General features: G+C 49.1%; 4 protein-coding genes and 2 pseudogenes across 15 annotated transcripts; 2 read left to right on the top strand and 4 right to left on the bottom strand.

Moving 5' to 3' along the window:
- Positions 1 to 10,013: 10,013 nt before the first annotated feature.
- Positions 10,014 to 11,031, bottom strand: LOC308235988 (cyclin-dependent kinase inhibitor 3-like; annotated as a pseudogene). Its single transcript has 3 exons — positions 11,026 to 11,031; positions 10,480 to 10,834; positions 10,014 to 10,274 (listed from the first exon to the last, which is right to left on the bottom strand). The product of its transcript is annotated as a cyclin-dependent kinase inhibitor 3-like (transcript).
- A 4,073-nt stretch (positions 11,032 to 15,104) lies between these two features.
- On the bottom strand, positions 15,105 to 17,347 carry LOC308235788 (galectin-7-like; the record flags this gene model as incomplete). The annotated part of the gene is made up of 4 exons (XM_080644908.1): positions 15,105 to 15,218; positions 15,864 to 16,065; positions 16,841 to 16,929; positions 17,333 to 17,347. The coding sequence occupies 4 exons, from the start codon at positions 17,345 to 17,347 to the stop codon at positions 15,105 to 15,107; spliced, it is 420 nt and encodes a 139-aa protein (XP_080501034.1).
- A 4,173-nt stretch (positions 17,348 to 21,520) lies between these two features.
- On the top strand, positions 21,521 to 23,763 carry LGALS7 (galectin 7; the record flags this gene model as incomplete). Its single annotated transcript, XM_080644742.1, has 4 exons — positions 21,521 to 21,535; positions 21,939 to 22,027; positions 22,803 to 23,004; positions 23,650 to 23,763. The coding sequence occupies 4 exons, from the start codon at positions 21,521 to 21,523 to the stop codon at positions 23,761 to 23,763; spliced, it is 420 nt and encodes a 139-aa protein (XP_080500868.1).
- A 2,216-nt stretch (positions 23,764 to 25,979) lies between these two features.
- LOC308235987 (protein MEMO1-like) lies at positions 25,980 to 28,695 on the bottom strand (annotated as a pseudogene). Its single transcript has 2 exons — positions 28,367 to 28,695; positions 25,980 to 26,604 (listed from the first exon to the last, which is right to left on the bottom strand). The product of its transcript is annotated as a protein MEMO1-like (transcript).
- Positions 28,696 to 50,371: 21,676 nt separating this feature from the next.
- CAPN12 (calpain 12) lies at positions 50,372 to 62,062 on the top strand (the record flags this gene model as incomplete). The annotated part of the gene is made up of 21 exons (XM_080643445.1): positions 50,372 to 50,608; positions 51,152 to 51,221; positions 51,390 to 51,508; positions 51,677 to 51,810; positions 52,490 to 52,658; positions 53,500 to 53,574; positions 53,646 to 53,731; positions 53,802 to 53,876; positions 54,441 to 54,604; positions 54,684 to 54,919; positions 55,383 to 55,394; positions 55,610 to 55,818; positions 56,061 to 56,103; positions 56,172 to 56,231; positions 56,682 to 56,739; positions 57,072 to 57,142; positions 57,241 to 57,303; positions 58,137 to 58,215; positions 60,821 to 60,937; positions 61,035 to 61,093; positions 61,187 to 62,062. 21 exons carry the CDS (start codon positions 50,372 to 50,374, stop codon positions 61,211 to 61,213), a joined length of 2,163 nt encoding a protein of 720 aa, XP_080499571.1. The 3' UTR covers positions 61,214 to 62,062.
- ACTN4 (actinin alpha 4) lies at positions 61,722 to 138,663 on the bottom strand. Of its 10 annotated transcripts, none has more exons than XM_080643436.1 (22): positions 138,352 to 138,639; positions 90,958 to 91,072; positions 90,615 to 90,734; positions 87,114 to 87,200; positions 86,214 to 86,301; positions 83,991 to 84,069; positions 82,708 to 82,789; positions 81,904 to 81,989; positions 80,635 to 80,720; positions 77,304 to 77,396; positions 75,541 to 75,771; positions 74,832 to 74,979; positions 71,154 to 71,304; positions 68,157 to 68,265; positions 67,878 to 68,018; positions 67,622 to 67,804; positions 67,391 to 67,525; positions 66,158 to 66,337; positions 65,196 to 65,342; positions 63,871 to 63,936; positions 63,121 to 63,279; positions 61,723 to 62,995 (listed from the first exon to the last, which is right to left on the bottom strand). In XM_080643436.1, exons 9-22 carry the CDS (start codon positions 80,680 to 80,682, stop codon positions 62,837 to 62,839), a joined length of 1,950 nt encoding a protein of 649 aa, XP_080499562.1. In that variant the 5' UTR covers positions 80,683 to 80,720; positions 81,904 to 81,989; positions 82,708 to 82,789; positions 83,991 to 84,069; positions 86,214 to 86,301; positions 87,114 to 87,200; positions 90,615 to 90,734; positions 90,958 to 91,072; positions 138,352 to 138,639; the 3' UTR covers positions 61,723 to 62,836. The 10 variants fall into 10 exon arrangements, with proteins under 10 accessions (XP_080499563.1, XP_080499562.1, XP_080499570.1 ...); XM_080643444.1 differs by lacking the exon at positions 63,871 to 63,936 and adding an exon at positions 64,234 to 64,314 and having other exon boundaries at positions 138,352 to 138,625; XM_080643437.1 differs by lacking the exon at positions 81,904 to 81,989 and having other exon boundaries at positions 61,722 to 62,995; positions 63,871 to 64,314; positions 138,352 to 138,663.
- Positions 138,664 to 142,446: the final 3,783 nt, after the last annotated feature.

Below are 142,446 nucleotides of genomic sequence, written 5' to 3'. Positions count from 1 at the left end.
AAAATAGAGCCTGAGGCGGGGGGTGGGGGGAGAATATTCTAGATGGAATAATCCTGTTATTTGCAGATTTTTAATATTTCCTACAACTTTATGATATCATACTATGTTAGTACAATTTGGTAATATTATACTTAAAATCATTTTATTCTTGAAATATTAATATTTATTGCATGTATTATTACATATAAGATCATTTTTCTTCAATAATTGGTGTTTATTGCATGTAACATTATCATATTTAAACTAATTTTTCTTGAGATGTTAATGTTTATTGCATGTAACATTATTATATTTAAGATCGTTTTTCTTGGAGAAACCAAGATGGCGGCATAGGTAAGCACCTAAACTGCTGCCTCGCACAACAATTTCAAAACTACAACTAAAAGACAGAACGGACACCATCCAGAACCACAGGAAAGCTGGCTGAGTGAAAATTCTACAACTAGAAGGAAAGAGAAAAGCTCACAGAAAATTGGAGGTACGGCAAAGGGTCTTTGTGCGCGCAGAGAGGAAGGGCGGCTGAGAGCCTGGCTGACTTTCTCTGGTGGAAGGGGGAAGGAAGCCCCCGACCGCACTGAACCCGTTCTGACTGCACTGAACCCCAGTTCCGGGCGAGCCCCTGGGGATCCATGCTCTTACGGGGGGAGTCTAGACTCTCGGGCGGAGACTCGGGTGCCGGGAAGGCAGAGGTCTGAAGGAGTGTGCGTGCCAGTGCGCACAAAGGCTGCAGAGGTTGCCACAGGCTTTCCCTAGTGGAAGGGAGTGGGAGGCTCCTGACTGCACTGGGCCCCAGTTCTGACTGCACTGAACCCCGGTTCCAGGCAAGCCCCTGGGGACCCACGCTCTTGTGGGGGGAGTCTGGACTCTCGGGCGGAGACTCGGGAGCCGGGGAAGGCAGAAGTCAGCGCATGCGCGCAAGGGCAAGGCTGCCAGGAAGCCAAGACTGTCTGCTCCGCCCTGAGACTCCACCCCATCCAAGCTGAGCACAGAGGCTATTGCAATTTGGCAAGTCTAATCCTATAAGGCTGTCTCCAGCACCGAACTCCTCCCAGAATAGACACAGCTGATCCATACAGCCAACTGGCCTGGAGGTCAATTCCTCCCAGTGATACCAACAACAATCAAGACTTAACTACAACAAGGCTGTACACACAGTCCACAAAGGGGTGCACCAAGAGTGTCCACCTCAGGTTAACTGGGGAGGCCGACCCACTGGGCCATATAGGAAACCTAGCACACAAATTTACCCTACCAACTCAGGGAAGCAGTGAAAATGCGGCGCCAAAGAAACAGATCACAAACGAAAGAAATGGAGGAAAACAAACGACTGGATATAGAATTCAAAACCATGGTTATAAGGCTTTTCAAGAATATCCTAGAAAAGGCCGATAAATATAACGAGACCCTCGAAGATATGAAAAAGGACCAACTAGAAATTAAACATACACTGACTGAAATAAAAAATATTATACAGAGACCCAAAAACAGACTAGAGGAACACAAGAATCAAGTCAAAGAATTGAAATACAAAGAAGTAAAAAACACTCAACCGAAAAAGCAAAAAGCAAAAACAAAATCCAAAAAGTTGAAGATAGTGTAAGAAGACTCTGGGACAACTTCAAGCGTACCAACATCAGAATTATGGGGGTGCCAGGAGAAGAGAGAGAGCAAGATACTGAAAACCTATTTGAAGAAATAATGACAGAAAACTTCCCCTACCTGGTGAAAGAAATAGACTTACATGTCCAGGAAGCGCACAGAACCCCAAACAAAAGGAATCCAAAGAGGACCACACCAAGACACATCATAATTAAAATGCCAAGAGCAAAAGACAAAGAGAGAACATTAAAAGCAGCAAGAGAAAAACAGTTAATTACCTACAAGGGAGCACCCATACGACTGTCAGCTGATTTCTCAACAGAAACTATGCAGGCCAGATGGGAGTGGCAAGAAATTTTCAATGTGATGAATAGCAAGAACCTACAACCAAGATTACTCTACCCAGCAAAGCTATCATTCAGAATGGAAGGTCAGATAAAGAGCTTCACAGATAAGAAAAAGCTAAAGGAGTTCATCACCACCAAACCAGTATTATATGAAATGCTGAAAGGTATTCTTAAAGAAGAGAAAGAAGAAAAAAGTAAAGATAAAAATTATGAACAACAAATACATATCTATCAACAAGTGAACCTAAAACTCAAGTGAATTAAAAACCTGAGGAACAGAATAATCTGGTGAATTTAATAGAATCAGGGGCATAGAAAGGGAGTGGACTGATAATTCTCAGGGGGAAAGGGGTATGGGGGGTTCATGAAGTGACTGGACAAAAATCATACACCTATGGATGAGGACAGTGGGGGGAGGTAAGGGCAGAAGGTGGGGTGGGAACCGGGTGGAGGGGAGCTATGGGGGGGAAAAGGAGAAACAATTGTAATAATCTGAATAAAGATTTATTTTAAAAAAAAGATCTTTTTTCTTGAAATTAAAATATATATATATATATTAAAAATAATATAATGAAATACCAAAAAAAAAATAAGAGGTCAAAAATATTTTAAATTTATAAAAGACTTATTTTAAAAAAGAAAAGCTCAGAGTACGTAGAAGGAAGGAAATAATAAAGATTGGGCAGAAATAAATGACATAGAGACTAAAAAAATAAAAAATCAATGAAACCAAGAGCTGGTTCTTTGAAAAGATAAACAAGATTGATGAATCATTAGCCAGACTCATCAAGAAACAAAGAGAGTGGACCTAAATAAATAAAATTAGAAACAAAAGTGGTGAAGTAGCAATTTACACCACAGAAATATAAAGGATTGTAAGAAAATACTACAAACAACTATATGCCAACAAGGTGGACAATGTGGATGAAATGGAAAAATTCCTAGAAAAATACAATCTCCCAAAACTGAATCAGGAGAAATCCAAAAACATGACCAGGCCAATAACAACTGATGAAATAGAAGCAGTAATGAAAAACTCTCAGGAAACAAAAGCCCAGGTCTGGATGGCTTCACAGGGGAGTTTTACCAAACATCCAAAGAAGAACTAACACCTCTATTCCTCAAACTATGCCAAAAAATTCCAAGAGGAAGGAACACTTCCAAGCTCTTTTTATGAGGCCAGCATTATCCTAATTCCAAAACCAGATAAAGACACTACAAAGGAAGAGAATTATAGGCCAATATCTCTGATGAACATAGATGCTAAAATCCTCAACAAATATTAGCAAATTGGATACAGCAATATAATAACAAGATCATACACCATAACCAAGTGGGATTTATTTCAGGGATGCAAGGATGGTACAATATTTGCATATCAATAAATGCAATACATCACATAAACAAATTGAAAGACAAAAATCACAAGATCATATGAATAGATGCAGAAAAAGCATTCAACAAAATCCAACACTCAGTTTTGATAAAAATTCTCTGAAAAGTGGGAATAGAGGGAGCATATCTCAACATGATAAGGACCATATATGACAAACCTACATCCAACATCATACTCAATGGGCAAAAACTAAAACCATTCCCCTAAGAACAGGAACAAGACAGGAATGTCCACTTTCACCACTCCTGTTCGACATAGTACTTGAAGTTGTAGCCACAGCAATCAGACAAGAAGAAGAAACAAAAGGCATCCAAATTGGAAAGAAGGAAGTACACAGAAAACCCTAAAGACTCCACCAAAAAAACTACTAGATTTAATAAATTAATTTGGCAATGTAGCAGGATACAAATTCAACACCCAAAAATCTCGGAAAGAGAAACTAAACTCACAATCCCATTTACTATTGCAACAAAAAAATTAAGATATTTAGGAATAAACTTAAGCAAGGAGGCAAAAGACTTGTACTCAGAAAACTATAGGACATTGAAAAGAGAGATAGAGGAAGATATAAGCAAGTGGAAGAACATATTTTGTTCATGGATTGATAGAATTAACAGCATTAAAATGTCCATATTACCTAAGGCAATCTACAGATTCAATGCAATCCCTATTAAAATATCTACAGCATATTTCATAGATTTAGAACAAATACTCCAAAGATTTATATGGAACCAAAAAAGACCCCAAATAGCCTCAGCAATCTTGAGAAAGAAGAACAAAGTTGGAGGGATCACAATACCAGATATGAAGTTATACTACAAAGCCACCAAAATTAAAACAGCCTGGTACTGATGCAGGAAGAGGTATATACTAGATCAATGGAACAGAACAGAGAACCCAGAAATTGACCCAAGCCATTGCACTCAATTAGTATTTGACAAAGGAGGCAAGACTATACAGTGGAATCAAGACAGTCTCTCCAATAAACGGTGTTGGGAAAATTGGACAGATACATGCAAAAAAAAACAAAAAAGGAAACTAGACCACCAACTTACACCGTACATGAGAATAAACTCAAAATGGATAAAAGACTTAATGTAAAACGTGAAACCATAAAAATCTTAGAAGAAACCATAGGCAGCAGAATCTCAGACATCTCTTGTAGCAATATGTTTACAGATACATCTCCTAGGGCAATGGTTGGCAAACTCATTAGTCAAGAGAGCCAAATATCAACAGTACAACGATTGAAATGTCTTTTGAGAGCCAAATTTTTAAAACTTAAACTTCTTCTAAGACCACTTCTTCAAAATAGACTCGCCCAGGCCAGGGTACTTTGTGGAAGAGCCACACTCAAGGGGCCAAAGAGCCGCATGTGGCTCGCAAGCCACAGTTTGCCAACCACGGTCCTAGGGCAAAGGAAACTAAGAAAAAAATAAACACATGGACTACATCAAACTAAAAAACTTCTGCACAGCAAAAGAAACCAACAACCAAACTAAAAGGAAGCCCACTGTAAGGGAGAACATACGTATTTGGCAATGATACACCTGATAAAGAGTTAATGTCCAAAATATATAAGGAACTCATACCACTTAACAAAAGGAAGACAAACAATCCAATAAAAACAAACAAACAAACAAACAAACAAACAAACAAACAAATGGCAAAAGACCTAAATAGACACTTTGAGAAAGAGGACATACAGGTGGCCAAGAGACATATGAAAAAATGCTCAAAGTCACTGCACTGATCATCAGTGAGATGCAGATTAAAATGACCATGAGGTATCACCTCACACCTGTCAGAATGGTTACCATCACCAAATCAACAAATGACAAATGCTGATGTGGAGAAAAGAGAACCCTAGCACACTGCTGGTGGGAATGCAGACTGGTGCAGCCATTATGGAAAACAGTATGGAGTTTCCTCAAAATTTAAATATGGGACTGCCGCCCTGGCTGGTTTGGCTCAGCGAATAGAGTGTCAGCCTGTGGACTGTAGGGTCCCGGGTTCGATTCCAGTCGAGGGCACATGCCTGGGTTGTGGGTTTAGTCCCCAGTGTGGGGCGTGCAGGAGGCAGCCATTCAATGATTCTCTCTCATCATTGATGTTTCTATCTCCCTCTCCCTTCTCTGAATTCAATAACAAATATACATATATATATATATAAAATAAATAAATATGGGACTGCCATTTGACCCAGTGATCCCACTTCTAGGAATATATCCAAAGAAACTTGAAGCAACAATCAGAAAGAATGTATGCACCCCTATGTTCATAGCAGCACAATTTACAATAACTAAGATCTGGAAACAGCCCAAGTGCTCATCGGTAGATGAGTGGATAAAATAGCTGTGGTACATTTACACCATGGAATACTATGCCGCAGTTAAAAAGAAGAATCTCTTACCCTTGAGACAGCCTGGAGGGACATGGAGAGTATCATGCTGAGTGAAATGAGTCAGTCAGAGTAAGACAAGTATCACATGATCTCACTCATATATGGAATCTAAGTAACAAAATAAACTGATGAATGGAGTGGATCCAGAGACATGGAAGCATGGAACAGAGTGTGGAATCTCAGAGGGAAGGTGGGGGAGGGTGGGTGGGTGAGAGGTGCTCAACCAAAGAACTTGTGTGCTGGTAAAGGCCTGGGGCAGGGGATGGAGGCGGGCTGGAGGGGGTCAATGGGGGGAAAATGATACATATGTAATACTTTCAATAATAAAGATTTAAATAAATAAATGTGTTTATAACAGCAAGTTTGTAAATATGTAAGTTAAAGAAAGAAAAAAAAAGAACTCCTAGCCCAATAAGAAGACAACTAGCCTGGCTGGTGTGGCTCAGTGAGGTCACAGTTTGATTCCCAGTCAGGGCACATGTCCAGGTTGTGGGCTTGATCCCGAGTATGAGGCATACAGGAGCAGCTGATCAATGATTCTCTCTCATCATTGATGTTTCTAACTCACCCTCTCTCTTCCTCTCTGAAATCAATAAAAAATATTTTTTAAAAAGAAGACAATTAACAGTCCAATAAAAAACCGGCAAACATGCCCTAGCCGGCTTGGCTCAGGCAGGGGTCCACATGCGGCCCGCCGAGGACATTTATCCGGCTCACCGGGTGCCGCTGCCTGTCCTGCTTAGCAGCCGACTCGTCCAGGACCCGCAGTGCGCATAGGAATTTGTTCAGTTTTTTTTAAAAAACTATAGTCCAGCCCTCCAACGGTCTGAGGGACAGTGAACTGGCCCTCTGTTTAAAAAGTTTGAGGACCCCTGGATAGAGCATCAGCCTGCGGACTGAAGGGACCCAGGTTCGATTCTGGCCAAGGGCACATGCCTGGGTTGCGGCTCGATCCCCAGTGGAGGGTGTGCAGGAGGCAGCCGATCAATGATTCTCTCTCATCATTGATGTTTCTATCTCTCTCTCCTTCTCTCTTCCTCTCAGAAATCAATAAAGAAATATATTAACAAAAAACAAAACAAAACAAAAAACCAGCAAACAATGTGGACAGACAGTTTACAAAGAGAATGTGCAAGTGGCCAGTAAGCATCAGCGCTTACAGGAAAATGCAAATTACAACCACCATGAGGTAACAGTTCACGCCCACTGGAAGGCTAAGTTGAAGTGAACAAACAAGCAGACATCTGACAATACCACCAATTGGTGAGGCTGTGCTGTAACTTTCATGCATTGAGGTGCAGATGCAGAAAGGTTTCACACACGGGGGAACAGCTGGGCAGCGTTTATAAAGTTAAGCACACGCTGACTACATGACCCAGCAACTCAGCTCCTGGCAATTTACCCCAAACATACATCCTCATAGAGAATTGTTCATACCGTCTTAATTCATCGTCACCAAACTCTGGAAACAACAGGTGACTGGATAAACAAATGGTGGTGTGGTCATTGGATGGTCAGATAGAAGGGAATGATTTACATACATGCAAACCATGAAGAACCTCTAAAACATGCTGAAAGAAAGAAGCCAGACAGAAAAGAGCATGGACCCTACTTTTACACAAAATTTGAGAACAGGAAAAACCGCTTCATGGTGACAGAGAGCCGGTCAGCGGCTGACAGGTGCCCAGGGCGTGCGTGGGCAGGGCTGATGGAAATGTCCTCCCTGACAGTGATGCTGGGCACACACCATATGGATTTATCAAAATTCATGGACTATAAAGGGTAGAATTTATTGCACGTATATTACACCTCAGTGAAGTTCATATTAACAAACCAGCCCTAGCCAGTTTGGCTCAGTGGATAGAGTGTCGGCCTGCCGACTGAAGAGTCACGGGTTCAATTCTGGTCAAGGGCACATGCCTGGGTTGTGGGCTCAATCCCTAGTAGGGGGCGTGCAGGAGGCAGCTGATCAATGATTCTCTCTCATCATTGATGTTTCTATCTCTCTCCCTGTCCCTTCCTCTCTGAAATCATAAAGATATATTTAAAAGAAAAGAAAGAAACCAGAACTGCCCTGGCCCATGTGGTCAGTTTGTTGGAGTGTCCTCCCTGCACTGCAAGGTTCTGGGTGCGATTCCCCATCAGGGCACATGCCTGGGTTGCGGGTTCATCCCCATTGGAGCATGTATGAGAGGCAACTGACCCATGTATATCTCTCATATTGTGTTTCTCTCTCTCTCTCTTCCTCCCTTTCTAAAAACCAATTAAAAACAAACACTCCTCGATCTCCTAGGGGTTTAGACCCTCAGCTCTGGATCACATTCACCAGGCTCTGGTCCCTGCTCCGCCATCTATATGATGTGTGACCCTGAACAGGTCCCTTAATCTCGTGCATCAGATGCCTCCTTTGCAAAATAGGAATAATAAGAATATCTACCTCAGAGAATCATGTTAAGGATTGAAAGAATGATTAGCACAGTGACTAACATAGTAGGACTCAGGAAATGTAGCTATTGATATATATATATATGTATTCACATATGGAAATATAGATGTCTATATTTGCACATATATATTTGCAAAATATATACAGGGTGGGGCAAAAGTAGGTTTACAGTTCTGAATATGCAAATCAGTTTATTCTTGTATTATTATTTACTAATTATTGTATTATTTTCTACACAAACAACTGTCAACCTACTTTTATCCCATCTTGTATATATTTCAGTTTTCCCCCAAATGTATAGTGTATATGAACTATTATAGAAAAAAGGCGAGGAGGAAACACACACATACTAAGGGTGACTATTACCTGGATCGTGAAATTGGGGCTGATTTTAATTTTGTTATTAAAAATTCTGGAATAAGCATACATACATCTTATAATCAGAAAGGAAATTAAGAAAAGGTAAAAGCAATAGGCTGATGTAGGTCCCAGGACACTCACTGAAGCATAGTTTGGTTGTAGTAGCTGCTGTGTCAGCACCACATTCGTGCTGTTCCTCCTTGCGATGGAACACGGGGCAGCCAGCAAAGTGATTGAAGTCAGACACATACGTATTTGCTAAGGGACACAAGCGAGGTCAATGGGCAGAGGATGCTACCACTTATGCAATGAGGGCAAAGAAACTGCATATGGGTGTGTTTACAGAAGATTTTTTTGAAAGATACACAAGAAATGAAGACATAGGTAGCAGTAGTTTACTCTCATAAAGGAGGACTTTCTTTTGCATATATATAATATTATTTTAAAATAAAAATGCTGTAATTGTAGTACAAACATTTTTTTCCTACCCTGGCCAGTGTTGCTCAGGTGGGTCAGTGGTTAGGGTGTTGGCCTGCGCACTGAAGGGCCTCGGGTTCGATTCCTGTCAAGAGCACTTGCCTGGGTTCCAGGTTCAATTCCCTTCTGGGGTGGAGGCCCATGCAGGAGGCAACCAATCAACATTTCTCTCTCTCTCCCTCTCTCTCTTTTTCAAAATCAATGGAAAAAATATCCTCCAGTGAGGATTAACAAAAACCCACATTTCCCCCCTACATTCATTGAGAATAAGGTGAACAGGCTTTCTGATCATCTTCAAAGGCTTTATAGTGTATTTTTTACAAATAAGAACATTCTCCCTCATGTCTACTGTAAGGCAATGGTGAAAATCAGGAAATCAATAGGATGAGTCATTACCAGCAAATCCGAGGACTGCAACCACCTTTATCAGTTGTGCCAATAACTGTACTTTACGCTGCATACTTTTGAAATTTGTATCATATGTACAAATTGCTTTACAAAAATTAAAAAATATATTTATAATACTTCACAAATAAAAAAAGTAAACACGAAGTTATTCGTAACAAATCCTGGAGGACCAGGGGATTTCAGACTTTGTCAGGTTTTCCACGGGAAGAGGTGACCCCTTGTGGAAAGCTAACAGAAATGGAGCCATTTTTAATTTTTATTTTTGTCAATAAAAGCTTTAGGAATAGCTTCACATATACTTTTTAAAAAATCCCCACCTGAAGACATGCTTAGAGAGAGGTGGGAGGGGGGAGAGAGAGAAACATCAATGTGAGAGAGAAACATAAATCAGTTGCCTTTGTACATGCCCAAACTAGGGATCAGAGAGCAACCTAGGTATGTGCCCTGACTGGGAATCAAACTGGCAACCTTTCGGTGCACAGGACGATGCTCAACCAACTGATGCACTACGCTGAGCACTTCACATATTCATTTACAATCAAGTTGATAACAAGTTAGTAAATTGTATTAGATTACTCAAATATGAGTTAATTCAAAATTCTTTTTTAAAAAATCTAAATGCAGAATTGATGGTGACTCTCGTGATGATAGATGTGCAGCTAGTTTGTCCTGGAACTCATGAAGATAATTATATTGCTTTATGGTCTGTATTGCTCCAGATCATCATGGGCTGTCTATGGCTTGCTGTGGAGATACTGTGTCAGACAGATACAGTATGACACAAGTGGCTAAAGACAAGATCTCCCAACTCCTGCATAGTGGTTTATTGGTGTGTTGCTGTTATTTTAATTTTTTTTGGAGAGAGTGGGGGGAAGGGCGAGGAAGAGAGAGATGGAAACATTGATGAAAGAGGGACATTGTAGCACGTCCCTTACTGTGGATTGAGCCTGCAACCAGAGGCATGTGCCCTATCCAGGAATCCAACCAGTGACCTCTTGGTGTATGGGGTGACGCTCAGTCCAGTGAGCCATATGGGTCGGGCCTTATGGTTTTTTGATTATTTTTAAGAGAGATTGCAAGCTCCTCCATTATTTCGCAGTAGCTGGCTATGTCAGGAGTCCTCCCATCTGGGACAGGATGATGAGTGACAATGCCGTGCTGCTGGTAGAAGTCCAAAAGGTTTGGGACTCTGTATTTTGACAGTTACCCTCTGGTGCAGAAAACAAATATGTTTTGTGTACCAAAACTCTTTAGTTCTTCTGTATCTTTTTGGGTATTTATTCTAATATCTTTACATTTACAACCTGGAAAGTACATAAACCAAGAAACTGAGAACAATTCACTCGTGAGAGGGGTAGCCCTGATATAGAAATTGGAGTCTGTTCATTTTCAATAACCTACTTTTGCCCCACCCTGTATATATTTCAATTTTGATGAGCTGCAATGAACTTATCCTCCTCCCTCCCCCAGTGGAGCCATTTTAAAGTGGAGCCAGAGCAGCCCTTACAGAGGGACTGCCTTGCCATCTTACTCCCTGAACCTTTGAAATGTTTGAACAGGGCAGAATAACCTTTGGACTAGGCCAAACCAACATTGTCTTACAAACACTCATTTGGAAAGCTAACAGGAAAGCAGACATCCTGATAGTATGGGCTTTCTTTATAATCAGTAACTAGCCATGTGTGGATAGCTGAGGAGTAACTTAGCTTGCTAGCACCATGGAAATTCCTTTCTTCCATTCATGTAATTATTTCCTTTCCTTTTTCTCATAAAAACCCCTTGCCTTCACCCTAAAACCAGGACACCATTTGGGTTTCTAAGCAGATCTATGCCCCCAATTGCCATTCTGTGATCTCAAACGTTTATTGCCTTTCATTTTCACCTTTTTTAATTTTTAATTTTTAGGTTAACAACCTCATTCCTTGAGGAGAAACCAAGATGGCAGCATAGGTAAACACCTAAACTGCTGCCTTGCACAACATTTTCAAAACTACAACTAAAAGACAAAACGTTTATCACCCAGAACCACGGGAAAGCTGGCTGAGTGGAAGTTCTACAACTAGAAGGAAAGAGAAAAGAGCATTGAGACGTGCACAAGCACTGAAAAGCTGAGGTATGGAGGCGTGCACGAATCGGGCTGGCAGTGGGCGACTGGGTGCGCTGCTTCTTTCAACCCTAAGGCAGACAAGCTCCTGAGAACTCCAGTTTCTGGGGAGACGCTGGGGACCCAAACTCCTACGAGGAGAAGCTGGACTGTCTGCCATCAGGTCGGAAAGTGAGGGTGACTTTCTGGCAGAGCTGCATCCAGCAATCACTGTTTACTGCGCTGGGGCGCAGGATGCGGGGACTTGGAAACGTGGACTGGCAGCCTTCGCTGTTTGCCACGCCCTAGCCTAGTCATGCCCTAGCCTAGTCACGCCCTGAGACCCCGCCCCACACCATCTACAAACCCACCCAAGCTCCACACAGCGGCTTTTGCATATAAATGGCCTGCCCTATCTCAGCTTAACCTAACAATCTGCAGCTCTGGTCAGACAGCTCCAAAACCTCCAAACCCCAAGCAAAGAGGAGAAAACTGTAGTTCTTGCTGTAGCTCCTGCTGGGTGGCCTCAGACAGTAGCTGACCTGCACCCCATTGGAGATCCAGAAGCCAGTGTACCTAGTGGTCAGTGTGAGACACCAGATTTCAACTCCTCACATCCATAAGTGACACATTCAAGAGGCACTGAAGCAAGTCCTGTCCCCTAAGCGTGTTTCCAGCAGAGCAGTTCTTCCATTATAGACACAGCGGGTTCTCACATCCAATTGGCCTGGAGGTCAATTCCTCCTAGTGAGACCAACAATAATCAAGACTTAACTACCACAAGGCTGTACACACAGTCCACAAAGGGGTGCACCAAGAGTGTCCACCTCAGGTAACTGGGAGGCCGACCCACTGGGCCATATAGGACACCTAGCACACAAAGCTACCCTACCAACTCAGGGAAGCAGCGAAAATATGGAGACAAAAAAAAAAAAAAACAGATCACAAACGAAAGAAATGGAGGAAAACAAAAGACTGGCTATAGAGTTCAAAACCACGGTTAAAGGTTTTTCAAGAATTTCCTAGAAAAGGCCGATAAATTTAACGAGACCCTTGAGGATATGAAAAAGGATCAACTAGAAATTAAACATACACTGACTGAAATAAAAAATATTATACAGAGACCCAATAGCAGACTAGAGGAACGCAAGAATCAAGTCAAAGATCTGAAATACAAAGAGGCAAAAAACCACTCAACCGGAAAAGAAAAAAGAATCCAAAAAGTTGAAGATAGTGTAAGAAGCCTCTGGGACAACTTCAAGCGTACCAACTTCAGAATTATGGGGGTGCCAGAAGAAGACAGAGAGCAGGATACTGAAAACCTATTTGAAGAAATAATGACAGAAAACTTCCCCCACCTGGTGAAAGAAATAGACTTACAAGTCCAGGAAGCGCACAGAACCCCAAACAAAAGGAATCCAAAGAGGACCACACCAAAACACATCATAATTAAAATGCCAAGAGCAAAAGACAAAGAGAGAATATTAAAAGCAGCAAGACAAAAACAGTTAATTACCTACAAGGGAGCATCCATACGAGTGTCAGCTGATTTCTCAACAGAAACTATGCAGGCCAGAAGGGAGTGGAAGAAATATTGAAAGTGATGAATAGCAAGAACCTACAACCAAGATTACTCTACCCAGCAAAGCTATCATTCAGAATTGAAGGTTAGATAAAGAGCTTCACAGATAAGAAAAAGCTAAAGGAGTTCATCACCACCAACCAGTATTATATGAAATGCTGAAAAGTATTCTTAAAGAAGAGGAAGAAGAAAAAAGTAAAGATAAAAAATTATGAACAACAAATACATACCTATCAACAAGTGAATCTAAAAATCAAGTGAATTAAAAATCTAAGGAACAGAATAAACTGGTGAATATAATAGAATCAGGGGCATAGAGAGGGAGTGGACTGATAGTTCTCGGGGGGAAAGGTGTGTGGGGGGGTACGGGAAGAGACTGGACAAAAATTGTACACCTATGGATGAGGACAGTGGGGCGGGGGGTAAGGGCAGAGGGAGGGGTGGGAACCGGGTGGAGGGGAGCTGCGGGGGGGAAAAAGGAGAAACAATTGTAATAATCTGAACAATAAAGATTAAATTAAAAAACAAACAAACAAAATAACTCATTCCTCGGCCCATCCAGAGATGTACTCTCAAGCACCGCTCATGGGGTGGGTGGCGTCAGCCCACGGGACAGAAAAACGGGTTCTAAGTGTCAAGTCCTGCAGCCGGCCCTGTCTTCCCACCACCCAGCCCTCGGGTTCAGGTTGAGTCAGAAACCAGACTGCAAGCTCCCTTTGGGGCGCCACGGGTTCCTGAGGTTCCTGTGTCGGGGAGCACATCCCCGCGCCCACGTGGCTTATGGCCTGCGTGGGGCTCTGCACCTCGACTAACCGGCTTCAATTCGCTTGGATGCCGAGCTACAGCCGACTAACATAGGCCGGGAACTACTTTCCACTCTTCTGGAACCCTGGCTGCACCTTTTCCAGGCCTGGCTTCTCTCAACACACTCTGCTTCCGCTAAAAAAAAAAAAAAAGGAAAGAATAGAAAAGAAGCCAGAGGCCACGCTGGCAGCGGCCACCAGAGCAGGGAGAGGTGTGTTAGGTGAGCGGGTTCCTGGCCTGCAGCCCGATGAACAAACGGATATTTCCGAGCCCCGGACCGACCACTGCGCGGGGCTCCATCCACAGGCCAGACGCGCCGCGCCTCGTGGAGGGCGCCGGCTCAGGGCGCTCGCATCCCACAACCGGCTCCCGAGGCCATTTGGTGTGACTCGAGGACCCCCTGACACTAGATAATCACCCCCTTGGCCGGCGGGGTGAGCTGGGCTTCGGCCTTTGAGCACACGCTCCTCTTCCCGTCCAGAACCACTTGGGGGAGCCGAGGGGAAAGAGTATGGGCGTGGGGCACGCCACCCCGCGGGGACCCAGGAGCCCTACCCTTCGCGTCCCGCCCCCTCTCGGGGCACCTGCCGTCTTTCCGTCCGCGTCAGCGGCGGTGGCGGGGGGGGGGGGGGGGGCAGATGGGTGGCCGGCGAAGCCCCATCCGCTCCCCAGCCCGGCCCCGCCCGACCTCTCTAGGCACCAGAGGCCAGGGGAGCACGGAGAGGTGGGGACCAGAGGGTAGGTAAGGGGGCCAGAGAGTGCGTGCTCCATCTCCCAGAGCTCGGGTCTCCTACGGACCAGGCCTGTGGGGTCTCTTCCCCTGTCTGCAGAGGGACAGCTCCCTTAGATCCGTAGAGGGGGCACCAAGGGAAGGCTTGAGTCCCTCACAACTCCACCATGTCACAGCTGCCCACCTTCTGCTCTGCAAAGTGCGTCTGCCAGACCCGCAAACCCGCCCCTGCAGATCGCAACCCTCCCACGGCGATCAGAAGGCCCCTCCCTCGCAGATCCAACCCGGATCCGCCTCCGCCCGCGCCCCCGCCCCCGCCGCGGCGTGGCTGTGAGCCCCCAGCCCGCGTGCTCCCCACCCGAACCGCTTCCCCGCCCCCGCGAAGGAAACGCTGACACACACGGTGCAGGCGCCCAGACGAGGGGCTAAGACTTTATTGCCATCCAGGTCCGGGACTCCGCCGGCGGCTCAGAAGACCTTCACCGACTCCAGCTGCAGGTCCCCGCCCACCTCCAGCAGCCGCACGCGCGCCGGCGGGATGCGGTAGCGGAAGTGGTGGAACTCCGCGTCGCCCACCACCGCCTGCGGGGCGGGGAAGGCGCTTCACTCAGGTGGCCCGGGCCGCCGCGGGCTTCTTCCCGACTCCCTCCCGCGCCTGGTGACCTTGGCAACCACGGAGCCCGCGGCCCAAGGCCCCGAGGGGAGATGGGCGGACGTTCCTTCTAACCCCTTGTCCTGAGGGTGCCACGAGGGGACTGTTGGCACCCGAGTGCTTTGTACGTGTTGGCAGGGGATGTGGTTAGCACGCACCGGCGTCCACCGCCTCGCTCCGGACGCGCAGATTTAAAGGGGCGAGCGGCTGGGTGGTGGAGGGCTGCAGCGACCGCTCCCTCCGGGACGTGCGCCTGTGCCCTGTCTCCCAGCCCATCCTCGCCCCTGTCACGCGGTCCCGACCTCAGGTGCAAGTGAACAGGGAGTGGGGGGCGGGGTGGAAGTCAGCCAGCCTCTCCGGAGGACACCCGCGCTCTGGGCACCACGTTCTTGGTCGCTTTGCCCGTGTCCCTGCACATAATCTGTCCTGCTGTCACCACGGGAGGGAGAGGGACTGAGGACACCTGCCCAGCTCTGTCCACGCCTTTGCTGCCCCCTCCACCACGGGCCTTGCTGGCCTTCCCCAACCACAGGAGGGATGTGGGTCCCGGTGCCCACCCCCTGGCAGGGACTCACCTTGAAACCCTCCTCCGTGGCGATGAGGAGCACCTCGAAGGGCTGCCCACGCTGAAAGGGAAGGCCCTGGCCGCGCTCCTCCTGGCCCCAGCCCCCGCGCTCCTTGGTGTTGAAGACCACCGTGGACTCGTCCAGCCGGGGGTTGAAATGCAGCGCAGCCTCGGCGCCCTCCTCCTCGCTGCACAGCAGGTTCACGTGAAACCTGGGGAAGTGAAGGGGGGTGGGGAGTGGCCAGGAGTAGATGTCACAAGCCATGAAGCACCCAGACCAAGGCCAAGGGCCAATGAGTTAAGACTCACCATTGAACAAACCCAGGTTTACAGGGACCTGAGTCTGTCACACCCCTCAGAGGGAGGGGCTGTGGACTGGTACAGGGAACCGGAGGCCAGGCAGGCCAAACCCTTACTGCACACACATCACGGAGCAAGGATTGTTAGGCTGTGGCCTGCGCTGCCTTCATTCCCACAGAGTCTGGGAGTTGGCAAGGAGTCGTGATGCTGATGGCTAGGGTGCTCATGACTCCCAGCATGCCCCCAGTTCCCAGAGGGCTGGGAAGGCTCCCAGGGACCCAATAGTCACAGGCACCCTAGGTCCCAGGAAGCCTGAAGTTCCCAGACCCAGGAAGACATACATTGATTGCTTAGGCTCTCAGATGCCCAGGACGCGTCAAATCACAGGATGTACTTCCAGAGTTCCTAGTGACTCCGTTTGGAAGTCCTGGAACTATAGGTAGGAAGCCTGAAATGGTCTTGGAACCCACAGATTCTTAGGGACCCAGCTCCAAAATCAGGGGACACATTTGTGGGAGCACCAGATTCCAAAAGGTTGGTAATGGCCTGGGGATTCCAAACCCTGGTGGGCAAAGGTGGCTCTGGGGCCCTCACCTCTGGGCTGTAAGAAGTCAGAGGCAGCTGGGCTGAGACCTCCACGCACCCCCGCCCCTTACCTCCGGAAACTGGGTCACACTGGAGTCTCACCTGCGAGCCTTGTCGGGGACAACACCACGGATTCTCATCACGGTGCCCACTCTGACACCCTCGGGCAACGAGGTCTTGTGTGGCACGTTCTGCAAGAGTCCGAGTGGGAGGGGATGAGTGAACCAGGGGACCAAGGGGTGAGACAGATGGGTCACCCCAGGTAGAAAACCACCAGGACCCAGACCAGCACAATCAGAGAGGAGAAAGGCACAGAGAGAAGCAAAGAGAGTCAGACACAGGGCAAGAGTTGTTAAGGGAAGCACTAAGGATGAACAGAAAAATACTCAGGCAGAGAAGCCAAGGGGACATGGGAGCATCGGGATGGGGATGGGTGGGTCCACGCAAAAGGCAGCCCCCGGACACTTCACAGCACAGCTGACCACCCACTCTCTCGTTTGAAACAGGAGACTTCAGCCAGGCCCCAGCCCCTCCCCTAGGCTGGTGCAACCTTGGGTCCAAGGCCCCCCAACCCTCAGACCCTAGAACACTCACAGAGCTCCCTGCCATGGCGGGGACGGTGGGACAGGCAATGGTGGTGTCAGGTATGGCTGCTGGGACCTTAAGTTGAAAGCAGGTGTGGCTGGGCCTGATGACTCACCCCGTCTTTCCAAATCCACCACCCACACCTGGCACAGACCCTGGCCCTGGGGCCAGGGTGGCCCAGCACCCTCTTCCTGGGGCCTCTCACCCTTCCCTCCATCCAGGCCCATTTCCAGCCTCCATAGCCCAACACTCTCGAGAAATCCAGGCTAGGACGGGTGGGGGTGGGGCGGGGGAATGCGGAAAGGTGGCTCTGAAGTCAAGGAATAGGAAGGGTGGGGGAACTAGGCAGAAACCCCTCCTACAACCTAGCAGCCCTCCTCTCCGTCTTCACCCCTCACAGGGGAAGAGGCTGCTCCAGAATGGAGAATGGAAACTTTGGGTGGAGACAACCAGACTCAGCACCTGGTCCACACCTCCCCCCGACTCTCCCCATGCCTCCCAGGCCCTCCCCACCCCCCTCACCACACAGGAGTCACCCCAGGTGCTGGTGGAGCAAGTGCCTTGGGGACAGAGGATGGGCAACTGCACTTAGGTGAAGGCGCCAAGCTCCCCGTTTGGTGGTGGAGAAAGCGCAGGCTTAGAGGGGGGCAGCCTCTCTGCCAAGGCCTCCCAGGCGGGAAGGGCCCTGCCTGAGCTGGAGTCCAGGGCTGTGTGCCACGGGCAGGTCATCAGACTTTAAACATTGAGGACAGTGGGGTTTGAGGCTATAGTACCAACTGCTCAGGGTGGAGAGAGCCCCAGTGATGGACTCCATGGCTCTTACCAATGAGGTGGCCATGTCTTGTCCCAGTCTACTGCTACTGTATCCCAATGACACATCTTCTCCCAGTTGCCTCCTGTGGATGCACATTTCTTCACAGGCTGCCAACCTGCAAGTCCAAGCTTGACTCTGGTGTTGGGCCAGATGAATTCAGTCTGCTATCAGCTTGGTTTCTGGTTTATTTCTGATAGCTTAGATGTACGCACCCTTGATGATTCTTATTCATTTGTGGAGATTATCTTCACATCGGTGCTGGAAATACATTTTTGAGAGCATGGTTTTTCATTTCAAACAAGTAGCGAATGTACTTATTTCCCAGTACTGTATTCTCAAGCTCTACTTCACACTCATAAGTCGTGCGGACTTAACAGAATACTTCACCGAGTTTTGTCAAATACATAGGGGACCTGGGCAGCCACCACCCCAATCCAGTTTCTTCCAGTCCCCGAAACAACAGCCCCCTCCACCTGCCCCAGGACACCATGGCACCGCTCAGCATCCCACAGCCTCCAAGCTCACTTGTCATGAAATGAAGAAGAGCGGTGGCCAGCAGGCTGAGTTTGCTGGCTTTGCAGCTCCTTCAGGAAAGAATTCTGCTACTTTTACCCACCGTTGTTGTAGGAGCTGGAATCCCACACTCTGTCACCGTCAGCTTCTTGGAGACTTCAGGCTGTTTTTGTGTGCAGGAAGATCATCCAGGGACTGCTTTGGTTTTGTAAAAACCTCACCAGTCACAGAATAGCATTTACTGTATGATTCTATCCTTACCCGGTCCCTGGAGTAGTCACATCCACAAGCACAGAAAGAAAAACGGTGTCTGCCACGGCCTGGGACAGGGGTGGGAGCTATGTTTAGTGGGTACAGAGCCGAGCTGGGGAAGGTGAAGCAGCTGGAGATGCATGGTGGGATTATTGCAGAACAATATGAAAGTACTTAATCGCACAGAGTGAACCTTAGCCCATTCAAAAATGGTTACAAGGTGAATATTCCGTTACTTATATTTTAGCACAATAAAAACTTCATTTAAAAAAAACATTGGCCCCACCCCCAAGTGAAGACCAATTCATGAAACCATTAGCTCAGAAGTATTCCTCTAATTCCACTCCAAGGTCACATATTCATGGTCTTTCCCCTTTTCCCTATCTGTACCCCCTCCAATGAGTGGTCTGCGATCCTGACACCCACACGGCGGTTCTTCCCCAGGGAACCCCCTCCTGGCCTTGCTGGGTGAAGTACCTCTCAGTGGGCCCCACCCTTGAACAGACAGCTCTTCCCTGTTCAGGGCTGGGCACCCCCTCTCCTGCTTCCCTCCTTATTCCCCAACCCCACACCCTGAGGGTCATCCCGCTCCTCACCTGCTCCTCTGACACCCCAGCTGGATGCAGCCCCCAGGGAAAAGGTGACCCCTCAGCCCACTCAGCTGGATGCAGCCCCCAGGGAAAAGGTGACCCCTCAGCCCACTCAGGCCCCATGGCCTCTGCCCCCCAAGGAGGCAGCCCTTGCTTACCCACCTAAGGGTTGTAGGACCCAATAGTCCAGCAGAGGAAGGAAAGGAAGAAGAAAAGGAGGAGCAACAGGTATTCATAACCACAGCATGGAAATTACAAGAATTCATTATGACTTGGAGACTTTTTTGGACAATGGAAATACTTCAAATTTAACCTAAAGCAAAATTCCCATGCAGCCTAAAATACCTTATGTAAGAGAGTATAACAAAATAAGTTTATCAAGCAAAAAAACACGACAGAAAAGGATTACTCGGCATTGGTACAACTTCCTATATTTATAAATGGAACTTAAAGCTTCCTCATTAAGAAAAAAAGTCAGATTTTAGAATGTTTTTTTTTTGTTTGAAAATTCATTTACAAAACCAAAGCAGTCCCTGGATGATCTTCCTGCACACAAAAACAGCCTGAAGTCTCCAAGAAGCTGACGGTGACAGAGTGTGGGATTCCAGCTCCTACAACAACGGTGGGTAAAAGTAGCAGAATTCTTTCCTGAAGGAGCTGCAAAGCCAGCAAACTCAGCCTGCTGGCCACCGCTCTTCTTCATTTCATGACAAGTGAGCTTGGAGGCTGTGGGATGCTGAGCGGTGCCATGGTGTCCTGGGGCAGGTGGAGGGGGCTGTTGTTTCGGGGACTGGAAGAAACTGGATTGGGGTGGTGGCTGCCCAGGTCCCCTATGTATTTGACAAAACTCGGTGAAGTATTCTGTTAAGTCCGCACGACTTATGAGTGTGAAGTAGAGCTTGAGAATACAGTACTGGGAAATAAGTACATTCGCTACTTGTTTGAAATGAAAAACCATGCTCTCAAAAATGTATTTCCAGCACCGATGTGAAGATAATCTCCACAAATGAATAAGAATCATCAAGGGTGCGCACATCTAAGCTATCAGAAATAAACCAGAAACCAAGCTGATAGCAGACTGAATTCATCTGGCCCAACACCAGAGTCAAGCTTGGACTTGCAGGTTGGCAGCCTGTGAAGAAATGTGCATCCACAGGAGGCAACTGGGAGAAGATGTGTCATTGGGATACAGTAGCAGTAGACTGGGACAAGACATGGCCACCTCATTGGTAAGAGCCATGGAGTCCATCACTGGGGCTCTCTCCACCCTGAGCAGTTGGTACTATAGCCTCAAACCCCACTGTCCTCAATGTTTAAAGTCTGATGACCTGCCCGTGGCACACAGCCCTGGACTCCAGCTCAGGCAGGGCCCTTCCCGCCTGGGAGGCCTTGGCAGAGAGGCTGCCCCCCTCTAAGCCTGCGCTTTCTCCACCACCAAACGGGGAGCTTGGCGCCTTCACCTAAGTGCAGTTGCCCATCCTCTGTCCCCAAGGCACTTGCTCCACCAGCACCTGGGGTGACTCCTGTGTGGTGAGGGGGGTGGGGAGGGCCTGGGAGGCATGGGGAGAGTCGGGGGGAGGTGTGGACCAGGTGCTGAGTCTGGTTGTCTCCACCCAAAGTTTCCATTCTCCATTCTGGAGCAGCCTCTTCCCCTGTGAGGGGTGAAGACGGAGAGGAGGGCTGCTAGGTTGTAGGAGGGGTTTCTGCCTAGTTCCCCCACCCTTCCTATTCCTTGACTTCAGAGCCACCTTTCCGCATTCCCCCGCCCCACCCCCACCCGTCCTAGCCTGGATTTCTCGAGAGTGTTGGGCTATGGAGGCTGGAAATGGGCCTGGATGGAGGGAAGGGTGAGAGGCCCCAGGAAGAGGGTGCTGGGCCACCCTGGCCCCAGGGCCAGGGTCTGTGCCAGGTGTGGGTGGTGGATTTGGAAAGACGGGGTGAGTCATCAGGCCCAGCCACACCTGCTTTCAACTTAAGGTCCCAGCAGCCATACCTGACACCACCATTGCCTGTCCCACCGTCCCCGCCATGGCAGGGAGCTCTGTGAGTGTTCTAGGGTCTGAGGGTTGGGGGGCCTTGGACCCAAGGTTGCACCAGCCTAGGGGAGGGGCTGGGGCCTGGCTGAAGTCTCCTGTTTCAAACGAGAGAGTGGGTGGTCAGCTGTGCTGTGAAGTGTCCGGGGGCTGCCTTTTGCGTGGACCCACCCATCCCCATCCCGATGCTCCCATGTCCCCTTGGCTTCTCTGCCTGAGTATTTTTCTGTTCATCCTTAGTGCTTCCCTTAACAACTCTTGCCCTGTGTCTGACTCTCTTTGCTTCTCTCTGTGCCTTTCTCCTCTCTGATTGTGCTGGTCTGGGTCCTGGTGGTTTTCTACCTGGGGTGACCCATCTGTCTCACCCCTTGGTCCCCTGGTTCACTCATCCCCTCCCACTCGGACTCTTGCAGAACGTGCCACACAAGACCTCGTTGCCCGAGGGTGTCAGAGTGGGCACCGTGATGAGAATCCGTGGTGTTGTCCCCGACAAGGCTCGCAGGTGAGACTCCAGTGTGACCCAGTTTCCGGAGGTAAGGGGCGGGGGTGCGTGGAGGTCTCAGCCCAGCTGCCTCTGACTTCTTACAGCCCAGAGGTGAGGGCCCCAGAGCCACCTTTGCCCACCAGGGTTTGGAATCCCCAGGCCATTACCAACCTTTTGGAATCTGGTGCTCCCACAAATGTGTCCCCTGATTTTGGAGCTGGGTCCCTAAGAATCTGTGGGTTCCAAGACCATTTCAGGCTTCCTACCTATAGTTCCAGGACTTCCAAACGGAGTCACTAGGAACTCTGGAAGTACATCCTGTGATTTGACGCGTCCTGGGCATCTGAGAGCCTAAGCAATCAATGTATGTCTTCCTGGGTCTGGGAACTTCAGGCTTCCTGGGACCTAGGGTGCCTGTGACTATTGGGTCCCTGGGAGCCTTCCCAGCCCTCTGGGAACTGGGGGCATGCTGGGAGTCATGAGCACCCTAGCCATCAGCATCACGACTCCTTGCCAACTCCCAGACTCTGTGGGAATGAAGGCAGCGCAGGCCACAGCCTAACAATCCTTGCTCCGTGATGTGTGTGCAGTAAGGGTTTGGCCTGCCTGGCCTCCGGTTCCCTGTACCAGTCCACAGCCCCTCCCTCTGAGGGGTGTGACAGACTCAGGTCCCTGTAAACCTGGGTTTGTTCAATGGTGAGTCTTAACTCATTGGCCCTTGGCCTTGGTCTGGGTGCTTCATGGCTTGTGACATCTACTCCTGGCCACTCCCCACCCCCCTTCACTTCCCCAGGTTTCACGTGAACCTGCTGTGCAGCGAGGAGGAGGGCGCCGAGGCTGCGCTGCATTTCAACCCCCGGCTGGACGAGTCCACGGTGGTCTTCAACACCAAGGAGCGCGGGGGCTGGGGCCAGGAGGAGCGCGGCCAGGGCCTTCCCTTTCAGCGTGGGCAGCCCTTCGAGGTGCTCCTCATCGCCACGGAGGAGGGTTTCAAGGTGAGTCCCTGCCAGGGGGTGGGCACCGGGACCCACATCCCTCCTGTGGTTGGGGAAGGCCAGCAAGGCCCGTGGTGGAGGGGGCAGCAAAGGCGTGGACAGAGCTGGGCAGGTGTCCTCAGTCCCTCTCCCTCCCGTGGTGACAGCAGGACAGATTATGTGCAGGGACACGGGCAAAGCGACCAAGAACGTGGTGCCCAGAGCGCGGGTGTCCTCCGGAGAGGCTGGCTGACTTCCACCCCGCCCCCCACTCCCTGTTCACTTGCACCTGAGGTCGGGACCGCGTGACAGGGGCGAGGATGGGCTGGGAGACAGGGCACAGGCGCACGTCCCGGAGGGAGCGGTCGCTGCAGCCCTCCACCACCCAGCCGCTCGCCCCTTTAAATCTGCGCGTCCGGAGCGAGGCGGTGGACGCCGGTGCGTGCTAACCACATCCCCTGCCAACACGTACAAAGCACTCGGGTGCCAACAGTCCCCTCGTGGCACCCTCAGGACAAGGGGTTAGAAGGAACGTCCGCCCATCTCCCCTCGGGGCCTTGGGCCGCGGGCTCCGTGGTTGCCAAGGTCACCAGGCGCGGGAGGGAGTCGGGAAGAAGCCCGCGGCGGCCCGGGCCACCTGAGTGAAGCGCCTTCCCCGCCCCGCAGGCGGTGGTGGGCGACGCGGAGTTCCACCACTTCCGCTACCGCATCCCGCCGGCGCGCGTGCGGCTGCTGGAGGTGGGCGGGGACCTGCAGCTGGAGTCGGTGAAGGTCTTCTGAGCCGCCGGCGGAGTCCCGGACCTGGATGGCAATAAAGTCTTAGCCCCTCGTCTGGGCGCCTGCACCGTGTGTGTCAGCGTTTCCTTCGCGGGGGCGGGGAAGCGGTTCGGGTGGGGAGCACGCGGGCTGGGGGCGCACAGCCACGCCGCGGCGGGGGCGGGGGCGGGGGCGGAGGCGGAGGCGGATCCGGGTTGGATCTGCGAGGGAGGGGCCTTCTGATCGCCGTGGGAGGGTCGCGATCTGCAGGGGCGGGTTTGCGGGCCTGGCAGCCACATTTTGTAAAACCACATACTTGGTTCCTGAATACCTGGACCGGGGAGATAGTACATGAAACTATCAGCCCCCCCGCTCCTACCCTCTGGTCCCCACCTCTCGGTGCTTCCCTGGCCTCTTGGTGCCTGGAGGCATTCGGGCGTGGCGGGGCAGGAGACAGATGGTGCGTCGCTGGCCTCCAATCGGGACAATCCTTCACCCGGGAACGCCCCGGGGAAGACGCGTACTGAAGTGGCAGGTGCCCGCCGGAGGGGGCGGGAACTCAATAGGCCGAGCTCCTAGGTCCCTCCGGGTGGTGGGCCCCATGCCCACACTTCTCCCCCTCGGTTCTCCCAACGTGGCTCTGAAGGGGAAGGGAAGCGTTCGCTCAGCTCACCCCGGACCGCCAAGGGGGTGATTATCTGGTGTGTGTGGGGGTGGGGGGGTCGTTGGGTAACCACCAAATGGCCTTTAGGATGGCGTAGCCGGGACCACGCCAGCGTCCTGGGCCCCTCAACCTCCCAGAGGCTCTCCGATCGATCAGCTGTGGATGGAACCGGCTGGTGGCAGTGTGCCAGCCCGGCACACAGGGTGGGGGAAATCTGGGAGCCCGCCGTAGCACGGAATGTCATGGGCTTGGCGCCTTGGGAAGCTGGCGACTTGTCATCCCCTCTTGGCCGCTACGGACATTACAATCCTTTTGTTTGTTTATTTGTATTTTTATTGATTTCAGAGAGGAAGGGGGAGTGAGAGAGAGAGAGAGACATCTATGATAACAGAGAATCATTGACCGGCCAGGGCCTCTTAGCCATCTGCAGGAGTCTGTTTTACCTGGGTTTCCCTGCGGAGGATGGCAAAATCCTGTGGGACCCCAAGCCGGCGGTTGGAGCCCTTTCAGGACCCGAACTTTTTATGCACGTTGCGAGCCTCCACCTGTATCGCCCTCCCTTCTGAATATATTTCTGGATGGGCAGTTGGAATGAGGGGTCCCCCTCGTTCAGTAGGAAACCTGGAAAGTCTGGCATTCACTGGTACTCAGGAATCATAGTTAAGTGGATTAATTTTTAGTTTGTGTCATGTAGTTTTTGAACTTTGAAATAAATTTGTAAAAATAACATTCATATGGTACAAATTTCAGATAGTGATTATGTAGTGACCTATGTGTTAATTTCCTGTTTTTCACCTCTGTTTTACCGTGTATATAGTGCAGAATATTATTTTCTTCCTTTTGAGTTGTGTAGCCCTTTATTAGCAACTAAAATAGAAGGTATCTGTTGCACAACATGGTAGTAATTGACTATAACTGGAGATTTATTATATTTTAATACAAATAATTTATAAATGCAATTTCATTATTAAAAAGCTCCCACCTTTTGAGTTTGTGTACAATTTGCAAAACTATTTTGAAAGCAGAATATACATGCATAAGTCCCAGAATGCAAATTCAGGGTATGGTAAATACAGGTTATTTTTTAAAAAACTGCCACAACTGGGCCATTACATTGCCATTTTTAAAATATGTTTTTAATTGATTTTTTTAAAAATTATTTTATTTTCTATTACAGTTTGCATTCAACACTATTTTTAAAATATGTTTTTATTGATTTTTAGAGGGAGAGGGATAGAGAGATAGAAACATCGATGAGAGAGGAACATCATCGATTGGCTGTCTCTTACGTGCATCCCTACTGGGGATGGAGCCCACAACCTGGGAATGTACCCTGACTTGGAATCAAACTGGCTACCTTTTGGTTTCTGGGTCAACACTCAACTGCTGAGCCACACCAGCTGGGCACATTGACATTTTAAAAAAAATATTCCATGCTAGCCTTCCTTCCCTTGCCCTCAACTATAAAGTATTTTTTAATGAGTTGAAATTAAGGAAGGACTATTAGAAAAGAAGAAAGTTCTATTCATTTGAGGTTTCAGAATCCTCTAAACCAGGACCAGAATCTTGGTAAGGGTTAGGCTGAGACCTGGAACAGTACAAGTATGTGCAGGTGGCATCCCCGAGGAATCAGAGCTTCAGGGAATGTGAGTGCTCCAGCAGCATAACTCACCGAACCATCTTGCCAGTTTCCACACTGACTTGACTGGCATAATTCAAAAGAAAAAGCTCATCTTCATTCCATTCTTTTGGAGCTCTGTGATAACCTTCAATAGTACCCCAATGGGATGTCTTCAACATATAGTTTTATGGTATTTCTTCAAGTAATTGTTAAAAGATATAGGGTCTAATTGTTTATTATATTCATATCCATTTTATGTAGGTGTTCAATGACTCTATAAGTCTCCTTCTGGGATTCATCACAGTAACTGTAATGGAAACTTTGACTCAAATGGCAGAAATCAGAAGAAACCACAAAGAGATTACCAGGATTCGCTAGATATTTACTGAAGAGTTTCCAAGTTCCGTCCTTTTGATTCACTCAGAGCTCCAACCAGGATAGAAATAATGGTAAACTCATCCTTATAGCTTTTCATGGCTTTAGCTATGTAAGGCAAATGCATTTCAACACTGTGTTTTCCTTCATCTGTCTGCAGAGACATGTGTTCAAACATTTCTGTCTTCCATAGTTCCCCATAAATATATATATACTAGAGGCCCGGTGCACAAAATTCGTGCATGGGGGGGGTGTCCCCTCAGCCCAGCCTGCATCCTCTCAAATCCGGGACCCCTCAGGGGATTTCCGGCTGCCGGTTTGGGCCCGATCCTGGGGATCGGGCCCAAACTGGCAGTCAGACATCCCTCTCACAATCCCGGACCACTGGCTCCTAACTGCTCACCTGCCTACCTGCCTGATCACCCCTAACTGCGCCCCCTGCTGGCCTGGTCACCCCAACTGCCGCCCCTGCTGGCCTGGTCGCCCCTAACTGCCCCCCCTGCCGGCCTGGTTGCCCCTTACTGCCCCCCCCCTGCTGGCCTAGTAGCCCCCAACTGCCCCCCCCCCACTGGCCTGGTCACCCCTAACTGCCTCCCTGACCTGGTCACCCCTTACTGCCCCCCTGCCAGCCTGGTCACCCCCAACTGCCCTCCCACTGACAGGGTCACCCCTCACTGCCCCCCTCTGCCAGCCTGGTTGCCCCTCACTGCCCGCCCCCACCAGCCTGGTTGCCCCCAACTGCCCCCCCGTGGGCCTGGTTGCCCCATGCAGCCTGCTGCTCAGTCATTTGGTCGCCCCTCACTAACCCCCCTGCCAGCCTGGTTGCCCCATGCAGCCTGCTGCTCAGTCGTTTGGTTGCCCCTCACTAACCCCCCTTGCCGGCCAGGTCACCCCACGCAGACTGTTCAGTCGTTCGTTTGATTGCGATGGTCGCTTAGGCTTTTATATATATATATAGATTTTAATGGAAGACAAACTTCATTTTTTAAAAATTGATTTTTGGAGAGAGAGAGAGAGAGAGAAAGAGAGAGAGAGAGAGAGAGGGAAACATCAACCAGTGGCCTCCTGTATGGAACCTGACCAGGAACCAAACCCACAACCTGGACATGTGACTTGACTGGGAATCAAATCAGCAACTTTTCGGTGAACTGGAGGATGCTCAACCAACTGAGGCACACTGGCCAGGGCTAGATCTTTATTTATTGATTTATTTTATTTTATTACTAGAGGCCCGGTGCACGGAATTCGTGCATGGGGGGAGGGGGTGTGTGTCCCTCAGCCCAACCTGCACCCTCTCCAATCTGGGACCCCTCGAGGGATGTCCAACTACCCGTTTAGGCCCGATCCCACCAGGATTGGGCCTAAACGGGCAGTTGGACATCCCTCTCACAATACAGTGCTCGCCTGCCTGCCTGCCTGAATGCCCCTAACCGCTTCTGCCTGCCAGCCTGATCACCCCCTAACCACTGCCCTGCCAGCCTGATTGATGCCTAACTGCTACCCTGCTGGCCTGATTGCCCCTAACTGCCCTCCCCTGCAGGCCTGGTTACCCCCAACTGCCCTCCCCTGCAGGCCTGATCACCCCCAACTGCCCTCCCCTGAAGGCCTGGTTGCCCCCAACTGCCCTCCCCTGTAGGCCTGGTCCCTCCCAACTGCCCTCCTCTGCTGGCCTGATCACCCACAACTGCCCTCCCCTGCCAGCCATCTTGTGGCGGCCATCTTTGACCACATGGGGATGGCCATCTTGTGTGTTGGAATGATGGTCAATTTGCATATTACCTCTTTATTATATAGGTGTTTTTAGAGAGAGAGGGGAAGAGGGGGAGGGAGAGAAAGAGAGACATCAATTTTGTTCCACTTATTTATGCATTCATTGGTTGATTCTTGACCAGAATCGAGCCTGTAATCTTGTTTTATCTGGTGAATGCTCTAACCAACTGAGTTGTCTGGTCAGGGCCTCCGTAAATCTTTTTGTTGATATGAAGGTTATATAGAGGTGTTCTATATATATATATATATCCACATTGGAAAGTGCACATGGAGAGAGGATCACAAGACGAGAAAGACTGAGGATGCAAATTCTCTGGATAATAGATGGACCCACTTGTTTATAAGCATGAGTGGCACAAAGCCCACAGTAGTATATCCTGCATGGGTGCAGCAATGCTCTAGCAGGTCTTTTCGTAGACTGTACTTGTGAAAGCCAACCATCTAGTGGTGCATTCAGCTGTGGTCTGGAGGCTGTGTACCAACTTCCAGCGTGATTGGCTTCCTGGCAGACCTCGTGGTTGGACATCTTGGCACCAGTGCCACCTCTGGTGCACGAGAGTGAATGAGAAGTCAGTGGCCCAGAATGCTCTTTTTTTTTTTTTAAGATATATTTTATTATTATTATTTTTTTAATTATTTTTTTTTTTACAGAGAGGAAGGGAGAGGGATAGAGAGTTAGAAACATCGATGAGAGAGAAACATCGATCAGCTGCCTCCTGCACACCCCCCACTGGGGATGTGCCCACAACCAAGGTACATGCCCATGACCGGAATCAAACCTGGGACCTTTCAGTCCACAGGCCAACGCTCTATCCACTGAGCCAAACCAGTTAGGGCTCTTTTTTGAACAAAATAGAGTAAAGTATTTGAAGGTGAAGAGGCATTCTGTTGGCAACTTATTCATAAATGGCTCAGGAAAAATACTGAAGTTTGCACTGTACTTAAAACTTTTTGTCACTTAAAAAAATATATAGTATTATTCTATTTCATATATGTATGATATGACCTTATATATAGATTCCCCTAAAGATTCCCTCCAAAATTGTTAAAACAAAAATACTTGTTAAACAAATTTTGCAAAGTCCAGGATATGTAGTCAACATACAATAACCAATTGCATTTTCCTATATTTATAATGAAGAACTTGAAAATGAGATTAAGGAAACAATGTCCACTTATAATAGCACCAAAAAGAATAAACTACTTAGGAATTAATCAAGGAGGTGAAAGACATACACTGAAAATGACAAGACATTGCCAAAAGACATTAAAGACATAAATAAATGAAAAGACATTCCATTTTAATGGGCTGGGAGACACTATTCTAAAATGTTAATAATGACTTTTTGCCAAAATAGAAAAACCCATCTTAAAATTCATATGGATTTGAAAGGAAAACTGAATAGAGAAAATTTTGAAGAAGGACATGGCTGAAGGACTCAGACTTTTTTATAGAAAAATTATTACAGGCAGAGAAAACCAAGATGGTGGCAGAGGTAAATGCCTATATCACTGCCTCCCACACCCACATCAAAATTACAACTAAAATACAGAACAACCATCATCCAGAACCACTTGAAAGCTAGCTGAGTGAAAGTCCAACAACTAGAGAAGTAAAGAAGAAAGCACTCTGAGACTGGTAGGAGGGGCAGAGGCATGGAACTGGCTGTACTGACATCCATGTTTGGCGTTTTAATTGGGAGGAAGATCATCTCTGCGGAGGTGCCTATGAGGAGCAAGGGGTCCTAGCCCCACACCAGACCCCACGCCTAGGCTCCCAGAGCTGGGAAGTGAAGTCCCCATAACTATGGGCTCAGTGGGGATTGGGGCTCAGTGACACAGAGGCTGCTGGAGACCCAGGTGTTCCTTTTATTTTTTATTTTTAAAATATATTTTATTGATTTTTTTACAGAGAGGAAGGGAGAGGGATAGAGAGTTAGAAACATCGATGAGAAAGAAACAACATCGATCAGCTGCCTCCTGCACACTCCCCAGGTGTTCCTTTTAAAGGGCCAACACACACACTGAACTTACAAGGTCCCACTTTCTCTGAGCTCCAACGCCAGGGCGAGGCTCTGGGAGACCCAGACACTTATGAAGAGGAATTGGATTGTCTGGTATCAGGGCAGGAACTTGAGGTGGCATTCTCCCAGATGGAGGTTCCTGTGCTGGGACCTCCCTAGTCACAGGGATGAATGTCAGCCATATCTGTTTGCTCTGCCCTGGTGATTCCCTGAGACCTTGCCCCATCCAATTTATAGCCCCACCCAACCTGTTTGCAGCAGCTTTTGCATATGAATAGCCTGTCCTTGGTCAGGCTTAAGATTTTGCTAAAATCTCTCAAACAAGCCGAAGCTGGGTCAGCATGCCCTATCAATAAAAGGCCCAAGACCCTGAATTAGCACCAGCTTGCCTTGTTTCACAGCTGGGCCTTGCCTGGGCACCTCCAAGCCCAATACAAGTAGCTCCTGCAGGGTGGCCCTAGGCAGTGGCTGACTTTGCATCTCCCTGGAGGCTCTAGAACCAGTGTACCCACTGGACAGCTTCAGAGCATAGCAGATTACAACCCTACATATCCACAAGTGACACTCAAGGGGCAGACTCAGTGAGCACCAAAGCCCCACTGAAGCAAGTCCTGATCCATAGGGGTGTTTCCTGTGCAGTAGTTCTCCCATGTAGCCACAGCTGGTCCTCACAGCCCAGAGATGCTCAATTATAAGACTGTGCTCATAGCCCACACAGTGACTCACCTAGAATGCCCAGCTCAGGTGACTGAGCCACTGGGCCCTATAGGACACAGACTGTGGCTCAGTCACCTGAGCTGGGCATTCTACCAATTCCAGGAAACACAGCAGCTCTACCTAATACATAGAAACAAACACAAGGAAGCAGCCAAAATGGGGAGACAAAGAAACACATCACAAATGAAAGAAATGGAAGCAAACAAACTACTGAATACAGAGTTCAAAATCATGGCTATAAAGTTACTCAAGGATCCTCATGAGACTTTCAAGAATCTTAGTGAGAAAGTCAAAGACATAAAAAAGGACCAGTCAGAAATTAAGCATACACTAACTGAAATAAAGAATAATTTACAGGGATTCAACAATAGACTAGAGGAGTCTGAGAATCAAATCAATGATTTGAAATATGAAGAAGCAAAAAAACACCCAATCAGAAGAGCGAAAAGAAAAAATAATCCAAAAATATGAAGATAGTGTAATGAGCCTCTGGGACAACTTCAAGTATACCAACATTCGCATTATGGGGTTGCCAGAAGGAGGTGAGAGAGAACAATACATTGAAAACCTATTTGAAGAAATAATGACAGAAAACTTCCCCTACATTGTGAAAGAAATAGACTTACATGTCCAGGAAGCATAGAGAGTCCCAAACAAGAGGAACCCAAAGAGGCCCACACCAAGACACATCATAATTAAAAGATCAAGGGCTAAAGACAAAGAATCTTAAAAGCAGCAAGAGAAAAGCAGTTAGTTACCTACAAGAGAGCACCCATATGACTGTCAGCTGATTTCTCAACAGAAATTTTGCAGACCAGAAGGGAGTAGCAAGAAATATTCAAAGTGATGAATAGCAAGGACCTACAATCAAGATTACTCTACCCAGCAAAGCTCTAATTTAAAATTGAAGGTCAGATGAAGAGTTTTCCAAACAAGAAAAAGCTAAAGGAGTTCATCACCACCAAGCCAATATTACATGAAATGCTAAAGAGTATAGAAGAAGAAGAAGAAGAAGAAGAAGAAGAAGAAGAAGAAGAAGAAGAAGAAGAAGGAGGAGGAGGAGGAGGAGGAGGAGGAGGAGGAGGAGGAGGAGGAGGAGGAAGAGGAGGAGGAGGAGGAGAAGAGATAAAAATATGAACAATAGCCCTAGCTGGTTTTGCTCAGTGGATAGAACATCAGCCTGGGGACTGAAGGGTCCCAGGTTTGATTCCAGTCAAGGGCACATGCCTGGGTTGTGGGCTTGATCCCCAGTGGGGGGCATGCAGGAGGCAGCTAATTGATGATTCTCTCTCATCATTGATGTTTCTATCTCTCCCTTCCTCTCTGAAATCAATAAAAATATATTTTTTAAAACCATGAACAATAAAATGGCAACAAATACATATCTATCAACAATTGAATCTAAAAGTCAAAATAAACAAACAAGAAATCTAATGAACAAAATAAACTGATGAATAAAATAGAATTAGAAACTTCCATTAGCATGGAACAGACTGATGAATCTCAGAGGGTAGGGGAGATGAGGCAATGGGGGGGAAGGGGGACATCTATAATACACTGAACAATAAAGGTTAAAAAAGAATATAATATTGAAAACAATAAAAAAGTAGAGGAATATACAAACAAATGGAAATGTATACCATATTCATGAATTGGAAGAATTAACATCATTAAAATGTCCATACTGAGCAAAGCAATCTATGGATTCAATGCATTCCTATTAAAATACCAATGGCATATTTCACAGGAGTAGAACAAATACTCCAAAAATTTATATGGAATCATAAAATACCCCAAATATCTGCAGCAATCCTGAGAAAGAAGAACAAAGTTGGAGGGATCATAATACTGGATATCAAACTATACTAGAAATCCACTGTAATCAAAATAGCCTGGTACTGGCATAAGAACAGATATATAGACCAATGGAACAGAACAGAGACCTCAGAAATTGACGCACACTATTATGCTCAATTAATATTTGACAAAAGAGACAAGAACATACAATGGAGTAGACAGTCTCTTCAACAAATGATGTTGGGAAAACTGGACAGACACATGCAAAAAGATGGGTAGACCACCAACTTACACCATACACAAGAATAAACTCAAAATGGAGAAAAGACTTAAATGTAAGCAATGAAACCATAAAAGTCCTAGGAGAAAACATACGCAGTAAAATCTCAGACATCTCACGTAGTAGAATTTTTACTGTTACATCTCCTAGGGCAGTGGTCGGCAAACTGCAGCTTGCGAGCCACATGCGGCTCTTTGGCCCCTTGAGTTTTTAGCAAAGGCCAGCTTAGGAGTACCCTAATTAAGTTAATAACAATGTACCTACCTATATACTTTAAGTTTAAAAAATTTGGCTCTCAAAAGAAATTTCAATCTTTGTACTGTTGATATTTGGCTCTTTTGACTAATGAGTTTGCTGACCACTGTCCTAGGGCAAAAGAAACAAAGGGAAAAATAAACAAATGGGACTACATCAAAATAAAAAGCTTCTGCACAGCAAAAGAAACCACTATCAAAATGAAAAGGGAACCTAATGTATGGAAGAACATATTTGCCAATGAGGCATCTGATAAGGAGTTAATCTCCAAAATATATAAACTATTCATACAGTTCAACAAAAGGAAGACAAGCAATCCAATTAAAAAATGGGCAGAGGACCTGAATAGACACTTCTCCTAAGAGGACACACAAATGGCCAAGAGATATATGAAAAAATGCCCAAAGTCACTGATCATCAGAGAAATGCAAATTAAAACCACAATGAGATATCACTTTATACCTGTCAGAATGGCTTTCAATCTATAATAATCTATAATATCTATAATAATAAAAGGGTAATATGCTAATTGGACCAGACATCATTCCGGACGAAGCCGGGGCTGGAGGGAAGCCCAGGTCCCAGGTGCCAGAGGGAAGCCATGAGTAGGCCTAGTTCACTGCTGGTGGGAATGCAGATTGGTGCAGACACTATGGAAAACAGTATGGAGTTTACTCAAAAAATTAAAAATGGAACTTCCTTTTGACCCATCAATCCTACTTCTGGAAATATATCCTAAAAACACCAATATATATATCTAAAACACCAAACAGAAAGAATGTATGCACCTGTATGTTCTTAGCAGCATTATTTACAATAGCTAAGATTTGGAAACAGCCGGAGTTCCTCTCAGTGGATGAATGGATAAAAAGGTTGTGGGACATTTACACAATGGAATACTGTGCAGCTGTAAAAAAGAGGAATCTCTTAACCTTTTGGACAGCATGGGTAGACATGGAGACTAAATGAAATAAGCCAATTTGAGAAAGACAAATATCACATGATCTCACTTATTTGTGGAATCTAATGAACAAAATGAATTGACCAACAAAATAAGATCCAAAGCATGGAGGCATGGAGGCATGGAACAGACTGACATACCTCCATGTTGGGGTGGGGGGAGAAGGAGAGATAAACCAAAAGACATATATACTTACTAGAGACCTGGTGCATGAAATTTGTGCACAGATAGGGTCCCTAGGCCTGGCTGGTGATCAGGGCCAATCTGTGGGGTGACTGGTGGGGCAATTGGGGGGCCCTTGCTGGCATCCGCCTTGGCGGGCCTGGCGCTGCCCACTCGCCAGCCCCACCCCCGATTGCCCTGCCACTGGTCGCCTCTTGCCCAGCGCTGCCTGCTTGCTGACCAGCCCCACGCCGCCCCCCCCCCCACTGCTGCTGCCAGTCACCTCCCTCTGTAGGGCGACCGGTGGGGCAATCAGGGGCCCCAGCTGGCACCCACCTTGGCTGGCCTGGGGCCTGCGGGCTGGGGGCAGCTCCTGCATTGAGCGTCTGCCCCCTGGTGATCAGTGCACGTCATAGCGACCGGTTGTTCCACAGGTCGTTCCACCGTTCGGTTGATTTGCATATTAGGTTTTTATTACATAGGATATGCATGGTTTATGGTCACAGGCAATAGGGTGGTGAAGATCTAGAGGGGGTGGGTAGGGACTGGTTGGAAGAAGGTAAAGGAGGGGAAAATGGGATACATCTGTAATACTGTCAACAATTAAAAAAATAGATGAAAGACCAAACATAAGCAGTAAACTATAAAGTTATTGGACAAAAACATAGGACAAAATCTTCATGACTCTGGATTTGGCAATAATTTCTTGAATATGACACCAAGACACAGGCAGCAAAAGAAAAAAAAATAGATAAATTGGACTTGATGAAAATTATTTTTGTGTGTGTGACACTACCCACAGAGTAAGAAGGCAACCCACAAAATGGGAGGAAACACTTTTAAATCACATATCTGATAGGAGATTAATATCCAGAATAAATAGTGAACTCTTAAAACTCAACAACAATATTCACAAACGCACAAAGGACTCGAATAGACATTTCTCCAAAGAAGATATACAAATGGCCAATAGGCACATTAAAAGATGCTCAATATCACTAGTCCTTAGGAAAATGCAAATAAAAATTATGAGATACCCATCGGGATGGCCACTAAAAAAAAAAAAAGAAAGAAAGGTAAGAATAGAAAACAGAAAATAACAAGTGTTGTCAAGGATGTAGAGAAATTGGAATCCTTGTGCACTGTTGGGGTGATGTAAATGGTATAGCTGCTGTGAAAACAGTATGGTGATTCCTCAGTGATCCAGTCATTTCATTTTTTGTTATATTCCCAAAAGAATTGAAAGCAGAGTCTCAAATAAATATTTGTACACCGTGTTTACAGCAACATTATTCACAATAGCTAAAACGTGGAAGCAACCCAAATGTCTATTGATAGATGAATGGATAAGCAAAATGTGGTATATACAGACAATGAAATTTAGTTCAGCCTTAAAAAGGAAGGAAGGAGCCCTAGCTGGTCTGACTCAGTGGATAGAGTGTTGGCCTGCAGACCAAAGATCCCCGGGTTCAGTTCAGGTCAAGGGCACGTACCTTGGTTGCAGGCTCCTTCCCGGCCCAGGCCCTGGTTGGGGCTCCTGCAGAGGTAACCAATGGATGTGTTTCTCTCACATCAATGTTTCTCCCTCTCACTTCTATTCTATCTAAAAATCAATGGAAAAATATCCTTGGGTGAGGATTTAAAAAAAACAGAAAAGAAAAAAAAAAGGAAGGAAGGAAATTCTGACGTGTGCTACAACATGGACGAACCTTGTGGACATTATGCTAAGTGAAATAAGCCAGTCACAAAAAGACAACTACTGTATGAATCCAAGTCTTAGAGGTACCCAGAGGAGTCAAAATCGTAGAGACAGACGCAGAATGATGGATGCCAGCGGCTGAGGGGCAGAGGGACTGGGAGTTCTTGTGGAATGGGTATAGAATTTCAGTTTTACAAGATGGAAAGAATTCTGGAGATGGATGGTAGTTATGGCAGCCCTGCCCACGCACATTATAAATGCATTTCATACTACTGAACTATTCACTTAAAGATGGTTAAGATGGCAAATTTTATGTTATATGTATTTAACCACAATTTTAAAAATTGGGAAAAGATTATATATAAATATAAATATACTAGAGGCCCGATGCACAAAATTCGTGCAAGAGTAGGCCTTCCTTCCCCTGGCTGCTGGCACCGGCTTTCTTCTGGCACCCGGAACCTTGGGTTCCTTTCAGTCCCAGCTTCGTCCAAAAGGATGGAAGGACGTCTGAAAGGACATCCGGTCTAATTAGCATATTATGCTTTTATTATTATAGATATCCTCCTTTCTGGGAGGATCCTGCTGTTACCATGTCTTACGTATCTTTCAGAAGCTCTTCTACGCTCCTGTAAAAATGCAGTTTCTTTGCCCTCATTGCATAAGTGGTAGCACCCTCTGCCCATTGGCCTCGCTTGTGTCCCTTAGCAAATACGTATGTGTCTGACTTCAATCACTTTGCTGGCTGCCCCGTGTTCCATCGCAAGGAGGAACAGCACGAATGTGGTGCTGACACAGCAGCTACTACAACCAAACTACGCTTCAGTGAGTGTCCTGGGACCTACGTCAGCCTATTGCTTTTTATCTTTCATAATAGTTTCCATCCAGATTATAAAATGTACACAGAACTTTGAATAATAATTTAAAAATCACCCATAATTCTAACACTCTCTCTATATATTAGTATGTGTCCTTCTAGTCTTTTTTCTATAATAATTCATCTACACTCTATATTTTGGGGAAATTGAGATTCATAGTATATGTATATGTGTGTACTTTCATGTATATATATATATGAATTCCAATTTAGTTATGAATATAGATAGGTAGATAGATAGATACATTTCCTGAGTCCCTACTACATCAATCACTGTGCTAACCATTCCTTCAATCCTTAAAATGACCCTCTGAGGTACATAGTCCACTTTGCAAAGGAAGCATCTGATGCACGAGATGAAGGGACCTGTTTAGGGTCACACAGCACATAGACGGCAGAGCAGGGACCAGAGCCTGGTGAATGTGATCCACCCTGGAGATTGAGGTTTGTTTGGTTTTTTAATATCAACTTCACTGAGGTGTAATGTACATACAATAAAATCCACCATTTCCAGGTATACAGTCCATGAATTTTGATAAATCCATACGGTGTGTGCCCAGCATCACTGTCAGGGAGAAGACATTTCCATCAGCCCTGCCCACGCACACCCTGGGCACCTGGCAGCCGCTGACCTGCTCTCTGTCACCATGAAGCGGTTTTTCCTGCTCTCAAATTTTGTGTAGCCCAGCTGGTGTGGCTGTCGACCCAGGAATTAGGAGGTCACTGGCTTCGTTACCAGTCAGGGCACATGCCCGGGTTGCAGGCTCGATCCCCTGTAGGAGCCTGCAGGAGGCAGCCAATAGATGATATTTCTCTCTCATTGATGTTTCTATCTCTCTATCATTCTCCCTTCCTCTCTCTCTAAAAAATCAATAAAAACATATTTTTTTAAAATTTTTGTGTAAAAGTAGGGTCCATGCTCTTTTCTGTCTGGCTCCTTTCTTTCAGCATGTTTTAGAGGTTCTTCATGGTTTGCATGTATGTAAATCATTCCCTTCTATCTGACCATCCAATGACCACACCACCATTTGTTTATCCAGTCACCTGTTGTTTCCAGAGTTTGGTGACGATGAATTAAGACGGTATGAACAATTCTCTATGGGGATGTATGTTTGGGGTAAATTGCCAGGAGCTGAGTTGCTGGGTCATGTGGTCAGCGTGTGCTTAACTTTATAAATGCTGCCCAGCTGTTCCCCCGTGTGTGAAACCTTTCTGCATCTGCACCTCAATGCATGAAAGTTACAGCACAGCCTCACCAATTGGTGGTATTGTCAGATGTCTGCTTGTTTGTTCACTTCAACTTAGCCTTCCAGTGGGCGTGAACTGTTACCTCATGGTGGTTGTAATTTGCATTTTCCTGTAAGCGCTGATGCTTACTGGCCACTTGCACATTCTCTTTGTAAACTGTCTGTCCACATTGTTTGCCGGTTTTTAATTGGATTTTTTTTTATTATTCAGTTATAAGAGTTGTTTATATTTTTTCACATAGTTCTGTCAAAGATATGTATTGTGAATATTTCCTCCTCATCCTTTTCATTGTCTTATTAATGTATTTCTTAGAGCAGAAGTGTCTAATTGATGAAGTCCATGTTTTCAATTTTTTTTTCCTGTTATGGCTTGTGCCTTTGTGTTTATTTAAGAAAATAGATCTCCCTAAGGTCACAATTAAAATTTTTTTTTCTTCTAGCTATTTTACCATTTAGCCTTTACATTTACGTATATGATTCACTTTTAGTTCGTTTTTTATATAGGGGCAAGGAAAAGGTCAGGTTCCTTTCTGACCATATGGATCTACAGCTGTTTCAGCACCATTTGTTGAAAAGACTATGCTTTCTCTCATTGGATTACCTTGGCAATTTTGTAAAAAATTAATTGACCAAGCCAGGCCGGCATGGCCCAGTGGTTGAGCATCAAACTATAAATCAGGAGGTCATGGTTTGATTCCCTGTCAGGCCAGGTTCCCTGGGTTGGGGGCTCCATCCCCAGTGGGGGTGTTGTAGGAGGCAGCTGATCAATGATTCTCTCTCATCATTGGTTTTTCTATCTCTCTCTCCCTCTCCCTTCCTCTCTGAAATCAATAAATATATATTTAAAAAAATAATTGACCAAATATGTGTGGGTTTATTTCTAGCCTCATCCTTCTGACTCATTTGGTCTCTTTGTTTCTCTTTATGCCAGTATGATACTCTTGATTACTGTAGCTTTATAGTAAGTCTTAAAATCACATAGTATAAGTCTTGCAACTTTGTTCTTTTCAAAATTATTTTAATTTTTGTAGATCTTTTTGTTTTCAAATACATTAAATAAAATTATCAGTGTTTTATCAAAAAAAAAGTCTGTTGAGATTTTTATTGGGATTGTATCGAGTGTATACATCAATTTGGGAAGAAATGACATCTTAACAATATTGTCGTCTTTCCTTCTAATGAATATGGCATATTAATCCATTTACTTAGGTCTTTGAAACTTCTCATCAATGTTTTGTACTTTACACTGTAGAGTCTTGTAAATGTTTTGTTAAATTAATTCTAAATTTAAATGTTTTTGGATGCTTTTGTAAATGGCATTGATTTGTGTGTGTGTGTTTTAATTGACTTCTAGAGAGAGGAAGGGAGAGGGAGAGAGAGATGGAAACATCAATGATGAGAGAGAATAATTGATTGGCTGCCTCCTGAACGCCCCCTACTGGGGTTCGAGGCCACAACCCGGGCATGTGCCCTTGGCCGGAATTGAACTCAGGACCATTCAGTCTGCAGGCTCTAGCCAAACCGGCGAGGGCCTTGTGCCCAATCTTAGTGAAAAAATATTTAATCTTTCACCCGAAGTAGTATGCCGGCTGTAGGTTTGTTTATGCTTTTGTTGTTGTTGTTGTTTTTAGGTGTCATTTATTAGGTTGATAAAGTTAGCTTCTATTTCTAGTTTGTTGAAAGTTTTTATTTTCTTTTTATCATAAAAGGTGCTGGATTTTGTTAAATACTCTTTTTGTGTTTATTGAGATTTTCATGGTTTTATTACATGATTTGATTTCCTGATGTCAAACCAACCTTGAATTCCTGATATAAATACCAGGTGGTATTGGAGTATAATTATTTTTATACATAGAGTGGATTCAGTTTCCTAATATTTTGTTAAGGATTTTTGCATCTATGTTCATGAGAGATATTGGTCTGAAGTTTTCTTTTTATATCTTTGCCTGACTTTGGTATCAGGGTAATGATCACCTCATTCAATGATTTGGAAAGTGTTCCCTCTGCCTCACTATTTCTGAAAGAGTTTATGTCAGGTTTATATTTTTTCCTTTAATATTTGAGAATTTACCATTGAAACCATCTGGACCTGGGCTTTTCTTTGTGGAAATATTTTAATTATTTATTCAATTTTTGTACTTGCTATAGGTCTACTTATACTTTTTTACTTCTTTTTGAGTCAGTTTTGGTAATTGTGTCATTCTAGGAATATGTCTGTTTCATGTAAGGTGCCTAATTTGTTTGCCAAAAGCTGTTTATAATATTCCCTTATGCCTAGCCGGTTTGTCCCATGGACTGAGGCTCTCGAGTTTGATTCCAGTCAAGGGCACATACCTCGGTTGCAGGTTTGATCCCCAGCCCGGGTCAGGCTGCATGTGGGAGGCAACCAATTGATGTGTCTCTTTCACATTAATGTTCCGCTCTCTTTGTCTCTCCTCTGCCCTTCCACTCTCTCTAAAAATCAATGGGAAAATATTCTTGGGTAAGAATTAATAACAACAAAAAACATTCCCTTATAATACTTTTCTATTTCTATAGGGTTGTTAGTGGTATTCCTTCCTTTATTCTTTACTTTGGGAATTTTTGCTTGGTCAGAATTGCTAAAGTTTATTAATTTTGGTTTCATTGATTTTCTCTATGTTTTTATATTTTCCATTTCACTGATTTTTCACTCTGATCTTTAGTTTTTCTTCCTTTCCATTTACTTCGAGTTTTATTTACTGTTCTTTTTCTAGTTCTTGAGGTTGAAGCTAAGATTAAATATTTCTCCCTTTCTCATTTGTATTTAAAGTTATACATTTCCCGAGAGAAACCAAGATGGCGGCATAGGTAAACACCTAAACTGCTGCCTCGCACAACAATTTCAAAACTACAACTAAAAGACAGAACGGACACCATCCAGAACCACAGGAAAGCTGGCTGAGTGAAAATTCTACAACTAGAAGGAAAGAGAAAAGCTCACAGAGAATTGGAGGTACGGCAAAGGGGCTTTGTGCGCGCAGAGAGGAAGGGCGGCTGAGAGCCTGGCTGACTTTCTCTGGCGGAAGGGGGAAGGAAGCCTCCGACCGCACTGAACCCCAGTTCCGGGCGAACCCTTGGGGACCCACGCTCTTACGGGGGGAGTCTGGACTCTCAGGCGGAGACTCGAGCTGGGAAAGGCAGAAGTCTGAAGGAGCACGCGGGCCAGTGCACACAAAGGCTGCGGAGGTTGCCACAGGCTTTCCCTAGTGGAAGGGAGTCAGAGGATCCTGACTGCACTGAGCCCCAGTTCTGACTGCACTGAACCCCAGTTCCAGGCGAGCCCCTGGGGACCCACGCTCTTGTGGGGGGAGTCTGGACTCTCAGGCGGAGACTCGAGCTGGGGAAGGCGGAGGACTGAAAGCGCACATGCGCGCAAGGGCAAGGCTGACAGGAAGCCAAGACTGAGACTCCACCCCATCCAAGCTGAGCACAGAGGCTATTGCAATTTGGCAAGTCTAATCCTATAAGGCTGTCTCCAGCACCGAACTTCTCCCAGCATAGACACAGCTGATCCTTACAGCCAACTGGCCCGGAGGTCAATTCTTCCCAGTGATACCAACAACAATCAAGACTTAATTACAACAAGGCTGTACACACAGTCCACAAAGGGGTGCACCAAGAGTGTCCACCTCAGGTTAACTGAGGAAGCAGACCCACTGGGCCATATTGGAAACCTAGCACAAATATCTACCTTACCAACTCAGGGAATCAGTGAAAATGCGGGGTCAAAGAATCAGATCACAAACGAAAGAAATGGAGGAAAACAAACGACTGGATATAGAATTCAAAACCACCGTTATAAGGCTTTTCAAGAATATCCTAGAAAAGGCCGATAAATATAACGAGACCCTCGAAGATATGAAAAAGGACCAACTAGAAATTAAACATACACTGACTGAAATAAAAAATATTATACAGAGACCCAGAAACAGAATAGAGGAACACAAGAATCAAGTCAAAGAATTGAAATACAAAGAAGCAAAAAACACTCAACCGAAAAAGCAAAAAGCAAAAAAAAAAATCCAAAAAGTTGAAGATAGTGTAAGAAGACTCTGGGACAACTTCAAGCGTACCAACATCAGAATTATGGGGGTGCCAGAAGAAGAGAGAGAGCAAGATACTGAAAACCTATTTGAAGAAATAATGACCGAAAACTTCCCCTACCTGGTGAAAGAAATAGACTTACAAGTCCAGGAAGCCCACAGAACCCCAAACAAAAGGAATCCAAAGAGGACCACACCAAGACACATCATAATTAAAATGCCAAGAGCAAAAGGCAAAGAGAGAATATTAAAAGCAGCAAGAGAAAAACAGTTAATTACCTACAAGGGAGCACCCATACGACTGTCAGCTGACTTCTCAACAGAAACTATGCAGGCCAGACGGGAGTGGCAAGAAATTTTCAATGTGATGAATAGCAAGAACCTACAACCAAGATTACTCTACCCAGCAAAGCTATCATTCAGAATTGAAGGGCAGATAAAGAGCTTCACAGATAAGAAAAAGCTAAAGGAGTTCATCACCACCAAACCAGTATTATATGAAATGCTGAAAGGTATTCTTAAAGAAGAGGAAGAAGAAAAAAGTAAAGAGAAAAATTATGAACAACAAATACATATCTATCAACAAGCGAACCTAAAAATCAAGTGAATTAAAAACCTGAGGAACAGAATAATCTGGTGAATATAATAGAATCAGGGGCATAGAAAGGGAGTGGACTGATAATTCTCAGGGGGAAAGGGGTATGGGGGGTTCATGAAGAGAATAGACAAAAATCATACACCTATGGATGAGGACAGTGGGGGGGAGGTAAGGGCAGAAGGTGGGGTGGGAAATGGGTGGAGGGGAGTTATGGGGGGAAAAAGGAGAAATAATTGTAATAATCTGAATAAAGATTTATTTAAAAAAAATAAAGTTATACATTTCCCTCTATATACAGCTGTAGCTGCATTCAATACATTTTGCTATGTATGGTTTTGTTTTTATTCAACTCAAGATATTTCCTAAATTTTCTTCTGATCTCTTTTTTGACACATGGGTCATTTAGAAGTGTGTTTAATTTCCACCTATTTAAAGACTCCTATATTTATTTTTATAAGCTGGATTCTAAGAATAGTTCCTTTAGGGTTAAAAAACATACTTTGTATGATTTCAATTTGTATAAAGTTATTAGGGCTTATATTATATGGCATTGCAAATGGTCTCCTCTGGAGAATTTTCCAAGTGCATGGAAATAATGCATTACATCCCGCTTTTGTTAGGATGAAGTGCTAATTCCTGACTAGTGTGGCTCAGTTGGTTGGAACATTGTCCTGAGCACCAGAAGGTGGAGGTTCTTTCCCCAGTCAGGGTACATACCCAAGTTGCAGGTATGGTCCTTGGTCAGGGCATGTGGGGGAGGTAGATGACTGGCTGATGTTTCTCTCTCTTTTTCTCTCTCTCAAAAAAAAGGGGGTGTTAAGTCAAACTGATTGACAGTTACTAATTTAGGAAATTTTGGTTGTTCTATCAATTACTGAAATAGAGGTATTTAAATCTACAATTATGATGGTTAATTATCTATTTGTCCTTTCAATTCTGTCATATATTCTGAGGCTCTGTTGTAGTAAACATCTATACTTGCTATATATAGCTGACATGTTGACCATTTTATTATTATGAAATGTCCCACTACTTTGTCTCTAGTAAAGTTTCTTTTAAAGCTATTGTGTCTTATAGTAATATTGTCCTTCTAACTCTCATATGTTTACTGTTTGCATTGTATATATTTTTCAACTTGCTGTCTCTTTAAATCTAAATTGTGACTTTGATAGATAGCATGAATCTTGCTTTCTTATCCAGTCTGACAAGTATTAGTTATGTATTGCTATATAACAAATAACCCTCTAACTTAGTATCATGCAACAATAACCATTTATTATCTTACTCAGTTTTTTAAGTTAAGAATCTGATACTGGCTTTCCTGGCTCAAAATCTCTCATGAAGTTGTAGTCAACCCGTCAGTGAAGTTGGAGTGATCTAAAAGAGGGGTTGCCAAAATTTGCTGTGATGGTCAATTTTATAGGTTAACGGGACTAAGGGATGCCTAGATAGCTAAGGAAGCATTGTGAGGGTGTCTTAGAAGAAATTAGCATTAGAATCAGCAGACTGAGTAAAGAAGATCCACCCTCACCAATGTGGACAGACATGGTCCAATCCTTTGAGGCCCCGAGTGGAACAAAAAGGCAGAGGAAGGGGGAATTCTCTCTCTTCTTGAGCCAATTCTATTAATAATCAATTAATTAATATTAGTTCTGTTTCCCTGGAGAACCCTGGCTAATACACTTGTCAGTTTTGAATATTATAGCAAAAAATATCTCACTGTTGTTTTATTTTGAATTTTTTATTAATATGCTTTTTCACATTTTAATCAGTCAATTTTATTGTTTTTGTATATCCATTTCATTATTTTGGAGATTTGACCATTCATTTGTCAGAATTCTTTGTGTGTGTGTGTTTGTGTATTTTTTTCTTTTGAAATATGTCAGAATTCTTTATTAATGAAGGACACTAAACTCTTTCTGTCACACATGCTGCAAGTATGTTGCACATATTTCCCCATTTCCTGTTGTCACTTACATGTCAATATTGTTTCCATGTTGTTGGTTTTTCCATAGTCAAATTTACTGACTTCCCCTTACAATTTCATATGTTGTCTTCATGTTTGTAAAATTCTTTTCAACTCTGAGATATTTTTAGTTCTTTGTAAATTTTAAATTTTATTATTTAATCCATCCAGAATTGACACATTTTTTCAAAGTGTTAATTGAACAACTTTCTGGTTGCTGTGTCATTGATGTGAGTTGACACCTTAAGTAGACACCAAATTCTTGAATACGATGGCATGTATTTCTGGGTTCCCTCTTCTCTGCCATTGTTCTATGTCTGTGTTATTATAACACTATTTATTTTAGATTGATGGCACATGTTAATATCTAGTAGGATAAGTTCTACTTATTAAGTTTTTCTTCAGAGACATTTTAGAATGAATGTTTCAACTCTCCTTCTCCCCCCACCCCCAAATTACAACCCCATTGGGTTTTTTAAGTAACATTTTTTATTGAGATATAGTTCACACAACATACAGGTTGTACATATAAATGTATGAGTCAATGTTTTCTAGCATATTCACTGGGTTGTGTAACCATCACCATAATGTAATTTTTAAAATATTTTTTATTGATTTCAGAGAGGAATGGAGAGGGAGAGAGAGATAGAAACATCAGTGATGAGGGAGAATCATTGATTTGCTGTCTCCTGCATGCCCCACTCTGGGGGTCAAGCACCAACCCGGGCGTGTGTCCTGACTGGGAATTGAACCGTGACCTCCTGGTTCATAGCTCACTCACCCACCTACTCGGGCCAGGCACTATAATATAACTTTGTTTGGTGACTTATCCTAGTAAGTTGCACACATTAGTGTAAAATGATATGTTATATTTTGTTACATTGTGATTGCTATAATATGCTCGGCTTCACTTCGGTCAGTTCCATGCTTTCTGATTTTACTTTTTATAATTTCCAGAATTGTTCTTTGTGTTTTGACCTTTGCCATATAGATTGTATTTTCTCCTCTTTTCTTTTTAAGCTATTCCTCTGACTTGGAAGTTACGTGTTCTGTTCTTTTTTTTTTTATATATATATTTTATTGATTTTTTACAGAGAGGAAGGGAGAGGGATAGAGAGTTAGAAACATTGGTGAGAGAGAAATATCAGTCAGCTGCCTCCTGCACACCTCCTACTAGGGATGTGCCTGCAATCAAGGTACATGCCCTTGACCAGAATCAAACCTGGGACCTTTCAGTCCGTAGGCCGATGTTCTATCCACTGAGCCAAACCGGTTAGGGCACCTTTTTCCTTTTATGCACCATACTTCAGGACAACTAAACGGCGGATAAGGGAACGTGTCCCTTTATATGACATTCCAGCCGCTATGTGAAGATGAAACACTAGAAATAGAACATCACCATTTTACCACCCCATCTTGACTCAATGGGTGTAGGTGGCGAGCACCTATGACTAACACCACAATGCAGACCAGATGGAAAAGCCAAGCACCTCCTAGGAAGTCGTCTTGTCCAAAAACAGCCTGCAACAGAGGACGTATCTAGAGCTAATACTCAATGTACAGGGGTGACAAGAGACAGAGGCTCATGCTAAACGCCACTAGAGGGTGCGTCATCAGCCAGATCCAGACAAATGACCCAAGTCTTCAGCAAAAAATTGGGGGGGGGGGGGAAAGGCTGAACGAAAATAACCCTATAGATGAGCGATTGTCAACCTTTTTCATCTCATGGCACACATAAACTAATTACCAATATTCTGCCGCACATCAAAAATACATTTTTGCCAGTCTGACCAAAAAAATAAGTATAAATTTGATTCATTCACAATGAATGGCTATTGTTATGTTGGCTGTTGTCATTTTTTTATTTGACAAGCTAAGGAAAAAGAGGTCAGTACCCTTGACTAAATAGTCAGGTATTGCATGTTTAATAAATTCTTACAGCACACTGGTTGAAAATTGCTGCTATAGATTAAAAGAGATTTAAGAGACATGTCAATGAATTGCAGTAAACCTACATTATTTGGACTTCGATTCAAATAAATTACAATTTTATAACATCTACTAGAGGCCCGGTGCAAGAAATACATGCATGGGGGGGGGGTGTCTCTCAGCCTGGCCTACACCCTCTTGCAATCTGGGACCCCTTGGGTAGGGTCCCTAGGCCCGGCCAGTGATCAGGGCCTATCAGAGCTTTCCTTCCCCGCCCCCTCCTCTGCCACTGCTTGCCATCTGTGCCGTGCTGCCCCACCCCCCTGCCACCAGTTGCCTCCCTCTGTGGGAGACAGGCGTGGGGTGTGATCACTTGGCTGGCCTGGGCCTCTCTCTGCAGGGCAATCACTGGCCAGCCCCGCACACCCACCACAGCATTGCTGGCTGGTGGCCTGGCCCTCCCTCTGTGGCCGCAAGCCAGGAGGCCCCGCCCACCTGTCCGAGGCTCTGCGATTGATTGATCGCTGTGCAGAGGGTGGCCTGGGCCTCCCTCTGTGGGGCGATTGTGGGGCAATAGCGAGGCACCCCCCGACCAATCGCATCACACCTACCTTGGCTGGCCTGGCGCCAGTGCATGTCATAGAGTGGTTGTCTGGAAGGTCGTCTGGATGGTCATTCTGCTATTCAGTTGTTAGGTCGATTTGCATATTACACTTTCATTATTGTAGATGAGGGGCCCAGTGCATGAATTCATGCACCTTGAAAGGAACTGTGGGCCGTGAGGCCTTGGTGGACACAGGGGCGGGTCTCGCCCATTCTCCGCACCCCCACCCAGCCCCTCCCACCACAGCCCCCGGTTCCCTGTCTGCCGGCAGCCCCACTCCTGCCACCCCCACTCCCATGCTCTCCCCCAACTCCCTGCTCACCTCCCACCAGGCTGGTCCCTGGGAAAGAGAAGCCCAGTCCCTCTCCAGGCCTGAATGGGGGTGTGGCGGGAACTGCGCTGCTCTCATTGCTGGTCTGGATCAGCCGCCCTTCCCTGGAGTTGGGGTGAGAAGCCAGCCCCGCCAGAGCTGGGAGAATAAGGTGGATACTGAAAACATAATCGGGGGGGGGGGGGTGTGATTCCAGAAAAAGAGGCAGGGGAAGCTGGGCTCGCAGAGCAGCAGACACCCAGTACAACGCATCAACGCCTTTTCTCACGTTGGCCCGGGAAGGAGTATGTGGGACCCGTGTAACCGGAGCCAGGTTCCGCTGCCTGCCAACACTGCAAACCAAATGCTGGTGAAAAAGAAAGAGGTTTTATTCAAGTGCCAGTCACCTGAGGAGATGGGGGGCTCTTGTCACAAAGCCCATCTCCACGTCTGGGTGCCGGCAGAGGCTTTGATAAGGAGGGAGAGGGCACGCACATCAAAGAGACCAAGAGAGGCCAGGAAAGTTCCCTGCGCACGGGCCAGCGCATCCGTTCCGTAAGGACCTGCAAGCCTGTTGGTGACGTGTGTGTGCGTCATCCTGTGCTCATCATCCTGGCTCCATGTTTGAAGGTCAGCAAATCTCCCGGAACTGGGACAGCCGAAGGTCCGAGTCTGCACCTTCTGAAGTTAGTCCCTAGGATTCCGAAACAAACGTGCTGTTTACTTACAAGCTGCTTATTAGCCAGAGTCGGCATTTACAGAAACAAGCCTTACACTTCCCACTGTCACACCTGCATGTCAGGGTTGCTAATGGGGATGAGGATCAAAAGAACCCTTGTTTGTGAGGTGTGACCAGAGCCCTGTAACTTGGCAGCCAGCAGGCGGCTGGGAGGAGCAGAGGCCAGGAGGGCTGCAGACCAGGCAGGGGAGGCTGGGAAGGCCACGGGCCAAGGCCTGTGATCTGATGGGCAGTTTTCACAAGGAGCTCTTTTCCGGTTACTGCAAGATGCCAGTCAGGTTTTATTAAAAGCTTCCTCCTACTGCGAGTGGTACTTTGAAGTAAATAAAAGGGGAGATGGCTGTGACCTCCTAGGGTGGGAATGTGAACAGATAATGGGATGGAGGGGGTGACTGTGCAAGTGGCAGAAACAGGGGCTAAGGTGACAGGTACCCATGGATGGGGCCTCAGTACGTAGTCATCGCATCTGATGTTTCCTGAGCACCGACCCTGCGTTAGGCCCTGCTCTGAATGTGTCCCAAAGGTTAACCCATTTGCTTCTCATAACAATCCTCTAAGGTAGGTCCTATTATTACCCCCATAACAGAGGTGCGGAAACTGAGGTACAGAGAGGTTAAGTGACTTGCCCAAGTGGTAGAGTCGGGATTCTACTGCTGTCACCTGCCTCACACGGGTGGGGTGGTCTTGACACGTCTACAGGAAGAAAGCCCGTTTTATAACCCTCTTTTGGCAGCCTTACAGCTGAGGGACTCAGATACTGTAGTGTGTCTATTGGTCCACTTGGAAGGAAAGATTTCAGAAAGGTGAGGGACATCTGGGTGCCACAGAGGTGACAGGGTGCTGCCAGGGCAGGAGACCTGTGCTGAAGGTGGAAGATTTTCTTGGACAAAAACTGCTGAATTTCTGGTCTCTCAGAACTATTTTGCCCATTTCTAATGGCCCCAGCACCCTTTTGGGGAAATACTGCTCCCCCAGACTTGAGCCGTTGTGGGCTATGCTGGGTGTCATGGTCCCTGGTGGGTCCCACTCTCAACCTAGAGCAGCCAGCCTTTCCATGGTCAGCCCTGCCTGGGGCAGCCAAGCTGAGGCCTGCCTTGTCAGGAAAGCAGGAGATGGGCGTCCCGATGGCTCAGGATCCCGCTGTGGATGATTGAGGAGTTACAAGGATAGAGAGAAGGATGAAGAGGCACAGACAGTGAGGCATGCATAAGATATGCACAGTGAGAAATAGAGAGGGAGGGATGGCCCTAGCTCATTTGGCTCAGTGGATAGAGGGTCAGCCTGCAGACTGAAGGGTCCCGGGTTCAATTCCAGTCAAGGGCACATGCTGGTGAAAAGGGAAAGAGGTTTTATTCAAGTGTCTTGATCCCTAGTAGGGGGTGTGCAGGAGGCAGCCAATCAATGATTCTCTCTCATCCTTGATGTTTCTCTCTCTCTCTCTCTCTCCCCCTTCCTCTCTGAAGTCAATAAAAATATATTTTAAAAAAGAAAGAAAATCAGTGTTTAAAAAGAAAGAAAGAGAGGGATACAGACAAATAAAAAACAAAGATAGAAGGAGATGAGAGTGATGGACAGAGAGTGAGGCTGAGATGGAGAAGAGATATGATGTCAGGCAGAGAGAAAATGTCAGATGGAGAGAGGGAGAGACAGGCACAGCAGTAGACACACTGACCTCCTTCTAGGAACTCCTACATGGGCAGCCGGTCCTCCCTCAGCTCTGCCCTCCCCTCCTGCTGCTGGCCAAGCCCATTAAGCTGCTCTCCTGGCCACAACTGAAGGCCCCACGCCCTTGGAAGGAAACCACTGAAGAGGCGTCCATGCTCCCCTGCACCCCAAACCATCAATTAGTATTAATGAAGGAAGGCTTCTCACTGCGTAAAGACCCCCATGGGGCCCAGTTGGCCGGGAAGCCCCACCTCCGTGACTCAGGAGGTTAAAGGGCCTGGGCCAGCCTGGGAGCCCGGAGTGTCCAGATGGCGTGTGGCAGTGGGAAGGTCACCATCCAGCTGGTGGATGAGGAAGCAGGACCTGGAGCCCAGGACCCGAAGCTTTTTAGAGGCCAGAGCTATGAGGCAATTCAAGCAGCCTGCCTGGATGAGGGGATCCTGTTCCGTGATCCCTACTTCCCTGCTGGCCCTGATGCCCTTGGCTATGACCAGCTGGGGCCGGACTCAGAGAAGGCCAAAGGAGTGAAATGGATGAGGCCCTATGTAAAGTGTGGCTGGGGGCTGGGTTCTGGCTCTGAGGGAAGAGGGGCTGAGGCCTAGACTCCTGGGCCTGAGGCAGGAGGGCTGGGGCTTGGACTCCTGGGTCTGAGGGAGGAGGGCTGGGGCCTGGACTCCTGGGCCTGAGGGAGGAGGGCTGGGGCTTGGACTCCTGGGCCTGAGGCAGGAGGGCTGGGGCCTGGACTCCTGGGTCTGAGGGAGGAGGGCTGGGGCCTGGACTCCTGGGCCTGAGGGAGGAGGGCTGGGGCTTGGACTCCTGGGCCTGAGGGAGGAGGGCTGGGGCTTGGACTTCTGGGTCTGAGGGAGGAAGGATCGCTGTGGGACCAGCTCAGAGCAGGCTCATCCACCCTGGGTCCAGGAAGGTCCAGAGAAGCCTACCTCCTACCCAAAGGCTTTACAAGCCTCTCATGGGGTTGGAGACGCTCATTACTCTGGAGCAATGAGGCAGGAGGGGACCCAGGCGCCTGACCTCCTAGCTGCTCCTTCCCTCCCTTTCCTGGCTGAGGCCTGGAATCCCCATCCCCCCAGGAGTTTTGTGCTGAGCCCCAGTTCATCTGTGAGGACATGAGCCGGACAGACGTTTGTCAGGGGAGACTGGGTGAGACCACTGAACCCACCTAAGTCCCCAGATCCTGCAAGTTGCAATGGGGACCCTGACACCTCTGCCCTCCATCTCCCCCTCTCCACCCTCTAACCTCCTCCTCCCCATCCCTCAGCTCCCCCTCTGGCTCTCCTCTTCCTGGGCCTTAGCCTTCTTTCCTCCAAGGTAACTGTTGGTTTCTTGCGGCCGCTGCCTCCCTCACTCTGCACCCCCGACTCTTGTGCCGAGTGGTGCCCCCTGGACAGGGTTTCCGAGACAACTATGCCGGCATCTTCCACTTCCAGGTAAAGCTCGGCTCCTCTGCTCATGCCTGTTCCCCCAGACGACTGGTTTCCTAGTTGACATTGTTTCTTTGGGGCTGGAATTTTGGACAGGTACAGCGAGGTCAGGGGTCAGAGGCTGGGCCCGGGGGGCGGGGCTGGACGCTGAGCCAGGCCTGTCCCTCCCACCAGCTCTGGCAGTTCGGCTGCTGGGTGGACGTCGTGGTGGACGATAGGCTGCCTGTGCGCGAGGGGAAGCTGATGTTTGTGCGCTCAGAGCAGCGGAATGAGTTCTGGGCCCCCCTTCTGGAAAAGGCCTATGCTAAGTAAGGACCCCCGCCCCCCCTGCAACCCTACATCCCAGCCAGCAGACCCCAGCCTCAGGAGACCCCCAGAGCCCTCCACTTCTGGGATCTTCTAGATACCTTGCTGAGGGCTCCAGACCAAGTCACAGCCCTGGGACCCTAATGCACACCACCCCCTGAAGCCCTCCAAACTGAAATGCCTTCCTCCACCAACAGGTCACTCAGAACATTCTTAGAGACCCACCAAACCCCAGAATCCTTAGAGGTCCCCTGGGAGAGAGACCTATAATCTCAGACAGTCTGTCCTGATCCACTGAGAAATCCAAAGCACTCCCCAAAATATTGGGTGTAAGACCTGGGACTCTCAAATCTTTGCTTTTCCCCATCCTGTGCATCTGAAATCCCTGACAAGCCCCGTGGGGATTACCCCAAAAGGAGACATCAATCTCCCAGAGACTCCAAGTTTCAGAAAGCCCCAGGGTGCCCAGAATTCTGACTGAGCTCTCCTGAGACCCCCAAATCACTCAGTCCTGGTAGCCCAGGAACCAAAGGCTTCCAGAGTATGCCACAGTCCCCCACCTCAAGAGTCTGCTAATTTTCGGAATAGCCCCTGGGACCCCACACCCTGGGACAGAGGTCTCCACATCCTGAGATGCTCGCACATGCCTCAGGCACCCCCATGCCAGACCTGCTTCCACAGGCTCCACGGCTCCTATGAGGTGATGCGAGGTGGCCACATGAACGAAGCTTTCGTGGACTTCACAGGTGGTGTGGGCGAGGTGCTCTACCTGAGACAAGACATCGCAGGCCTCTTCTCGGTCCTGCGCCACGCCCTGGCCAAGGAGTCCCTCGTGGGGGCCACTGCCCTGGTGAGAGAGTCCGACTCCCATGGAGACTCCCCAGGACCCATGTACAGGAGGGAAGGCATTCCATGTCCTCCTCTCTGTCACTGGTGGCTCATTCTCTTTCACAAATCAAACACGAGCAAGTTGAAAGGATATTTATTTGCTCTCATAATGCATGAGCTTCAGGCACAGCTGGATCCAGGTGCTTAGCAGACATTGTGAATGTGTTTTTCTATTCCTGGTTCTATTTCTGGGTTAGCTTCACTCTCAGGCAGGCTTTCCCTTCATGGGCCCAAAAGAGGCTCCCACAGTTACCTGCCACCACCTCAGAGTTGAGTAAGAAAAGTACCTCTTTCTGAGAATCTCAGCAAAAGTCCAAGATAGATATTCATGGGCTCAGCTTGGGTCATATGTTCATCTGTGAGCCAATTACATGCTCATTCACTCACTGCATCGGTCTAACTCACTCACTCATTCATTTACTTAACCCTGTGCTCAGTTACCCGCTTGCTTTGTCTCTTATGTTTCTCTGCCTCTTTCTCTCTGCCTGTCTCTTCTTTATCTTTCTTTGTCTCTAGGTCTCTGTCTCTCTCCTCCTTCCATCTGTTTTGTCTCTTGTCTCCATCTCCCTCTCTCTGTTCCTCACTCCCCTTCATTCACCAGCTCCTGCCTCCCCTCGGAGCCCTGGGTTATTCAGTTGGGTGCTCTGAGAGGAGCACTCCCCAACCCCCCGGCTGCAGCCCCAAGTCCCAGCCACATACCCCAGCCACATGAGACCCTCTGATCGGATAAGGAGCAGAGAAGGCACAGATGAGAGGGAGGGTCCTGACCTCAATGTGGCCTCACCATCCTATCCTCTGCCCAGAGTAATCAGGGCGAGTACTGTACAGAAGATGGGCTGGTGAAGGGACATGCATATTCAGTCACGGGCACGCACAAGGTGAGCAACCCCATGGGTGGGCTGGCAGAGGGCGTCCGGGCGCTAATCCCCACTGACGCTGTTGCCCTCAGATGTCACTGGGCTTCACCAAGGTGCGGCTGCTGCGGCTACGGAACCCATGGGGCCGTGTGGAGTGGACCGGGCCCTGGAGCGACAGGTGGGATGGATCTGGGGTGGTGGGAGGTCTTGGCCCCACCTGCCCATCCCTCACACCCCGGTCTCCCCAGCTGCCCACGCTGGGACGTGCTCCCCCCTGAGTGGCGAGATGCCCTGCTGGTGAGGAAGGAGGACGGTGAGTTTTGGTGAGTAGGAGAGGCCCTAGTGGGACGCAGGGAGGGGCCAGTCCTGCTTGAAGGGACATGGCAGAGGTTCATGGGGAGGGGTCCTAATGGGAGAAACTGTACATGTGAGCAGTGATTTGGGGGTGGGCTACCAACTGGGGGAGCTGAGGACGAATTAGTAGTAATATTAGGGAGACTGGGAGGCATAGTAACCTCTGGGAGGTTGAGGGGGATGGAGAATATTCAGAGCAATTGAGGGGTCTTGGTGATGCCTGGGGCATTTCTTGAGATTTGGCAACATTGAGGGGCTGAAGGACATTTGTTGGTAATTGAGAGTCTGAGGGTCTTGATATTTGTGGGCTGAAAACAATTGGACAATGTTTGAGGAAAGTTGGTGGATCTTGGCTATTTGTGTGGCATTTCTGAGGACTTAGAGAAATTTGGGGGAGCTGGAGGACTCAGGGATTTGGGGGTCATTCTGGAAACATTCTAGTTGGTCGACTGCAGGGTACGTGGCAATACTTGAGGAAGCTGGGGGCCTTGTGATTTGGGGTTGGGCAGGTGTGACTTCGGGCCACTTTCCAGGATGGAGCTGCAGGACTTTCTCCGCCACTTCAACACCGTCCAGATCTGCTCGCTGAGCCCGGAGGTGCTGGGCCCCAGCCCTGCGGGAGGTGGCTGGCACACCCACATCTTCCAAGGCCGCTGGGTGCGAGGCTTCAACTCTGGCGGGAGCCAGCCTGCTGCCGGTGAGGCCTGGAGGAGACTGAGAGGTAAGCAAGGGGGCTGCGGCAGGCCGGGTAACCCCATTTCTTCCTCCTCTACTAGAAACCTTCTGGACCAACCCCCAGTTCCGGCTGACGCTGCTGGAGCCTGATGAGGAGGAAGATGAGGACGAGGACGGGCCCTGGGGGGGCTGGGGAGCCGCAGGGGCTTGGGGCCCTGCTCGAGGCGGCGGCCGCGTCCCCAAGAGCACTGTCCTCCTGTCACTCATCCAGCGCAACCGGCGGTGCCTGAGGGCCCAGGGTCTCACTTACCTCACTGTGGGCTTCCACGTGTTCCAGGTGGGACCTCTGGGCTGAAGAGAGGCGGTGGGGGGGGGGGGGGGGGCAGGGAAGCATGAGAGGCAGGGCTAACGGGGGTCCGAGAAGGCCAAGAGGGGCTGGGAGGCTGAGGATGGGGGCAGAGAGACACAGAGACAGTTTGGGCTCGCACATGCTAAGCAATCAGAGGGCCCAGGGAGAGACTGAGGGTCTAGGGCGGGCACGGAGAGACCGGGTCAGGAAGGAGTCAGAGAAAGAGGGGGTGGGGCTGAGGATCAGGGAGTGACAAGGAGCAAAGAAGGCACAGATGAGAGGGAGGGACCCAGGAGGCGTCAGAGAGAGGCTTGGCCAGGGGCTGAGGGCCAGGGGCTTAATGAGCGTAGAATGGGAAGAAAAGAGGAAGCGGTATGAAGGAGGCAGGGAGGGAACTCTGAGGGTCCTCCCCGACCCCCACCCTGACTCCCCTTGCTCTTACTTCTTATAGATCCCAGAGGAGGTGAGTCTCCGATGGGACCCGGATCCCAGACTCTGATCCCTGAACTAGCCCCAAAGCCTCGGACAACCTGCAGGGAAGGCCACACAGGGAATGGGGCACACTGGGCATGATGGGGGGACCGGTGGGTGTGCACGGGGCGTTTTGGAGGGCTGCGATGGATGCACGGCCGGGCGGGGTGAACTTGGGCGGTCATGGTCACGCCGTCCCGCCCCCAGCTGCTGGGCCTCTGGGACTCCCGGCATAGTCGCACGCTCCTGCGGGGCCTGCTGTGCGCCGATCGCTCACCCTTCTGCGCCCGTCGCGACGTGAGCCGCCGCTGCCGCCTGTTCCCCGGCCACTACCTGGTGGTGCCCAGCGCCGCCCGCGCGGGCGACGAGGCCGACTTCACACTGCGGGTCTTCTCGGAGCGCCGCCACACAGCCGTGTGAGCCGGGCCCCCGGCCCCGCCCTCGGGATCCCCAGCCCCGCTGCCGGGGGGGGGGGGGGGGGGCGGGGTTGGGGCGGGGGCTGACCCACCTCCGGGATCCGTGGCCCCGGTAGATCAGCTCAGGGCCCCAGGATCTGCCTAGACCCCACCGATCCTCGATCCTCGGCTGAGACCCCGTCCGCCCCCAGCCCCAGGCGCGGGGTGAGCAGTCTCCCCCATTTCCGGTCTGTAATTTGCAGGGAGATAGACGACGTGATCAGCGCTGATTTGCACGCTCTCATGGTGAGGGGCTGCGCCGGGGTGGGTGTGGGGCCTCTCTTGGCTACAACTAAACTCCCCCCACGACGCAGGCCCCCACCATTCCCCTGGACCTGGGGTTGAAGCAGCTGTTTCAGGAGCTGGCCGGAGAGGTGAGTGGGCTGAGGGGGGTGGGCTGAGGGGGTCCCGCCCTCCCCTTGAACTGCTCCTTTACCCTGTCTAATCTTACTTTAGATTTACCCCTCTCTTAAATCTCTCAAAATGCCCACAGCTCCTGCCTGCCTCAGGGCCTTTGCGCAGTCTGGGAGTTCTCATCCTTCGCTCCCCCGCCCCCCTCTTCCAGGTCTTTCTAATGTGCCCATCGCTGACAACTCTCCTGGCCCTCCCAGGCTGGTCAGCCACATGTCCGCTATGGGTTTCCACAGCCCAGGGCTTCCCCATTGCAGCCCTGACCACCCTCCTGGGCTATGAGCTCTGGAGAGGGCAGGCCTGGGCTGCCTTTGCCTGTCCCCAGCACCGCCAGCATGTTGCTTGGCTGGGCCCAGAGCCCCTTGTTGAATGGCTGCCTGAGTGAATGGCCTCATAACCCGCTCTTTGACCAGGAGGAAGAACTCAGTGCCTCTCAGCTCCAGACCTTATTAAGCATTGCCCTGGAGCCTGGTGAGTTGGGACCAGAGTGGTCCTCACAGGGGCCCCGATGTGTGGGAATCCGTGATGCCGCTGGGAGTCTGATGGCATTTCCTCACACGTGGGCCCTGTGGCAGGACCAGTGGCCCAGGCCCAGCGACTCACAAGCCCCCCCTCCTCTGAGGGACAGGCAGGGAGTGTGGCTGCACTCAGAAGTCCCTTGCCTGGGTTTAAATCCCGGCTTTGTGAGTTACCAGCAGTCCTTTGTGTGCCTCAGTTTCTATAAAATGGGGGTTGCAGTAATCCCGAGCACTCACAATGACGGCCAGCCCACAGGAAGCTTGGGGTTTTGTTTGTTCCTGTAGCCAGGGCCCACAGCTGGACCCCCAGGGAGATCGGCCTCAGGACCTGTGAGCAGCTGCTGCAGTGCTTCGGGGTATACTGTGGGAGCCGTGCCTGGTAGGGAGGGTGGTATGTTGGCACCTCTGCCCCCCTTCTGGGGACATTGACTGCAACCAGATGTCCCATCTCCAGCACAGCAGAAGCCTGGCCCTGCACCACTTCCAGCAGCTCTGGGACCACCTCCGGGAGTGGCAGGTAAGGTGACTTGGGTGGAACCATCTCCTGGAAGGAGAAGACTTTACTAATAGGGGCACAGATGCTCTGTGGGCTAGCAGGGCCCCAGGGGAGTAGGGGGACTGGACCACACCACACCAACTTGGAGGGATCTGGCTAGGATGTCCCTGCTCCATCACCCTCTGTGGTCCATCTGGAGTGGAGGTGGGAAACTTACTTTCTGCCAAGGGCCATTTGAGCATTTATAACATCATTCATGGGCCATATAAAATTATTGTCTTAAAAACTAGCCTGCTATATTTAGCCAAGCATTTAATTAACTCACCCCTAATGCCTTAGGAGGGCCAGAACAAATGATTTCAAGGGCCTTCTACGGCCTGCCGGCCAGACATTCCCCATCCCTGCTCTAGGGTCACTGATGAGCTTAGACATCAAGAAAGAACACTGGCTCGGGTCTGGGTTGGCATTTTAGCTCCCAGCTCAGCCCGTCTGGCTGTGTGATCACAGGCCAGTACCTCCCCTTGGAGGCAACTTTGCTTATCTAGCAATGGGAGGTGGCGATCCTCCCCCCACCCCCCAAACCCATGTGAGAAGAAAATGGTCTAAGGCTTCTCTATACTAATAACGGTGATAAGCCACCATTTGTTGTGCCCTTAATAGGCCCCCTGTGGGTAATCTTAGCATGTCCTCACAACAACCTTGTTACAGCTCTTACTATTGATCCCATTTTACAAACTGGGAAACACAGACCCAAAGTGGTCAAGCTGCTTCCCCACGCCACGAAGCCAGGAAGAAAGGGATCTGGGGCGGACACCCAGCCTGTTGGAGGGACTGACCTATTCCTCCCCACACAGGCCATATTCGACAAGTTCGACCAGGACGCCTCTGGCACCATGAACTCCCATGAGCTGAGGCTGGCACTGAATGCTGCAGGTATGGACAGAGGCCTTGGGGTGAGTCATGAGGACAGGATCGGCTCCCCCTCCTGTCCCGTCCTCTTCGAGTCCTAGCAGCCTACTCAGCTGCCAACAACCACAAAGCCGACCTCTCAGCTTGTTGCCAGCTCTTGGCAGGGACTGTGACCTTGAGAGGCCCCTGGGAGAATCCTGTGTGGGAGAAGGAAGGTGTGAGAGGTGATGAGCCAGGGAGGGCTGGTATCTGAGAGGCTTTGGTCCCCAGGGCACCGTGGCAGAATGTCCTGTATTTCCATGAGCTTGGGTTGGAATCCTAACTACTGACTTACTCCTGGAGGGCCCTTCCCTAGGCATGTGAGTCCATCCCCTTGAGCCTCCATTGCCCTCTGTAAAGTGGCTCCAACACAGAGTGGCTGCAAGAGTTCAACATTCCCCCTTGTGTGGAGGGGGCAGGGGAGGGAAATCAGACAGGAACTCCTGGACCCCCACCTACCCCCCAGCGAAGTGAAGGGTAAGACATCGGGAGATCAAAGATCCAGGGATGTGCAAGGAAAGAAAGGAGCCCAAGACAGAGGGGGAGGGATGGAATCAGAGAGAAGATGGGGAGATGAGGGACAGTGAGAAACAAAGTCCCAGACAGACAGAAGCAATGGCGAGAGAGAACGAGGAGAAGGTGCAAGTTTGTACTTAGTATCACTGAGCACCTGGTACGTGCCTGGTGTACCAGGCAGAAGAAAACTGATCAAGTGCTCTTGAGGTTCCATGGTACAAACAGCAAATAGAACACCTAGGTCAGATGGTAAGTGCTAGGGCAAAAGAAAGCAGGGCTGAGTGCTAGGGCATGCAGGGATGGGTGGGGTGAGACAGGGCGGCCAGGGAAGGCCTTGCTGAGGTTTGAGCAGAGACCTGAAGGGAGTGAGCTTTGGGGACACTGGGGCAAGTGTTCCAGACAGAGGGAACAGTGAGTGCAAAGACCCTGAGGTGTGAGCCCGTAACCTGAGTGGCTGGTGTGAAGGAGGGGCCTGAAGCCAAGTGGGGGAGGGGAGTGGTGGTCAGAGTAAAGACAGATGGTGATGGTAGGGAGACAGGAGAGCCCATGGGGCATCATGAGGACTTTGGCTCTTTAAAACATTTTAAATTACATATAAGAGGGAAGAGGGAGAGGCAAGTCCAGGTCAGGGTGCAGGGGCTGGAGTGACGGCAGTGTCTAGCGAAGGGAAGGCCAGGGAGGGGACCAGCAAGCTCCGAGACCCAGGATCAGGTAGGGTGTCAGGATGGGGGATTACCAGGACAAACAGCTGTTCCAATTCAGTCACATCTTTGCTCCACAGAGACCTTGAACACCTGTTCTGTTCTCGGCCCTGGGCAGGTTGATGTTGGGATTCAGTGGTGACTAGAAAACCTTTCCTGACCCCTCACGGCTTCCAGTCCAGAGGCAGCAGCTACCAATGACAGTGACAGCCCAGAGTGGTCAGGGTGGAGGTGGGGAGGCCCAGGGAACTGTGGGAGCCCAGAGGAAGTGCTCGATGCTGCGTGCTGGGGTTATCTATGGGGGCTTTCTGAAGAGTGAGATGAGGAGGAATGCCTTGGGCCAAGAGGGAGAGGTGCTCTGGGCATTGGGAACAGCATGCACAAAGAAGGCAAGAAGCCAAGGTCCACGTGAGGAGAGGAGGAGAGTGGGAGGTGAGGTTTGGTCTGTGAGGGCGTCATGTGCTTGGTACAATGGGGCCCTGGGGCGGGATAACCGGGTCATGGTCACTAGGAGTGAACCTTGGTAAACTAGGTGAGGGACTTCACCAGGACCAGGAGACCCTGGGCAGGACCCCACATCAGGCACCACAGAACAGAGCCCACAAGTGGTCAGAGGAAGCTGACCGTAGGAATTCCAGAGAGGGCTGCTGAAGGGCTCTCGGCCCCTTCACCTCCTCTGCCTGCCTGCGTTTCCCATGGCCCTGGGCTCAGCAGCTCTACCCCACCCCCAAACTACCCTGAGGGCAGATGAAGGCCAGAGGTCACACCACCAGGATGAGGAGGCAGCCTCCTCTTCCCCGCAAGACTTTCCATGGCACCCAGACAAGGCACAGGTCGCGATGGCACTTGATAATTATCCTCAAACTGTTTATTTGGACCTGCAGCACAGAGGGGCCACCCTGAAGCCTTGCGTCCCTGTGAGAGCGTTACCTGTGACCTGGGAGAACCAGTGTCTGCAGCTTTTAGAAGCCTGCTTAGGTTCCTCATCAGAGATGTTTTCTAAACTTTAGAAATCACCCGTGATGTGGAGTATAAAGAAACTGACTCCATATGGAACTGACAAGAATGTTTTGCTACACAAAAATTCTCCAGGGTCCACTAGCAGAAATTCTGTGTTTAAAGGAATAACACAGTTGGTATGTGCCAGACACGGTCCTACGTTCTCTACAGAGAACATCTTCACACAACCTTATGGGGTCAGGGCTGTCATAGTTCCCGTTTGACAGATGAGGAAACTGAGGCCCATAGCAACACAGCTGGGTTGAGGCAGAGCTGGGAACAGGTCCCTGTGGTCTCCCTGAGGAGTCAGGGTGGGGGTGCCATACTGAGGTGGGGTTCATAGCAGCCCAGGCTCAGAGGCAGCCTCCCCCTAGGCTTCCACCTCAACAACCAGCTGACCCAGGCCCTTACTAGCCGCTACCGGGACAGCCGTCTGCGTGTGGACTTCGAGCGCTTTGTGTCCTGTGTGGCCCAGCTTACCCGCATTTTCCGTGAGTGCCACCCCTAGCACGGGCTGGGGCACAGGGAGCATGTCTCCCACAGCAGGGGGACTGGGTGGTGGGCACTCACCCGGCCCTCCCTGCACAGGCCACTGTAGACAGCACCTGGATGGGGGCGAGGGAGTCATCTGCCTGAGCCGTCAACAGGTGAGCCTGAGCTGGAGGGAGAGTGGCACCAGGCAGCCAAGGCAGGAGGCCCGAGAGACCCCTGCCTCAAGCCCACTGTCTTCTCTCACCCAGTGGATGGAGATGGCCAACTTCTCCTAGGATCTTGGCAGGGGAGCGCCTGTGGCTGGAGGCGGGAGAGCTGCGGGAGCCCTGCCTTTCCTGGTCAGCCTGGACCAGGGTTTATTCCACAGCAAGGGGTTCTGAGCCAAACCAGCCTCCCAGCCCTTCCACCTCCCTGCCTGGCATGGGGGCGGATGCGCTGACATCAGGCAGTGCTACTGAGCATGGCCTTGGGAGCCAGTCTGCCCCCCACGCACCACTGGTGACCCTGGGCAAGTCGCTGCCCTCGGTGCTCTGCTCTCCTCGCCTGCGAACGGGACGACGCGCCCTCCCTGGGCAGGCTACTCGAGCGAGTCGACTGTGTGCTGAGAACAGTGCCTGGCCCTGACTGGGTCCCTAATAGCATTCTCATTCTACACACTCATGGGAACAGGGATTGTGGCACCCCCAGGCCCTGCCCCACTCTGCGGAGAGGTGCTGTATCACCGCTCTGCTAAAAATGAGAGAACAGAGATTGGAGAGAAAGAGAGGATACTGTAGACTCCTTCTTAAAAATATTACATGTTTTATTATCCTGTCCCCAGAAGGGTGGTTTATCCAGAAACCAAGAAAAAAAAATCAATCCGAATAAAACAAAAGGGGAATGGGAAAGGAACAAAACCATCAACTAACAGGCAGCCAGGCCAGCAGCCCACCCCCCACCTCAGGAGGGTCCCCAGAGACCCATGCCTGACGGCAGACAACAGAAAAATCAGTAAGGGGCTGGGGGAGGGGAGCAAATCAGCTATGTCTTCATTATGAGAGCAAGAGGTGGCAAAGATATGTTGCTAGGTGAATATATATTTATATAATAAATCCGTAACTTAATAAAGTAAATAGTAATTCTCTGAAAGGTTTAAAATTTTTATAGCTTTTTTTTGTGATTTTGTGTTTTTTTGTTTTGTTTTTTGGTTTTGGTCCTTAGAAAATCTGAGAGACGCAGGTCCAGACAAAGCTAGGTGGGAGCTTTGGGGGCAGGGGTAGAAGGCTGGGTGCCCAATCCACTCCTCTGTTGCAGAAGGGGACACTGAACTGCACCCCCCACCTCCTGGCAATTGCAAAGGAGGGGAGGGGTGAAGGGAGCAGGGTGGGGTCCTCTTTCCTATTGGGTAGCTGTGGTGCCCTCTGCTGGGCCCATCAGAGGTGTGAGCAGTTCCTGGACAAGGCACATAGGGCTTTGGCCTAGATGTGGGAGGCCTTGCAGGGACCTCGGGAGAAAAGGAAGGGGCAGGCTGTGGTGGGCATTCCTTGGGCCCGGAGGGGACCTATTTTGCTGTGGGGATCCACTGTCCCCTCCACATAGTTAAAAACAACAACAAACCAATACATCATATATATTTACCAGACCAGAAGTGTCGACCCCCAAAAGTCTCCAGTACCTCTATCCAGGGGGAGCGGGAGAGAACCTCCTGGCCAACTGACAAAGAGAGAGGAGAGAGCCTGCCCCAGCCCCTCCCTGCCCACCCGCCCCCCCTCCCCCAAAAGGACTGACAGAGTGCTTTGCATAGATACAGAGTCAGAGGAACAGGACCAGGGAGGCCCCGCAGCAGGGAGAGGGGCTCTCCCAGCCCCTCCTGGAGGCTGTGAGGAGGGGGTGTTTGGTCAGGGCTCTCTGTGGCAGCCTCACAGGTCACTCTCGCCGTACAGGGCTGTAGAAAAGGACTTGTAGTCAAGGGCACCGGGCACCGCATCAGGGCCCTGGTATGGTGCCATGCGGGCGATGCAGTACTCAGCCTGGTCGGGGGGCAGCTCTCTCCGAAGCTCCTCGGCTGTGATGAAGTTCTGGGGAAGGCAGAGCGGGACTTTGGGCCACCTGCACCCCACATTGGCCCCCAGCCCTTCATGCCCAGTCCTGACTGCAGAGCCCTTTCCTGCTGGCCCCAGGTGCTCAGAGGTGTCTGGCTTACCTTGTCCCCAGCCAGGACTTTGAAGGAGGCAATGACCTGGTCAGCTGTGTCTGTGTCGGTAGTTTCCCTAGACATGAAGTCGATGAAGGCTTGGAAAGTCACGAGGCCGCTGTGGTTGGGGTCGACGACGCTCATGATGCGGTTGAACTCAGCATCCCCCTGCAACGCAGGAGTGGGGCAGGGGACAGGCAGCATTTGAGCAGGGCAGGATGGCTGGGCCGGGGCAGCAGAACCGAGCTAGGAGGGTAGGGTCCGACCCCAGTGCACACTCCCAAGTTGTCAGCCTGCCTCCAAGGGCCTGGATTCCCCAGGCAACTGCCCCATGAGCGCCCTCTCCTCTTCCCCTCCCACATTTTTGGCAAGTGGGGAGTGGGGTATAGAGCAAATAGGTCTGCTGCTCCTCAGCCCTAGGCTCACAAGTTAACTCTGGAGGGTGGGGAAGAAAGAAAAAGAGAAAGAAAAGGGGGAGAGAGCTGGAGGCCTGACCTCCTCTCTCTGCAGACTTCCAAGAAAGGGGGTGGGAGGCTCAGGGAGTCATCGGAGGGACCCCAGTCCAGCAGATGCAGCAGAAAGAGGGAGGTGAGGCTGCACTGATCTGGTGGAGGGGTGTCCCTGAGGACCTGGAAACTCTAGATGGGGTAGCACAAAAAGGAGGAGGAGGAAGGGGGAGGGAGAAGGAAGAAAAGGAAGGGGAGGAGGAGCAGGAGGAGGAGGAGTGGCACAGCAGCGAGGGAGGCAGAGGCTGCATACCAGGCTGTATCCTGTGGAGATAAGCAGAGCCCTGAAGTCATCGGAGTCCATGCTGCCTGTCTGTTTCTGCTCGAGGATGCAGGGACAGCAGGAGGCCAGGCCCACAGTAGGCAAGAGGGGCAGCCCCATGTGCACAGCAGGGAAACAGGACAGTGGCAGGAGCAGGGGAGACCAAGGCGGCCTCAAGAGACCAGGTAAGGGGAAGGGGTCCAGAAAGACACAGGTAGGAAGGAGGCAAGAGAACCGGTGAGATGGTATACATAACGAAGAGGGGTGAAATGGCGAGGGTGGGGAGACAGAGAAGGAGAGAGAGAAAGAAGAGCAGTTAATGCCATGGTCCGCTGGGGCCCAGGGGGCGCATACCTGCCGGTCATTCTCCACGTCGTAGCCCAGGCTGATGAGGCAGGCCTTGAATTCCTCTGGCCCCAGCGCCCCGCCGTGGTCCTGCCGGGTGTCCAAAGGCAGGTGTGCAAGGGACGGTGTGGAAAGCAGGCCGGCACAGAGGTGGGAGAGGGGCCAGGGTTACATGCAGAGGGCCGGGGGAGACACACATGGAGGAGGGAAACACAGAGTTAGAAGTGATGTGGACAAGGCGATGGCCAGGGACAGCTGGGGCAGGTGGAGGGTGTGGGTGCCCTAGAGGGCAGTCAGAGGCTTCTTCCCATGTCCTCGGGGCTAGAGCAGGGTGGGGAGCTGAATGGTGCAGAATCGAGGATTGAGTCCCAGGACTCAGAGGGGGAGGGGGCACACCTTGCCTCCAGGTTCTGGGGTGGGAGAAAAGGGATTGCACTCTACCCTGTGCGAGGTGTCAGGGTCCTGCTTGATGGTGCAGGGCTGAGGCTGCACCCTCCTCCCCACGGGGGAAAGCAGATGACACATCAGGCCCAGCAGTGGATAGGGACTGGGGTAAACTCTGGCACTCAGGCCCTTCCAAAGGGGCTGCCAGACCAAATCTGAATTTGAAGAACACTGTGTGTCTGCGTAAACCAGATTCACGGGTCAGGTCTCAACTCTCGGGTGTGCTGCGTCTTAGTCTGTCCCAAGGTCTCATGGGCAGGTTGGTGAGGAAGCACGGCCTGAAGCGGGGCTCAGGACACCCCTTTTCTTCCTAAGGGAAACTGCTCCTGATGTGGTCACAGTGTGCACATCTGCACCACCTTCCGTGGCTGAGGCCCCCTGCCAAGCCCTGTGAGCGGCGGCTGATACGTAGCAACTGTGATGTGAATGAACTGACAGATGCAAAGATAGAGGGGGCAAGATGATGGGACAGTGACAATGATGACAGCAGGGAGGGAAGGTGCCAAAGGGCAGACGGAGTTGCTCACCTTGTCAAAGTGGTTGAAGGATGCCCGGAACTCCTGCATCTGCTCCTGGCTGATGCCCTTGGCATCTCGGGTGAGGATTTGGTTCTCAACCTCGTTGATGGTGCGGGCAATGGTGGTGAGCAGCTGCTCCCAGCCCACTCGGATGTGCTGGGGGAGAAAGGAGGGTGTGACTGCAGGCCAGGCTGGTGGGAGTGCTTGGACCACCACAGCTGCAGCTGAGGGACACCTGGAACTGGGTTCTCCCCGTATGGGGGTGTGTATAGCATGGAGTGAGGCTCACCCTACCTTTCTCCCAAATGCCAGTCCAGGCCCATGCTCTCTTGTGCACTTGATTTGCACATAGGGACAGAGGCATGGTACTCACCTGCTGCCTCTGCTCACCAGCAGAGTTCAGTCACCTTAGTATATATTTGGTGACAGATGTAGCATAGGGCCAGGGCCCAATACCTGTGCACGGTCTATGTGAAAACTTGGCAGAGATATGTGGGGCAAAGTTTAAGTGGCTTTCTGGGGAGAAACACTCCCTGTTTTGTGGCATCTGCCATGTGCACGGTGTAAATACTGTCACCAAAGATGATTCCAAGCTACCAATATGATGATAAGCAGCCCTGACAGTGTAACTGGCCACAGAGACCTGGCACACACAGATGCTGGCACACACAGATGCTGGCACACACTGGCTGGATCCGTGTTCTCAAGTGAGGACTCAGTGCTGAGGCCACAGCGGGGGCTGGTGCTACCCTCCCAGCTCTCTCGGGAGCTTGTCCTGAGATGTGTTGTCATGGTGTTGGGAGCAGTGTTAGGAAAACAGTGCTTTTAAAAAATGTGCAAACATTTTGATCTAGTCTTTTCAGTCAGGATAAAAGAGACAGAGGAAGCCGCAGATGCCTGTCCTACTGGACTACATAGGGCTCTTCTGTGCTACAGATGGGCTGTGGGGGGCCTGATGGGGTATAGCGTACCTCCATGGTGTAGTTGGTGTGCTTGTTGTCAAAGATGAGGGCCTCCTGGATGAGCTGGTGCTGCTGCTCAAGCAGGTCCAGGTTCGGCTTGTAGTCCACAATGCTGCACTCATACTGCTTCAGGTGGCTCAGCTGGTCCTCCAGGGTCCCATTCATCTCGATGGAGATACGCCCGATTTCCTGCACACAAGCAGGTGCCACTGGAGGTGGGGCTGGCGGACCCTCGGCCACAACCAGCCACCCAGAGGAGATCTCTGTTGCTGGTGGCCTCCCTACCAGGGTCCCTCCTCCTAAAAGGCCTGTGGCTCAAGGATGGTCCCTCTCTGTCCCACCCTGCAGTGTAAAAGCAACCACACTGAGAATTTCTGTGCTAAGTGTTACACATGCCTAACTTCAATGCACCCTTGTCTCACTGTGACAGGCCCTGTCTACAAATGTGGAAACTAAGGCCCAACAAAGCAACTTCTCACAGTAAAAGGCAGAGTCAGATTCTGAACCAGGCCTGGCTAATGTTAGAGCCTGTGGCTCCTGAGGGGGGCCTGCCTTGGCTCCCTCGGTGGTCATACTGTGTAGCTGGCAGGGCTGACCAGCCTATACCCTTCCCCGGCTGTAGTGAGTTTCAGCGAGGATGCGCTGGTCAGCGTGAGCCTGGTGGGTAGTGAGCACTTAGTAAGAGGTGGCCAGAGTTGCAACTGGCATCATTACAAACTTTCCTGTGGCTAGGCCACGAGGGTTACTGTGAGCATGCCGCGAGGGTCTGAGCTGGGACCACCTTGACCACAGCTATACCACAGCGCCTGCAGCAGGGCCTGCACTGAGCAGTGCACGACAGCATTTGTGGAGCAAATGAAATAACTCTTTCATCCCCATTTTAGAGATGATAAAATCGAGGAGCAAGGTTAAATTGTGCCTGAGCTCACAGCACCAATCAAGGGCAGAGTCAAGACTTGAACCTACCTCTATCTGCCTCCTCAGCCAAGTAGCCCTCTGGGTGGTGCTGCCACTTCCATGCACATCATTGATCCACCCTCCTAACTCCACCAAGGGTCAGGGCTCCCAGCTGGTGAGAGCTGGGACCCACACCCACTAGGCCTCCAGGTCCGCTGGCCCTGGGAGCACAGATGTTGCAGCAGGGGCAGACAACCTTTTCTGCTCAATACCTCCTGCTTACTGGGGCCTTTCTCACTCCGCCCTGGGCTCAGCAGTGCTAGGGCTAGGGCAACGGCCCCTCACCTCCATCTTAGTCTGGATCCAGGGCCCCACGATGTTGGCTTGGCTGGCGAACTGGCGGCGGAGGTGCTCATTGGACTGCTGTTTGCTTTGCTCCTCCAGGAGGGCATGGTCCCGTTTGGGCACCAGCTGCTGCACCTGGGGAAGGGCATGGAGCAGGAGCAGTCAGGGTGACGGCCCTCTCACCGGGCCAGCCCTGCCCCTGCCCTGGCCCTGCTGAGCGGCTCTCCCCACCTTCTCCCATTTGGAGTTGATGATCTGGGGGGTGACAGTGGTGTAGGGGTTGCTGCCTGACAGTTTGATGTGGTTGCTCTCGGCGATCCTCTTGGCTTCCTTGTGGATGGCCAGGATGGCCTCCCGTTCCCTGTCGGCATCCGGCAGCGTTGACTTGAACTGGTCATGGGCTGAGATCAGACCCTGAGAGAGAAGAAGGGGTGAGGGGCAACCCAGCCCCTCAGAAGTCCCACAAGAAGGATGGGTAAGGGCGGACCTCGATCTCCTCGATGGTGTGGACAATAAACATGTCTTGGAGGTCCTCCATGGCACTCTCCATCCAGTTATTGAAGGGGGCTGCCCGCTTGGCGTATTCCAGGTGTAGCTGGTCAATGGTCTCCAGCTGCTTCTCTGTTTTCTGATATGTGGGGAGGGGCAGGGACAGAGGAGAGAGATCAGTCAGTAAGCAGGAAGTGGTGAATGGTGGGGAGGGGTCTGCAGGCCCCAAGGGATTAGTGGGTACACCAGTCTCCAGGGTGACATTGCCCCTCCTCACCTCCAAGGCCTCCCTGCGACTGTGGGTCAGAGAGCCAAGGGCGTCCCACTGATCGCAGATCTTCTGGCACCGGGTGTTGACATTGTGGGAGTCATAGTAATCCAGCTCACTGTAGGCAGGGCAAAGGGTGGTGAGACCTGGCAGAGGCCAGTAACGGGTGGACCCAGACCCACCTGCCCCCTAAAGTCTCAGGCCTTGGCACCAGGGGATATCAATGTTGAAGGCTATTAGTCATCCACCACTCCTATGACTTACGGCCTCCCGAGGTAGGAAGAATTCAGGAGTGGAGTAAGGGGAGGGGATAAAGGAGTGGGCAGGGGCTTCCTCTTGCTCTCTCACTCTATGGGCTGCTAAGCTATGATAAACTAAATGGGTGGGTGGGTAGTTGGGGGCACAGAGTGTGGCCCTTGACCAAGCCTGTATGGGGATTGCTTTCCCACGTAAAGAAAGTCGAGAAGAATATATTGGTTAGAGAGCATGGGCTCCGGAGCTGAGTTCCCTGCGCCTGAATTCTGGCTCCATGATTTTGTACTTGTGTGGCCCTGAGAGAGAGAACCCTGTTTTCTTGTTTGTGAAGCGGTGGTGGGGTTATCACAGAGAGCATGAGAAGTGCTAAGAGCAGTCCTTGACACCCAACAGGTAAAAGTAATAACAGCTATTTATTAAAGGTTGTGTATTTATTTTAATGGGTATTAACACACACACACACACACACACACACGCGCACACACGCACCAGCCCAGCCCAGCCGGTGTGGCTCATTGGTTGAGCGCTGACCTGTGAACCAGGTCAGGGTTTGATTTCCAGTCAGGGCACATGCCCAAGGTTGCGGGCTCGATTCCGGCATGCAGGAGGCAGCCGATCAATGATTCTCTCTCATCATTGATGTTTCTACCTCTCTTTCCCTCCCCTTTCCTCTGTGAAATCAATAAAAAAAATATATTAAACACACACACATACACACACACACACACACACACACACACACACACACACACACACAAACAAACAAAAAACACCGATAAAACTAGCCTGCAATTTAATTCTAAGCAATTGATAATTAAGAAAAAAGTAAGCTGATTAGGATACAGGTATTATTATTCAAATGATTTAGATTTTGAAAATCCTGGGCTGATAATCGTTACTGGTCCCAAGCCCTCCACATGCTCCCTACCCCCCACAAAACCCCCCATCAGCCCCAGTATTCCCATCTCCTATGGTCCAGACACTTGGATACTCTTAGTAGCAAAGCACTAGGGAATTGGTATACAGGCAAAATCTTGGTGGCCTGGTGAGGGGTGGAGAGCAGGGAACAACTTTGGGAAGGAATAGGACATGGGGACCAGATGATTGTGTCACCTGCCTGGATACAGGGGCAGTGGGGAGCAGGCAAGGCTAGCAGAGGGAGTGGGAGCAAGGCTATGCTCCAGAGCAACAGTCGCCAACCTTTCAGACCTCACGGACCACCAGTGGTCCGCGGACCATGGGCTGGTGACCGCTGCTCCAGAGGGCCAGGCAGCCTGGGCTCCACTCCTGCCTTGACCACTTCCTAGCTATGTGACCTTGGCTTCTCTATGCCTCAGTCCTCCCTGTGTAACACGGGCGCCAGAAGACACCAACACTTAAGGCTATCCGTCACCCAGTGGAGATTAAGTGAGCTGGTACAGGTAGAGCACCGAGTGCCCTTGGAGTTTCCATCACTGCCATTAATCAGGGCTCAACCAGGCTGTCCATCAGGGCTCATTCTGGCTGGCTCTCGGTCCTCTGACTCATCTTTGGGGGAGCTGACAGCACCCTAAACAGCCCCCCACCCCGCCTTTCTCTCCTGTAGGGCTACTGTCCAGAAAGCTGCTTCAGGGACCGCCTGTTCCCTGGGTCAGGGTGATGGGTTTCACATGGCAATTCCCAGTGCCTGAGAAGCAGGCTGGCCTAGGATTTATTCAAAATGTTTCTTAGCAGCTTCCAGGGGCTCACCGGTCAACTAAGGAACCTACTCATGTGCCACCCTCCACGACCCCTGCAGTCATCTGTGTCTGTGGCCTTGCCTTGCTGTCCTTGGCCTGAGTGTACCAAATGCAGGAGCTCTATCCTAGAAGAGTCTGCAGGACCCCAAGGGGAGGCCCCAACAGGGACCCTGTATTCCAGTAGAGAAAGGCCCTATAGGACTTCTGCCTCTGGTAAGCAAATGGAGAACCCCAAGAAACTGGGCAATATGGAGCGAATGAGTCAGGGAATAAACTGGCCTTCCCCGGCACGGGGCTGCACAGGGCATCATGCTGGCCCCAGCCATGTAGGAACAAGCAGAACTCAAGGAATGACTGCAGAAAGGGCAGTTCTAGCTAAGGATCCTATTTTTGAACAGAGCTATTTTGGGAGCCCTGCTGCCCCTCAAGGGCCTATGGATTTTCCATGAAGTAATGGCCTGGGCCTCCCACCCCGAGTCCTCCCTGCTGATGGCCATTGCACTGGTGGAATAAGGCCCTCATTCACTGGCTCTGGAGATTCAGTGTACTAATTGTGTGCACAAGTTTATCTGGCTGGGCAGGGAAGGGAGGGCAAAGAACCCGGCTGCCTGGAAGGCCTTACAATAGTGTATTCTGAGCATGAGAGGAAAGGGGCAGAACAATGGGCTCTCTGTGCACTCTGTGCAGCCAAGTCCCTTGGGGAGGAGCAGGGATAGAGGTGGGGGCTGGGCTGCCCACCCTATCAGAGACCAGGGAACTCCTTGCTGTGGCAGGCAGGGAAGTGGAGTCCAGGGACCCCTAGAGCCTGAAGAAACAGGACAAGGGGTCAGAGCATCTAGATTCCGCTATGTTTCTCATAATGACAAAGACATCACCCCATAAGGCCCTGGCATCTGAAGGAGGAGTATGGGTGGAGAGGGCTGGGAGACCCCGCTCCAGGCATGGGGCTGCATAACCTTGGTTGCAGTCCACCACTGTTCTGGGCGGAGTGCTGGAGGGAAAGCAAGTGATGGGCCCATGAGCCCGCACTTACTTGAGCTCCTGGGCAATAGCTGCGATCTGCTCCACGCGGTCCTGATGTGCAGCCAGGTCGCTCTCAAAGGCCTCGTGCTTGCGGATGAGGGCTTTTATGTCCGAAAGGGTGGCCGTCTCGTAGTCCCGGTGCTTCAGCATGGCTTCCTTCCCTGGGGTGGGGCAGAAGGCAGGAGACACTTAGACAACAATGCACCAAGAGTCCACCAGAGCCGAAACCGGTTTGGCTCAGTGGATAGAGCGTCGGCCTGCGGACTGAGGGGTCCCGGGTTCGATTCCGGTCAAGGGCATGTGCCTTGGTTGCGGGCACATCCCCAGTGGGAGGTGTGCAGGAGGCAGCTGATCGATGTTTCTCTCTCATCGATGTTTCTGGCTCTCTATCCCTCTCCCTTCCTCTCTGTAAAATATCAATAAAATATATTTTTTAAAAAAAAAAAAGGACCCCACCTGGGTTCCTTAAAAAAAAAAAAAAAAAAAGAGTCCACCAGAGGCCTCTGCAACCTGGGGCAAGGAAATGGGGCAGACCAACATCCTATCTAGCGGAGAATGGTGCCATGAAGACTAGAAACTTCCAGAACCTTTTTCCTTGACCTTTCCAGGGATCTCTAAGACCAAATAAATCCTGGATAAAGCTGAGAGACACTGTGGTATTGTGGGCCTGAGCCAGATATCCCAATTCAACATGTGTGTTCTAAACTTAGTGTCCATAGTGGTAGGAGACTGGAAGCCTGGACTGTTCTACCATCTGTAGAGAGCTGTGATCTGGAGAAAAGGCTGGGGTGCAGCCCATGCCTCAGCAGGGTAGAGGAAGGGGAAGTGTTCTAGTTAGGGTTCTTGTTGGAGCCCACTGCTCTGTCTGCTCCCTGGCACTTGGGGGCTGGCTCCCTTGGGGGGTGGTCTTATCACATACCTATGGGCCCCATACTGTTCTAAGGACTTTGCATGTGCAGTGAGGCAGGGCCTGTCATTAGGCCTTTGAAGGAAGGGAGGAACACTGCCATTAGACCTGGAGCCTGGCTAATTACATGCCCCAGGACAGAAGCTCGAGTGGCCCTGGAAGCACAGTAAGGTACTGCAGAACTGGTGGAAAAGGTTAGCCTGTGAGGGGGCATTGCTTCCGGTAAGCCACTCTGGGTTGCCCCTAGAGTGGCAGCTCAGAGACCCCCTTCTCAACACGGCACCAGAGCATCTGACCAGCAGCTGCCCTCCAGGTGCAGCGACTGCTGTGGGACGGCAGGCAGTTTCTCCCTGCTATTTCCTCATCTCTGGAATGGAGCCAACGCCGGCGCCTGAAGCCTCAGTGAGGTGTTGTTCAAGAAGGGCAGGCACAGAGCCAGGACCACTGTAACCTCAGCCACCCTGAGGACAGGGCCTGGCGTTGGCAGGCAGGAGGCAGCAGCCTGGGAGACTGACTCCACTGGCCCTGCCGCCCCAGCCCTGGGGTAGAACACGTAACCACAAAGGCAAGCTTACAATTCCCTTCCCTAAATTGCTTTCTCCCAAGGGTGGGAACCAAAATAGTAGGTTAGCACTTCTCTGTCTCAGCAGGGTTTCAGTAAGGGGTGCACTGGACGACTGGGCCACAGCCATGGCCACCTTGTATGCAGGCCGAGGGGCAGCCATGAAAGGGAATTGGGCTCATTTTTGTTTCTTTCCCCAGATAACCCAAGACCTGAGAAGCATTCACACCCCTATAGGCTGTGAGGGATGTTGAGAGGGGTCAGAAGGCTGGTCTGTCCTGTTTTGCATACGTTGGTGGTACAGAGGCTTTGGGCTGCAGGTCTTGGGAATGAGAATGGGCAGGCCTGCCTGGGGGCTCCAGGCTGACTCATGACACAGCCCAGGTGCCAAAGTGCCTGTGTACCTGCCTATGGGGAGGCAGGGGTGGGGTGAGGTCATGTGGAGGCCACTGAGCCAGTCAGTCCACACTGGCACAAGATCAGGCCAACTTCTCCTGAATGCCTTCACATGAAGGCCAGCCCCTGCGTCCACTCCCAGGGGAGGAATACTGGTAGGCCATCAGACCCACACCCCTGGGCATCAGGAGACCATTTTCCCAGGGTTTCCTGGAGCCCAGGTAAGGGACTATAGAGCTGATAACACGGGCCAAGAGGCCCTAGAAGGGAAATCCAGAAGGATGATGCCCAGAGCCTGTTGAATGACATGCAAAATGTGGATAATGACGGGAGGAAACAGCTCAGTCCAAGTGTGGGATACGGGTGCTGTAAAATCCACTTATGTGCACAAGGCCCTCTGATGTGAGAAATGCCAAAACCTGCTGGCCTGTGTTTCCCAGGCAGGGACCTCACCTACCTGGGGACTACTGAACATAGGGAAGAGGCTCAAGTGGTATTTGTGGAATGACTGAATGAACTAATGAAGTAAATGCCAACATCCTCTCCTCCAGGGCTGGGGGTAGAGCCATGTGTGCCATTTCTTCAAAGCGTGAGGGAGGTGCCTATACCTCTGGCCCAGGTCTCGTTTGTCCCACCTTTAGGGCATTGCTCTGATCTGGCAGCTGCAGCTGGAGAATAGCCCAGGACTGCAGATCATAGAGTTCCCATGCTGTTAGGGGTGGGGCCTCTGGGTAGGTCTTAGCATTTGGCCAGTTAGGGCTGCCTGACAAACAGCTGGGAGGGGGACTAGAGAGCTCCCCTGAGGTTCAATGAGGATCTATCTCATGGTGAACTGTGGGTCTGGGAGGGATGAAAAATCACCACGAGCAATGCAAAAAAAATGTGAAATCAGCTGGGCAGAGTGGTGGCAGTGGGTGAACCCCCTGAGTTTGGTAATAGCAGAAGGGCAGAGATACTTGGGAAGGTGGGAGTCCTGTGGATGGTTCTCGGCTTTCCTAGACACTGGCTGTTTCCTGAAGGCTTTTAGGCCCCTGGTATCTGGAATCCCAACCATAGTATGGGTCCTGACTGAGGGCCAGAGGCATGATACAATTCCATATCCTGAGCCAAGGGAACAGGCAGCTGCAGAGCTGCTGAGAAACAGGAGGCATGCCCTCACTAAGACCATCCTGCCCTTGGAGGGCATGAAGGCTGCCCTTTTGGAAGAAGCCATCCTGCAGAGGCCCAGGCCCCTTGGAAGGAGGCTCTGTGTGGCTGGCAGTCAGTGAGCACGCTTTGTGGCTCAGGAGGCGGCTCTAGGCCTTTGCCTTTAAGGACCATGCTCGGGAACACAGACCCGTACAGTGTGAGGTCCTCGGTCACAAAGGGTGTGGCGAGCAAAGGCAGACTGTCTGCATACAGGCTGCCAGGGATGGAAGAACCTGTCCCGCACCCCTGCAGAGTAGACCGGAACAGGGTCATTTCCCTATTGACGTGGCTCGGCTGCATTGCTAGCTGACTGGCCTCCGATGACCCAGGAAGGGGCCCACCTATGAGTAATCTCTGAGACCAGAGCAGATGGGCAATGCATCAGGAAAAGGACAGGCTGTGTGTGTGTGTGTGTGTGCGTGTGCGTGTGCGTGTGTGTGTCTGAGAGACAAGAGAGCTGGGAGGACCATAATCTCTGAGACCAGAGCAGATGGGCAATGCATCAGGAAAAGGAGAGAGAGAGAGAGAGAGAGAGAGAGAGAGAGAGAGAGAGAGAGAGAGAGAGTGTGTGTGTGTGTGTGTGTGTGTGTGTGTGTGTGTGTGTCTGAGAGACAAGAGAGCTAGGAGGACCATACCATCAGTCCAGGCCTCGTGGATAGAGGCTTTCTGCCGGAACTTCTCTGCGAGGTGGTCAAGCCTTTCCAGCCTGCGGATCTCATTCAGCAGCCATTCTTCGTAGCCCTTCTCGGCCTGCTCCAAATGCTGCCAGCAGTTGTTGATATCCTGTAGGGCAGCAGAGGGCAGGGCTATCACAGGAGCTAGGTCATCCAGGACAGCGATGCCTCCCTGAGGGATGCTGCAAAGGGCTGACCATGTCTACCTCCTGCTGTTATATCTGTGTACCCAGACAGGACCCAACACATAGCAGGTGCAATCATTTCTTTTGGGTTAAATGCATAAATGAAAATGAATAAATGCCATGGATGGGGCTATGAAACTCAGAAGGTGACTATTCAGGGAATACTGTCCCTCCCTGAGAAGGGGACTCAAGCACTTGGTGGTGGTCCTAGATTGTTTGAGTTTGAACTGGGGTTCCAAATTCAAACAATTCCACACAAATTGGTGTGGTTTGAGGATGGGTCTAAAAATCTGGGGAGCGATGAGGGGAGGGGTGTGATAGTGGTGGTGGTAAAGTGTCAATGCAGCCCCACCCACCTCTGCACCAGAAAGGCTGTGCATTCTAGTTAAGAAAGACTATACTGGCCAAACAATAAGACTGGGGGTTGTCTAGTGAATCTGCATTCCTGGGTCCTGGCTCCCTCTGCCCCCAACCCCTGCCCTCACCGAGACCATCCTGCCCTCGGAAGGCATGAAGGCAGGCCGGTTGCTGAGGCGCAGCTTGGTCTGCAGAGTGTTGAAGTTGATCTCCAGCTGGCACTTCTCTTGCACCTTGGGTGGCTTGTGGACTCGCCGGTAGTCTCGGAAGTCCTCCAGCTTCTGCTGCATCTCCTGAATGGTCTTTTGGGGCACGCGGTCCTCCAGCCAGGGGATGGTGCGCCGGATCCACTCCAGAAGCTGTGGGCCCACAAGAAGCCATGTGGCGGGACCACCCCGGGCTCACAGGCACCTGGTATCCAGATGTTTGAGGGTCCTGTCTTGGGGAATCACCCCTGCTCTCCAGCCTCCGTTGGGATCCCAGGGCAGAGAATTCTGGGAACGGGTGCCCCCTCAGAACCACTGTGCTGTTCAATGGTTACTTCCTGTTTGTGCCTCTCCTTGGTGGTCTCCCTCATTTAGAGGGTGTCATTGGTTCCCTGTTCATGGACTGTCAGTGCCTCAAGGGCAGGACCTGTAGCATGCCCGGCTCTCTCAGGGGCAGCCAGTGCCATGCACAAGGCCTGGGACATAAAAAATTAGAACATAACATTGAAAAAGGTGGTATGTATTTTTATGAGCTACTCGTGTCTTTGATGGAGTGAGGACAGGCCACAAAGAAGCAAACAAACTGTACATCTAGAACAATCTCAGGAGAGTAAAATCAGTTATTATGCAGCGTAGATATACTCAGAGAAGTGATTCCCAATGACAACTTCTGACAAAATGAGAAAAGCAAGGATAAAGGTATCCTTGTATTTATGTCTTGATGCATGATGCCAAACACCCTTTCTTGGGAAGGGCTGGGATCCCAAAATATATAACCTTTAACCTTTTTCTTGGTGTTAGAAATAATGGTAATAACAGATGGTAGCCTTTTCTTTTTAAAATATCCCCTTAACTTGGCAAGATAAAAAGTCAACCCCCATAGGCTGGTTGTCAAAATATTTTCTGAATTTTCCTGGTCTGTGAAATCTCAATGTCTGGGAATCACTCACTGGTATAGAAGAGCAGTTCAAATTATTGCCCTTGGAAAGCTTACCTGTTTTAATTTTTTTCTATGGAAATTTTTCAAAGTGAATGACAGAATCCAGAAGAGATTTATTGAACACCCACCATCCCAACTGATGCTCCAGGTCAGGCTCTGGAGCCAAGTTCCCTGTGTTTGAACCCCAGCTCTCACTCCTACCAGCCGTGTGACAGTGGACGTGTGCCTGGGCCTCGTCTCCTCACTTGGAAAAGGGGGTGACAGGGATGGCAGATCCTAAGCCTGCAGTGCTGATGCCCAGGACCTGCCATGACAACCACAGCCCCGGCCAGCACCACATCAGCTCTCGGTCTCTCTATCCTACTCAGTCCGTCTCTCCATGGGGAGGGTGTGGGAATGTTAATTCTTAAAACGCTCCCCAGGTGATTCTAAAGCAATGCAGTGTTTGGAAAACTCTATCCTTGAGTATCTGTGTTGGAACCCAAGCTCTAGACCCCAGGAGCCAGCTAGCATGTTGACATATCATTTGATGCTTAACCATGTGAAACCGACCTGAAAGGCCACATTACGTACTGGCTTGGGCAAACTCCACAGCCTGTAATCTTACCACCGTTTCTAAAAAGTCTCACTGCAATACCTACTGTCCACCCTGCAAGTGTCACATGACCTTTGGTCAAGGATAACAAAGGTGACCCAATCTTTCAGCTTTGGTGGTATCATTGGGGGTAGGGTAAGTGGCACTTACGTCGCTAGCCAGCCTCTCGTAATCTTCCATCAGGTGTTCATTTTCCTGATTGACAGCCAGCACCTTGCAGATCCGGTTGGCGGCTGTCTCAGCCTGGGATGAGGGAAGTACACAGTCAGGGCTGCCTGGGGGCTAGTGACCCTCCCCACTGACAGGCATGTCCCTAGAAAGCTGGCTCATCCACGGCCCACACAGAACTCCCCAAGGAGGAAAGGAGAGAAGTGCAGCTTCAGCAAGATGGCACCCTGAGTGCCTGTTTCCTGACAGCCCTTGCTGGCGTCTGCACAGCTTACTGCTCAGGCCCCTACCCAGATAATCAGGCCCCTCAGCTTTGTTGGCCTGGACCCTGGGGATGCGGAGAAGGATTGGGAAGCCCTCCACGGTGGAGGAAATGGATTAACAGACTCCCTAGTAGCCCACAAAGAGGAGGGTTGGGTGAAGCTGGGTGGGGTCCTCCACTAGGCCAAACCCTGGATGAAGTCTCCCCTTGGGTGGGAAGGTAGGCTGCAGCGAGGCTGAGTGCTAGAGAACTGTAGGGCAAAGGGTGGGGATGCTGGTGGCCCCCAGAGAAGCCTGGTGGTCAGTGCACAGGCAGAACACACTAGTCCCCTTCCTAATCCTTCCCTTGATAGCCAAAGTCACCATCCACAGGGCAAGGGATTCACAGAGCAGGGAGTGGTGGAGACAGTGACTACTTTTTGCCCAGAACTACAGGACACTGTCCTGTGTTGGCCTGCTGAGGGGGGGTGCGAGGAGTGGAGGAGGGGGAGGGGTTCCACATGAGAGAGGAGAGACCAGGTACCTTTCAGGAAGCACAGAAAGGATCCAAGAGGAAGAGTTGAAACGGCAACAGAACAGGAACAGAAATAGTGAAGAGGGTCTACAGAGTGGTGGGGAAGGAAAACAGAGAGGCTTGGGGATGGCTCCAGACCTGGCTAACTACAGGCACTGATGCCCGGCCTCTCCCTCCACACACTGCTTCTGGGACAAGCAGACAGGTGAGTGGTGGACCAGCCAAGGTTGGTGTGCAAACACACACACACACACACACACACACACACACACACACCCTGCATCATGCTGCAGGATACTTGCCAATGGCTCCAGGCAGTGCTCCTCAGAGATGAGGTTCACAAGGGCTTGGCCAGTGAACACCGGCCCGAAGTGCAAGAAGCAGAGCAAAGGTTGCAGCTTTCAGGGCAGCCACAGAGGTTAGTCCCTGACCTCTCACTTGGAAGAGACAATGGTACCCCACGCTGAAACCCACTCTCCTGCTCAGGCCCACAAAGGTGGGGGCTGCTGGTCACAGTTTCACTGTCCAATTCCCGGCATCCAGCTCAGAGTTCAGTGTTTTAGGTAGTCGGGTTGATGAATGAAAGAATGAACAAGGAGTAAATGCTTTAGCCTGGGGATCAGCTTGAATTATAAAACAAAAAGAACCCTAGAGAGCACTCTTTTAAGAGATGGGATTGGTGAACACACAATACAATATACAGATGATATATTAAGAGAATTGTGCAACTGAAGCCTATATAATTTTATTAACCAATGTCACCCCAATAAATTCAGCAAAAAGAGAAATGTGCTTAAGTCTACAGGGAAAAGACAGCAGCAATAATAAAAAGTATGTCATGGCTGGCCTGAGAAGCAGACACAAGCTGGGGGAACCCGAACTTGGGCTAGAGAAGCCTGGATCCTGCAATGCCTTAGTGAACAGCAGCTCCAAGGGCCAGGCCTTTATTTCTTCCCTTATAAGAGCAGTTTGGCTGCCTCAAAATGGCCAAGTGCTCTGTCCTGGGCCTTCCTGCCAGTGTTCACTCCCACAAATCCCTCCAGGCCTCCATTTCCCTACTACATGGAGTTCAGCTCTAAGCACAGGAGGGTAGCCAGGGCAGAAGAGAAAGCATTCTTGCAAGGGCAATGTGGTGTGCAGGGAGGCTGGCATGGGGCCCGCAGGAGGGAGTCCAATGGCATACGTGCTATTAGTTGGGGTTTGTGGCAATGAATCTTCCACTGCTATCCACCCCTGCCCCACCCTGCCTTCCCACTAAGGTGGGGGTCCCTTACACTCTCCCGCCTATGTCACCACAGAACACTCCAAACACAAGCTCCCACCTCATGCCGGGTAAGTGGCAGGAGGCTATGAACATGGCTCTCTGGCACAGGGCTGGGAAGGACCACAGCGGGCAGGGACAAGGCTGCTCCGACTACCTGACCATGTGCCAGGAACAGTCATTTCATCCTCAGAACAACCCTGAAGCAGGTACTAGTACAATCCCATTTTACAGATGGGAGAACTGAGTGAGGTGAAATGACCTATTCAAGGTCACACTGCTAAGAGGTCGCTGAGCCTAGGCAGGGCAAACTAGCACAGGGAGCACCTGCTTGACCTGGGCTTTGAAGAAGGTAGTCCACAGCAGGCAGCAGACACAGTTCATGTCCTATGATGCCCTACCCACGCTGAATTTAAATTTCCTCCTCTTTTAATTGAGGATAACAGCACCCCCTGCCACATAAGGGGGGTGTAGGGACTAAGAGTCTGTGTCTTGCATCTAGTAAGTGCTCAATAAACGAAAGCTAGTTTCTTTTTCTCCTCCCTGCCCACTTGCCAATTGGTGACACAAACTCGGGTCACTGGGAGTAGCTGCCCACAACCAGAGACCCAGAGGCAAGCAAAGGGGACAGAGGTGCCCAGGCCTCCATGTGGGACTCTCTCCTCAGGGGCAGCATGAGATCAGCCAGGCTCAGGGAGAACTGCCACTGGGAACACACTTGTGACTGCTCTGCCTGTGTCAGCACGGCTGCTTGAGACGGGCCCAGAGAGCTGGGTCAACAGGAGTAGGCTCAGAGAACAGTCTAACCTGCTCAGGCTGAGCCTTTCCTGGGCCATTTGGGAGGGGAAGGGGCCACAGAGAGGGGCAGAGAAGCCAGTTCTCTCCGGTGAAAGGGCACAGCCAGTGCACCAGGCAGGTGGCCTAGTGTGGATCATGAACAGAGAGGAGCAAGGGCAACCAAATAGTCAGGAGCACGGGTCCAAATTGCAGCTCTGCTAAATTTAATGTGATGCAGGGACTCAACTGCCATTTCTGAGAAACTGGGATGCTACCACCAATCTCCCGGGGCAGGCTGTATTCATAGAGAGAATATCTGTGTCGTGTCAGCACTGGACCAGCGCCAGCTAAGTGATGACACTGAAGCCCAGGGTCACAATAAACCTGCTTGACCGGGTCAGTCCTCAGCCTGGCCAACCACACATGGATGGTGAGGACAGGAGGCTGGCAAGGGCAAGCCTCTAGACACAGCAGCCAGGTGTGCTCCCACCCCAGCTCACCTTTTGAGCCCCCGAGAAAGCGTGGTAGAAGCAGGACACGTAAGTCATGATGGCTTTCTCATCTGGCCTCAGAGTGCCTACAATATCTGCGCAGAGAGAGAAAGAGAGAGAGAAGCAAGAGAGAGTGAAAGATGCAGGGAGGGCAGCTGGGACTGGGCCCTAGGCTCATGCAGGAGGAATAGCGCTTGCTCTGGACTGGAAGCCAAACCCTGGCTCTGGCTATGCGGGCCATTTTGCTAAGGTTTTGGCGAGGGAAGGGGGTGGATTCCTCTTCTAACCAGGCCTGGATTTGTGACACTAGCCATTGGGGCTGGAGGGGTTAAACCCTAACTGACCTTTCTGAAAATGTAAGATCATTTCTGCCACCTCAGCATAAACCACTTAATAGTTTCCTGGGGACCTAGAATTAAACCTAAGTTACTTTTTTAATAATGATTTTATTTTTAAATATATTTTTATTGGTTTCAGAGAAGAAGGGAGAAGGAGATAGAAACATCAATGATGAGAATCATTGATCAGCTGCCTCCTTGTACGCCCTCTACTGGGGATCGAGCCCACAACCAAGGCATGGGCCCTTGGCTGGAATCAAACCTGGGACCCTTCAGCAGTCCGCAGGCCAATGCTCTATCCACTGAGCCAAACCGGCTAGGACTAAAACCTAAATTCATGATCTCAGACTACAATAGTCTTACACAGCCTGGCTCTGCACCTTCACCTCACTTACTCTTCTCCAGCCATTCCTTCAATAAGCCACGCTTATTTCTGCCTCACAGCCTTTGCACCTGCTCTACCCTCTGCCTGGAATGCTTTTCCTACAGATCTTCACATGACAGCTCCTGGTCATCACTCCAAGTGCTGTTCACGCCACCTCCCGGAGGTTTCCCATGATGGCCCCAGCTAAAGCAGCCCTCGGGCTTCTCTGTCGCCCCATTCTGTCCCATGTTCTCTATTGTGCTTATCACATGAAATTACTTGATCTGTGAATATGCCTGTTGTCTGCCTCACCCACTAGAATGGAAGTTCCATGAAAGGAGAGACCCTGCTTGACTGTCACCACTGTATTCTCCTAGTACAGAGCCTGGCACAGATTGGGCACTCAATAGACAGTGTGAGCAAAGGGTGGCAGCAATGCCAAGGAGCTGGGGTATGGCTTCCAGTCGGAGAGGCCACTGCCGTCTGCAAGAGAAATGAGGTGAGCATGGGAGGCGAGAGGCAGCAGTGGCATTGGGCAGTGGCAGCGAGGTGGGCCTGCCTGGCCCTGCCCGGTACCTTCTGCGCTCCCGAAAAGGCATGGTAGAAGCTGGACACATAGGTCATTATGGCCTTCTCGTCGGGCCGAGCCGTGTTCACGATGTCTGCAAGTGAATGACAAGGGTTAAGCTGCCCAAGTAGCGGTGGGGGGAAGGGGTGGTCACTCACTGGGACCCAAAGGCTCCCAAGACCACAGATATCCCAGGAGAAGGACCCTTAGAGCTGACTCAGTGACCCCTGGTGACTCTGGTAGGCTCAGCTACACCCTCAGCCCCTCCCTCCCCATGGGCTCTAGAAAGGCCACAGCTGTGGGAACTGGATTAAAATGAGGCCACTTCCTCTCTCTGAGAATGGTCTCAAGGGGCTTCTGGACAGTCAACCCCAAGGGCCACCAGAGGCCAGAGGCATGGATTTTGGCTGAATGGTGCATGGATGGGAAATGGAGAAAAGCCAGAAAAGGAAAACACAAAACACTCCAAACGGGTGGGCTCTGGACTCCGAACCCACAGCAGGCAGGGTAGGTAGAAGCCTTGCTTATTCAGAGGAGCGAGCCCTCCCTGGCCACCTTGCTCCTTGCCTTCCCCCAGGTGTGGGACTATGGCAGCCCCCAGAGTCAATCCTCCTCAAGCTCCCTCTTCCGCACTCCTCACCCTTCTCTATCCCTGAGCAAGTCTGGCCTGCGCAGGCTGCTCCTGCTCTGGTTCCCCTGGAGACACAATGTCCCAGATTCTCCGCCATTCTCACTGGCTCTGCCAGTTGTCTGAAGTTACCATAAGACACACATGAAACAATGTGTTGACTGAACAAAAGGGATGTACGTACCCTCTGCATCCAACATTTTGGGGATGTCTAGGTATTTCTCTGCCACTTCAAAGGCATTGTTCAGGTTGGTGACTGGGTCGTCCTGGGGAGAGGGAAATGAGGAAAGGAGGAAGAACTCAGTCAGGGGCAGGATCCAGAAACAAAAGGGACCCAGGGCTGGCCTAAAAGGAAGGGATCTGGGGAGGGGTTAGGACTGGAAAAGGTACTTTTTAGGCAGTTCTCAGCCACATGTGCTACTGGCAGGGAGAGGAGGCCACCTGGATAGTCAATTTCGACCCAAAGGGACGCCTCTGGAAATCCTGCTGGACAAAGGGGACCTTTTCTCCAGAAAAAAAAAAAAAAAAGTGCTCTTTTCTTAGTTTTCAACTATCCAGACCCCAGATTAGGCCCCCTGTCCTGAACCCGATAGTTGGCCAGACTTGAGACATCTCTGGGTTGGGGTCTGGGGGAAGCAAATTGAGTGTCTCTACGTTCCAACCTCTCTGAACCATCCATCCCTTCATGCCGTCTCCCACTGCTATGGGATTAAAGCCCATTTAACTCAGACCCTTCTTCACGTGTCTTTACTGCTTTCCAGCTAGAGCCCAATTCCATAACTCACTGTGACTTGAATGGGCTCAATGAGGCCCGTGCCTCCTCCATCTGGAATGCCTGCTCTCTGGCTCTAGGCTGGCCCCTCCTCCACGGGCCCTTCCCGATCATGACAGCCCAAGTGTGCCATCCTTCCCCTGAGGTACTGTCGGGCCCTATCTCCTCCCCACCCCATTCAGCCTGAGCACCTGTGCATGGCCTCATGTGGCTGGCTTGCTCTGGATACATTGTCCTGCCTTCCCCACAAGGTTGGGGAACTCCTAGGGCAGGGCCTGGGGCTTACAGGGTCACAAGCTTTGTATAGACAAATTAGAACAGGACCCTGCCAAGAAATGTCTGCCAGCAGTGTGGTTTGGAATCCTTACCCCTCGTCCCCATGGACAGAGGGAATGCTTCCAGAATCCAGAAGTTAAGGAAGGGGAGCTACAAGAAATGGTTGGCCAGGCCCTAAAATAACTCTGGCGGTTACAATGCCCATGGAAGGAGAAGGGGACAGTCTTTGAGGAGAGCAAGGGAGGTGAGAACTGCGCCAGGGGGTGTGGTGACAGTTGGCACAAGGCTCTCCAGCCTGCCCATCTGATCACAGAATCCAGCTTTGAACACCAGCAATAGATGGACTTGGGGGACATGATCAGAGTTAGGGTCAGACACAGGGTATCTGTGGACTGTTGAGGGGAACACAAGATGCATACCTTTCTCAACTTGTCATACTCGATGAGCTCAGGCCTGTGCCGGTGGATCAGGGCATTAAAGGCAAGACCGTCTTTCCAGCTGGGGATGGAAAGGCCAAGGTTATGAGGATGCCCACGCACTGTAATGGGAGTGCAGAAAGGCCCCGGGTACCCATAGCAACAATCAATTCCCATTTGTTGAGGTGGTTTAATGTGTGTGCCAGGCACTGGGAGATGGTATGGCAGAGTGGCTGTGACCTTGACTGCTGGAGCTGAGAGTTATGGGGTCAAATCCTAGCGCCTCCACTTACTATTAGCGTGACTATGGGCAAGTCCTACAATTGCTACCCGTTTCCATGTCTGTAAAATGGGGATAATAACAGTGCCTACTTCATGAGGGCTGTCATGAGGATTAAATAAGTAAATACGGTAACACTTAGACCAGGGCCTGATATGTGTACATGCAAAGCTCCAATGAACTGGACAGGCCCACTGAGGGGAGATGGCCTACCGCAGAAGGCCGGTGCCTGTGCTGTGTGACCTCCGCACCTTGGCTGACATGGCCCATAGGCTGGCTAAATGCCAGGATGTGGCTGGCATGAGGGTCTCTGCGAGGCAAAATGACAACTGGTCACATGCTAGATTGGTCACATTTTTCTTCCTGGGATCCTCTAAGGGCTGGTTCCTTCTGGGGTCAAGCTTAATGACACTTCCTCAGGAAGGCCACTCCTGACCAAGGTACTCTCCCGATTACTTTCTATCACCTCACTCTATTTTGTGGTCCTAGTTTATATAGCACTTCTCACTACCTGAAATCGTGTTGGTTTATTTGCACCTTTGTCAACTAGTGGTCCCCTCTGCTGCAGTGTAACTTTCCAAGGGTGGGGACTCATTTTGGTCCTGCTGTATCCCCACTCTTGGCACATACTAGGCACAGATATTTACCAGTCCTATATGATAAAAGCCTAATATGCTAAGTGTCCAGTCATCTGGTCATCCGTTCAATCAAAGAGCAATATGCTAATGATATGCTAAGGCCGCTCAACCGCTAGCTATGATGTGCACTGACCACCAGGGGGCAGATGCTCCAACTGGTAGGTTAGCTTGCTGCTGGAGTCTGACTGAGTGAGATGGGCTGGACATGCCCAAGAGCCCTCCTGCAGTCCCTCTCCAGCTGGCCAACCTTCTGTGTCCCTCCCTGGCCCTGATTGTGCACTAGTGGGGTCCCTCGGCCTGGCCTGCGCCCTCTTGCAATCTGGGACCCCTTGGGGGATGTCGGAGAGCTGGTTTCAGCCTGATCCCACTGGCCAGGCTGAGGGACCCCACTGATGCATGAATTCGTGCACCAGGCCTCTAGTTGAATAAATAAATGAACAAGAAGTACAGAGAGGACCAGTGAGTTGGTGGCAGGAAAAGGGAGACACACAGAGGATCTTGAGGGCGGGACTGTGTGCTATTAGTAGTGGAGTAAAATGGAAAGGTCCCCAACCTCTAGTGCTGGGGCCCTGGAGAGCCTGGGGGCACAGAACCTCTGTGGATCCCATGAGGCCCCATTCTTCATTCCTATGTATGCTCCCTTCCTTCCTTCGTCCATCCACCCTGGGAGGACACCAGAGGCTCAGAGGGTGAAATCACAGGGCCAAGCTGGACCTGACCTCAGGACCACCCCGCCTCTGGTCACACTGGGTCTTGAGTGGCGCTGATCATGCTTGCCTGTGTTCTGGCAACAGTGGACACATCTCCTTTTCTTCTCACCCAAGGGAGAGCAGGCTCATCACAGGGCTGACTGGGTTTTGTTCACTAGAGTGGACAAAGTACGTTTTCCCCAACACTCAATTCACAAGCATCTCGAGGGATGGGTTCCCCTTGAGAGGTCAAAACCAAAAAAGAGCTTTGTTGTTGCTTCAGAGAATCACTTTGCTTGGGGAGGAAGAAAAGTCCTAAGACTGGCCATAGAACTGGCGTTTAAAGCCTTCAGCCCAGAACAGTGAGGCAACTGCCACTGCCGTCATCATCACCATCACCACCACTCCTCCTTCTCTTCCTCCTCCTCCTCCTCAGAGAGGACACAGGGACCTTACAAGGAGCTCACAGGAGTCAGTGTCAGGAGGAGGGACTCCTGGAGGGCTGGCAACTGACAGATCATGAGGAAAGCACAGGAAAGAAGGCAGGTGGGAGGATAGTGCCTCAGGTCCCAGGAAGAAGCAAGGGAATGAGTTGAGCTTCGGGGCTGCCGGCACTCACCTGATGTGGAAGTTCTGCACATTGACGTTCTTGTATGGAGCTGTCTTTCTCTGGCACCAGAGAAGGAGCCCTTCCTTGGCAGAGGTTTCTGCAAAACACACAGAGACACTGAGCACTGGCTCAGACAAAACCATTCTTCTTGTTCAAGCAGAACCCAAGGGACAGGCCACCAGACAGAGCAGCAGCAGCAGTGATGGTAGCAATAGCCCCTCCCATTCCAGACATGGGCAGGCCTCTGCTGATCCTAACTACCGACCAGCACACATGGCCCCAAGAAGTAACTCACCCAGGGTCACCCCAGGAAATGGCAGTGACAGAATAATGTCAAGGTCTGAACCTGTGCCATGTTTCAGACCACAAGGCCTGTGCCTTTTACTGCCAGGACACACCATCAAAGAAGCCTTTGATGCTGGCCTCGGCCTCTCCTTGAACAAAGTGAAGAGTCGGTGGTGGCCTGGACTGATTCCAGATCCACAGAGGCAAAGGTCGGAGAGTGGAAACAGGTAGGCACTGACGCTCAGGGGAACCAGGCCAGGCCTGACTCTCACTAATGTCTATATGACTCAGATTCCTCGGCTGTAAAATGGAGCTGATCATGCTATCTTCATGAGGGTGATGTGAGGGTCCACCGAGACAGAGGCTGTGAAAGCAAAGTACTCTGGGTGGATACCAGAGTTGGGTGGCTTCCAGGGTGATCCCTTCACCTACAGCCTGGGCCAGAATCTCCACTAACCACTCCTGCACATGGCCAAGCCCTATAAGTGACACTGGGAAACAGGGATGAGCCTTGAAGCATGAAGACAAAATGCCCGAAATCCTAACCTAACTCTCCCCAACTCAGGTGGAACCTGGGTGGGGAGAAAGTAGTTCTTGGCTGTCAGTAGGACTCTTGGCTCTTACCTTCCACCGAGATGTCCTGGATGGCGAACCTGAGGATGATGGTCCAAATCATCCCCAGTGTCATCTTTGCGTTGCCATCCACGATCTCTGTGTGCAGGGAGGGGGCAAAGGGCGAGAAGGTTGTTAAACCAGACTGAGAGCCCCCTATCCCCAGGGCAGCCTTCCCAACCCATTTAAAATTAGCTACCCAGGCCTACCCTCCACCACCCTCACTGGAGATGTCCCCTGAACACTCTGGGAAGCACAGTCCAAAAGCCTCTAAACATATGTGTCCTTGGCCACGCAAGCCTCTTGCCATCATGCCAGCTCATTCACTCTCTCTTTTTTCTTTTTAATATATTTTTATTGATTTCAGAGAGGAAGGGAGAGGGAGAGATAGAAACATTAATGATGAGAGAGAATCATTGATTGCCTCCTACATGCCCCCCCACTGGGGATCAAGCCTGCAACCCAGGCATGTGCCCTGGACTGGAATCGAACCCAATACCCTTCAGTCAGCAGGCTGATGCTCTATCCACTGAGCAAAACCAGCTAGGGCTCTCTTGACCCAGCTTAAAGACTGCTCCTCCCCAAAGCTTGCTCCCAGCCCTCTGTTGACACCTCCATCATGGCTTTATGGGCATGTCTCCCCACTAGTGGGTACATGTTGCACTACTGTTTGTTGAGAACCTGTCCACTTCCTTCCAAGCCCAATGCTGCCACTTTTGCCTAAGTCACTGTTGTCTCCTCCAGAGCTCGATGCACTGCGACCTACACCAGCCCCTGCAATGCACCTCCACACGTGGAGAGATAGAAACATTAATAATGAGAGAGAATGGCTAGGGTGGTCCCTTTAAAAATTGCATCAGATTTGTGTCACTCACCTACTTAAAGCCCCACTACACCTCAAACGAAGTCTGTGTTCTGGGGCCCAGCTTCCAAGGCCTGCCCGGGTGACCTTGCCCTTCCCCTTCCCCAGCACTCTTTAGCTGTATCCTTTTGGCAAGCCAGGCTCTTTTTTGCTTTAAGGACCTCACACCTTCTGCCCACCAACAAAATGCATCCCTCAACCACCTTTCTCAGATGGCAGGTCCTTCCTATCCTGTCAGCCTCTGCTTACTGTCACCTCTTCAAAATGGCTTCCCTGACCACCAGTCTAAAAGTGCTTCCTGCACCCATCCTAGGGCCCCTCTCCCCACCACCCTGCTCTTCCCCTCATACTGATACTGATTGCCAACTGGAACCATATATTTCTTGGTAGGTTTACTTGTTCACTGTCTGCCTTTGTGACCACTGCATCCCCAGCACCTGGCCCTGGCCCTTGAGAAAGATATGTTGTTGTTGAAGGAAGAGGAAAGTAGGGACACAGGACCCACAAACCAACCTCTCTCTAAAACGTCTGGGAGTGAGAGAGAAGAGTCAGGACCACACATTCTTTAGCTTCAGCAACTTAGAGAAAGTCATCTCTGCAGCACTCAGGGTACCACGTGTCCACTGCTGGGTGACAGAAGTACAAGTGGCCTCATCCAGTAGGAGCCATCAGCCAGACGTGCCTTTGGCAGTCTTTTAAATGTCCTCTGCCCCCACACACCCTGGCACACAAGATGCAGGGAGAAAGGGTGGGAAGAGTAGAAGGACACTTCAAGAGACCTTGCTCACGGATCCTCAAGAGCAGAAAACTCCAGGATGGGCTTGATTTAAAAAGGGGGTATAGTGGTCATCCACAGGATGGGGCCCAACCTTCCCCAAGGACACACTCAAGAGAAAAGGGTGGGGACTCTATTGGCAATGGTGGCAAAACTCCCCAAGTGAAGCCATGGGCTGATGGCTGAGGATAGCTTTTGGCTTTAGTTTCAGGATAAGAAAATATGTGTAGCCTGCAGCCTGGAGGCAGAGGAAAAACACAGTGTCTGCAGGCCCTTTCCCAGGACTAAGAAGCCCGGACTCTGAAACCAGGCAGAGGCTTCCCAGTGTGGAGCAAAGGCAGCCATTCATTCAGGAAATCTATGCTGTGTTCCTCCCAAGTGCCAGATACCCAGAGGTGGGGGATGGGCAATCTGGAGAGGAGGTCACAGCTCCCACTTACAGCTGGTTACATGGGGAAGCTGGTCATGGAGGGCTTAGGGAGTTCCTGTGAAGGGAAGAAGATGGCTTTTCTCATTACACTTCCACCAGCTGCTTCTCGGAACTGCAGCTGTGCCTCCAACTCATCCCCTCTTATAACCCCCAAAAGGAAGCAATGTTCCTAAAACTGTGTAGATCCTTAGAGGGATAGAGAGATAAGGGCAGTGTGAGGGCTGGGATTCTTAGGTATTCCAAAGCCCCCGGAATGTCTCTAATAGGCTGCTCTACAGCTTTGTCTAAGGCCTGGTGGTCACAGGATTGGGAGTGAACTAATTTGAAAAGAGAATGTTTTTAGCCTGAGTTTTTCTCCAAATGAAAATTGATGACTGCCACGGGCCTCTCCTCTAACCCCTTCTGTATTTACAGTTTAGAATTTGAGCAAAATAAATGCAGCTGTGAGAAGCAGAAGACTGGAGTGCAGCCAGGAGGAAAGATCCATGCAAGGACAGAAAATCTCAGGGCCTAATTAAATCTTTGGGCTTTGATTTTTTTTAAACAAACACCAACTACTCCAACTGTGGCATATAAGGCTTGGCACCCCTCTCTGGAGAGGTCCCAGGGCAGCAGGGGCAGGGGAAGCCTTGGAACTCTATAGGCACTCTAGCCTAGAGTCTTGGCCAAACTCTCAGAGTACTGTCATTAATGGCAATTAGTTTTCTTTGTTTTTCTAAAAGCTGGGACCACATGGATGTTGGGCATAGGAAAACTGCTCTGACTAATGAGCAGAACTGTGAGTCTAGGCTGATGGGGAGCAGCTGAACTCCATCAGGCTTCACCTAGTCTCCAAAAGTGCCTGTGACCACAAGACAAGAACCTGCTGCTAGAGGGACAGCATGTTCTTGTTCTAGTAGGAGGGGTTGGAGTAGAAGGTTACAGTCCTGAGAATCCCCATGAGGTACAGAAGGATCCTGGGTAATCAGTCAGAGGACAAACTCTCCCAGGCCATGTAGCTAGCAAAGTCTGGTCATTGACCTTTGGGCTTGCACTCCCTGCCCCAGAGCACTGACACTGGGCCTCGAGTGCCCTTCTACCTTCTGCATCCCCTCCTGCCCACAGATACCAGGCAGGGCCTAAGGGCAAATGTGCTCCTGGCACAGAAAGATGCTATGTCACTTGTCTGTCAGTGTCTCCAGGGGTCAAAGCCATTCCTTCCCTGCAGAGGAAGCCTGCCCTGCGTGATCAGGGGCACTAGATTCCTCAGTCTTGGACTGGAGTATTCTGTGGGAGGGGAAGGGAAACTTTTGGGCCAATGTCACATTGAGGCAATCATTGGTCACTGCTGAGGATATATCAGGGCTTTAAGCTCTCCCAGTGCTCTACCACCAGTACAACTTCTGAGGCAGAGGTCAGGCCTCAGAGCTTGCAGGTCAGAAACTGAGCTGCCCAATCCAAGCTCACCTTCTGCCCCGATGGAGACCAGCTTGACGCCTTTGCTAGCAATGAAGTCCAATGCTTTGTTCACATTGTTGATTTTGTGCACTCTCATCTTGCCCCGCTCTGGCTTAGGTAACCGCTCCCCTAAGAAAGAAGAGAAAAAAAGAAAAGCTCTAGGGTCCCCATTGCTTCCCAGAACGGGCTGCCATAGCACTCTGGGCCCATCCCAAAAGGCCTATGCTCAGACACACTGCTACTGGAGCCATATAGGCCTCACTCTTCCTAGCAGCAATGGGACAGATGGGGTGGGCCATGTGACAGGTACCTGGTTCCAGGTGGGGTGTGCTTTATGAGAGAGGAGTCTTACCTGAGATGACCTCCAGGAGGAGCATGAGCTTAAGCCCATCTCGAAAGTCCTCATCGATGTTCTCGATCTGCGTGCCAGCTTTCCGCAGGTGGGAATTGCACCAGGCTGTGAAGGTCTAGGGAAGCAGAGCAGAGAGTGGCCAGGAGGGTCAACGTGGCTGTTGGGGCTTCTAGCAAAAGGGCTGGGCCACAGCCCTGGGCTCCACCCTGTATGTATACTATTTCTAATATTTACAACGACCTAGCAGGTTGATCTGAGGAAACTGAGGCTCAGAGTAATTAACAGACCCACGGCACAAACACCTAGGTGAAAAGTGGCAAAGCATAGATTGGAACCCAAGTCTGCCACCCTTGGAACAAGTGCCCTCTCCGAGACATCCTAAGCCTAGCACACGTAGCAGACAGAGGTGCCACAACCTGTGGTTTGCTTGTTCAATCACACAAACCTACCTAAGCACCAGGCCCACGTGTGAAAACAAGAGGCAGGGGCCCTGCTCCTATGGAGCAGCGGTCGCCAACCTTTAGGACCTCATGGACCACCAGTGGTCGGTCCGCAGACTACCAGGTGGCAACCGCCGCTGTAGAGCTATGTTCTCCTGGACAGACACAGCCAGCCCTCATTCATCCAGTGGACTGACCAGATCACAAGGACCAGCTAGTACTGCCTCCACCCACCTGCCCCTCAGGTAGAAGCTTGGGCAGCCACTTCCCCATCTCTGGCACAGAGATGACCTGTGACAGTAAAGCCTCCTATAAATTCAAGGTTTTCTCATGTTAGTGTCCCTTGGGAGCTTTGGGTGGCCCACCAGCAAGCACCTCCTGTGTACATCCCCAGTTTGTTTTCCTATAGGCCACATGTCCTCTATTCCCTGGGGAACATCCCACATCCCACCCTTCCAAATCTTAAGATCAACGCATCTTATAGAAGGATGCAAGGCAAGTGGGAGGCAGGCTCCCTCCTCCCCCAAACAACTGTTTCTGAGGAGGATGTTTCTGAGGACCACTGGGCATGAGGATACTAGAAGGTGAAAGGGAGTTTTCAGGTAAAGAGGGCCATAGATAAGAAGCCCAAACCTGAACACAGAACACCCAAGTACAAGGCACTTGGCCTTCTAGTGGTGGCCAGCCACTCAGCCCCCTTCTGGTTGGGGCATGTTATCAGATGTCAGCACCAGGGAAGCATGTCACACCAGTTAAGGTGGACATGCCCAGACTCCTGGGAAACAGGCCCACGCGGCCTCCCGAAGCAGGGTCTGGGAAAATCCCCACCCTGTTTCTCATAGGAACCTCTACCCTCCTCATTCTGCAGGGGTCATTGTGCACGTGGGCAGACAGCCAGGAATGTGCAAGAGCACACACTCCGTACCCAGGTACAGGCACAGGCAGAGGCCACGTGGGGGTGAGGGGCTTCCAAGGAGCCTGTGGCCAAACACCATGTGTTCTGATAATGCCACCAGTCCTTCCCAGACAAAGATGCTGCCTAATTAACACGCTGTACTGCAATGGGGACCACAAGAGGTTTCCTTCCAAACCTGAGTATAGGGAGGGGAGGGCATGGGACAGGATGGGATGGACTGCCGGTGGCCCAGGACTCCCCCGCCTGCCTCTTGACAACATGAATTCCTCTGCCTAGGAGATAAGAGAGCCCCTTCCTGTCTGAGGCTGTTCCCATTGCCTTGTTCCTGCCTCACCTTAGCCAGCAACTGCCTTTTCCTCAAATCAGCCTGAAAGGCAGCTCCTCTGGGGGTGCCTGCACCAACTTGCTTGCCCTGACCCGATTCTGACCTGGATGTCCCTTCCTCTGTGTCTGATCTCTCAACAATTATGCATTGTCTCCTGCCTCCCACAACCATGAGCTACTTTGAGCTCTGGCCACCAAGCAGGTTTTCATTAAGGAATGTATGAATTTGCCTTCCCTACCTAATTTCCCACACTCCCCCTATACAACTCTCAATTCAGACAAACCAGGGCTAGAATGCTGGTTACACCTCTCAAGTGCGCAAGTTACCCATCCTAGCATCTGCTTCCTCATCTGTAATGTGATGATGAAGATGGCACTGGGGCATGGCAAGTGTGAGGATTCAAGGTGACAATGCCTGTAGAGCGCATAGCAGGTGCTCAAAAAATGTTCTCAATATGTCCCTGTGCCTCTCCTGAAATCCTGCCCACCTCCTCCACAGAGTACTTTCTCTGTGCCCTGCCAGCCCTCATCAGTACACAGCCCTCAGCATCTCTCTGACAGCCTCTTCCTCGTCTGGATCTCACTGGAGGTTCTGTGCACATGTGCACACTCCCATGGGGTAGGAATTACCTCTCACATCTCAGATATTTTTATAATGCCCAAAGTACTGGTCTCAGTGGTGGGCAGCAAGTACACGTGGAACTCAGCTGACCTGTACTAGTAAAGCCAAGGGCAGTAGAAGGCAGGGCTAGGGCAGGAAATGACAGCAGATGCCAGAGCCTCTGATCTTGCATGTGCCTGATAGATGCTGTTGGGCAATAAAATGGCCAATCACATCTCACGGCTGAGGATGTAAGATGGCAGTTCCCAGAGGGCAAGCCTTATTGGTGTTCTGCTGCTGCTGGGGCCAAGATCTAGGCACCTGGTCTGCAAGCATGGCCGAGCAAGTGTCTCAATGGCAGCTCCACTGCCTGGGTTATACTTGCATGCTCTGAAGGGGCACAAGTCTGGGTTTAAATGCCAGCTCCTCAGCTTGTTCTGTGTTTCCAATCAAGTGACTTGACCTATTATACCTGATTTTCCTTCTCTATAGGATAAACTTACCAGAATTTACCTCTTGTAGTTGTTGTAAGATTAAGTGGGGGGAGAAGGGTATGCTTTAAAGCCTCTTACACAGGGTCAGCATGAAGTGCCAGATGAGCCTGGTTAGTATGGCTCCGTTGGTTGGAGGGTGTCCTGCACACCGAAAGGTTGCTGGTTCAATTCCCGGTCAGGGCACATACTTGGGTTGTGGGTTGGGGCATGTGCAGAAGGCAACCAATCAGTTTCTTCCTCTCTCTCTCTCTCTCTCTCTCTCTCTCTCTCTCTCTCTCTCTCTCCTTCCTCTCCCCCCCCCTTTCTCTGAGCATGTCCTCGGGTGAGGATTAAAAAAAATATATCTAATATGCAAATAGGCTGAATGGCAGAACAACCGGTCACTATAACGTGTGCTAACCACCAGGGGGCATGCGCGAAACATGGCGGGCATCGACTGCAGCAAGATTGTGGAGCTGGTGAGCGGGGGTGCAAGATCAAGGTGGGGCACCTGTTGCTGTCATCGGGGTGAGCCTCTGATAGTTACTGAAAATTCTTTGCTCCCACAAGTCGCGGTCCCGCCTGGTGCTCATACCTGCTGCTGGCGCCGGAGCCACCACTTGCACCCACTGCCAGCGCCCAGTGCTGTCCCCTACCACTCAGCGCCGTTAGCAGGTGTGAGTGGCGGCTGCTGGCCCCAATTGCCCTTGAGGGTTTTTCCACCTCCCTCCCTGCTCCTGAGGGGCGATCAGGGCAGCAGCCGCTGCTTGCACCCGCTGCTGGTGCTGACCCCAATTGCGCTGTCAGTGGGTGCAAGCAGGGCCAGCACCGTCAGCATGTGGGAGTGGCAGCAGCGGGAGCTACCAGCAGACAGGAGACCAGGGGCCGAGGCAGGAGGGTCCAGGCAGGGGCAGAGGATGGGCCGAGACCCGCCCCTCTGCCCACTGCAGCCCTGCAGCCCACAGTTCCTTACATGAATTCGTTCACTGGGCCCCTAGTAATAAATAAAGTGCCAGATGAACTGAGTACACACATCCACACTGCTGCCTCCCTCTCTGCAAAGGCCCTTACCCCACCCCCATGGTTTGAAATGGAAACAAGACTGCAGGAGATCCTCTCAAGATCCACCCCAACCTGTGGAGGCTTTGAACAAATCTTGCCTTGTTGGGTTCACACCATCTTTCCTCACAATGTCACTGTACTACCCATCTCCAAACACACATCTCATCTCTGTCCTTTGCTCATCTTCTCTGAGCAGTAAGCAAGTGCTCTGGCTTAGGACTCCCACAGACCTGGGTTCAAATCTTGTCTCTGCCATTGAGGCAATCTGCCAACAGTGTAATCTTGGGCAAGCAATGAGCCTTGGCTTCCTTGTTGATGAAATAAAGACAACAATCTCTTCATTTAAGTGAAGATCAGACAAAATAATGCAAGTAAATCACTGAGGGCTGTCCCTGGCACAAATTAAGTACTCAGTGCTACATACATGTCAAGAAAGATATATTTTTAAATTAAGTGGTAACTCTGCCACGTACTTCTGTCTCCCTAGCTAGAAGCAGGCAGAGTCCCAAGCAGAACACTGAGCAGGTGCATGGGGAGAATATCCACTCACCTGGCCTAGATGGTGAGTAGGAAGAACTCCCTCCTAAACCTGACAGACACAAAACCAGGGGTGGGCAAACTTTTTGACTCGAGGGCCACAATGGGTTCTTAAACTGGACCGGAGGGCCAGAACAAAAGCATGGATGGAGTATTTGTGTGAACTAATATAAATTCAAAGTAAAGGAGCGGAGGGGAGAGCAAAAGAACCGGATAGAACAGCCGGATCCGGCCCGCGGGCCGTAGTTTGCCCACGGCTGCACAAAACAGAACTCCACCCACAGGCTTCCCCACCTCAATCCATGCCCATGATGGCCCTGTTTTCTCTCCTGAAAATTGAGAGGCATCTACTGACACTGGAGACTAATGGAGCCCTGAGCTCTGGGCAAGGATAGCATGACCTTGTGAGGCCATCTTCAGGGAACCGCAGAAGGCCACTTTTCCATGCAGTATGACTGGTGAATAGGAGCTAGAATTCAAATAGGATATTAAAAATTTATAGCTTTTTCTAGTTGGTTACAAAAATAACATTCTGCTTATACACTCTTCCTACCTGGATTTAGACTAAGATGTGTGGGGTAGATAGTGCCGAGGGGCAGTTTCTACAGATGGAGGCCTCATGAGCAAAATTCAGCTATGCAAAATTCTCAGTCTGACTGACAACAGGTCCCACCTGCTCCCACACCCCAGGCCACTGCGGGGTTGATACACATCCATTCCTCCACAAGCATTTGCTGAGTGTCAAGCCAGGGCCAGGCCCTGCACCAAGTACACAGTGAGCCAAAGCAGACACAGACTGCACTTTATGTAGTTCCCAGTCTGATGAGGGACAGGATCTCATTAATCAAGCAAATACTCAGTACAGAAGGAAAAGTGATAACAGTAATAACCGTAGCAGATGCTTCTACAGAGCTAACTATGTGCCAGGCACTGTTCTAGGCAATTTGTCATCCTCAGAACTATCTTCTGAGGTCAGTGCTATTACTGTCCTATTCTACAAATAGGACAAGGGTCTAAGAGGTGATGTGACTTGCCCACAGGTAGTCACACACCTGGAAATTTCCAGAGCTGGATTTAAAGCCAGGTACTAAGCTCCAGAGGCCAGGCCCTGATGTATTATGTTGCACCTGTTCTCCTTTCTCTCACCCCTGGAAAGGGAGCTAAAGAGAGGGTTCCGTGTGCTGGGGTACAACTCCTGATCTAGTGGCAGGACAAGTTTCCCTAAGGAGGTGGTTCTTCAACTCTGATCTGAGAATGAGTTAGTAATCCTATCTAATAAAAGAGTAATATGCAAATTGACCACACCTCTGCTATACCCACAAGCCACACCCACCAGCCAATCAGGAGTGGATATGCAAATTAACCCAACCAAGATGGCTGTGGCTAGTGAGTGAGCAGGAGGCTTGGGTTTCCCCGGCAATAGAGGAAGCCAAGCTTCCGCAGCCCTGGCCTGCCTTGGCCTCCGCTCAAGGCTACAAACTTTCAATTATAGAAGATAAATAAATCCCAACAAAAATCGTGGCAGCCACAGAGCTGGAGAGAGCAGGAGGCTTGAGTTGCCCCCGGTGATGGAGGAAGCCAAGCTCTGCGGCTCTGGCCTGCCTTGGCTTCCGCTCAAGGCTACAAAGTTTCAATTATAGAAGATAGATAAATAAATCCCAACAAAAATGGCTGAGGCCACGGAGCGAGCAGGAGGCTTGGCTCCGCTCAAGACTAAAAAGTTTCAATTATAGAAGATAAATGAATCCCAGATACCAGGGCCTCCGTTTGGGTTGCCTGGGGGCGTGGCCATCCTGCAAACCACCACAGGCTGCCCCACGCCCCAAGGGAACCCCCACCCTGATCCGGGACACCCTTCAGGGCAAACCAGCTAGCCCCCACCTGTGCACCCGGCCTCTAGCCTATCTAATAAAAGTAATATGCAAATTGACCATCACTCCAACACACAAGATGGCTGCCCGCATGTGGACACAAGGTGGCCATCACAAGATGGCCAGCAGGGGAGGGCAGTTGGGAGGGACCAGGCCTGCAAGGAAGGGCAGTTGGGGGCGATCAAGCCTGCAGGGGAGGGCAATTAGGGGTGACCAGGCCGGCAGAGGAGGGAAGTTGGGGGCGATTGGGCCTGCAGGGAAGGGCAGTTAGAGGTGACCAGGCCTGCAAGGGAGGGAAGTTAGGGGCAAACAGGCTGGCAGGGGAGCAGTTAGGCATCAATCAGGCTGTCAGGGGAGTGGTTAGGGGGTGATCAGGCTGGCAGGCAGAAGTGGTTAGGGGCAATCAGGAAGGCAGGCAGGCAAGCAGTTGGGATCCAGCAGTCCTGAATTGTGAGAGGGATCCCAGATTGGAGAGGGTGCAGGCTGGGCTGAGGGACACTGCCCCCCCCGTGCACGAATTTCATGCACCAGGCCTCTAGTCTATATATATAAAACCCTAATATGCAAATAGACTGAACAGCGGAACAACTGAACTGAACAACGGGTTGCTATGACATGCGCTGACCACCAGGGGGTGTGAGTGGAAAATGACAGGTGGCAGAGCGCAGAACATGACAGGCGTTGGCTACAGTGGGATGGTGGAGCAGGTGAGCGGGGGCGCCAGACCAAGGCAGGGCGCCAGTCACTGTCATCGGGGCAAACCTCTGGTGGTTACTGAAAATTCTTTGCTCCCATGAACCATGGTCCCATCAGGCACTTGCACCTGCTGCTGGTGCCAGCCCCAATTGCTCAGCGCCATCAGCGGGTGTGGGTGGCGGCTGCCAGCCCCGATTGCCCCTCAGGGTTTCTCCACCTCCTCCTGCTCCTGAGGGGTGATCGGGCCGGCAGCCGCCGCTCACACCCACTGCTGGCGCCTGGCGCCAGTCCTGATCTCTCAGTGCTGTCAGCGGGTGTGAGCGGGGCTGGCACCATCAGCGCATGGGAGCAGCAGTGGCGGGAGTGCAGCTGCTGGTAGACGGACTGGGGGCCATGGTGGGAGGGGCCAGGCAGGGGTGCAGAGGATGGGCCAAGACCCGCCCCTGTGCCCACTGCAGCCTCACGGCCCACAGTTCCTTTCAAGGTGCACGAATTTGTGCACTGGGCCCCTAGTACAAATATAAGGGAGACTTTCCAGATAATAGGAACAACAGGTGAAACAGCAAGTTTCAAGAAGAAAGGTGTGAGGGGAGTAAGATGTGCCAGGAGGCAGGGAGACCAACCTCATGGGGCCTTCAAAAGGTCATGCTGGCTGCTGTTGCATGGGATTAAGCTGAAGGGGGCAAGGGTCAGTGTAGGAAAGAGGGTAGAGAGCTCTGAGAGAAACTTGCAGGAGGAAGGCAGAGGAGCCATGTTGGCAATGCCAGCTCAAGATGTCCATTTCATTTGGGAGGGCCCAAAGGTACTGGCCTCTATTGGAGGAGGGGAAGGCAAGAGCATCGAGCTCATCTGGGTGTTACTGTCAAGGGTCATTTTCCAGAGGCAGCACTGACTGACCGGTGGCCATGTCCCCAGCACTTCACCTAAGAGGCACTCAATGCATTCACTTGGCTGACAAATCCTGACTTGGAACTCCTACTAGGTACTTGCCATAAGAGGAAGCAAAACAGACACAGAATTTACATTCTGATAGGGAGAGGCATGCTAAAAGGTAACTATGCAATAACAGTTCATTGCCAGTTCTTCCTATTTACACATAGTAACTCTTTAAAACCTCCAACCTCATGATCATGTGAGAGATTATCATCTCCATTTTAAAATGAGGAAACTGAGACAGAGGTTACGTGACTTGCCTAGGGTCACACAGCTAATCAGCACAAACGTAGGGTAGTCACTCATTCCACAATATTTTGAGTAGAATGCCAGGTACCAGATGGGCAAAGCAGAGTGAGCAGAACCAAGTCAGCAAGAGCTCCAGCCCCACCTCTGTCCCAGAGCTGGAGGTGAGCTCGCAAAGTCAGGCAGGCAGGCAAGACTGTGGCTCCAAAAGTTGGCATGCTTTTTAGAGGATGGCCTGGGCCCAGTGTGTGAGGCAGGCACAATGCCAATGGTGGCCCTGCTGTTCCAAGTCTGTCCCTGTCATCCCATGAAGGGAGCTTGCACCCAGCCCTTGACCTATCTAGGGAGGAAGGATGTGGACTCTCGTCTGTCTTTCAGAATACACGTGAACAAAACCACAAAGAGCCTCCCAAACTTGCCTCTGCACACTGGCAGCCTGTTAGAGATTCTTCTCTAGTTGCTAAAATAGCACCGGGTATAGTGGAGGAGAGGGAGGGGTAAAAGAAGAAAGACGAGCTTGTTGGTTCCATTGGGATCCACTGTTACCACTCCCAATGCTGAGACCCTGTGGTGCACCCAAGAAAGCAAGTTTCAGAGGGGCCCCAGAGCTGTTTCTGCTTTGTCACTCAATACGAAGGGGGAGGGAGAGGCGGCCTGGCATGGCTGGTCATAAAGTCCTTCCTGTGTCACAGGGACCCCTCCCAGGATGTGGGGTGGCTGGGTAAATGAATGGTGGATATTGTTTGGGAGGTGACCTAAACAGTCAGGAATGTGGCAGCAGTGGGCTTTAATGAGCCATTCGTTGATGACTCCCTCTCCCAACCCAAAGAGGTAAACTCTATGCTGGGGCGGTCACTGAGTAAGAAACAAACATTTGAAAGACACTGGCAACCCAGTGGTGTTCCCGAGGGCAGAGGGATAGAAAGTGCAAGAAGGATCCTGGTGGGATGCAGCTGACACAGCTAAAAAGCTTTTCTTCTCTTTTTCCCCCCAATGACTTCCTGCTATACAACATGTTCTTTAAGCCCAGAATGAAGGGAGTCTTTTGCAAAGTCAGTTTGGGCCTAGAAATAGCCTCCTCTTCCCCCTCCCCCCCCCCCGCCCCCTCCCAACCTTCCTCAGCTGAGGCAAGCATGCTGGCTTTAATTATGAGCAAAGAAGAGCTCCTGGATCAGCGTCAGAGGCTGCACTATTCCTGCCTGCCCAGCAGAGGCTCACATGTGGATTCTGCTGACTCCAAGATTTTCGAAAAACCTGTTCACTGCCCCACTGTGTACACCATGAACCTCTTTAAGCAGGAGGTCACAGGTCAATTGCTGCCCCAGGAATAGCTGCATGTCTTTCCCCCAGGCCCAGGTGGACTGGAACTGGACTCAGCACACTCCCCAAGTGTGATCCTACGGTGCTACTTTTTTAAACCTCATCCCTGCTATACCATGTAGGACCTGCTGCTCTGCTGGGGCACTAGCTGCTTTGAGGGGGAGGATGCAGTTGCATCTCTTAAACTCCCACCTTGCCTGCTATGGCCTCTGACACTGCCCATAGTTCTTGCTTCTCTGGGTCCTTAGGAAGAATGCCTGGGGCTTGGACACAGGGGAAGGAGAGCTATTTATTCCTAGGGTAGGCATCCACCCTTCTTATTGTCCATCTGCCAGGCTACTGCCAGACCTCAGAGCACCTTTTCAGTTCTGAAAGCAGGGCTTCATCGCTAGCTATAAAAGTGCTTTCAGGGCCCAAAGGCTAAGCCTTCTGGAACCTGGGTTACCAGGGGCCCAAGCAAAAAGGCGATTATCCTGACAATATCTGCATGGATCTGTCCAGGGTGTCTGTGAGACAGAAATGAACTAGTCATGATGACATGGCCACAATTTAAGTGGGCACAGCAACAGGAGACTCAGTCAGCCTTGCCAGCATGGATACTGTGGCGTGGGGACACAAATGCATATCTAGCCAGGGGCAGAGTGGGTATGTTATATGTGCCTGTCCCGTGACAACATAAGCTAATTTGAAAGCAGTTACAGGGAATATGGAATGCTTCTTTTGTGCTGGCCTCACGTTGCCTTATTCGGAGTCTTCTCAGACTACATGAAAAATCTCTGACTTCCCAATTGGAGGAGAGGTATAAATACCGAGTGGAATAGCAAGCATTCCAAAGGTCCTGCCTGTCCATCCAATAAACCAGCCCTTTTCCCTCTGCTTCCATCCAGTAGCCAATGTTCCTGCCTCAGCCAACCCCCTGCGAGGCACCAGAAAGCATGCATGTTATTGCTGTAATGGACGATTTTGGACTGTAGTCCCAGTCTCATGAGGAACACTGGTCTAAGACTTTATTCTAGCTCCTTATAGAACTGTTCCTTTCTCATCACTCAGGACTTCCCTCAGAGGTCATCATCCTAGGAGGCTTCCCCTGACTTATTATCTCTACTATGCAATCACTTTACTCTTGTTTTATCTTACTCACTGTATTTATTACTATCAGAAATTATGTTCTGATCTGACTTTGAGTAGTGAGCACATAGTGCAATATATAGATCTTGTAATATAGAAACCCGTACCTGAAACCTATATGTTCATGTTGACCAATGTCACTCTAACAAATTTAATTAAAACAAAAAAAAAGAAATTATGTTCTTTGTCCATAACCAGTCTCCTTCCCAAATGTAATATAAGCTCCATGAGAGTGGGATCTTTTTTACTGCATGACCCCACTAATTTGCATACAGTAGGTGCTCAGTAATTGCTAGAATGGAATGGTATTGGGGCTTCTCGTGTCTACTCATTTATGACCCCATAGTTTCTAGTCCCATTTTGTACTGTTGAGGGTCCCTACTTAGGGATCAAACTGCTTGCTTTCAAGAGCAATCCTGGAACTGGAGCTATTCCAAAAACAAGCCAGGGAAGACAGTGCTCTTGGCTTGCCACTCCAATGGAAGAGGAGCCCTCAGCAGCCATTTGCTTAGGCACCTGAGATCCCTGAACTTACAGATACCCTGGTTTAAGGGCTGGGCCCAGACAGTGGGATAGAAGTGGGTAGGCTGGAAGGAGGCAGGCTGAGGAAGGAACAACGTGACATAGAGCTCCAGAGCAAGGGCTCCTAGATCTTAATAGATGCGGATTCAAATTCTTACTTCTTTACTTATTGTGTGTGGCCTCAGAAAGCAAATTTCACCTCTCTACGCTTCAGTTTCCTCCTCTGTAAAAGGAGTATATTAGATACCATGTGAGCCCTCAATAGGATAACGTAGAGAAAGCACTAGATTATTACACAGCCTAGCAGAGTGAATAATTAGTAGAGACCTTCATTACTATATCATTCCTGGACAGGAAGGTGCCTCAGTATTAGAACTGCAGTTGGTGAAGCCAGACCCCTCTAGATTATTTTTCATTTTAAATATTTTTCTTTGGTAGCTTATGCTTTTTGTGTCCTATTGAATAAGCCATTGCCTAATCCCAGGGTTACGATTTATGCCTATGTTTTCTTCTAAATTTTATGGTTTTAGCTCTTGCATTTGAGTCTTTGATCCAGCTGGATTTTTTTGTCTATGTTGTGAACTAGGGGTTCAACTCCATTCTTTGTATGTGGATATCTGGTTCTCTTAGCACTATTTACTGAAATAGTACTGAGAGAAGGTGAACAGATGGAGCAATGGGAGTATTGACCCTGCCTCCAGATGCCCCCAGCAGCAGCGTTCTTTGCACCTCTCAGTTTTGTTGGGGAGTTCCCAAGATGGTTCCACTGAATATGTATTTCATTCTTATTGAAAGTGAACTGACAATAAATGTATGGGACCTGGCAGCTTCTTAAAAATGCCTGAACTTCACCCTAGGCCAAATGAATCCAATTTCCTGAAGGTGGGTCCTATACAATGATATTTTACAAAACTTACCAAGTGAGCCCTAGCCGATTTGGCTCAGTGGATAGAGCGTCAGCCTGTGGACTGAAGGGTCACAGGTTCGATTCTGGTCAAAGGCACATGCCTGGGTTTCAGGCTCGATCCCAAGTGTGGGGTGTGCAGGAGGCAGCCATCAATGATTCTCTCTCATCATTGATGTTTATATCTCTCTCTCCGTCTCCCTTCATCTCTAAAATCAATACAAATTTAAAAATAAAACTTACCAAGTGAGTCTAGCATGTGGCTGGGGTTGAGAACCACCCACTCTAATCTAACCCCCTCATCCTACAATTGAGGGCTCTAGGGCCCAGGTAGAACCAGGGAGTCCTTGCCACTGGATTTGTTAGACTGCATTGGACCCTTGATGCTAAAAGAAACCCCAGAGAAGCAAGGGCTAGGGAGCCTGGAGTAAGGTGCCCCAAGTCTGATCTTGTCTCAACCAACCATCCAACCCAAAGCTACTGAGATTAGATGCCACAGAACTGGGTCCTCCCCAAGGGGGAAGAGCCTGGCCCCTGCCACCCCGTACAGAGTCCACAGAGAGATAAAAGTCCATAGAGAGATAAGTGTCTGAACTAAAGGCAGGTGGGACCCACAGGGTAGAGGTCAGAGGCAGTGGTCAGGTCTTAAAGGAGAGCTTTTCGGCAGGAAGAGGAGATGGGTGAGGCCTACCCTGAAAGAGCTACCTTTAAAAGAGAAAACGTCCACTCCCAAAAGGCAATTTTTAAATTAGGGCAACAGCAGAGGCTAGGGACCTGCCCTCCGCTTCCTCTGGCCCCATCTGGCATTTTGCTGCAAATGGATTGGGCACAGGGCCCTTCACCTGCAGAACAGGGAGTGTGAACTACAAAAACCCCATTTACTGTCAATGGCTTACAGCTGAGCTCAGGTTTCGGGGTGGGAGGGGAGATTAAACTCTGATCCTTCAAAAAGATACCCAAGCGAGCCAATTCTGGTCGTGAGACTGGTTGGCTTAGAACCCTAACAAGTGTCTAAGAGGGTCCAGTTTTAGTTTGGACAAATCCTCCCATGTACTTGTTCATCCAGATAACAGGTTATTTGGCATTTGAGGAGAAGTCAGAAGAGGCAATTGATGAGACAAGGGCTACTTCTGCCCCGGGCTATTGGGACCACCATGGGAACTCCCCAACAAAACTGAGAGGTGCAAAGACTGCTGCAGGCTAGGGGCATCTGAAGGCAGGGCAAATACTCGAATTGCTCCCTCTGTTCACCTTCTAGCAGACAGTTTTTTTTTCTGCTGGAATTTACAAGATCTATAATTGAGCCTTGCTGGTTGGTAGAAGGGCAATTACGCCAAGCTGAGGAGTGAGCTCTAACAGTGGTGTGGGTTTCACCTTTGACAACTAAAACTCCTCCTTGCTGATATTTTTTTCCTGTTTTGGGATGTTCTGATTCAATGGTCTGCCTATCTGGTCAGAAGCCTTCTCCTGCTCCAATGAAAGCAAGGAGGTGTGCAGGGCGGCGGGGTGGGGGGAGGGAGGGGGCGGAGAACACCATGGCTAGGGTGAGGCGTGTTGGTCTGGAAATGTGCTCTTGACACACTGGGGAAAACTGGGCAGTGCTCACAGGCATGCCCTTGTTTCACATATACTCTGGCGGCCCACTGGCTTTCCACTCTCAGAGCCCGGGTGTAAGATGATCCCTTTGAGAAGCAGGGTGAGTTTGGAGGCCAGGAGAATATAGGGCATTTATCTGCATGATCAATTCCTCTCATCTCTGAGTGGACCAGCACTGACGGGGCCCACAGAGATACTGGGTACTTGTCAGCCAGCTGGCCCTTTGCCGAGGTTCAGCGCAGCTCCTCTTTGGGGCTGGTAGCAAGCAGGGGCTCAGTGAGCACTGGATGAGGGAGTGAACGAACCCATCAGTCAATTTGGGAGGTGCCTCAGACGAGAAATTCCTGGCTTGGAGTCTGGAGTTTGCCAAGAAGTAACTAGTGGTGTTCAGAGTTACCTACTCTTACCCTTGGCCTCATGTAGCTCTACTTCCTGGCATGGCACTAGGATGGTGTTGGGGGCACAGTTTTAAGAAATCATTTTGGATTTGGGGGGGTCTTTTTTTTCCTTTGTCATATTAATTCCATCTTAGACCCTTGGACACATGAGATGGACAATATTAATAGTATTTTGGGAGAGTCTTAAACACAAAGCAAAATAAGGTTCTATAGCCAAAGAGTAATTATAGGATTGGGAGGAACCAGTAAAGAGAGACTGAAACCTCTGACTCATAATTGCTCCATTAAAAACGGTGAAACCATTTGCCCTGGCACAGTGACAAGGCTAGACTCTCACCCTGGCTCGCCCTACCTACAGGCCTTCCTGGGGCTGGCACTAAGGCCTGGCCAAACCATACAGCAGTCATAAGGAGCAGCTGTCTCCAAGAACAGTGTGATGTCAGGAGAAAGGGGCCCCCGCCACTTTCAGGGACTCTTTAACAACAAAGGAGTGTCTGCCTCTGTGTATGGGAGGTGGGCTGTAATGCGGTGCCATCATGAAGGTGTGGGTTGTTTTAAAGGGAGGGACTCAATGTACCAGCTCACTATGCCCCATTAAAGCTATAAGGGGCTGATTGGGTGGGGTGTAGGGCTTACCCTAATTGTACAAATGACTAATTTATTGAGCACTTTCTGTGTACCAGGATTTGTTCTGAGTGCTCTAAATTTTACAGATAAGGCTCCAAATGCTGAAGCGATCTGCCCATGGACACAGAGCTTGTAGGTGTCAGACCTGGGACCCACTTCATCTCCTAATTAACCTCAACTCTGGCCAAGGTTGCTTTCCATTTCTGTTTCTCTCCCTGTCAGGCCCCATGTGAGGTACCTCACATAGTTTCTCTCATCTGATTCACTCTATGGAAGATATAAAACCAAGTGCTACCCAGGAGGCCCTTGGCCAATTCCATCCACCATAAGCTCAGCAGGCCTAGTGCTGGGCTGCAGGGTGAGTCATGGGAGGAGGAGGACAAGTCAGGTGACCCAGTGAGAATCAGAGCTATGCTGAGGTGTCCTGGTTACCTTGACATTCCTGTGATTCTGCCAAGGTAAAAAGAAACCTGAGGAGTTTGCCTTATATGGGCACAATGACAGATTTCGACACCATGTGTTAACTGATCCTACATCAAATCCGTTCAGGATTGCATAGAAGATAAAGGTGCTCTGAAAGAATAGGAAATAACAATTTATGACAGGTGGGGCTAATTGCCGATGACTCATAAAGCAAAGGTGCAGCCCAACTGCCATTGTGTGCCTTTAGAGAAGCGTAGGGTAAAGTCAGTGGCTCCTAGGCTAAGTGGCTATATCACTCTTCTCCCCACACATGGCAGGGGAGGCCTGGCTTTAGACACCGCCTTCTGTTCACAGGGCCAGATTCAAGGCAAGGCCCAAAGGAAATCAATTTCAGGCTGGAACAGACCAGCAAGTCCTGTCAAGGTTCAGAGACTGGGCCTCACAGGATTCCAGAGTCATCCCATCTTGGGCCCAAAATGCTGGCATCACACATCCTCCCCACAAAGGGCAAGACTCACTGCTCTAAGCCTCTCCCAAACTTCATTCATTCCAATTTTAAAATGTATTGAGCATCTACCACATGCCACCTATACTACTTGAGCACTAGAATTAAATGGACAAACATTCCTGCCCTCATGAAGCTTACGTACTAGTGGAGGAGACTACATAGGAAAAGAAGATATTAGATAGTGACGGTGCAATAAAACAGGGTAATGTGGCAAAGAGTAAATAGAGGAGGGGGACAGCCAGGTAGGGAATCAAGTTTAGCCAATCAAGGAAGACCTCTCTATGGATGGGACATTTGAGCCTGAACAAACAAAAAAACCAACTGACAAGTAGGAGAGACATTATTCCAGGGGGCCTAGGGGAAAAGTATTAGAGTATTCACATTGTACCTTACAGGCCAAGGGGGTGGGGAGTAAGGGCGACCAACAGGAAGCCTTTGGAGGGTCTCACAGGGGGAGTAGTAATATGACCAGATTTATGGTGTGGGAAGATATCCCTGGAGGCCATGTGGATGGCAGGGCTACAGCAGTGAAGATGGAGAGAACTCTGAGGGCAGAGCTGCTAGGACTTGCTGTCCTTTGTCAAAGGTCCCATAGCATGAAGACACATCCAATGGGCAGACCCAGGACCCCATCCCATCTTCTTCAAAAACACATAGGCCTGAGAGTGAACCACTGGACACTTCTTTCAAGGGCAACAACAGTAGATGGAACACTTCCTTCAGTGAAGTGGAAGTTATACCAAGGAGTGATTTTCACACAGCATTCCCAAAAGAGTGTTCTTGAGGGATGCCAAGGGTAAGAATAGGTGCCCCTACTCAAATTTAACCTCAGCAACTCTTTGTTTTCTTTCTTTTCCAAATCTAGCAGCTCTTTTAAAATCTATTTTATATTTAATCTATTTTATTACATGAGACTCAACTTAAAAAACAGTTGTGCTATTGAAAAATATCATTGCTTTAAATCTTAAATCCTCCATGCCAAATCAATTCCAAATGACTGTGGCTCCTTTCACAATAGATTAAGGAGAGGACAAGGCTCTGCCAGGCCAAGCTATGAAAGGGGAAAGAGGAGTTTCTGGTCTCTCCTCCTGGCTAAAGCCTTTGATCCTCTCTGCTCAGTTAGTGGCAGGAGGCTGGAGGAAGGCAGACACCACATGTGCTGCTGTTCTGGTCTGAGATGACTGAGACGTTCTGTAAGGTAGAGCAACAAACAAAGGGAAGACAAGAAGGCCTGTATCCCAAAGTTCCCCCAATGTCTGGCCTGCTGCCCACAGATGGGACCTGACAGGGAGAACCAGAACCAGATAATGGCAACCTGAATTCACGTCAGGGTTGCCCAAAGTTGTCAAGTGGGAGTAAACCCTTGCCACAAGTTTCTAACTTCCACAGCATCCTCTCCTCTTGGCAAAAAAGAGGAAGAAGAAGAAAGAAGAAGAAAGAAGAAGAAAGAGAAGGAAGAAGAAGAAGAAGAAGAAGGAAGAAAGAGGAGGAGGAGGAGGGAAGAAGAGGGAGGAGGGGGGGGGAGGAGGAGGAGGAGGAGGAGGAGGAGGAGGGAAAAGGAAGAGGAGGAGGAAGAACTAAAGATAGAGCAAATAAGAAAGCCTCAGTTTATTTAACTAAACATCTGTTAAGGTGAAACTGGCCTTTGAGTAGCTAGCTTCCCATCTCCTGGGGGACCTGAGCTTCAGAACAAGTAGTAAAGACAGTCACAACCAAGAGTTTGGGGAGATCCACAGAACCTGCCAGTCCTACCCTGGAGGAGTGCATGGTCTGGTTGGAGAGGGACACTGGTGAGCCAGTCCCTGCTGGGCAGTGTGATCGGAGGACAACAGAGGTCAGGTGATACCTGATCCGGGCCATGAAAGAGGAGAGCTATTTCGATAGGTGGTGACCTGGGAAGAAGGTTCTTCCATATAGTGGGAACATCAAGAGCAAAAAAACACAAATATGCAGGAGATGTTTGGGGACCTCTAAAGGAGGTGGCAGGAGATGGTGTCAGTTGGGGTCAGAAAGTAGAGAGTCCAAAAAAACTAAGATTTGTTCTCTGGGTAGTGGGGGGATGGGAAGATTTCTCAGTGACCTGGTTAGATATGAGTCTTGGAGAGATAATGTTCATGGAGACACTGAGGTGAATTAGGAAACTGGAGTGAAGCCAGGTAAGAGCTGCTTCGGGAGAACTGAGCACAGGAATGATGATGATGATGGTGGTGGTGGTGGTGGTGGTGGTGGGAGCCAACAGCAACACACTTCCTGTGTGATGGGCATGGTATAAAAGGCACACATGTACTAACACACTTAAGTCTCACCACAGCCTCTGGAGGCAGACATTATCCCCACAGAGTGGTTAAGGCATTCTCCCAAAGTCACACAGCTCAAGGTAGCAAGTGGCAGCACTATAGTTTACACCCAGGCTATCTGACTTTAGAATTTGCACTTTTAAGCACCCACTGTGTGGTCCTGATTTAGGATAACAGTAGTAACAAACAAAAGGGAAAAGGTTAGGATCCTGAGAAACATATAAAAGAAAAAAACACATAAAACTTGGTTCCCATTACAGACAGGGTGAGGATAAAAAATGATTCCAAGGTTTTGGACTTGGATGACTAATGTCAAACTTGGGTATGGAGAACCCAGAGAGGGACTGGAAAAAAAGAGTTTGATTGGGGACATGCTGAAAATGAGGTATGTGCTGCACAACCAGCATCATTCAGAAACTGAAGTCTGTGCCCAGCTGGCGTGACTCAGTGGTTGAGTGTCAACCTATAAATCAGGAGGTCATGGTTCGATTCCTAGTCAGGGCACATGTCTGCGTTGTGGGCTCAATCCCCAGTGTGGGGTGTGAAGGAGGCAGCCAATCAATGATTCTCTCTCATCATTGATGTTTCTATCTCTCTCACCCTCTCTTTTCCTCTCTGAAATCAATTTAAAAAAATATATATACACATATATATAATATGTGTGTGTGTGTGTGTGTATAGTATATATATATTTTAAGACTGAAAAAAAAGTCATTTATCCACATGCCTTCATTCCGTCACTCGTGCAAACACTTCCTAAGCTTCTCCTAAGACCGGACATGGTGATGGTGCTGGAGATACAGGGAGAAATAAGAAAAGGATCTTCCATGAAAGACCTCCCAGTCTAATAGAGCAAAGAGACATGCTAGTAAACAACTGCTCTAGAGAGTAATAAGTGCATCAGGACTAGAGACATGGGAGTTATCCACAGAGGTGTGCGGCTTATGACTAGGGGAGGGTGGGCAGATAAAATCCTCCAGGGAAAGGACATTGTGGAATGTCCACATTTAAGAAGCAGAATTCAGAGACAGGGAATGAGAAGAGTCAGAGAAACAGCGAGAAGGTCATGTCAAGGAAGGCAAAGGGAGGCATTTTGAGTTTGAGTCTGAAGAAAATGGTCAGAAGCATCAAGTATAATTATATCAAAAACATGTACATCAAATCTATTAGAAACATACCAAAGCACTTATAGGTGATGGTTGAGATTGTCTTTAAAATTCTCAGAGGGAGTATGTTGGGAGAAACTGATGAAACAAGCCTGGCAAAATGCTGATAATCGTTGATGCTGGGTGACGGGTACATAAGGATTCTCTCTTCTTTTGCACGTGTGTGTGGGTGTGTGTGTGTGTGTGTTTAAGGACCATGCATTGCAGAGAGGTTAAGAAGAGAGGGTAGGGCCTACCGCCTGTACTTCAGCACCTAACACAGCATCTGGCACCACAGGAGGTGCCAAATACATCCTGACTAGGTGGTGCTGCACACACCCCCTCAGGAATGGAAGTCTTTAAAGATCTCAGAGAGCAGACTCAGGGGAGCTGTGGGGCTGAGAAATATGTGGGAAGTGAGGAAATGGAATCAGTGAGCACCAGGCCAATTTCCAAGTATGTTTCTTTTTCCCAGGGTAGAACCCAGCTTGTGGGCCATCCAGCCCCATTCTATTTTCCTACAAGGACAGATCCGCCTGCTCCTACTCCCTTTCCGGCTTCAAATTCCCAGTAAGTTCCCTGTGTTTCCCTCATTATGTTATCAAGTAAAGGCCTTTTCAAAGGCCTATTGGAGCACACCTTACTATTGTCAAAGGAACAAGCCACCTCTTTCTCACTTTTCTCCTCTCCTGCAGAACAAAGTTGCATTTAAAAGGAGAAAGAGTCTCAGGTTTTGTCTTCCAAACAGAAAGAAGGTCCCAGGGGCAGGTACTCAACACAGTGAGACTGATTCCCTAGCATCCCTCATGCCGGCAGTGAAGGAGGTGTGGAGGGACAAGGCAGACAAAGCCCAAGGGCAAGCCCGACAGCAGAGACAGAGCGGCCGTGTTGTTCTGGGTCCCATGGCCTGGAGAGCACCGAGAAGCTATCGAATTCTGCTCAACCGCACCGTGTAGCCTCTATCTTTCTCTAGAGTTTCCATGGTACTGACTCCTCTGCCAATGCCCCATAAATAACAATGGCCACCAAAGATAGCCCAGACTGTGCTTCCTTTCCTGGTATTGCGAGTCTCCAGGCTCAGCTCAGGACAGGGAGATGAGTGGGCTGCCCCAGAACTCAATATAACAGTGAGCTGGGTTTTAGGAAGGTGGCCAGCCAGCTAAACCACAGGGCTATGTTTTTATGCTTTTAGCTATTTCTAGAAATAAAACACTTTATTGTCTCTTACTATATACATTTATTTGACCTATAGATAGCAATTTCTGCATAAAAGGGAAAAGTTTAAAAAAAGGGGGGGGGGGAAGGTCTAGCCACATGTCTCATTTTGATAGGAGGGGCCTTCTCTTGTCTCTATCACCCCTGTGTCCCTGAGCCTAGGCCCTAGACCCATGTCTGGCACATATAGACACCTAGCTTGGTAAATATCTACACAAAATAGGATGAATTCTGTTCTAACAATGATTCTCTCACCTCTCCAGGCAACAGTGATTATCTCCTCTTCTTTCCCCACTCAAAAAGCATCCTATTTGTGTCTCATAACTGGCAGGCACTGATACAGAACTCTTCAAGGACACCTGGCTGCCTCGAAATGTCCAGGGAAGTACTTCTTATGATCATGCAACACACAGCTTAGCATATGGCCAGCTTTTAGATGGGACTCAACTGGCCTGCAGAGGTAACCTGGGCCTGGAAAGTGACAGTGTCCTCTTTCTTACAGGAGGGGCTGTGAGTGATCAATCTCTGCCCCTAACACTAAGCAGAGGTACTGTTCCATGGAAAGTTCTCAAGCCCTAACTGGTTTGGCTCAGTGGATAGAGCGTCAGCCTGCGGACTGAAGGGTCCTAGGTTCGATTCCAGTCGAGGGCATGTACCTTGGTTGCGGGCACATCCCCAGTTGGGAGTGTGCAGGAGGCAGCTGATCGATGTTTCTCTCTCATCGATGTTTCTGGCTCTCTATCCCTCTCCCTTCCTCTCTGTAAAAAAATCAATAAAATATATTTAAAAAAAAAAAAAAAAAGAAAGTTCTCAAATAAATGGGTGGCAGGTCCATTCTATCAGCCTGATTGGCTAACCACTGATCTGCTCATTCAATAAATGTTTATTGAGCACCTATATTTGCCAGACATTGTCCTGCAAACTATGAACAGAGCAATGGAAGAAATAGATTCAGTCTCTGCTCTCATGGCTAATGGGGGAGGGGAGGGATGGGGGTAGAGGGAGCAAAGGATGGTTAGAGAAGTGGAGGTAATAGGCATGCCACAAGAAGGACAGAACCTAGGCCAGAGGGTTCAGACCCAACTTCCCTACAAATAGGAATATAAACTCAGGCCCTAACTGGTTTGGCTCAGTGGATAGAGCGTTGGCCTGCGAACTCAAGGGTCCCAGGTTCGATTCTGGTCAAGGGCATGTACCTTGGTTGCGGGCACATCCCCAGTAGGGGGTGTGCAGGAGGCAGCTGATTGATGTTTCTCTCTCATCGATGTTTCTAACTCTCCCTCTCCCTTCCTCTCTGTAAAAACTCAATAAAATGTATTTTTTTTAAAAAAAGGAATATAAACTCAGATCTAAAGTAGGGATTTGGAGAGGCCAGGGGGCTCCACAGGTAGGAAAAAGAACGGAGCCGAGGCAGCTGGTGTGTAGTGATATGATGGAGGGTAGAGAGAGGAGGCTCAAGAGAACAGATCCTACAGGGCCCAGTAGACTTCCAGATTTGATCCGGAGGGCAAAGGATTCCAATCGAGATTTCAAGCAGGACATTATCTTGAGAACGGATTGGAGGGGGGCAAGGGTTGCTGCTCAAACTTCAGCATCGGTGCCTGGGCCACAGTGGTTCTCCATTGGTGCTTCAGGAGCTGGAGCACTGGTTATGCTCCTGCAAAGGGACAATGAGCTACTTCAGGAGGGCTGGGGGGACCTCGGGGCTTCCTGAGATGAAAAGCTACAACACGGGCCTTTCCGGGCCTGTCTGTGGTAAAGAACAGAAGGGCTGCCTGTTTACCTTCCACATCCGGCCCCAGAGGCCCTGCAGAGGTAGAAGGTTTCCCAGAGGGAAGGGCACATGTGGTGTTCTGCAGGACACACAATACGTCCTTCTAGCCTTCTATGGAGCCCACTGGCCCCCCTCAGCAGTCTCCAGCCCACTCGTAGGACACTACTGAACAAAGCACTCGGCCTCTTCTAGCTTAGCTTTCTAGCCCAGCAATGACCAGAGTATGCCCCTAAACTACATGGGCTCCATCCACCACCCTGTGTCTGAGATAATCATGATAAGTAAGAGATTGCTGCCTCTTTCTAAGAACCTTGTTTCCTGGACCCCTTAAATGCTTAATGTGTATATACCTAGCAATTGAACTTGCTAGAACTCAGTGTCAACATTCAAAGAGCAGCTGTCTTCAAATGTAGACATCATAAGACAGCTCTAATGCCTTAGTTCTTAGGCTACAGTTTCCTGGTTGAAGAAATGTTTCCAATTCTCACTCCCCCAACCAAATCACTCCTATTAGGACTCCTGACACCACAGGATGAGACCTCATAAGACTTCATCCCAAACCCCCCCACCCTCAGTAGACAGAGTAATAATTAAAACAGCCACCACTGCCCTAGCTGGTTTGGCTCAGTGGATACAGCGTCAGCCTGCGGACTGAAGGGTCCCAGGTTCGATTCCAGACAAGGGCACATGCCTGGGTTGCGGGCTCGATCCCCAGTAGGGGGCGTGCAGGAGGCAGCCAATCAGTGATTCTTTCTCATCATTGATGTTTCTATCTCTCTGTCCCTCTCCTTTCCTCTCTGAAATCAATAAAAATATATTTAAAAAAAATAAAACAGCCACCATTTACTTATCTCTACAAAGTGCTAAACACATCACTTCACTGAGTGCTGGTATAAATACATTATCAACCCTGTATTGTAGATGAGGAACCCGAGGCTTCCTTGCCCAAAGTCCCTTGGGCAGTTAAGTCCTGGGCCAGGATCAGCACCTGAACTTCTCTAGCTTCATGACCTGTGTTCATAAGAAACCAAGTCTAGCCCTGACCGGTTTGGCTCAGTGGATAAAGCATCGGCCTGTGGACTCAAGGGTCCCAGGTTCGATTCCGGTCAAGGGCATATACCTTGGTTGCGGGCACATCCCCACTAGGGGGTATGCAGGAGGCAGCTGATCGATGTTTCTCTCTCATTGATGTTTCTGGCTCTCTATCCCTCTCCCTTCCTCTCTGTAAAAAATCAATAATATACATATACATATACATATATATATATATATATATATATATATATATATATATATATATATATATAAAAGAAACCAAGTCTACAGCCACCAATACAGAAGAAAGCCTGAGAATCCACATGGGTCCAGCTGCACCCTCTGCTCAGCTGGGCCATGTACCATGGGTGTCCAGGCCCTGCTCTCTCCCTGCTATGAGGCCTATGAGGCCTCTCGGCTGGGCAATGAAGAGCTGGATCCATCCAGCTGACCTTTCATCAGGAATCCTTCTGGTAGTGGCTAAAACCTCTGCCCAGCACCTCATCAGCCAAAATGTACAATCCAGAAAGATGGAGTTGAGACATTCTGATAGCTGGAGGCCTCTGCTGTCAGCCACAAAGAATGCGCCTGAGACTTTCACAAAGATCCTCCCTCTTGAGAGCGATTTTTTTAGGCTTACTAAAAAGCAATAAAGTTGCCCTGGCTGGTTTGGCTCAGTGGATGGAGCATCAGCCTGTGGACTGAAGGGTCCTGGGTTCTATTCCAGTCAAGGGCACATGCCCAGGTTGCTGGCTCGATCCCCAGTAGGGGGCATGCAGGAGGCAGCCAATCAATGATTCTCTCACATCATTGATGTTTGTCTCTCTCTCCCTCTCCCTTCCTCTCTGAAATCAATAGAAATATATTAAAAAAGCAAGGAAGTCAAGAAGGCAACACCCAAGCTAGGTTGGCCGTACTTTCACCATACGTTTTTCAGACCTGGATTCACTCTTGGCTAGTTTCAGACCTTCAATTTAAAAAATATCTAGTTTGTGCTTGTCTACAAAGGAATGTAGCTGGGCACCTCCCACCAGCAACACAGAAAACTCCCACTGCCATCACCTGCTCTTTGAGATGAAGCCATATATAGACAGACAGAACCCAGAAGGTTTGCTCAGAGCCAAGTCAACACCCCAACTTCACAACACTGTTTAGACAGGTTCCCCAGAGAGGTGTCAATCAGTGAGAGGAAGGTGAAATGCCCATGGACTGGCATGACTAGGCTGTCCCCTCTCTACCCCATCCTATAGGACCCAAATCATTTGCACTTTGATGCTCTCACAGCCCTAACATCCAAGGATTCCCAAGAACCCTGAGTCTTACTACTAGGGGTGGAAAGTGAGAGGGAAGAGAACCAACAGCTCAGTCCTGATGTGGGAGAAATAACCTAAAAGGAGAAGAGTATGGATTGATTCTTAGTTCTGTTGTTGTTTGGCTGAATGACCTTGGGAAAGTCATATAACCTTTCTGAATCTGTTTCCTCATCTGTAAGGTGGAGATAAAAACACAAGGCTAATGTGAGGATAAACTGAAGGAATAGAAGGAAAAGTATTATTCGTGTTATAAGCTATCACAGGATCTGTCCCAACATCAAAAAAGACACATTTCCATGGTGTTCCACTTGACTAGGAGTGCAATGAGGGCAAGGATTGTTCTGTCTGTCTTCTTCATAGCTGTATACCCAGTGCCTAAAACAGTGACCAAAATGAAATAAATATTTGTAGAATCCATGCTTTCTGATGCATTTAGAATAAAACCCACAGTCCTCATTAGAGGTATGTTCTGGCTGCAGTCACCTTTGTTACCTCATCTCACACCACCCTCCCCACACTGCCCCAACTCCTTCTTTTCTTTTTAAGATATGTTTTTATTGATTTCAGAGAGAGAAAGAGAGAAATAGAAATATTAATGATGAGAAAGAATCATGGACCAGCTGCCTCCTGCATGCCCCCTGCTGGGGATGGAGCCCCAAACCAGGGCATGTGCTCTGACTAGGAATCCAACCATGACCTCCTATTCATAGGGTGATGCTCAACCACTGAACCACACTAGCTGGGTGACTCTGCCCCAACTTCTAGTTCTCTCCTCCCATGTTCCTCAGGACTCCTGCCTAGGATGCTCCTCTCCCAGGTTGGCTCCTGCTTACCCTCCAGGTCCCATTTCACTGTCACCATCTCAAAAAAGGCATCCATAATGGCTCTTGTCCAATCCGAATCAATTTCCCTACTCTACCCTCTTAAAGGGCTCTGCTCTTTTCCTTCATAATTTGGAACACTATATGCTTTGGATTTTGTTGCTTTTGCTGTTTAATGCCTCTCTTCCCCACTGGGCTGTAAGCTCCATGAGGATAGAAACTATTGTTTTGTTCACATCTCTCTTTAAAATATATATATATATATATATATATATATATATATTTTTATTGATTTCAAAGAGGAAGGGAGAGGGAGAAAGAGATAGAAATATCAGTGATGAGAGAGAACCATTGATCGGCTGCCTCCTGCATGCTCTCTTCTGGGGACTGAGTCCGCAACCCAGGCATGTGCCCTTGATGATGGAAATCGAACCTGGGACCCTTCAGTCAGCAGCCGACACTCTATCCACTGAGCCAAAATGGCTAGGGCATTGTTCACATCTCTTTATCTGGTACCTTGTTTATGTCACATACTGGATAATTGCTCAATAAATGATGAATGGATGGATGACCCCATCTTCTCTGTTAATCATGCTGGGATCAATTATTAAACAATGGTAAGAGGGCTTCTCCTTATCGAACTGTTGCTCTATCTCTCTTTTCCCCTCCATAATTCACTTCCTCCCCATTCATTCCAAATCCACCAAAAGGAATGCAGATTAAAAAAATAAGAGCCTCATGAAACAAACACCCCTGTGTAAACTCAAATGGCTGGCAGTTCCCACTTACGAGAACTCCTACTGCTCTGGCCTCTACTCCAATGACCCAGGAATTGCCAATCTGTAGAGCTAGAAACTTTCTCATCCTAATCTCTGTGGTAAAGTGACAGCCCTGGGGCATAATGGGACAGGCTAGCCTGGTGATAAAGTCTGTACTGCTCAGCTGTTTTTTCTAAGTGAAAAGCCCTTTCTCTTGCAGGGTTTCCATCCAAGGAGAGGCAGTGAGCAATGCAAAGCATTACAATCATTTTTCCTCCAGCTATTTCTAGGCACAAAAAACATCTAAGGACTCAAGGCCAGCTTGAGAAAACAATTGGGCCAGGAAATACTCAAACCAGTGCAGAGCCCCAAAAAAGTTAAAGTTGAGGGCGATGCCTTTATGGAGAGTTTCCTTTTTCCAGACAGACAGTTCCAAATGCAAAGTTTGGTAAGTATTATTTTCTGTGAGATCACTAATCCCATTAAGAGGGAACTCAATTAGAGCTTAGAAAAAAAATTACATGCATTTTTTCGGGTATAAGTGTCAAAATTTTTTTCAAGTCAACAACTTTATTACACACCTATTATATCCCAGAAACCCATCAACTCTTTCCTGTGTAATTAGTGCTGTGTTCTCACTTAGATCTTAGAATTTATCTCTTTCACAAAACATGGATTGCCGGTGTCTTCTGGCAGTCAAACTGAAGTGGTCAATCCTAAATGAGTACTTCAGTACATCTGCCATTTGGAGGCAAATTATTAATTGGCAGTTAATTTTGAAGGTTGGCATTGTTCACCAAGTTACGGTGGGTGCAAAATAGCTGCCTTTGTATAAAAGTGTTCTTAGGAGCCTTCTAAAACAAAAACAAAAAAACTTTCCACTATTTTTGTTCACAGAAACATGGAGCCAGACCCTAAAAATATGTATATGGTGTGAGGAATTTTGAGGAGTCAACTCAATTAGGTATAGCAATGTAAAAAGGGGAAGTCCAGAAATGGAAAATCACAGATATAGAGCTGTCACCAAGGAGTAAAAGAATATGGATTTTTCTCCTTTCCAGTAAGCAGCAGCAACCCAAGAAAGAACTAAAAAGGAGAGGCAGAGACAGGATAAAAATCATGCAAATATCCAAGGTCAAAGGTCACAAATAGATAGTTCTTGGGGCCAAATAGGCCTGCAGGTTTTTAAGTTGAATTAATTGCCCCATATAACTCTGGGTTTCAAAATTCTAGGAAAATGAAGTCCCAGGCCCTCATGCACACCTGGCCACAATCAAATGAAACTAAGTAGTGTCTGTCCTGTCCCCACCCAGGCTACTTCACTGGTTGTCACCTGCCCTATAATAATCCAGGACAACAGTTCCTCAGAGCTCCAGAAGAAAACCAGGAACACTCACATTCATTCCCTTCACAATGGCCTAGATGACAGGACCACTCATGGAGTCACCTGTCCTCACTATTCCTGAAAGGGGATTGAGGGTGGAGATGTACCTGCTCAGCTTCCAGCCTCTTTTGACCTGCATTCCCACATATGGCTTGAAAATCCCAGGTCAGAGTGGAGGATGTTATGTGGTCTCCAATTTCACTGAGTGGAAGCAGCAAATTTCCTGGGGGACCTAGGAGACATTCTTCCCAGGTACCCTATCCAAATGGTGGGGCTGGAAAGCTGAGAAAAGGCAATGTTAGAAACACCAGATATACTGGTCTGTAGGGCCCTGGAGAATGACCCCCTTCAGCTGCCAACACTTAAATTTGGTGCTAAGAATGAACAGCCAGCCGAAACCGGTTTGGCTCAGTGGATAGAGCGTCGGCCTGTGGACTGAAGGGTCCCGGGTTCGATTCCGGTCAAGGGCATGTACCTTGGTTGCGGGCACATCCCCAGTGGGAGGTGTGCAGGAGGCAGCTGATCGATGTTTCTCTCTCATCGATGTTTCTAGCTCTCTATCCCTCTCCCTTCCTCTCTGCAAAATATCAATAAAATATATTAAAAAAAAAAAAAAAAAAAAAAAAAGAATGAACAGCCATTTCCACTAAAGATCAGTAAAATTTCCATACACTGAAGACTGAGCCTAGAGATTTTGGGCTGGGCTGCAATTGCCTCTCCCTCCTTTTCTCAACTCTTGCTTCAAGCTACCTAATGAACAAGTGAACCAGCATTCCAAGAATGATTTCCAAAGTGTGCCCCAAAACAAAATCCCAGACACAGACCATGAGGTGTCAGCCCTGGTACCGTTATCAGCCAACCAAAAAGGGTGCTAACTTCACCAATTTCCTGGCAGTTACCACAAAAACATGGCTCCAAGTGTACAAAGTAGCCCCTTAATCAAGCAGCAGCTCGAGCAATCCAAGGGCAACCAATCATCTTTCCAGGCAATGGCCACCCCCCGCCCCATCATGATGTTCTCCACCAGCTCCTCTCCAGCTGTCTCAGATAACTACTTAATCTAAGTAAAAAGTAGCATGCTTGCAGCTTCTAGCCTAATCTTCTACCCATCCACTTGAGACCAGACTGAGCCACCTAAGCTTTTCCCATATAGAAATTCTAGATGCCATTGATGGGGATTACCTGTAAAGTCTGGTGTCCTGGGCCAGGAGATTCTTCCTTCTTGCCTAGATCTGTCTTCTCTTCCCAGCAACATATCCCAAGCCAGAACAGTTTCAGAAAAAGCTGGATCTCAAGGTGACTCTGCAGCTCTGAGGAGCTTATGAAACCACTCACCAAAAACCAAACACTCAGGACTCATCTGTAAGTTGATTTATAAGAGAGGTAGCCCTGAACACCTAGACACATACAGCATGTTGGAAATATCCTTTCCAAATCCAGGAAATGGGTCTATTGCAGTTAAACTATAAGCAGTAAACCAAAGGTCGTATTCACAGCTACGTATCACCCTAAATATCTGGTTCACTTCCATCATTCCATCCATTGTCTGTCTGCATCTCCAGAATGTAACTGCTATGAGGGCAAGAGCTACATTGGTTTTCTTTTTTAGTGTATTTCTAAGACTAAGGGTCTCAGTAAATGTCAGTTGAATGAGGGGTGGAGGGGATGGATACTAACATATCACAAGATGTGCACCACAGGTAACTTATATGGCTCTTCTATTAATCCTCAAACTTCCTTCTAAAACTATTGGGATGTTTTTTATGGAGATGGGGGTGCAATGGACACTCTCAACTGTATCCTGATCCTGCATTAGCATTTCATCAACAAACTGGACTGTGAAAAGCATGAAACGAGACACCACATTATATCCCATCTGAGTAAATTACCCATGGTTTATTTGAAATTCTAAGGAACAGGCACCTCAAAAGACATATCTCTCCTTAACCAGGCCTGGATCTTCTTATGATTGCCTTCTGCCATATAAATAGTAAGCCAGCTTGCATATTTTGCATTAATGTTTTCATGCAGGGCTGGTTCGAGTTTATTTTTGTTGCTTTCATTTTAAGACTGTGTTTATGCTTTTCTGTTAGACGTCCAGCCAGATGACAAGATGCAAAGTTTGTCCTTTTTTCAAAGATGCTCCAGACAGTTCCTGGAGGCAGCTGAAAAGATTAACAACTCAGAGATGCCACCACTGGCATTGGTAGTTTTCCAAATGTTTTTTGTGGAAGAAACAGATACATTAAACTAGTTCTGTGCCTCAGTTTCCACACTTTTTTTTTTTCTTTTTTGTGAGTGTGTATTTTTTATTACTCCTCACCAGAGGATATTTTCCTCATTGATTTTTAGGGAGAGTGGAAGAGAGAGGGAAAGACAGAGAAACACATCGACTGGTTGCCTCCTATATGAGCCCGGATCAGGGCCCAGGCCAGGGAGGAGCCTGCAACCAAGGTACATGCCCTTGACCAGAATCGAACCCGGGGCCCTTTGGTCCGCAGGCCAACACTCTATCCACTGAGCCAAATCGGCTAGGGCTCCACATTTCTTAACGATGGAGCCTCTCATCCTCAGAGCAGCAGCAGGCGTTTACCTCTTGCCTAACTTAGCACCCTGCCTTGTGGGTCACAAATCCCAGACTGTAACAGCCAGTTACTCAAGAAAGAACTACCAGTAAATGGGAAATGGCTCAGAAAAGGCTGTCTCTGAAAAAGCAGCAGCATTTTGAGGAGCAAAAATAGTAAGAGAATTTTAACTTGGAAAAACAAGGAAAGTTGAACCTAAGAATATTTCAAAGACCCCAAAACTGGTGATTTCTCTTCTTCCCAGCTTTTCAAATGACTTGCCTCTTCTAGAATCAACTACACACACATATTTACACTCTTTTTTTGTAATCCCACTAACCCTCCTCCCTGTAGGCCATGCTTGGTGGTGACAGCTTTGAACAATGACATCATCCCAGGTTTGCCTCTTTGGCAAGGTCACCAATATTGTTTGCAGTTAATTTCCTGTAAAGGCAGGAAACTAGCCCTGTGCCTTGAATCCTCCGCCTGTTCTGAGCCATCTTGTCAAGCCGAACCAAATATTTTTTGTTTTCCTTTTAAAAATACAAAACTTCCTTGAGCTTTTAACAAGCACCTTAATTACAGCTATAGAATTATATTTATGGATGACCGAATGCCTGCTGATTATTAGCAAGTTGAAAGACCTTGCCCATCCTTAGATGGTTCCTTCTCCTTCATCCCCTCCCCTTCATCCCCTCCCCGGGGCTCCTTTACCCCCTCCCTGAATGTCCAGGTTAATTACTAAATGTGACCTACCAAAACAAGCAGGCCTGGCCAGTCAGCACCCCTCCCTCAGGGCTCCCTGAAAGGGGCTTGTCCCTTCTCCCAAGTCGAGAACAGAAAATGTGCACTGGAGAGGGCTAATGATGCAGAAGATGTGACAGGTTTCCGGGGCCCCACTTTAAGTGTCCACACGGTTTAATTAAGCCTGGGCTAATTTAACCCTGACACAATCAAGGGGAGAAAAACTGCTCCTCCTCTCAGAGGCAGCAAGTGTTTGGATTTGCCAGTTGCAACAAAGGAAGATCTCTCAAAGCAGATTTCCAGGCGGACTCTTGATGTGTGTGCGGAGTACTTCTGATCTGTAGAATCCCAACTGGAGGTGCAGCTGATGCAGGCTGCTACTTTCCTTCCCATGCACTTTTCTGTATAAGATGGGTGTCAACCACCACAACCCTGGTGGCCCTCCCGCAGGATCCCGCCTGCTGCCAACAAAGAGCAGCTCCTAAAAATGGCTTCCCCACCCCCCCAACACTAGTCAGTTGTAACATTTTCCAAATTTGCTTACAGCCTGCTGTGTTAGGGGAGAGGCTGGGAGGCGGACATTCTCCTCATTCTTTTGCCTTATTAGGTTGTGGATTTGATTGCTTTTGGGGGGGAATAGCGGCTAAAATGAGGAATGGCATCAGGAAGTGACCTCGGGAAGAGGAGGAGCAGGAGGAAGGAAGGTGGAAGAGGCTGAAGCAGCAGGCATGAGAAGCACTGAGGAAGGAGGCCTGGAAGGAGCGTGGCTCTGCTAAACGATGGTCCCTCTTTCCAGGTCAGCAGCTGGGCACAGGATCCTACACACCTCAAGCCCCACATGATAGCATTTTGGAACAGTTATTTTTGGGATTATCAATGGGAAGGCCTTCCTGTTTCCACATCATTATCAATTAAGAGAAGGTGGCCTAGCTTGAGGCCTTAGGTTGTTTCTAACTTGAATCAGTAAGTTTTTGTTTGTTTGTTTGTTCTTACTTGGGGGAAGGGGAAAGAAGGGGAACAGGGAAAGAGCCCCTCGGCTGATCCCAAACTTAACAAACTGAGTTACTTGTGTAAGAGCCTTGCCAGCACTGCCTATGGCTCATGGAGACACAAAACTGTTCAGAGCTTACAACTCTGAAAAAGAAGTTACCTCCCAGGTAATGAGGCCCAGATGGACCCAGAGGCTGGGAACGGGGCTATGTTATGTCACTTGCAGCTCAAATGCCAGCTGCCACTTGACAGAGGCTGCTTCTTTGAAGTTTGCTGGATTTAGGGTTCAGAGCTCCCTGGGGGAGGACTTCAGAAAAGGAGGTATATAGTTAGGCTTTCCACTGAGCTGCATATTTCAACTCTTTTAAGGAGGAAGCTCAAGCAGCAGATCCCACCTGGACACAGGTTGGTAGGCTGCTGAAAACATTTTGAGAAGCTACATTTATTGAGCACTGACAATGTGCCAGGCACTGTGCAAGTGTTTCACACACACCATTTATCTCATTTAATCCCAGAATCATCCTGAGAGGTAGGATAATGGCCCTTTTCAAGAGACACTGAGGCTTACTTAAGTCCTGCCATGTGCCCAGGGCCAGTAGGTGTTGGACGAATATGGAGCCCAGGTCTGTTTTCCTCTAGTGCTCTGACCCCAGCCCTCTCCCCACACCATACCATTCACTACTTCCTTGTTCTGTCACCAGAAGCATCCTCCCACAGAAGCTTCCGCTCTCTCAACACCACCTCCCAGGTTACAGCTGCTTGGGCCAAGAGACAGCCTGAATCCCAGGGACATCTGAGCCGCCTCCTATCTCTGGTGGGTAGGCTGGGTGCTATCGACTAACCCACTGGCGAAGCAGGTGTGTCCTCCCAGCACCTGGGTTCATGCAAGAAAGTTATACTATGCAACAGCTCCCCAGAAACCTCTCCCAAAATGTGGGAAGAGCAATGTACCCCCGAATCACAACTAATGAGCCCCAGTTTCTCTCCTGGAAAAATGTCCACCTCCCTAACACCTTTACCTTTCAAGGGATGGAAAAAGGCAACTCTTGAGGATCGTCAGACAGACCCTGTCTGGAAGGAGCAATAAAATGCAATAGGAAACAGAAACAAGCTGTGATAATACCCTGCAGCCCTCTCCCTAACGCACAGGCAGGACTCCAGTGCCCAAGCTACAGAGACTGGTTCATTCCAGGAGACACCTGCCATTCTCTCCATCCACACCAAATCCTCCCACGGCAAACCTACTGGTCTCAGGCAGTTTAAGAGATAGAGGCTGGGTTCTCCTGGATGATTTTAGCCATTAAGTTACTTGCATGAGCTGAGCTATGTCATGGCTCTCAAGCATCATCTAGGAGAGAAAAAACAAACAAACCTGAAACCACATGAAGAAAAAAACCTGGGCCAGCACCCCAACTTTATCTCATAGCAGGGCTTGAGTGCAACTCAAGTATGTCAAGTTTGGGAATGCATATCAAGGGCATTGCAGTATTTGAGTCAAACATTTAGCCATGAGCATCTGAGTGAGTTTTTTTTTTGGTTGTTTTTTTTTTTTTTTTTTAAACACACTAGAGTATTTCCTGGGATAGTTCTTAAGTTCCGTAAGCCAGCTCTAAGGCATTTATTTAGAGAAAGAATAGCACCTGGAAGCTGAGCTTGGCAGGCAAGAATAAACTCTCAAGGCACAATACTTCTAGGCTACCTTCATTCCAAGGACAGCATGTTAGCTGTGGCACACCAAAACCAGACAGCCTGTTGGGAGTCAACCCCATTCATTTCCATGATCTCAATACAGAACTACCAGTCCCAGCTTTGGGTGAACCAGGGGGCAGTGGCAGCTTCACACACTGGAGGGGCCATAAGGCACAAAGCTTGGAGAGACCCTTGAACATAAGAAGGGAGTTTCTCTATTCCTCTTTTTCTGAAGCCTGTGCTTATTCTGAAAGCAAATGCCTTAAAAGTATCAGTCAGCCCGGCCGGCATGGATCAGTGGTTGAGCGTTGACCTATGAACCAGGAGGTCAGAGTTTGATAACTGGTTAGGGCACATGCCCAGGTTGTGGGCTCAGTCCCCAGTATGGGGCGTGCTGGAGGCAGCTGATCAGTGATTCTCTCTCATCATTGATGTTTCTGTCTCTCTCTCCCCCTCCCTTCCTCTCTGAAATCAATAAAAAATATAGACATATATTTTATTTTATTTTATTTTTTAACTATCAGTCAGAGCAGACTCCCACATAGGAAGGTGTCTGACCTGTTCACTATATTCGTGAAAGCAACAGGGCCTGTGAATGGATTCGGATTCAGAACCTAGGATCTTGCTATTCAGAGCACATAAGGCATGGCTAAGAAATACCCAACATAGTGACTCAAACGTGAAACTCCACAAAGACAATGCTCATCAGGGGAAGGAACTGGTAGGACTGCTCATAAGAGGCAGCTAAGGGAAACTATTCAGTTGCACACACAGGACCCCCTAATACTTGCCCCCAGAAACCTGTCTGAAGCTGGGGGAAAGGCCCACCCCTCCTGCACACTCACCTCCTTTATGAAAGTTTCCATGACTGACCCCACCTGCCCTTATTCACCCCTCTCCTCTCCCAGGACACGGCCAGAGAGCTGTGGGCTTGTCGATGTGCAGCTTAGTGTCCTCCTGAGGTCTCATGTGGCTTTGCTCTCTCCCCACCTACACTGTGAGCTCCTTGAGATCATGGGCCGGGTCTCCGGTTTCTCTCATACCCCCAAAGGCTCGGTGCAGAGCTTCCCTCTGCAGAGGGGCCCAGCGAGGGCTGTCGTCTGGCCCTGGCGGTCATGTTTCTATCTGAGTGCTGGACTCCAAAGCCCATGAAGCCCTAACTCATGTTACACAGATGCCGGTTGGCTATAAAATGGAGACCCATTTTGGTCAGTGGGCCCTAATTCTGCTCCCAAGTGACAACTGCTGAGGTCTTTCAAAAGACCTCCCAAGTTTTTACAGTGTGATAAAAAGAGACAGCTTCCCGCAAAGAAAGCCTTTTCTAAGTGCAGGAACAGCTTGGAGCAAGTTCAGCTCAGCATAAATGCATAAGCTACCCACCGTGGAAACTTACAGCTGTATCCCAAACGTGGGGTAGGACTATATAACTGGGCACATTTTCCATTTACCAAACACTTTCTTCCATAAAGGTGGAGTTTTATTTTTTTCTATTTAAAGAATAAGGATAAACATATACACACACTTTTCTCCCCTCCTATACAGCAACTTAAAAGATTTAACAAGTTCACATGGGTATGCTGCCAGGAGAATGGAAACCTCACCATCTTCTTTCCAGATGAAGCAGATGGGCTGGCCATGCCATTACAAAGACACCTTCATATTCATTCCCTCCTTTATATTGTGTCGACAAGGTTAATTTTTGCTGCCAAATCACATCAAGGGCAGGGCAGAGAGAATCCCAGCCCATGTTCACAATGGACTTTTATGATCCATGAGCTTCTTGCTAACTGCTGTGTGTACAGTCAGGAGTATCTATTGATAGACCCAAGCTCTTTCTGTTCCTCCCTCTCTGAGTAAAAGCCACATAACTAGTTTGACAAGGTGTGCATTCAAATGGGGAGCCATGGGCCAAATGAAATCTTCGAGTTCCTGGATTGGCTTTCAGTGGGGTCTGGAAAGCTAAACGCCTCAGAGTGAATCGGCCTGCATGCCTGTCTCCCAGACCAAAGAAAACAAGGGGGAAATACTGAGTAAATGGAAGAGGGATTTACAGAGAAAGGGAGGACCTAGGAGAAGAGCCAGTTTAAAAAATCAGGCTTCCTGCGTTCCCACTTCAAAGAAGGAAACACAACACTTTACCAGAGATGCTTTGTAAATCAAGCAGCCTCTTGATGGGACCGAAGGGGGCTGGAATTTGTTAATGGGGTAAAAGTTAAGCTCCCTGAGAGACACTACAAAGCTATATGAGTACACAGTGCCATAAAACTCCAGATTTAAAAGTTACCAAGGCTTTAATCAAACACAGGTGTCTCCTGCAGCAATAATCACAGAGATAATTGAAGCTTTTGTTTGGTTTAATGTTCTACAGTCCTGGGGTTCCCACTTTAGAAGTCAGTTCTGGTCTGGCCTGTCCAGGAGGCCTGAGAGGAAAGGGTTGCAATGACAGTTTTGGAAGCATGAGGTTCCGGGCCTAGAGGACGAAATTTGCATATTCTAGGCCTCAACACCAATTCTAACAAAGCTCTCAGAGATCTGGCTGTGCCCAGCCTTTCAACTTGCCCTGCCCTGAACCACTTTGGCCTTCTTTCTCTTCTCCATGCCTCCACACTCTAGTTCCCTCTGCTTGGAACAGCCTTAGTCCAGTGCTCCCTTGGCTCTCTCCTCCTCACTGGTGTAAAATAAAAGCATAGGCTTGAGAGGCAGACCTTCCAGGTTCAAATCCAGACACTGTCACTTGCGCAAGTGGCTTAAACTTCCATGGATTCATTTTTTTTGCACCTGTCCTGTAAAGGTAACAACATCTATCTCGCAGGATTACACAAGTCAGTCCATGTAAAGCACTGAGAATAGTGTCTAGTATGGAGTAATGTGCTAGCTATTATTTAATTCCTGGTACATAATCCTATCTGAAAATCCCATTTTATTCACATGCTTGCTCTGTCTCCCACCAGCCTGTGAATAAAGAACATATAAAAATGAAAAGAAAAAAAAGAGAACATATAGAAATGAGATGGAAGATGGTTTGCATTTGGTCATCAGGGTAGCCAGTGGCCAATCCTAAAGCAGAGAACAGCTCCCAAAGCCCCTCAACTGCCCACACTCTGACATAACTGAATCCAGAGTCTGAATGGCTACTTAGACGTCTCATGTTTAAACTATGCTTGGAATGTTTGATAGGAACATGCATTTATTTTTAGGCAAAAAAAATGCTCCTAAGCTAACCCTATGGCCCTGTAGCAGGCCGTATTTGGCAAGAACTGCCTTGTGGTTGTTTATTAAAGAAGCCCAGAACTTTCTCAAGTCCAAGGTAGCTGCTAAGAGAACTCAATGCACTGTGAGCGTCTATTTTTATGGTCAAAACTTGTTCCCTTTGAATCTCTGGAATGTTTCTGTGCAGCAGGTAAGAGCTGCTCACCTTCCCCAGCTTTGGCCCAATCACCCCAAAAAGGTTCACAGCTCTCTTCTGTGGGTTGTCCCTGAGTTGTGAGTTAATGAAAATTAAAAAGGAAAGGGAAAGTTTGTTTCTCAAAATGGCTAAGAAGGCCCTTCAAACTGGTCTAGGTATTCCCTTTTCAACCCCCAGTAGACACAGTATTGGGTGACTTCAGACCCGACATCTCTGAAAAAGACATCTTGATACAGACCATTCTGTTTTACAGAAAGTCAAATCCTACCAGACTTGGCAGCATAGCTCAAATGATCAAAAAAAAAAAACACCAAAAATACTGCCTCACAATCCTGGTGATGTTTGTTTACCGTCTGGATACCTTCCAGGACTGGTTAGCAGACAGCCTGTAAGAAGGGTTGATTCATCAGACTGCCCTTGAACAAGCTTGGCAAGCTGGCTGCTTCCAGACATTTTGAATTCTGAAACTGAGTTTATTTCATAGGCCAAAACTGGAAGATCATACAAACCTAATAACATTTTAAAATAACAAAACAACAACTGACTCTTCCAAATACAAGTCATGCCGGCAACAGGCAAAGAAGCACTTGGGCCCAAACCGGTTTGGCTCAGTGGATAGAGCGTCAGCCTGCAGACTGAAGGGTCCCAAGTTCGATTCCGGTCAAGGGCATGTACCTTGGTTGTGGACACATCCCCAGTAGGGGGTGTGCAGGAGGCAGCTGATCGATGTTTCTAACTCTCTATCCCTCTCCCTTCCTCTTTGTAAAAAAATCAATAAAATATATTTAAAAAAACACACACACACTTGGTAAAAGCATTTAATATTTTTACCAGACACTGAGTCTAATGCTCATTTCCTTAAAGAAGGGGGAATAAAAAGGGGGAAAATGATTTATTTACTGTCAGAGTTGGAGTAGGAAGGAAGTGGATTTTTAAAAAAATGTTATCATGGAATGAACTGTGCTGGGATTTGCTGGAAACTTGAGTTCTTTTTGTCAGTGTTTGTGAAAGCAGGCAAAAGATGCAGGCACATTTTGCCCTGCTATTGAGAAGTCACATAGCTGAGATTCCAACTCTAAATGCCTAGAGAAAAAACATACGTCCCAGCCACAAAACCAACAGCAGCTTTCACAGTGTACTCTACTTTTTCTTCTCCCTCTCTCATGTGCAAATACACACCCCTAGTCGATAAAACGGACTGGCCCAAGTCCTATGTCAGGGGACAGGGGTCCCTGGTCCCCCTACCCAGCATGGCCACCATGCATGAGAGTATTTTCCTGAGACCAGTTAGCAGCATCAAATTTCTGTCCAGTGAAACCAACATTCCACCATTAGAGATGCCTCCCTCTGGTTTGAAGGCACTCCTCCCCAAAACAGTAAGTAAGCAACTCAGTTTCTATGGTAATATCAACCAAATACCTCTCATTCATACACCCAGATTTAGACTGATAGAACACTAATGTGTGACTGTTCACACATTGGCATACTAAGGCCATGACTTCCAGCACTGCCCTTAGCGCTTGGTAAAGGAACGCCTGTCATTTCAACAATACAAGCTGAAGAAGCAACCTCCACAACCTAAGTTGTTGAATCACTTTCAAACTTCCTTCTGAGGTTTTTACTAACTTCAAAGTGGCCTTCTTCAGGCATCAAAATGAAGCATTATAGAAAGAAAGAAGGAAACAAGGAAAGAAGGAAGGAAAGAAGAAAAGAAAGGAAGAAAGGCAACTCTTTTACTTCCTTCCATGCTCCCATCTTGGATGGCTGCTAATTAAGACATTCTTTTTTTAAAATATATTTTTATTGATTTCAGAGAGATAGGAAGGGAGGAGGGGATAGGAATAGAAACATCAATGATGAGAATCATTGATTGGCTGCCTCCTGCACACCCCTTACTGATGATTAAGCCCACATCACAGGCATGTGCCCTGACTGAAAATCAAACCCTGACCTCCTGGTTCATAGGTCAACGTTCAACCACTGAACCACACCGGCCAGACTAATTAAGACATTCTTAAGAGCTGAATCAGATTCATTACTACACAGGAGGTAAGATAAGAAAAACTCTTTACCTTAGGCTTTTTGGAGATTAAAAAACCAAATGTTCCTTTTACACTTGGAGAACAATGATTAAGGAGTGCTGCCTGCCTTCCCATCCACCTGGACTGTGCCTTCTACCTACTCTCAACAGCTGTCAGGGATGGGGGAAAGATGAAAAGAAAAACCCACTAGAAAGCCAGTGACAAACATCACTCAGCCCCACACCTTTGGGGGGGAAACTTTAAATAACATAAAACAAACCACAGTGTCTTCTTTATTCCTACCCAAAGCTGTAGACACAAATGCTATTGTACTGCTAGTGCTCTAGCATCCCATTCAATCATTTCAACACCATCACCGATATTTCCCAAGATGACTTCACTGTTTTGCATAGTAACTGCCACTTCCAACTATTTCTGCACCATTTGGATAGTTCCACTGGAAGACAAAGAATCTATTCTGCTCTGATATTTGGAAGAAAAACATTTAAATAAGCCTTTCTTAACTCTGCAGGAGAGCACTGCTTTCCTTTCAGAATTCAGGATTCCAATACCCAGATGGGGTAGCAGTATAGTTGATGCATGGGAGCAGCCCAACTTTAAGTGTAAATGTGTAAGAAAGCTGGAGTCTTAAAAAGAAAAAGGTGCCCAGAGGCATGGCTAAGTGGTCGAGCTTCAACCTATGAACCAGGAGGTCATGATTCGATTCCCGGTCAGGGCACATGCCTGGGTGTGGGCTCCATCCCCAGTGTGGGATGTGCAGGAGGCAGCCGATCAATGATTCTCTCTCATCATTGATGTTTCTCTCTCTCTCTCCCTCTTCCTTCCTCTTTAAAAAAAGAAAATGGTGTGGGGGGCCCGAAACCGGTTTGGCTCAGTGGATAGAGTGTCGGCCTGCGGACTGAGGGGTCCTAGGTTCGATTCCGGTCAAGGGCATGTACCTTGGTTGCGGGCACGTCCCCAGTGGGAGGTGTGCAGGAGGCAACTGATTGATGTTTCTAGCTCTCTATCCCTCTCCCTTCCTCTCTGTAAAATATCAATAAAATATATATTTTAAAAAAGAAAAAAAAATGGTGTGTGGGGAGCAAGTGCTGAACCTGCAATTCTTAAATTCACCATGTGGCCCTGGTTTCCTAAAAAATAAAAAAATAAAAAATCCTAGGCCTGACTGGTTTGGCTCAGTGGATAGAGTGCCGGCCTGCAGACTAAAAGGTCCCAGGTTCGATTCCGGTCTAGGGCATGTACCTTGGTTGCAGGCACATCCCTGGTAGAAGGTGTGCAGGAAGCAGCTGATCAATGTTTCTCTCTCATAGATGTTTCTAACTCTCTTTCCCTCTCTGTTCCTCTCTGTAAAAAAAAAAAAAAAAAAAATCCTAACATTTGGAAGCAAAGATAAATCCCATGTCAGCCAGCTATTAGTGACATGTTCAAGTCTGGTAGGACACTGGGCAAGCAAAACGGGCTGTGTACTCCTGGGTATGTCACTCTGCCCTGAGTCCAGTGACATAAAGTTTTTTCCAAGGTGGCACGCACACTTGGTAGAGTTTAAGCTTATCCACATTCTATATTAAATCTTGAATCACAATGAGAAAGTTATTCCCTTTGATTCTCTTATAAACCTTCTGATTACTACAAAGAGGACGTCTCTGCTTGATAGCACCTCACCGATACCTGCCAATCTCTCTCTCTTTCTCTCTATTTTAAATAAGTTTACTATTTTTTTATTTGTTGTTAATCCTCACCAGGATATTTTTTCCACTGAATTTTGGAGAGAGTGTAAGAGCGGGAGGAAGAAGGAAAGACACAGAAAGAAACATGGATGTGAGAGAGACATTGATTGGTTGCCTCCTATGCAGTGGGATTGAACCTGCAACCCAGGTACCTCCCCAACTGGGAATCTAAACCTGACACCCTTCAGTGTACAGCCACACCAGCCAGGGCACTGCCAATCTCTCTCTCTCTAAATTGATTTCAGAAAGAAAGAAAGAGAGAGATAGACACATCAATGATGAGAGAGCATCATTGATTCATTGATCCGCTGCCTGCTACACACCCCACAATGGAGATCAAGCCTGCAACCTGGGCATGTGCCCTGACCAGGAATCAAACCATGACCACTGAGCCTTGTCAGCTGGGCCTGCCAATCTCTTTTTAACAAAGGGAGCAGGCCTCTGGCCCAGAGCCTTCAGCAGGAATAATACCTAGCTAGAATTTAGCAACATTGTTGTTTTCAGCCTGTTTATTTTTGCCATTTTCTATTTATGGCCAGAGAAGCTGGGTTTTCCATTTACCACACTCACAACTTTCCCTTTTAAAACAAGTTTAAGAAGACAAATTGACTTAAAGCTATAAAGTATGTAAAAGTGGGTATGGAAAAATCGCAAATGACTGGTTTAGGAAAAGCGCAGGTGGGGGTGGGAGGGACAACTGCTCTGGCTGAGCAACCACTGCTCCTTCTGAAAACAGGATGGTTCCTCACATCTGTGGGCATGAGGACTCATCCTAGGAAGGCAGGAGCCAATACAGAAACAAGTGGCAAATAGCAAATCCCAAGGAAGCTCAATCCACTCACTTTTAGATAACACTTCAATAAATTACATTTAAGAAAAAGGCCGGAGTAACTGCTTCCCTGACTAAAGAGAAAGCAAGCAAGTTACACAAACCAGCTTTTTAAAGACTTTCCACGGACATTCCAAGTAAAGGCATCTGTTGTTTATGAGGGAAAGGAGATGATGGGGCAGGACATAAAAGAACAACACAACCTAAACGCACACCACCCGGGCAAATGTCTCAGGGATTTTTATAATCCCAGAGACCACTACTTGGATAGAACTTCCCAAACACTGGTGTCAGCACTCCTGCCAGTTAAATGTATGCAAAGATTCCACTTTCTGGAGGAGGCAGGGTCCTTCTCCTCCCAGCCAGTTGGTTAATTTCTCCTCCCAATCAGATAACTCTTTAAACAGAGGTTGGAATTTTAAATTTTTTGTTTCTCTTGATTCACTGAACCTTACACTACTTGATACCTGGGATACCGACTAAAACGTAACTCATAAACCTTCTTCAAGAAAAGCAAGTGTTACTTGTGCCACTTTCAGACACTTTGCAAATTCTGGTGCCTAAAATGCCAATACTGTAATACTAACTTTCCTTATATGTGTGCTTTAATTTTTCCTGGAGACTCAAACCACCCATGATATAAAGACTTCTTTCAAACCCCATGGATGAAGGGATTTGTATCTATCCAAGTAGAAACTTCCGCCTACTTTCTTAGTAGGTCAGTGTTTCAGTTACCACTGCCATTGAATTACCAAATTGCTATCACTTGCCTCCTATTTCCATGAAAAAGAAAGAGGGGAAAGGCTTAAGGTAACAGGAGTGCTTTTGTTATTCTGTAAAATAAATACATAAATAAAGGCAGCGGAAGAGACTGAAGGTGATAATGAGAGCATGGACATCACTAAGTGAAAGCAATAAGGATAAAGCTAGGGGATCTAGAATATACTAATATCAGGGAAGAGATAAATATGTTGACAGGTTAGCTATTCAGAAAACTTCAAAGTTAGATATTCGCTAATTATTTTTGCTCTCCCACACCCACAAATAAAACAGCAAGAGAATTTTTTTTTTTTTTAGGACAATCCTTAGCCCTAGCTGGTTTGGATCAGTGGATAGAGCGTTGGCCTGCGGACTGAAGGGTTCCGGGTTCAATTCTGGTCAAGGGCATGTACCTCGGTTGCCAGCTTGATCCCTGGCCCTAGTCAGAGCAAATGTGGGAGGCAACCAATTGATGTGTCTCTCTCACATCGATGCTTCTCTGTCTCTACCCTTCCACCTTCCACTGTCTCTAAAAATCAATGGAAAAATATCCTCAGATGAGGATTACTAAAAAATAAAAAATATATACCGTAAAAAGAACAATCCTTAGATCTGGTCAAAGGCTTGTATAAGTTGCAGCACACTATAAATCAGTATTACAGCAAAAGCCTAGTGTTCACAGTCTCAAATTCCTTGAGCCTTCCCAAATCAATTCTTTTTTTTGCTCCATTCTCTTTGCAGTCATCTGCTAAATAACATTGCCAGATAACTTACACCACTCATTCAGTTAACTCTGAAAATGGGCAGTGTCTGGCCAAAGTCTGCCATGACTGTAGTATATGTTTAAATGGCAGAAACTCCCCACCCGAGGCTTAAGAATGTAAGCCAGACTTGTCTCTGCTGTCCTGACATCTGATTAAGAGGACATTTTGAGTGTGCAATCCTACATTTTAACTGACCTTCCTGACTGCATCTCAGGAGTTTAGCAGCAGCAGCAGCAGCACCTGGGTATTAAAACACCACCCTGATTTCCTGAGTTGTTTTCCTCCAAAACTTTCACCAAACTTTCCCCAAACTTTCCCCACACAGCAGCTCACTCGAGGCCAGGCAATCAGCTGCCATTAAATGAAACCATTTGCACCAGTTTCCAACTGAAAAGTGAGTCAGCTCCCTGCTGTAAAGTAGTCTCCTTATTGGTCTCTGAAGCTGGAACCAGGGAGGGTGTTTCAAAAGGCAGAGGGCAATCCTGGGTCCACATCCTGAACTACTGGAGATTAGATGAAGCAGCGGGCACCACTCCACACCACCAACCAGATTTCAGCTCTCAACTGAATGAGTATGAGCGGCTACAAGGGATGCTGACCTCCCAGGCCATCTTCCCACACCTCACCACTTCTGCAGTCATCATAAAAGCCTCGTTCTAAAACACATCATGGGAGAGGGAAAATATATAGTGCTAGCAGCTGAATAGCTTCCCCTACCCCTCTCCCTGAAGGCAGAGTATACCTGTCCCCCACCCCCGCCCCAGTCTTATTTCTAAATGGCAACAGAGTTTGGTGGTGGTGGTGGTTGTGTGTTTTGTTTTTTTGTAAGTATGTTATTCAATTTGGAAAACTGCAAAGGACATGTTAGTCTTAGCCAGATCCTTAGAGGCAAGCAATTAGAGTAATGGAACAAAATAACAGATAGCTACCCTCCATCATCAACCTAAAAAAAAAACCACACAAAACACCTTCTTGGGCCCTAGCTGGTTTGGCTCAGGAGAGAGCGTCACCCTGCTGACTGAAGGGTTCCTGGTTCTATTCTGGTCAAGAGCACATGCCCAGGTTGTGGGCTCAATCCTCAGTAGGTGTTGTGCAGGAGGCAGCCAATCAATGATTCTCATCATTGATGTTTCTATCTCTCTCTCCCTCACCCTTTCTCTCTGAAATCAATTTCTTGGAGAAAAACAAAACACAATCAGAACTTTCAAATAATTAACTCACATCTGATACAGCCTGAGCCAAAGGTCAGGATCTAAACCAAGGCCCCGTAAACAGTGATGTTTCGGTGAACATGCAAGCTTAGCAAAGGCGGCATTTCCTCTTGCTGTGATAAGTTCTGGAGCAGCTGTCACGAGACCTCACCTATCCAGGAGAATAGGTGGTGACCAGGCTACCCAAGCTCCTTTCAGAAACTGGAAGAGGGAACTGTAGCCCAGAACTATAATTGTTGGAGAACTTACTCAAAAATCAGACCTGTCCTTCCCCAGAACTCCAGGGTCTTCTTGTGTCATAACTGTTGCATAACCTACTTATCAGGAAATGCCTTGATTACAGAGGTCCCTAGAAGTCAGAGCAAAGGTAAAAACTTTAGGTAAAAATAAGAACCACAGGAGCCACAAACACCCTGTGACTTGAGCCAATCCTTGTTTAAGTCCTAGAAGAATTCAATTCCACATGATTTAAGGGCCTACGGATGTCCTGGACACAGCTTTTTAGAGTGAGTATGCACAAGACATTTACAGAACTGCCATTCTCCCTGTGACTAGTGGCTCAGCCTTGAAGAGGCAAGAAGGCAATCTGTCATTCACTAAAGCAACACTGCAACATAGAAAAATCCAACTATCCTGTTTGGGTGTGTGGGGGTGGAGTAGGGGAAGGGTCCTCTTAGAAAGAGAACAGCAGCCGAAACCGGTTTGGCTCAGTGGATAGAGCGTCGGCCTGCGGACTGAAGGGTCCCAGGTTCGATTCCGGTCAAGGGCATGTACCTTGGTTGCGGGCACATCCCCAGTGGGAGGTGTGCAGGAGGCAGCTGATCGATGTTTCTCTCTCATCGATGTTTCTAGCTCTCTATCCCTCTCCCTTCCTCTCTCTGTAAAATATCAATAAAATATATTTAAAAAAAAAAAAAGAAAGAGAACAGCACAAACTTGTGTACATATTCCTTTCCATTACTCTTTCCTCTTTTCATAAAGGATCCCTACCCCATAATAGGAAAGTGCACAGCAATGAAGTAAATTTTCCCCCAAAGAACAGCTATGTGTAGATATTTGCTGTAGTAGGTATAAAGCAGGACGTACTGGAACCTGGCCCTTACTGAGAATCTAAAGCACTTGTATTACAACACACTGAGCCACCCTTTCCTTCAACCTTGCCTGGTCACTGAGGATGGAAGGAGGGAAAATGACACACAGCAGCAAGGCCTTGGGGTTCTGGTGAACCCAGAGTTGGATGGTGCCCCAGCCTCACCCCGTGTGAAGGAAGCCTATAACCACAAAGGAGCATACACTCTACCTCCCAGAAGAGAGGGAACTGAGCTAGCAAAAGGAGTCACTTAGGGAGCAGTGGAAGAAGGGAGGGAGAAGGAAGGTTTCCCTTTACTGCCACCTGAAAAAGGGTCAGGAGCTCAAGCACCTTAGCAAGAGAAGACAGATCCCAGACATTCTCCAAAACAACCCCATGGCACTTTGTTCCCCTCCCAACTTTCCAGGTCTCTTGGCAACTCTTAACCTTTTCCAAGCCGGCACTGCCTCAGGTAATAAATAATTGTTCCAACTGCAGAATAGATCTCCTGTTCCCCTCAAAAAGCATTTCTAAGTCAGATTATCTCAACCTGCCCACCCTGAGGCAGGTGGGGCAACAGGTAAGGATGCCACCCCCATCACTGAGGAGGAAATTCAAGCAGAGGTTGGTAATTTACCCAAGGTTATGCTAGGCCCCACCCCAGGGAGGGCTTGGAACAGCTGCTCCCTTCACCCTTTCCCCTCCAGACGGGGCTGCCTGCACAGAGCCCCAAAGCGCGCGCACGCACACACCACCACCACCACCACCACCACCACCACCACCACCCCCACCACCACCACCACCACCACCACCCCCCCAAGAGGCTTCTAGTCACCATCTTTCCTCAGCTCAAATCGGAGTCTGCTCCCAAAGCCCCAGCACCACACAGGTCCATCTTTGTAGGACTGGAGGAGAGAACTGCACTGAGAGATCAGGGTCTTACCCAAGACCACAGAATTGTTCAGTAACAAACCTGGGAAGAAAATGCAGACCTCCAGAACGCATTCAATGCTTCCAACTCCAAGGACTTCCCACCCTCCTCCGCACGCCGGCCTGCTCACACACAGTGCTCTCAGCACACGCTCAAACCCTCTCTCGTACCAGCTCCGACACACCACCTTCTCTGGACCTTCCACTTCTTTTATCTCCCTCTCGCTCTGTGAGTGCCCCGTAAATTGCGTCCACACCCCAAAGTGCCCCCTAAACACAGACCCTGCTTTAGGAGCTCTTCGTGCCCCCCTCCCCCCAACACAACTCTTCCTACTTTCCAACCTTCACAGCACACACTTCCAACCCGGAGCTGCACCGTCAGAGCCCCACCAAACGCCTTCCCGGTCTCTCCAGCACAGGACTGCCTTCCTAGTGAGCCCTTCCTTTTCCTCACTAAGCACCCCCCCCCCACGCCCCGTATTGGCCTTCCCGCAGCTCCTTCCCGCTCCCGCCGCTCTCACCTCTCCCAGACCCGCAGGCTCCTCCGGCTTCGCTGCACCTTCCACCAGTTCTCAGAAAATCCTCCCCAAAATAATGCCAAATGCTCTCTATCCCCTGCAGCCTCTCCCACCCGCAGCCATTCCTTATGTCTATCTCCCCCTTTTTCCCTTCAAAAGGGGGCACCCGAATAAACCTCACCCCTTCAGGAACTTCTTGTTCACAGGTCCCTGCCCAGACCTCCCTCACACCCGCCCCATCCCCGCACCCCAGCCCACGTCTCCACACCCACTCCTTAGCCCCTCTCCTTCCCACGTCCCAATCTTGGTCCTCCCACTACTCTTGCTCTTCAATCCCTTCCTCACTATCCCACTCCATCACAGCCTTCCGGAACCTTCGTTCCCTTCAGCACCCCCACCCTGCTGCTCCCCACAACCCCAACCCCCTTCCAACCTTTCTTTACTCCAAATAACCCCTCCGCCCTCCAGCTCCTCTTCAGACTCCCTCAACCCCAGTCCTGTCCTGACCCGCAAATTCGACTCCCCCGTTTCTCTTAGTACCCAGCCCTTCCATGTCGCCTCAGACCCCAATTCCATTTGAGATTCTCCAATCACCTCCTCGGTTTCCCCAATTCCCCGCCCAACCTTTCAATTACTTCATCGGGCTCCCCGAGTCCTTTTCCTTAGACTTCCACAGTCCCAAATAACTGGGCCGCCAATTATTTTTTGAGTCCCAATTCTTGCTCAAGTTCTGCAATTCTTTTTCAGGACTCCAAACCCACCCCCAGATCTGCCAATTCCTTCTCAGGAACCCCAATTCCCATCACAGACCCTCCAACCCCCTTCGCGGCCCCCAGCCTCCCTGAGAAGCCCCCCTCCAGCCGGTCTGGCCCGCAGGCCGCGCACCTTGCGCTGCTGCTTCTCCCAGGCCGGGTCCAACAGCAGGTCCCGGTCCCAGTCGTCTTCCTGGGCCATGTAGTCGCCCATGCTACCCCCGCCGCCGGCGCCGTTGCCCCCGCTGCTGGGGCCGTACTGGTACGACTGGTTCGCCGCGTGGTAGTCCACCATTCCGCCGCCTCTCGCTCGCCCACCAGCCGGTCTGCTCCCGCCTCAGCTCCCGCCCCTCTGCCCGAGCTGCTGCTGCCGCCGCTGCCGCTGCCGCTGCCGCCGCCGCCGCTTCAGCTGCTTCAGCCCGCCCTCGGCCCGCGCCTGCGCACTGCCCGCCACGCCTGCGCACCGCGCCGCCGCCGCCGCCCTCCCGCGCGCGCGCCTGCAGCCCTGGAAAGCACTTGGACACTCCGTCCTCGGGAAGCTCGGCGCCTGCGCAGAGTCCACTTTCCCCGCCGCCCCTACGGCTCCTGTAGGAGCCGCGCCCCTTCTCCCGCAGGAGCGCGCGCGGTCTCGCCGTGTGGGCGCGGCCAGTCAGGAATGATTCACCAGGCGAGTCTCGTCCTCAGGCCTTAACCTGCTCAGGCGGGGAATGAAGTCCCGCTCGGCAACACAAATTCAGCAAGTATTTATTAAACGCCTACTGTGTGCCAGACCATGTTTTACGCATCGGCAGGTAACAAGATAGACAAAAATCCTTGCCTTCATGGAGCTACTTTCTAGTGAAGGGAGTCAACAAACAAAATTTTAAGATGTATATAGTATATTCGAAGGTGAAACGTGTTATTGAGAAAAATCAAACATGAGCTTAAATGTGAAGTAGTAAGGGTAGCCTTCGTGGAGGAGGACGTCCGAACAAAAATCAGAAGGATTCATGAAATGGAGAGTGGAGTTAGGTTAGGTAAAGTGGAATAGACACTGGCTGACTGGGAAGGTAGAGAACTTTTTGGACTTTCATTCAACAAACATTAACTGAACTCCTATATTGCCAAGCCCCGTTCTTGGGGGCGGGGTGCTGGGCATGATAAGTGTGGCTAGTTCTCAAGTGGCTAACATGGTGGACAAGAATAAATAAGTTAATGCATACAGATAAGCGACCTTGTCACATTAATAGGCATCTCAAATCCTATATAATAAAGAGATAATATGCAAATTGACCATCATGGCCTCGCACAAGATGGCCGCCCCATGTGGTCACAAGATGGCTGCCACAAGATGGCCTGCAGGAGAGGACAGTCGGGGGCAACCAGGCCTGCAGGGGAGGGCAGTCAGGGGCGACCAGGCCAGCAGGAGAGGGCAGTTAGGTGTCAATCAGGCTGGCAGGGGAGTGTGGTTAGGGGGCAATCAGGCAGGCAGGCAGGCAGGCAGGTGAGTGGTTGGGAGCCAGCAGTCCCAGATTGTGAGAGGGATTTCCCAGATTGGAGAGGGTGCAGGCTGGGCTGAGGTACAACCTCCCCCACCCCCTGTGCATGAATTTCATGCACCGGGCCTCTAGTTTAAATATATAGAGCTGAGCCCTAACCAGTTTGGCTCAGTGGATAGAGCATCGGCCTGCAGACTGAAAGGTCCCAGGTTCGATCCCGGTCAAGGGCATGTACCTTGGTTGCGGTCACATCCCCAGTAGGAGGTGTGTAGGAGGCAGCTGATCGATGTTTCTCTCTCATCGATGTTTCTAACTCTCTGTCCCTCTCCCTTTCTCTCTGTAAAAAAATCAATAAAATATATTAAATAAATAAATAAATAAATATATAGAGCTGAGCTCCTGCCCGGGCTGGTTTGGCTCAGTGAATAGAGTGTGGTCCTTCAGACTGAATAGTCCTGGTTGGATTCTGGTCAAGGGCACCCGCCCAGGTTGCAGGCTTGATCCCCAGTAGGGGTTGTGCAGAAGGCAGCCGATCAATGATTCTCACTCATCATGGATGTTTCTATCTCTCTCTACCTCCCCCTGACTCTCTGAAATCAATAAAAAATATATTTTAAAAAGTAAATAAATAAATGACATCCCACATTAAAAAAATAATAATAGGGGACCCTTCTCCCCCTCCCTATGAGGGAGTCTGTACTTGTTCTTCAATAAATCTCCACCTTTGCTATACCAAAAAACAAACAAACAAACAAAAATAATAATAAAAAATAAAGCTGAGCTCCTGATCTTCCTCCCAAAATCTGATCACCTCACAGTCTTCCCCGTCTTGTGAATGAATCCCCCATCCTTGCAGCTGCACAGGCAACAAACCTTGCAATCATCCTTGATTCCTCTTTGTCTTCACACCCCATATCCAGTTCTTCAGGAAATTGTCAGTTCCATCTTCAAAGTATATTTAGAATCCACCCACTTTCCCCTGCCCCCATGGCCCCACCTGGTCCCACCTACATTAGCCTTGTCTTTGCTTGGACCACTAAGCAGCCTCCTCACCAGTTCCCAGCTTTCTCCAGCCCCTTTCCCACAAGAAGCCAGAGGGAGCCTGTGAACACCTGAGTCAGATCAAGTCCCTCCCTCTTCTGCCCAGAACCCTCCTCCCCTCCGCCCCTAGGACTACACTCAGAAAATGTCAAAATCAAGGAAAGGAGCAAAGGTGCAGAAGTCTCCCCTGCCCTGGCCCAGCCCAGTCCAGCCCAGCCCAGCCCAGCCTTTGAAAGGAATGAGACTCCTGTGGCATTAGCCAGACCCACAGGTCTTCCACGTTCTGGTCCCCATTTCCTCTCCCAGCTCACCTCCCACTCTGCCCCTTGCTCTCTGAGCTCCTGTTCCGTTGCAGGCTTCCTTGCTGTTTCTGGAACACAGCAGGCCTGGTCCTGCTTCATAGTCTTTATACTTGGTGATACCTTGTTACCACTGTCTGGATCACCTTCCCTAGATACTGAATCCCCAGGGCTCACAGCCTCCTCTCCTGCAGGTCTCTGAGGCAACATCACCTCCCCAGTGAGATATTCCCTGACCACGTTATTTAAAATAGCATCTCATATCTTTCCTGCTTATTTTTTTCCAAAGCATGGATTACCATATAATACATTACATGATTGATTGATTGATTGCATTTATCTGTCTCTTTCCCAAGAATGTCATCCATGGGGTGGGGCTTTTTGTTTTGGTCATTGCTGTATCCCTAGTCTCTGACGCAGCATCTCACACAAGATAGAAGTTTAATAAATCCTAGGTGAATGAATGGACTTAAAACCGTGATGAGAAATTTGAATTTTTAATTGAAACCTGATTGACATAAATTTTATTCTAAATGCAATGGGAAGTTAAGGGAGGATTTTAAGCAGGGCTGGAATCTGATTCAGCTGTGCAAAGGGTCCCCCTGGTTACATGAAGGGAACAGACCGTAGAAGGTGGATTGGGCACAGGAAGCCCAGTGAGAAGGCTGTTACAATGGTCCAGATAAGGGTGAACAGGACCAGAGGCTTGGAGGAAGAGAGAGCTGCGGAGGGGCAGGGGGTTTTGGAAAAACAAGAGCTGACAGGACTTTCTGTCATGAATTTGGGGTTGGGGGAGGGCAGAGATAAGAAAGAGCAGTCAAGACTCCAGAAGCTCCAGGTTTTCTACTGGGGATGGGGATTAAAAGACATGGCTCCTGCCCTAGCTGGTTTGGCACAGTGGATAGAGCGTCCACCTGCAGATTGAAGGGTCCCAGGTTCGATTCTGGCCAAGGGCACATGCCTGGGTTGTGGGCTTGATCCCCAGTAGGGAGCATGCAGGAGGCAGCTGATCAATGATTCTCTCTCATCATTGATGTTTCTATCTCTCTCTCTCCCTTCCTCTCTGAAATCAATATATATGTATATATATGTGTGTGTGTGTGTATGTATGTGTGTGTGTGTGTATATATATATATATATATATATATATATATATATATATATATATGACATGGCTCCTGCCCTAACCAGTTTGGCTCATCGGCCGTGGACTGAAAGGTCCAAGGTTCAATTCTGGTCAAGGGCATGTACCTTGGTTGTGGGTACATCCCCAGTAGGAGGTGTGCAGGAGGCAGCTGATCAATGTTTCTCCCTCATCGATGTTTCTCTCTATCCCTCTCCCTTCCTCTTTGTAAAAAAAAATCAATATATTAAAAAAAAGCCCTAACCGGTTTGGCTCAGTGGATAGAG

Source organism: Plecotus auritus, assembly GCF_963455305.1.
Source record: "Plecotus auritus genome assembly, chromosome: 10".
Lineage (NCBI taxonomy): Eukaryota > Metazoa > Chordata > Mammalia > Chiroptera > Vespertilionidae > Plecotus > Plecotus auritus.
This window is presented reverse-complemented; position numbering and strand designations above follow the sequence as displayed.

Bases quoted from the DNA above. Each gene is read 5' to 3' on its own strand.
- ACTN4 (XM_080643437.1), bottom strand. From the start codon at position 138,513: ATGGTGGACTACCACGCGGCGAACCAGTCGTACCAGTACGGCCCCAGC. The intron at 67,526-67,621 runs GTGGGGAGAGCC...GCCCTTCCCCAG, and splicing joins TCAACTCCAAATGGGAGAAG to GTGCAGCAGCTGGTGCCCAA. The intron at 64,315-65,195 runs GTGAGCAACTCC...GACACCCGGCAG, and splicing joins CCTTCAACCACTTTGACAAG to GACCACGGCGGGGCGCTGGG.